Here is a 144,179-nt window from a genome sequence, read left to right as displayed (position 1 = left end):
TTGTTTTTTTTGTTTGTTTTTTGTATACAAGATCGAGGCTCGTGAAAGAGCTAACATTAATCACACAAAAAGACAAACCGACACCGACACACAAAACACAAAAAACAAGGGTAGCGGCAGACAAGATGGGGAGAGAGGGGGAAGGACACAAAAGAGAGGGGGAAGAGGGGGAAGGACACAAACACAACATTTGAGAGCAGGGACATCGGGAGGACTTGGGGGGAGGTGGGAGAGGATTAAAACATATGAACACTGCAAGGACTCTGGGGTGAATTACCGGGGGTAGAAAAGATCAAGGTTTTCGATGGGGGAAGATAAGAGATGGTGGTGAACAGCTGTTTTAAAGACCTGGAGGGAGGAGTGGGATTGAAGGGAGTGGGGGAGTTTGTTCCAGAGGTGGGAGAAAAGGGGAATGAAAGAGTGAAGGTGAGCAGAGAGCCTAGACTTTGGCAGTTTAACCATAAGAGGGTTGCAGGCAGATCTTGTGCGACCTGAAGGAATATTGGGGGGACAGAGCACAGAGAGAGCTGGGGGAGCAAGGCCGGAGAGGAGTCGGTAGAAGACAGAAAGACCACCAACCTGCCTGCGGTGAGTGAGTGAAAGGCCCTCGGCGTTGACTACATCGCAGGAGATTCCAATGATTCTGAAAGCTTTGGCCTCAACAGCGTGAAGCCGAGCAAGGTGTGAGGCAGGAGCACCAGCCCAGAGGGGGGAACAGTATTCCATTGAGCTGCGGATGAAAGCCTTGTATGTGGTGAGGAGCTCAGGTGTGCCAAGGAAGGACTTCGCACGACGGAGGATGCCCAGTCGGCGACTGGCTTTGGAGGCCAGCTTGGAAATGTGGTTTTCCCAAGAAAGATCATGGCAGATAGTAAGACCCAAAAGCTTGAGCGACAGAACTTCTTGGAGAGGATTGTTGAGAAAGTAGATGGGAGGGTTGTCCAGTCGGTCCTTTCGGAGAGACATTGTAAGAGTGTGAGATTTGTCAGGATTGAAAGACATGTTCCACTTGTTTGACCAGTCTGTGATTTTGTCCAGGTCTGCAGAGAGTGAGGAGGCTGCAGACTGCCGATCTGAGGGATGAGGAATGGAGCGACAGAGAGTAGAGTCGTCAGCAAAGAGATAGAGAGGATTTTCAAGAGAGTCAGAGAGATCATTGATGAAGACCAGAAAAAGCACAGGGCCCAGAACACTACCTTGGGGAACTCCAGCCTGAACAGGAAGGGGAGATGAGAGAAACCCATTCAGGGCCACACGTTGACTACGACCAGAGAGGAAGTCCGCCAGCCATGCGTGGAGATTTCCATGGATACCAAAGGAGGAGAGTTTGGAGAGCAGAGCAGGGTGCCAGACCGTATCGAAGGCACGTGAAATGTCAAGGGAGACAGCTCTAATTTCCTGTTTGGCGTTGAGGACCTCCATCCATTGTTGAGAAAGCAGAAGCAGCATGTCCAGAGTAGAGTGACCAGGTCTGAAACCAAATTGATGATCAGAGATCAAGCCATTGGAGAAGAGGAAAGATTTAATATCTGAAGCAATGATGGATTCCATGACTTTGCTGATAATTGGGAGAAGGCTGATTGGTCTGTAGTTGCTGGGATCTGTTTTTGCACCTTTTTTGTGCAAAGCGGTGATGTTGGCTGATTTCCAAGCAGATGGCAGATGACCTTGAGCAAAAGAGAGGGTGAAGAGAACGGAAAGAGGGAGTGAAAGAGCAGAAGAACATGATTTTAGGACCCGTGGGCTGATGCCGTCAGGACTAGTTGCAGAATCAGAGTCGAGGGTTGACAGAAACTTTTCCACCTTGTCAGGAGGAAAGGACACAGAGTCCAGGAGCAGCTGGTGGGTACGACTGGGTACGGTGGGTACAGAGAGGGATGGGTTTGGGACACAAGATTTAGAGGCAAACACAGAGTTGAGGCATTCAGCTTTTTCACGTGCAGAGTCAGCCGTTAAGCCATTTGAGGTGAGGGAGGGGATGGAGGGGGAACAAACACCAGAAACAGATTTGACCAGACGCCACCAGGATTTGGAAGAGGGAGACAGATAAGAGAGTTCGGTCTTGAGAATGGTGAGATATTGTTTCCTGGCTCTCCTGAGGGTGGACACACACTTGTGTCGGGCTTTGTGAAAGGAAATGAGATTTCCTTCCGTTGGATTTGCTTTCCAGGAGACGAAAGCAAGTTGTTTCAGGGCAACAGCCTAATGTTCTCGACAAACGGACCAGTGCATGTGTGGAATCAACCTAAAGAACTCTACAACCCTGTGTTTGGTTCCAACAGTGAAGGGTTCTGTTGGTTTGGCGATCTTGTGGGGTAAATTCTCCTGGCATGGTTTGGGTGCAGTCATTCCTTCAGAAGTCAGGGTCATTGCCAATCACTACTTAATGATGCTGAGTGATTATCTTCACCCCATGTTGCAGCATCTCTTTCCTGCCAGGAGGGGTGTCTTCCAGGATGACAATGTCCTAGCCGCAGATAGCCCGCAGAGCGCGTGTGGTCGCCCAATGGTTCGATGAGCAAGATGGGATGTTGTGAAACAACGCTCGAGACCGCGTTTTCCACCTTCATCAAACAGGTGTTAGTTGATTGACTTTCTCATGGAAGAATGGTGCCGAATCTCTCCTGCAGAATTCCAGACGCTAATAGACTCTGACTCTACTTTGAAAAATTTTGGCTATGATTTTAGATTATTGAGATGTATAACTTTTTGAACATTTGTAGGAGATAACTTCCTTGATGCTGCCCTTTTTACCGTTTTTAAAGAATAACTAATTGCAAACTCTTCATTATATGAAGGAAGAAGAACCACCTTTAGAGGCCATTTTTCCCCACAGAGCAGGGGTTGGCCTTTTTCGGGCACCTTGGTCCCCTTTTTTTGAAGCAATGTTTTATGGCCGGATGCCCTTCCTGCCGCCAACCCTGTTAGTCGCCTCTTACAACACACAGGGAATTACCAGTGAACTGGTCCTCAATTTGCCGACCTCGGAAGGATGACAGGCTGAATCAACCCCCCTGGTGTTAATTCAGCGATCGACTCGGGATTCGAACCCAGGATCCTCGGATCCCAAGCCGGCACCCTAACCACTAAGCCAACACCAGGCTCTTCATTGAGCTAGTGTTGGCATCAGTTCATCAGTTGGCATCATCAGTTCTTCATTATATGAAGGGCTGTGCAAAATTTCCTTATCCTTCTTGAGTTGCTGAAAACTTTGTAATCTTACCTTTGATCTCCAGTATGAAACGGCAGGATTGCATCAAAATGTATTCGGTTCGTCCTTGATTGAAATTGAAGAGTTGTGAAATTTTTTAGCTTCGTATGATGAAGCTTTTTCGAATTCCTAGATTATATTGACAGACACCGCTGTGCAACATCAGGCAGTTCTTATTGAGGTTTCCCTTTGGAGACTTCTCACTAAAATGGTAAATGACTCGTCTTCATCCATCTGTAAACAAAAACGATGGATAAGATCTGAAGATGATGCCTTCAGAAATATGAGCCATGTACTGCATCTAGTACATTTCAGGGATTGGGTCTCTAATGTGGAAGACCCCTATTCAACTAGGATCAAGAGCCTTTAATAGCTGGCTTTTAACTATCAAAGCAAGGTCCTGGAAACGATGGATGAAAGGAGTGGGCGATATAGTTTTGACATGGTGAAACACGTGCTTTGACAGAAGCTGGAAGATAGTTCCACACAGACAAGATAAAAGGGGCATGAAGTTGAATTCTGGATATGATGATGAACTTGTGTGGTGCACAATGTTGGATGATTGAAGGTGCTGATGGTGCAAGACCAGGATACAATCGGAAAGAAATAGACCGACAATCAGTCGATGACAGAAGAGGAACATATAGTCAGGTTCACTATGTTAACAAATCTAATTTCGTTCAAAATTTTGGAAGATTAGCAAACCTGTACATTTTTGGAATCATCAGAGCATGGAGAATCCGAAAATCAATGTTGGCATTTGCACAGAAACCTGCATGGCCGCCATTTTGGATTTTCAAAATGGCCGCCATAAAATACATATTTTGCGCTATCTCGGCTTCTCGTCAACCGAGAAACTTAATTGTCCACCGTCGCACCGCGGAGCGAAAGGGGGACTATGGTTTTCCCCTCCGTCCGTCCGTCCGTCTGTGCATGCGGGTGTGCGTGCGTAAGCGAAGGACCGAATTCTAATTTGGTGTGTGGGTGCAACCCACGTCAAAATCCAAGATGGCCACCGCCATGTATGTCTGAACCTTGTGAGCGGAATATCTTGAAAAATAAGTGAAGTACAAACTTCTAATCTGGTGTGTCGGTGTACCTAGGCATAAGGAAGAACGCTATTGAAAATTGGGTCGCCACATCAAAATCCACGATGGCCGCCACCATATATATGTCTGAACCTTGTGAGCGAAATATCTTGAAAAATAAACGAACTACTAACTTCTAATCTGGTGTGTGGGTGTATCTACGCATAAGGGAGAACGCTATTGAAAATTGGGTCGCCACGTCAAAATCAAAGATGGCCACCTTGCGTCTTCCACTTTGTCAACTCACATCACTTCACCAAAGGGCGACTTAGGCGTAACGCTTGTTAAATATGCTAATCCTATGTTTTCTGGGTCAAGGAATCCAATAAAGGCCTCAAAATAGTGTTCAGGATTATAGAAAAGCAACAAACAAAGGTAATTGAAAACCATTGTCTTTATATTTGTGATATAACTGTATTACATAATACATGATATTGCAAGTCCTTTGAAGTTATAGGTATGGGTTTATAAAGCAAGAAAGCAGCCTTGTTAGTTTCAGATTGAACTATAAGTCCTATACACAGGATCTACTGGGTCTATACTGGTCAGGAATATGCTTTTACAGATCTTCATCACTGTCCTGAGTGTCATTTTCGCAAAGGTGTCTATGCAAATGCCAACATTAATTTTTGGATTCCTCATGCTCTGAATATTCTAAAAATGTATAGTTTTGCTAATCTCCAAACATTTTGAACGAAAAAACATGGTGAACCTGACTAATACTCCTCTTCCTGTTCAGGCTGGAGTTCCCCAAGGTAGTGTTCTGGGCCCTGTGCTTTTTCTGGTCTTCATCAATGATCTCTCTGACTCTCTTGAAAATCCTCTCTATCTCTTTGCTGACGACTCTACTCTCTGTCGCTCCATTCCTCATCCCTCAGATCGGCAGTCTGCAGCCTCCTCACTCTCTGCAGACCTGGACAAAATCACAGACTGGGCAAACAAATGGAACATGTCTTTCAATCCTGATAAATCTCACACTCTTACGATGTCTCTCCGAAAAGACCGACTGGAAAACCCTCCCATCCACTTTCTGAATAATCCTCTCCAAGAAGTTCTGTCACTCAAGCTTTTGGGTCTCACTATTTGCCATGATCTTTCCTGGGAAAACCACATTTCAAATCTGGCCTCCAAAGCCAGTCGCCGACGGCATCGTCCGTCGTGCGAAGTCCTTCCTTGGCACACCTGAGTTCCTCACCACATACAAGGCTTTCATCCGCAGCTCTATGGAATACTGCTCTCCCCTCTGGTCTGGTGCTCCTGCCTCACACCTAGCCCGTCTTCACGCTGTTGAAACCAAAGCGTTCAGAATCATTGGAATCTCCCGTGATGAAGCTAACTCCAAGGGCCTTTCACTCACTCACCGCAGGCAGGTTGGTGGTCTTTCCGTCTTCTACCGACTCCTCTCTGGCCTTGCCCCCCCAGCCCTCTCTGGGCTCTGTCCCCCAAATATTCCTACAGGTCGCACAAGATCTGCCTGCAACCCTCTTATGGTTAAACTGCCAAAATCAAGACTTTCTGCTCACCTTCACTCCTTCATTCCTCTTTTCTCCCGCCTCTGGAACAAACTCCCTCACTCTCTTCAATCCCACTCCACCCTCCAGGTGTTTAAAACAGCTGTTCACCACCATCTCTTATCCTCCCCCATCCAAAACCTTGATCTTTTCTACCCCCGCTAATTTCGGTCCCCTTGTGTTTTATACCTCTCCCCCCCCCCCTCCCCTTCCCACGCCTCCTGCCCCCAAGCCCTCTCCCTCCCACACTTTTCCCTGCTCTCAAATGTTGTGGTTGTGTGCTTCCCCTTCTCTCCACATCTTGTCTTCCACTCCCTCCTTTTGTATATTTTGTTTGTCTGGTTGATTTGTTTGTGAAATAAATGTTAGCTCTTTCACGAGCCTCGATTCAGTATACAAAAAAAAAAAAATACCGCGAGGTTCGGTATCCTCTTTCGACATACCAACGATGCTGAGCGTTTGCCTCCACACTCCACATAATCAAAAAGTGCAAGATGTGATGCATGGACTCCAGCCTAAAAGTGGGGTGCCATTCTCCAAATAGTTCGTCACAAATGTCTTGTATGTTGTGAAGAGAATGCTGAGATTGTGTGTGACTCATGAGGCAATTTTTGAAATTTGGTTCACCCAGCATAGTCTACAGCTGATGTTGAAGACGATAAGGGGCTTTCACGTGCAGTCCATCCTGACCTGAGAGAGCCTGAAGATATGACACTTTTCTCGGTGGAAGGACATGTTCCACGAAGTTAACAAATCTGATCTGAAGGACTGAAGTCTTTTTTCTGCAAGGATAAGCAACCAAAACACGAGGTGGTGTCATCTTCAAAACCACTTGGATTCCGCCCAGGTTGGCACATGGAAATTATGATGTAGCATAATTATCATCTCGGGTCAAGATTTGAAATTATGCCATGGTTTTTGTAAAATTGCTACTAGTATTCACATTATGTACTTTCACCAAAACATACATCATCATAGAAACATACATAGAATTTGGGTCCTCTGGGTCATTTGGGTCCTCTGGGTCATTTGGGTCCTCTGGGTCATTTGGGTCCTCTGGGTCATTTGGGTCCTCTGGGTCATTTGGGTCCTCTGGGTCATTTGGGTTCTCTGGGTCATTTGGGTCATTTGGGTCCTCTGGGTCCTCTGGGTCATTTGGGTCATTTGGGTCCTCTGGGTCCTCTGGGTCCTCTGGGTCATTTGGGTCCTCTGGGTCCTCTGGGTCCTCTGGGTCATTTGGGTCCTCTGGGTCCTCTGGGTCATTTGGGTCCTCTGGGTCATTTGGGTCCTCTGGGTCATTTGGGTCCTCTGGGTCATTTGGGTCCTCTGGGTCATTTGGGTCCTCTGGGTCATTTGGGTCCTCTGGGTCATTTGGGTCCTCTGGGTCATTTGGGTCCTCTGGGTCATTTGGGTCATTTGGGTCCTCTGGGTCCTCTGGGTCATTTGGGTCCTCTGGGTCATTTGGGTCCTCTGGGTCATTTGGGTCCTCTGGGTCATTTGGGTCCTCTGGGTCATTTGGGTCCTCTGGGTCATTTGGGTCCTCTGGGTCATTTGGGTCCTCTGGGTCATTTGGGGCCTCTGGGTCATTTGGGTCCTCTGGGTCATTTGGGTCCTCTGGGTCCTCTGGGTCATTTGGGTCCTCTGGGTCATTTGGGTCCTCTGGGTCATTTGGGTCCTCTGGGTCATTTGGGTCCTCTGGGTCATTTGGGTCCTCTGGGTCATTTGGGTCCTCTGGGTCATTTGGGTCCTCTGGGTCATTTGGGTCCTCTGGGTCATTTGGGTCCTCTGGGTCCTCTGGGTCATTTGGGTCCTCTGGGTCATTTGGGTCCTCTGGGTCATTTGGGTCCTCTGGGTCATTTGGGTCATTTGGGTCATTTGGGTCCTCTGGTTCATTTGGGTCCTCTGGGTCATTTGGGTCCTCTGGGTCATTTGGGTCCTATATTCCTATCCTATAACATATATATCCTATAACCTATCCTATATATATCCTATATCATATAACATATATCCTATATATCCTATAACATAACATACTAGCGGGGTCACCCGTGGGAATCCCACGGGCATGGATGTGTGTGACATTTCGACATATTGAGTTATATGCTGCACATTCATTTTTACAAAATGGTTACTGGCAAGTCATCAGATCCAGAAATGGTGTGATGAACACAATTTATTTATTTCACATAATATGTGACCCCTCACTCCTCTCCACCTGACACTCTCCTGTCTCCACCTGACACTCTCCTGTCTCCACCTGACACTCTCCTCTCTCCACCTAGCACTCCTCTCCTCTCCAAACCCTCACATCCCTCTCCTTTCCAATCCCTCACCTCTCCAATCCCTCACACTCCTCTCCTCTCCAATCCTTCACACGCCTCTCCAATCGCGCCTCACACTCCTCTCCAATCGCGCCTCACACTCCTCTCCAATCGCGCCTCACACTCCTCTCCAATCGTGCCTCACACTCCTCTCCAATCGTGCCTCACACTCCCCTCCAATCACTCCTCTCCAATCGTGCCTCACACTCCTCTCCAATCACGCCTCACACTCCTCTCCAATCGTGCCTCACACTCCTCTCCAATCGCGCCTCACACTCCTCTCCAATCGCGCCTCACTCGCCTCTCCAATCGGCTTTCCCCGTCTCGTTTCTCTCCTTTTTCTCCCGTCTCGTTCTTTTTCTTGCTCCAAATCGGCCCGTCGGAATCGGAAATCGGCCCGTCTCGCCCGTCGGCCCGTCGGAATCGGAAATCGGCCCGTCTTGCTTTTGTGCTTGTGCGTAAATAAATTGTGTTCATGACACCATTTCTGGTGTTGGGCTAGCGGCTAGGGTGCCGGCTTAGGATCCTGGGTTCGAATCTCGGTCGATCGCCGAATTAATGCCAGGGGGGTTGACTCAGCCTGTCATCCTTCCGAGGTCGGCTAATTGAGTACCAGTTCACTGGTAATTCCCTGTTTGTCGTTGAAGGCGGCAAAAAGGGTTGGCGTCAGGAAGGGCATCCGGCCGTAAAACATTGCTTCAAAAAGGGGACAAAAAAACAACAACTACCACGGTCCCCGAAAAGGCCAACCCCCGCTTTGCGGGGAAAAATGGCCTCTAAACGGTGGTTTTTACACCATTTCTGGATCTGATGACTTGCCAGTAACCATTTTGTAAAAATGAATGTGCAGCATCTAACTCAATATGTCGAAATGTCACACACATCCATGCCCGTGGGATTCCCACGGGTGACCCCGCAAGTTTGCATTGACGTTCGTCGATGGACTCGTTCGCCCGTCTCATTCGTTTTCTTGCTACATCCTGTTCAAGTCTGCGTTCTTCATCGATCGTCTCATTCATTTTGGAAATAGAAGTTTCCACGCAGCGCATGAATTGTCACGATCCTCAAGAGGAATTTGTCTCGTAATCATCAAATGATAAATGGCAAGTAAATTATATTGTGGAAAATTAAAGATTTCAAATAAACCTATTTAAAGTGTATTCGCACATAACTAATTTTAAAAAACGAAGAAATATCTCTCGGTAATTTCCTGAAACATATTTTACTTCCGGCTAATAATGTTGAATTAAATAAAAACGAAGAAATATATGTCGGCATCATTGTTGACGTTTTTGTGACGACTGTCATCAAACGAAAAAGTAATATATCTTAACGGAAAAGCAAAAGCGAATTTTTAATATATATCGACACGTTGCCGTCGGTGTCATGTTGGGCGGTGTATGATACACCATGACGCGATTTTTAAAAATATATCTCTGCATTTTCCCGCGTGTGTGGAATGTTCTCAATTATTGCTGACACCGAGTCCAAAACCATCGATAAAAATGAAATCATATGGTGAGTTAGATTGGAGATAAAGGCGTGAGAGAGACTCAATGGCCTTGAAGTTGAAGTTACAGGCGTTTGAGAATTCATTTCGTTCTATAAACGGCAACTTTCATTGGATTTTCTTCCCGTTTTTTTTCAACCGAGTCGAAAACTATGTTAGCGACTGTGAAAAATGAAATGATATATCGAATTTTTAATATGTATCGACACGTTGCCGTCGGTGTCATGTTAGGCGGTGTATGATACACCATGACGCGATTTTAAAAAATATATCTGCATTTTCCCGCGTGTGTGGAATGTTCTCAATTATTGCTGACACCGACTCTAAAACCATCGATAAAAATGAAATCATATGGTGAGTTAGATTGGAGATAAAGGCGTGAGAGAGACTCAATGGCCTTGAAGTTACAGGCATTTGAGAATTCATTTCGTTCTATAAACGGCAACTTTCATCGGATTTTCTTCTCATTTTTTTTCAACCGAGTCTAAAACTATGTTAGCGACTGTGAAAAATGAAATGATATATCGAATTTAAAATAGATATCGACACATTGCCGTCGGTGTCATGTTGGGCGGTGTATGATACACCATGACGCGATTTAAAAAAATATATCTCTGCATTTTCCCGCGTGTGTGGAATGTTTGTGGAAAATTAAAGATTTCAAATAAACCTATTTAAAGTGTATGCGCACATAACTAATAAAAAAAACGAAGAAATATCTCTCGGTAATTTCCTGAAACATATTTTACTTCCGGCTAATATGTTGAATGAAATAAAAACGAAGAAATATATGTCGGCATCATTGTTGACGTTTTTGTGACGACTATCATCAAACGAAATAGTAATATATCATAACGGAAAAGCAAAAGCGAATTTTTAATATATATCGACACATTGCTGGCGGTGTCATGTTGGGCGGTGTATGATACACCATGACGCGATTTTAAAAAATATATCTCTGCATTTTCCCGCGTGTGTGGATTGTTCTCAATTATTGCTGACACCGAGTCTAAAAGTAAAACCATCGATAAAAATGAAATCATATGGTGAGTTAGATTGGAGATAAAGGCGTGAGAGAGACTCAATGGCCTTGAAGTTACAGGCCTTTGAGAATTCATTTCGTTCTATAAACGGCAACTTTCATCGGATTTTCTTCCCGTTTTTTTTCAACCGAGTCTAAAACTATGTTAGCGACTGTGAAAAATGAAATGATTTATCGAATTTGATTTGAAATAAAACTGGGGGAGAGCAAGACACCACGGGCCTACAAAACAGGACTCAAAGCTATGCGAGTTAATAAAATGGTGGATATTTGTTTATAGCCACTCCCAGAATGGGTGGAGCTATGGGTGGAGCTACTCTGCAAACCGAGTAAGCCACACCCCGGACAGACACCCAACAGATAGACAGACAGACAGAATCATCTACGGCTATTATAATATAGATTTAACAAATATATCCTATATTATGTACTAGCGAGCGGCCGCGTACCAGCCAAAGGGGTAGCCCATGGTTAGCCTAAATATAGATTTGATGACGTCATGTTTACACATCTGAGCGACAGAAACTGGCTACACATCTGAGCGACAGAAACGGAGCTTCACTTTTGGAGAGACAGAAATTCCCAGGCAAACGCTATAACGCACCAGGTTTACAACCTGTGCGTTAATAATAAAGTGGTTTATCCAAATAGACATAAAAGAATATACTGGGACGAGTGAGATGTCCATGCACGGGTGAAAACCCAAATTCTCAAAGAAAAATGTTTTGAGAAATTTTAATCAAAACTCCCACCCACTTTGGGACACGTGCAGGGATCCCAAAGCTGCATTGTGGCATCTCACGGGTGGAAACCGAGAATCTCAATTGTATTGCGATATTACCGAATCGGCGAATGTTTCCACATGCAGGAAATGGCAAAACTGCTATTGTTGAACCCGTGAATGAGCTTACATGCGGAGAGAGAATACTTAGGCAGTTAGGACCGAAAAATAGGGCGTATCGTTCATTTTTTCAGGAAAGCACCAAATTTGGCACAGGTGTAGTATGGACCTATACAATTGTTTTCCTGAGGGGCGCCCAAAAATTCAGAACCCCTGGTGGCCGCCATATTGAATTTCAACATGACCGCCCTCTGTGACCTATTTCCCTCAATAACCTCTATACTATGAGCGATAACACCACAGTTCCACTGTCTTACCCCATGTTTTCATGGTCTCTGAATCCAATGGGATCAATTGCATAAAGATTGGCATCCATCATCTTTAATTTCAAGATGGCCACCATGGTGTTTCCATTTTCCTTGAATCTCTCATAGTATTTTAGGTAAAATTTCAATTCCAAGTGATACACATTGTTTTATTGGTCTCTGATAACAATGGAATGGTATTAATTAATCAAAGTTACACACAGTTGCAGTTTTAACTTAAAATATTGTGGGCACTTGAAAGTTGGAGGCTCTCGCACAGACGTGTAGTACTACAAGCACTGTCAATCGCAGTCACACAGTGATGTGCAGGGCAGATTTGCCCTGGCGCATTTACAGTTGCCTTTACAGGCCGACTTGCAATGGCAGCTTGTACGCTCTGAACATGCCTCCTGTATCAGTGGTATTGTGGTCCAAATTGGTGTCCAAGAAGTCCCTGTTTTCATCCAGCCCCAATCAGCTGGTGATGGAAGTTCTGGGTAGGGCACAAGTGCCTGACTCCATACGTGTCCAGCCTGAAAACATGCACGTTTTAGGTGTTGTTCGAAGGCGTCTGCTGTTGGGGGAATGTGATCAATTGTTCTTGCCTTCTTCGTGAACAAGTGTCGGCGCATGTCATTCACTGTCTTTATCTCGGTAGTCCGGTCATAGAGGATGGCAACATATCTTTCTATGCTCTGTAGTTCCATAGTAATAGCGTCCACAGATGGCCTATAAGCGAGAGCATGAAAGGTCTGCGTGATGCTGGGGTATGCCTCCCAAGCCTTCCAGGCTGTCTTTTCCCAATTTGGGCAAAAAATGACACTGTGTCGCAGCCAGTGAAGGCATGAAATAATGGCAAAGACTCGGACTTCCTGCGGCCAAGGCCGGTGGCAATTTTATGGATGGCAAGGTAGCGGTAGCTTTTACCAGTGCCAATGACAATCCAGAGTTCCTCCACACCATGTGACTGGTAGGTAAAGTAGTGTGCTATTGCCAAGACCACAATATCAGAATCTACAGTTCGAATCAACACCCGTTTTCTCCCCTTTTTCACGGCGCCCCTCAGGATTTAATTTTAATTTCAAAATTTCTGAATTTTTGGGCGCCCCTCAGGAAAACAATTGTATAGGTCCATACTACATCTGTGCCAAATTTGGTGCTTTCCTGAAAAAATGAACGATGCTTCCTCTTAACTGGCTAACTAGAACAGCTTCGTATTGGTGGAAACTCAAAATCATAATTTTATTGGGAAATTTGTGAATCTCTGCCAAATCAAGACTCTCTATTCACCTTCACTCTTTCATTCCTCTTTTCTCCTGCCTCTGGAACAAACTCCCTCACTCTCTTCAATCCCACTCCTCCCTCCAGGTCTTTAAAACAGCTGTTCACCACCATCTATATTATAATAGCCGTAGATGATTCTGTCTGTCTGTCTGTCTATCTGTTGGGTGTCTGTCCGGGGTGTGGCTTACTCGGTTTGCAGAGTAGCTCCACCCATAGCTCCACCCATTCTGGGAGTGGCTATAAACAAATATCCACCATTTTATTAACTCGCATAGCTTTGAGTCCTGTTTTGTAGGCCCGTGGTGTCTTGCTCTCCCCCAGTTTTATTTCAAATCAAATTCGATAAATCATTTCATTTTTCACAGTCGCTAACATAGTTTTAGACTCGGTTGAAAAAAAACGGGAAGAAAATCCGATGAAAGTTGCCGTTTATAGAACGAAATGAATTCTCAAAGGCCTGTAACTTCAAGGCCATTGAGTCTCTCTCACGCCTTTATCTCCAATCTAACTCACCATATGATTTCATTTTTATCGATGGTTTTACTTTTAGACTCGGTGTCAGCAATAATTGAGAACAATCCACACACGCGGGAAAATGCAGAGATATATTTTTTAAAATCGCGTCATGGTGTATCATACACCGCCCAACATGACACCGCCAGCAATGTGTCGATATATATTAAAAATTCGCTTTTGCTTTTCCGTTATGATATATTACTATTTCGTTTGATGATAGTCGTCACAAAAACGTCAACAATGATGCCGACATATATTTCTTCGTTTTTATTTCATTCAACATATTAGCCGGAAGTAAAATATGTTTCAGGAAATTACCGAGAGATATTTCTTCGTTTTTTTTATTAGTTATGTGCGCATACACTTTAAATAGGTTTATTTGAAATCTTTAATTTTCCACAAACATTCCACACACGCGGGAAAATGCAGAGATATATTTTTTAAAATCGCGTCATGGTGTATCATACACCGCCCAACATGACACCGACGGCAATGTGTCGATATCTATTTTAAATTCGATATATCATTTCATTTTTCACAGTCGCTAACATAGTTTTAGACTCGGTTGAAAAAAAACGAGAAGAAAATCCGATGAAAGTTGCCGTTTATAGAACGAAATGAATTCTCAAATGCCTGTAACTTCAAGGCCATTGAGTCTCTCTCACGCCTTTATCTCCAATCTAACTCACCATATGATTTCATTTTTATCGATGGTTTTAGAGTCGGTGTCAGCAATAATTGAGAACATTCCACACACGCGGGAAAATGCAGATATATTTTTTTAAATCGCGTCATGGTGTATCATACACCGCCCAACATGACACCGACGGCAACGTGTATATTAAACAACGACATATATATTAAAAATTCGCTTTTGCTTTTCCGTTAAGATATATTACTTTTTCGTTTGATGACAGTCGTCACAAAAACGTCAACAATGATGCCGACATATATTTCTTCGTTTTTATTTAATTCAACATTATTAGCCGGAAGTAAAATATGTTTCAGGAAATTACCGAGAGATATTTCTTCGTTTTTTAAAATTAGTTATGTGCGAATACACTTTAAATAGGTTTATTTGAAATCTTTAATTTTCCACAATATAATTTACTTGCCATTTATCATTTGATGATTACGAGACAAATTCCTCTTGATAGCCCAGCAGATATGTGAAAAAATTGTGCTTTTGGTGATACAAGCATGAAATTTTGAACACTGATAGAGCATACTACTAGGAGGATTTTTGGATATAGGGGCATTCAAATATTTTCCTAGGGACAAAATGGCGGCCATTTTAAAAATGGCCGTTTACGGATAATAAGATACACAGTACCGATGTCTATAAAACTAGTTTTACTTATTGCTCAAGCACACCTATGATGTTTTTTTCACGTAAACAGGTTGTAAGATCATAATTAAATGTCAACAAACTCACATAAAATTTATTTGGTCCTTATTCTTTACAAAAATAATTACTTTTTGAGCTATTTTGAGCAAACTCCAGAAACACAATGGAAATGAAGTGAAAATGCCACATTAACGCTGTGGAAGTGACTTTCACATAAAAACAGTCTACAAAACAGTCTTCCACATGTTTGTGTATATGTAACAGGTGTGTTATTCCTCCTGTATACTATCGTGTGCACTCCCCTGCACAGTGACACAGAGCTGAGCACTGGAGTGCGGCCTTAACACACTTGCACTGTTTCCTGCAACCCTTCTTGCATCCACATCTAATCAATCGTCGGCATGCCTCAGTTGCCTCTGTGAGGGTTGTCCAATATATCCCCCAGCCGTTATTACTCTGTTTCCAACCCCATTCACTTGGCGATGGGAGCTCAGGTGCGCAAATCATCATCTGGCCCCAACAAAAGCCGGCTTGGTAGGCAGCTCTCTTGATGTGTTGTCTGAGGGCTTCTTGCGTTGGTGGGATAGCCTCTATTGATCTACCAGTCTGGGTGAAGAGATGCTTGCGGGCATCGTTAACATGTTCCTGGCTGCTTGTTCGATCGTAGAGCAGAACAACAAAACGCTCCAGTGGATCCATGTTGTCATTTGCAGTTGAAATGGTTGGTGTGGCAGCCAGTGCGCAGAAAGCTGAGGTGACCTCATCATAGGCTTTCCATGTTTCCCATGCTGTTTTCTTCCCCCTTCCGCCGAAGCAGGACACGGTGTCACACCCAGTGAAGGCGTGGAAGAATGGCAACCCTCGGCACTTGTTTGGTCCCAGTGCCACAGCCATCTCGTGAGCTGCCAAGTGCCTGAAATTCTTCCCTGTGCCAAAAGCAACCCAGAGTTCATCGATGTCAAGATATCCAGTTGCTGCCACTGCAAGGATCAAAACATCTGTGTCCACTGTGCGGATTGACACCTTGGTATAGCCCTGTCTGACTGCATCTTGGACATGGAGTAGTATCCTTGTATCTGCCTCCTCGTGACTACACGGGGAAAGACCAGTAACATCTCGTGGCTGTGTACAAAAAACTTCTTTGTGGTTTGTGGTGACGATTTGCTTGTCAGTCTCAATGTTTGCTATCCTCGTTGCTAGAAAGTCAAACAACTCCACCTTGTTCTCGTCTATGCGAAGGAAGGCCTGCCAGTTTCGAGGGATGGAACTAGATGGCTCAACTCGTCTCCTGGTGCCTTTACCCCTCGTCTTCCTGGTGTCGGCTTTCAAACTGTCTGGGAAATATTCATCCCAGATAATATCAACCCTGCTCTTATTTTGTATCTGAGATGTGATGTATGGCAAGAATACTAGTGATGCATACTCAGAGAAGGTCTTCGCATTACGAGGTGCCAGCATGTTCACGATGGCTGCTCCATCCAGGATCATGACTTCAACAGGGGGGCTTACATCATCATTTTCCCGTGAGGTGATCAGATCTTCTAAGCACCCAACCAGATCAGACTTGGTTCCAAGCCGGATTTTGCCCATTTGTGACAATGCAGGGGGACAAGCTTGGTTTTCATGTGCAAAGAATTCATCAAGATCTCCATTCCGTGTCTGGGATGCAATAAACAGCCTGAAGAACAGAACGCAGTCATTCTTCAGAGATACCACCTTCAACTCTGTTCTTGACTTCTCTCTGACTGGGGGTCGGCTGAAGAGAGGGAGATTGTTTCTTTTTATTGGGTCAGTGATAGGCTTTGTCTGATGTACAAGCCTCTCGTTCACATATGTGTCATACTGTTCTTTTCCCAGCTTCTCGATCTGGTAAAGGGTGTTGATGACTGCTGGGTCTGCCAGGTCTCTGCTGTCTAGCACCAAGAGATCTTTGCTGTCGTCACAGAATGGGTTCCCCATCTCTCCTATGACACGGGTGAGTGCTCTCACATCTCGAGCAAAGGCTACCTGCGTGTGCTTTGTCTGTTCATGGTGTTTTAGTTCAGTTTTCCTAATTCTTTTTTCTGTTGTGGCCTCGAACTTATAGATCAGTTTGGCCATCTCTGGACCAGACACCATCCATCGGCGCAAAGCTGCAGCATTCTCCGTAAGACCTACAGCCCCTCCATCACCTTTCACCAATGCATTATTTTGCTCGTGTGCCTGGTCTAAGGCTATGGCAGAGAATGCACGTGTAGTCTTCTTCATGGTGAAGTTTCCTGCCAGAAACTGTGCGTATACAGTTGGATGCTTTGTTGCAAGTGTCACCATGTCGCGCAAGTGAACTGGGATCCACCTGGCATAGTTTGTATGTCCCAAGGCGAAGAACCATGGTACAAGCTTGGTCAGAGCATCAGTGTACAGTTGGAAGTTTCCTTCACGGACGGATCTCACATAGATCAGGACTGCCAGTTCTAGGTGAGGAGATAATCTGCAAGAGTTTGGTATCCGGACCCTGTGGTTCGCTTGGAATCAGCTGGACAGGCAAGGGCCTCATCGGTGACCTCCTGACATAACACACACTTCTCCCAATCTGTCAGATAAGGCATGTTTGTTCCAGATGTACTAGGGCTTTGGGGGTCTAATAGCTTGAAATTTTTGTTGGCCATTGTCAATTAAGCATTATCCACCACCACCATCCAATCAATATACAAATTGGGAACCAAATCTAGGTAGCTACTACAGTCAATGAGCGAAGGTGCAGTGCAGTCGAGTTATCATCTGAAAAAGAAATACATACATTATTATCATAAATATAGTAATTCGCTTTCGTAACTTTTCACTAGCCTTGCATTGTTCCTTATAGTCACCTAGTCTATGATAGGAAAGTTCATAAAGCTACATCAAAGTTGTTCATATAAAGGTATTGAACCAAAATTACACCCAGGAGAAATCAGATAGTCATGCAAAGTTAAATAATTAAACCGCTAGACCAGTCCTGTCTATTGCAATGGTAAACCATTTGTTCTGCCCCTTATAGGCCACCATAGATTCCAATTTTGAACCCAGTATGAAGGTATTGCATAGCATGTACATGACAATTTATAATATGCTCATTACATTGTGTTTCAATAGCAGCACAAATGACAAGTCTGAAATAATAGGTAAATATGTCCTTCTTAGCCGCCATTTTTTTAAATGGCCGCCATTTTGGGCCAAGGAGAAATCTGGAATGCCCCTACATCCAAATTTCACTGTAAGGGTATGCCCTAACTGTGTGCCAAGTTTCATGCTTGTATCATCAAAGGCACAATTCTACCACAATTCTTCACATATCTGCCGGACTATGAGGATCGTGACAATTCATGCGCTGCGTGGAAACTTCTATTTCCAAAATGAATGAGACGATCGATGAAGAACGCAGACTTGAACAGGATGCAGCAAGAAAACGAATGAGACGGGCGAACGAGTCCATCGACGAACGTCAATGCAAACTTGCGGGGTCACCCGTGGGAATCCCACGGGCATGGATGTGTGTGACATTTCGACATATTGAGTTAGATGCTGCACATTCATTTTTACAAAATGGTTACTGGCAAGTCATCAGATCCAGAAATGGTGTAAAAACCACCGTTTAGAGGCCATTTTTCCCCGCAAAGCGGGGGTTGGCCTTTTCGGGGACCGTGGTAGTTGTTGTTTTTTTGTCCCCTTTTTGAAGCAATGTTTTACGGCCGGATGCCCTTCCTGACGCCAACCCTTTTTGCCGCCTTCAACGACAAACAGGGAATTACCAGTGAACTGGTACTCAATTAGCCGACCTCGGAAGGATGACAGGCTGAGTCAACCCCCCTGGCATTAATTCGGCGATCGACCGAGATTCGAACCCAGGATCCTAAGCCGGCACCCTAGCCGCTAGCCCAACACCAGAAATGGTGTCATGAACACAATTTATTTACGCACAAGCACAAAAGCAAGACGGGCCGATTTCCGATTCCGACGGGCCAACGGGCGAGACGGGCCGATTTCCGATTCCGACGGGCCGATTTGGAGCAAGAAAAAGAACGAGACGGGAGAAAAAGGAGAGAAACGAGACGGGGAAAGCCGATTGGAGAGGCGAGTGAGGCGCGATTGGAGAGGAGTGTGAGGCGCGATTGGAGAGGAGTGTGAGGCACGATTGGAGAGGAGTGTGAGGCGTGATTGGAGAGGAGTGTGAGGCACGATTGGAGAGGAGTGATTGGAGGGGAGTGTGAGGCACGATTGGAGAGGAGTGTGAGGCACGATTGGAGAGGAGTGTGAGGCGCGATTGGAGAGGAGTGTGAGGCGCGATTGGAGAGGAGTGTGAGGCGCGATTGGAGAGGCGTGTGAAGGATTGGAGAGGAGAGGAGTGTGAGGGATTGGAGAGGTGAGGGATTGGAAAGGAGAGGGATGTGAGGGTTTGGAGAGGAGAGGAGTGCTAGGTGGAGAGAGGAGAGTGTCAGGTGGAGACAGGAGAGTGTCAGGTGGAGACAGGAGAGTGTCAGGTGGAGAGGAGTGAGGGGTCACATATTATGTGAAATAAATAAATTGTGTTCATCACACCATTTCTGGATCTGATGACTTGCCAGTAACCATTTTGTAAAAATGAATGTGCAGCATATAACTCAATATGTCGAAATGTCACACACATCCATGCCCGTGGGATTCCCACGGGTGACCCCGCTAGTCTCTTATCTTCCCCATCCAAAACCTTGATCTTTTCTACCCCTGTTAATTTCACCCCAGATCCACTTTTTTTGAAATACCGACTTCTGTCCTGGAAGTCCTTGGTCTCCTTGTGTTTTATACCTCTCCCCCCCCCCCCCCCCCCATCCCATGCCTCCTGCCACCAAGCTCTCTCCCTCTCACAGATCTCCCAATGTCCCTATTCTCTACTGTTGTACTTGTGTGCTTCCCTCTCTCTTCCCAGCTTGTCTCCCGCTCCCTTTACCATATGTTTTATGTCAGTTTTTTTTTTTGTGATTTATGTTAGCTCTTACACGAGCCTCAATCTTGTATACAAAAAACCTCACACCCACCATCGGATACCCACTGGGACCCAAAAAGGTTCCACAGAAAGTTTGGCGGGCCTAACCCCAAAACTGAGGGAGTCGTTCGGGGACAGACAGACAGTCCTCCTTTATTATATAGATATCCTCTCTTAATGAAGAAGTGCTACCACCTGTGTGGGGGAAGTGAAATATAACTGTCATTCACAAAAATGGCAGCAAGAAATCACAAGGGAACTCCTGACCAATCAGCCTGATCTCCATTGTGAGTAAGGTTTGTGGCTTGTGAAGCCACAAAAAGGCTTGTGAAGACATTGTGTGCCTTCGGAATCAGAGAACCTCTCCTGAAATAGAGTAGTGCTTTATTTTTGGTTAGAGTGCAGCTTGTAGTCGTATACAACTCAAAATGAGACTGGACAAAAGCACAAAGTGGAATCCGCGAAAGGTAGTGTGCTCGGGCCTATTCTTTTCCTGTTATTTATCAATGATCCATCTACCATGATCATTAACAAAGTACAGATTTACGCCGATCTATCATATAAAAGGAGCCGTGCATGTATCTGTCTGTGCATCCGCGTTCCACGTATTGGTTAGAGTTAGACAGTTCGCGTGGCTCCACACAATTTCTATCTTACGGCCGCCATTTTGGTGCTTCCTGCTATGCAAAGTCAAAAGTCAAATACGTCTTCAAAGCTGTCAAATTCACAATTGCCATGCCCTCCATATAAGTTTTCCCTTCAGTGTAAAACGAACAAAGCGACAGTTAAGATGATTTTAAGCCGATAGGTATCACGGGCCTTGTGAAGTTGGCATCAGCGATCGAAGCAGCGTTCGGTTGTTTATACACCGCCCAAATAACTGTGGTATTCACTCAAGCAACAATTTTACTGCGGAGGTTGGTTATGCAGGTGCTTGCTGTTATTTCCGACTATTTTATCTTAAAATTTTGATTGCTGCAGTGTTTCTCAGCCGCATTTACCAGACGACCCACATGAGTATGGTAAAACAAAGGATAGAATCTGGGCCATTTTTATTTGCTTTTTGCACACAACATGTCAATTGCAGGACTAGTCTTAGTCCGCAAACATGGGTACATCACGAGGATTTGTGTAACTATTTGGCGACAACTCCGGAAACCGACTCACGACCCACCAATTGAGAAACTGCTCTGGCGTATATAACCTGGGAGCAGAGTAGAGGGGCAATGGGCAGAATCCCCTCCCTGACAACGTATTGGCTGAAAAAGTATGGGATTTTTTTTTGTATACCTAGCCGAGGATTGTGGACGAGCAGAACGGATCAGGACGTAAGAGGATAAAAGGAACAGTGGGGAGAGGGGGCGGGAGGGGGAGAGACTCAACAGCAGAGCTGAAGGCTAAGACAGAGGAAGAACTGGACAAATAATGGGTGTTGGGGTTAACGAGTATAGAAAATATAATGGTTTTGGATGGGGGACTATGATGGATGGGGAAAATGGTATCTGAGATAGTGGTGAACAGCTGTCTTGAAGACCTGGGGGGGCTGGGGGGGGGGAGGGGGAATTATATTGAAGAGGCTGTGGAAGTTGGTTCCACAGGAAGGAAAAAAAGAGGAACGAATGAGTGGAGGGAAGCAGTGATGCTAGATTTAGGTAGTTTTATCAGAAGGGGGTTGATGGTGGTTGGTGTGAGCCCTGTAGAAACCTTGGATTGACAAAGTATGGAAAGAGCAAAAGGTGCAAGACCAGAAAGGAGGCGGTAGAAGATAGAGAGGCCACCGACCTGTCTGTGATGGCAAAGTGATAGGCCCATGGACTCGGCTTCATCACGGGATGACATTGAAGTCCTTGGTTTCCATGGCGGCAAGCTGAGCAAGATGTGAGGCAGGAAAGCCAGTCTAAGTTTCAGAACAATTTGTAAATGTCGTTATAGAAAAAGATCTCGGCATCATAATCGACGTGAACCGAACATTCTATCATCACATCTCCACTGCAGTCACCAATGCAAATCAGACCCTTGGCCTAATCACATGTACCTTCACAACCTTGAGTATAGTTACATTGCCACTGGTGTTCAAGTCCCTGGTCCAACCTGTCTTGGAGTAGGACAACTTGCCATGGTGTTCCAGATATGTAGCACATGGCACTAGATTGGAGAAAGTAGAGAAGAGTGACCAAATTAGTCCCTACCAGCACCATACATCATCTTGCCCACCAAGAGAGTACCCTCATCCCAGTTTCACCAAATTACAAATTCTCACCTTAACCGACCGGGGGCACTGCATCGGCGGCACGGCCGCTCCCTCAGCCAATGATGCTTGTCCTGCAACCTTGCACTGCAAACCGAAGAAGAAGACATGCACAGCTTCTTCATGCCTGCAATTACTAACTGAACTTAAAGTCATCCCATGAAGATGTTCAAGCACAGGGGTGTTCAGTTCCAAGCAGTTCGCATAGCGCTTACGAAGCCAACTGTTCCTCAACGGTTTTGAATGGACTGCTTGCTTGAGTGATTAAACCACTTGGCGAGCCACTTATCCACTTAAGGCACTTATACAACAAGTGAATCCACTTGGATTCCGCCCAGGTTGGCACATGGAAATTATGATGTAGCATAATTATCATCTCGGGTCAAGATTTGAAATTATGCCATGGTTTTTGTAAAATTGCTACTAGTATTCACATTATGTTCACATTCATTCACATTCACAGGGTCCTCTGGGTCCTCTGGGCATTTGGGTCCTCTGGGTCATTTTCTGGTCTGGGTCTGGCAAATTTTCATTGACATTTGCCCAGTTTCAACTTTTATTGACCCAGAGGGTCATTTGGGTCCTCTGGGTCATTTGGGTCCTCTGGGTCATTTGGGTCCTCTGGGTCATTTGGGTCCTCTGGGTCATTTGGGTCCTCTGGGTCATTTGGGTCCTCTGGGTCATTTGGGTCCTCTGGGTCATTTGGGTCCTCTGGGTCATTTGGGTCCTCTGGGTCATTTGGGTCCTCTGGGTCATTTGGGTCATTTGGGTCCTCTGGGTCATTTGGGTCCTCTGGGTCATTTGGGTCCTCTGGGTCATTTGGGTCATCTGGGTCATTTGGGTCCTCTGGGTCATTTGGGTCCTCTGGGTCATTTGGGTCCTCTGGGTCATTTGGGTCCTCTGGGTCATTTGGGTCCTCTGGGTCATTTGGGTCCTCTGGGTCATTTGGGTCCTCTGGGTCATTTGGGTCCTCTGGGTCATTTGGGTCCTCTGGGTCCTTTGGGTCATTTGGGTCCTCTGGGTCATTTGGGTCCTCTGGGTCATTTGGGTCCTCTGGGTCATTTGGGTCCTCTGGGTCATTTGGGTCCTCTGGGTCATTTGGGTCCTCTGGGTCATTTGGGTCCTCTGGGTCATTTGGGTCCTCTGGGTCATTTGGGTCCTCTGGGTCATTTGGGTCCTCTGGGTCATTTGGGTCCTCTGGGTCATTTGGGTCATTTGGGTCCTCTGGGTCATTTGGGTCCTCTGGGTCATTTGGGTCCTCTGGGTCATTTGGGTCCTCTGGGTCATTTGGGTCCTCTGGGTCATTTGGGTCCTCTGGGTCATTTGGGTCATTTGGGTCCTCTGGGTCATTTGGGTCCTCTGGGTCATTTGGGTCCTCTGGGTCATTTGGGTCCTCTGGGTCATTTGGGTCCTCTGGGTCATTTGGGTCCTCTGGGTCATTTGGGTCCTCTGGGTCATTTGGGTCCTCTGGGTCATTTGGGTCCTCTGGGTCATTTGGGTCCTCTGGGTCATTTGGGTCCTCTGGGTCATTTGGGTCCTCTGGGTCATTTGGGTCCTCTGGGTCATTTGGGTCCTCTGGGTCCTCTGGGTCATTTGGGTCATTTGGGTCCTCTGGGTCATTTGGGTCCTCTGGGTCATTTGGGTCCTCTGGGTCATTTGGGTCCTCTGGGTCATTTGGGTCATTTGGGTCATTTGGGTCATTTGTGTCCTCTGGGTCATTTGGGTCCTCTGGGTCATTTGGGTCCTCTGGGTCATTTGGGTCCTCTGGGTCCTCTGGGTCCTCTGGGTCATTTGGGTCCTCTGGGTCATTTGGGTCCTCTGGGTCATTTGGGTCCTCTGGGTCATTTGGGTCCTCTGGGTCATTTGGGTCCTCTGGGTCATTTGGGTCCTCTGGGTCCTCTGGGTCCTCTGGGTCATTTGGGTCCTCTGGGTCATTTGGGTCCTCTGGGTCATTTGGGTCCTCTGGGTCATTTGGGTCCTCTGGGTCCTCTGGGTCATTTGGGTCCTCTGGGTCATTTGGGTCCTCTGGGTCATTTGGGTCCTCTGGGTCATTTGGGTCATTTGGGTCCTCTGGGTCATTTGGGTCCTCTGGGTCATTTGGGTCATTTGGGTCCTCTGGGTCATTTGGGTCCTCTGGGTCATTTGGGTCCTCTGGGTCATTTGGGTCCTCTGGGTCATTTGGGTCCTCTGGGTCATTTGGGTCCTCTGGGTCATTTGGGTCCTCTGGGTCATTTGGGTCCTCTGGGTCCTCTGGGTCATTTGGGTCCTCTGGGTCATTTGGGTCCTCTGGGTCATTTGGGTCCTCTGGGTCATTTGGGTCCTATATTCCTATCCTATAACATATATATCTCCTATAACCTATCCTATAAATATAGATTTGATGACGTCATGTTTACACATCTGAGCGACAGAAATGAGCGACAGAAATGAGCGACAGAAATGGGTGACAGAAACTAGCTTCACTTTTGAGCGCCCGAAATTCCCAGGCAAACGCTATAACGCACCAGGTTTACAACCTGTGCGTTAATAAACTGAACACACCGACTTGTCTGAGACCTGGGAATGACATCGCAGATATATATATACAGTCACGTGAGTCACGAAGGTGATGGCAAGTGGTAAAGCACATAGTGAGGTGGAAAGAACTGGGAAGTGGCCCTGTGCTGTGTGCAGGAAGGGTGTCGGAGTGAACTCCATTCAATGTACAATGTGCGCTGAGTGGGTTCATCAAAAATGTAGTGGTCTGAGATGGTCATTAACCAGTGTGGCAGCGACATTCAAATGTTAGGTGTGCACAGAGGGAGCTGCAGATGGAGGAAATGTTGAGTTGGAACTTGGAGACGGCATGAAGCTGGAAGGTGTGAAAACATTTTGCTACCTCGGAGACATGCTGAATGGAGAAGGTGGATCAGACTCGGCAACGGTTGCTAGAGTGAGATGTGCATGGAAGAGGTTTCGGGAACTGAGTGGCGTGCTGACGAGGACGGGAGTGTTGTTGAAGCTGAAGGGAAAGGTGTATGCGGCATGTGTGAGAAGTGTTATGATTTATGGGAGCGAGACATGGGTAATGAACGTAGAGCAGCAACGAAGGCTGGAAAGGGTGGAAATGCGAATGGTTCGATGGATGTGTGGAGTATCGTTGAGAGAATGAATGAATGATCGTTTTAAGGCCATTTTCCCTGCTAGAGCCGGGGTTAGCCTTGCGGGCCCCATGACAATCATGGTTCCCTGTTTGAGGCAATGTTTTTATGGCCGGATGCCCTTCCTGACGCCAACCCTTGGTAGCCTCCTACGATGCGCAGGGATAATGCATAGTATCGTTGAGAGAGAGGAAGACAAATGATGAATTGCGAAAGATGATGGGAATAGAGCCTGTGATTGATGCTGTGAAGAGGAACAGGTTGAGATGGTTTGGTCATGTGTTGAGGAAGGATGAAAGTGACTGGTTGAGAAGAGTGATGGAAATGAATGTAGAAGGAAGTAGAGGACGGGGAAGACCGAGAAAGACTTGGCTAAAGATGGTCGAAGAAGAAATGCGGGCAAGGGGGTTAACAAGGAGAGATGCAGAAAATAGGGCAAAATGGAGAAGATTGTCATGGGGACTGCAAGGCTAACCCCCACTCTTGCAGGGAAAATGGCCTTAAAATGCCTGTTGGATACAGTCACGTGAAAAAGTAAGTACACCCCAAGTAAAGTTTTGACTTTTTCAACATATTTCAACATACAGCTATTTGATCTTCATTTCAACAATATTGAGAGATAAAGGTGATATAATCTATCTATAATTCCAGTAATCTCTGTACGTTTGTACGTTTGTACGTTTGTCTGTCTGTGACCGCTGTTTCTCGACAACCACGGGTCCGATATACTTTTAACTTGCCAGGTATATTGCTGGGGACCCGAGGATGTGCCTTTTCAAGGTTTCATATTAATCGGACAATTACTTACCGAGCTATGTCCAAAAAACGATTCAACCAATCAGAGAGCAGCGAACGATCGCGTGTGCCGAACGTGGCGGACACACTCTGCCTCGGATGGCACATTTGAGAGCGTATTCATTTATTTCACGTTTGCAAACTATGTTGGCGTTAAACTATGTTTTAATAAAGTTTTAAAACTAATAAAAACGAATTTGCGATTCATTCGCTTTCCTGCGCGTTTGTGCACGCGATGGCGATTGCTTTACCAAACTCCGGAAGCCGTTCGCTTTGGACCAAACCATTGCATGTAAATAGAGGGGGGGGGTTCTGTGGTCGTTGCGAATGGACCAAACCATTCATGTAAATAGAGGGGGGGGGATTGTCACTGTACTCGCAAGCCGTTCGCCGTTCGCTTTGGCGTTGCGAATGAACCAAACCATTTCATGTAAATAGAGGGGGGGGATATAATTTTAGATAGATATATAGTACGGGCATATATATAGTACGGGCATGCCCTAGTATAACAAATATCATGAAACATTTACATTTTGCAGTCCATTGTATAATTTAAATAAACATAAATGCAAATTTCGCATGTGGAAAAAGTAAGTACACCCTTGGCTGTAATAGGTGGTATTGCCCCCTTTGGCAGAAACAATCTCAAGTAGGCGTTTCTTATAACTATCTACCAGTCTCTGACATCGACTGGGAGAAATTTTTGCCCACTCCTCCATGCAGAATTCTTTCAGCTGTGCGATGTTTGAGGAGTTTCTTGCATGCACAGCTCGTTTCAAATCCCCCCACAACATCTCGATGGGATTCAGATCCGGGCTTTGACTTGGCCATTCCAGAACCCTCCATTTCTTTCTTTTCAGCCATTCCTTGGTGGATTTACTGGTATGTTTAGGGTCATTGTCATGTTGCAAGGTACACCTTCGGTTGAGCTTCAACTTTCCGACAGATGGCCTCACATTATCCTCAAGCACCCTCTGGTACAATGAAGAATTCCTAGTGGATTATATGATGGTGAGCTGCCCAGGCCCTGATGCAGCAAAGCTGCCCCAAACCATATTATTTCCACCACCATGCTTTACATGCGGGCAAGATTATCATTATCATTGATAATTGATATCATTATCAATCGATTTATCATTACTTAATTGAAGTATATCATCAAAATCTGGATTCAGATCGGAGGATTGGATCCTATATACTAAATAAATGTCCAAATATTGAGTGAAATCTGATAAAATCTACCATTTCTAGCGATTATTATAACTAAGTGTCATTTATTTAAGTGAGGCTGTGATTCTCCTTCTTGGGTTAGTATTTTATTTAACTTAGTAATAATTTTAAACTTTATTCATACTTCCATGGGATAGGTGTCACTTCACTGTACCTGCGATATGTGATTAAAATTACTCGGCCATTTCAACCAGAAGCAATCAGCTTGCTATTGCTTGCCAAGCCAGCCGTTCCTTATCACCCATTTCGTTGGAGTACTTGCTGGAGTGCTTAAGCTGCTTGGCGATGGCTCCACAAAATGAAGTCAGAAATACCTGTGTACTTAATTAATTAGCCAGAAGGCCGGGGACGTTTGGGTGTGTTATAACACCCTTTTTTGAATATGACTAATCACCACTTGGTGAACGCTATTCAGGCTGCTTTAGCAAGCCATGGCGTTAGTGGAGAGAGAGCACCCTTTTTGTTTTTACGTACCCATTTTTTTTATTGACTAACATTTTTGTGCGATATTGTGCGACTAACCCTCCCTTTCCCTCCCCTCCCCCCCCCCACTCCCCACTCCTCCCCCTCCTCTTCCCCCCACTCTCCTCCCCTTCCCCTTCGCTCCTCCCCTCCCCTACCCCTTCCCCCCTCCCCTCCCCATCCCCTTCTCCTTTCTCCTCTTTCCTCCCCCCTCCCCTTCCATTCGCTCCTCCCCACCCCTTCCCCCTCTCCTTCATCCTCTTTCCTCCCCCCTCCCCTTCCCTCCCACCTCCCCTTCCCCCTGCACATCCCCTTCTCCCTGCCCATCCCATTCCCCCTCCATCCTCCCCTCCCCCCCTTCCTCCTCCTCTCCCCTTGCCCTTCCACTCCCCTTTCCCCTCTCCTCTCCCCTTCCCTTCCCCTCCCCCTCCCCTTCCCCTCCTCCGCCCCTCCCCTTCACCTCCCCTTCCCTTCCCCTCCCCTCCCCCTTCCCCTCCCCCTCCCCTTCCCCTTCCCCTCCACCCCCCTTCCCCTTCCTCCTCAGTCCTCCCCCCTCCCCTTACAACTGCTAACACACGGACGGGCCACGAGTTTCGATTTTATATCTAGCTTTTTAAAATTATTTTTCAACCTTTCTGTTAATACTTATTTTTCACCTATTCTGTTTTGAGGTCATTTTCCGGAATAGGTTCGTAAATTCGCCGGGTACGCCAACAGGTTCATAAATTATTTTAAACATGGATCTATATTATAATAGGCGAAGGTGATTCTGTCTGTCTGTCTGTCTGTCCGGGGGTGTGGCTTACTCCGTTTGCAGAGTAGCTCCACCCATTCTTGGAGAGGCTTCATGTAAACAAATATCCACCATTTTATTAACTCGAATAGCTTTGAGGCCTGTTTAGTTAGGCCCGTGCTGTCTTTCTCTCTCACACAGGTTTATTTCAACTCTAATTCGATATATCATTTCATTTTTAACAGTCGCCAACATAGTTTTAGACTCGGTTGAAAAAACCCGGAAAGAGAATCCCATGAAAGTTTCCGTTTATAGAACGAAATGATTTCTCAAAGGCCTGTAAAATAAAGCCCATTCATTGAGTCACCCTCACGATTTTATCTCGAATTCACCATCTGATTGAATTTTTATTGATGGTTTTAGACTCGGTGTCAGAAATAATTGAGAACATTCACGCACACACGGGAAATTGCCGAGATATATATTTTTTAAATCGCGGCACGGTCGGCCATATACCGCCTAAAATAACAGACGGGAAAATGGTGAGATATATTAAAAATTCGTGGCTGAGTTTTCCATTTGATGACAATCGTCACGATTAAATATTTAATTTATACGTCATCACAATAATGTGGAGAGAGGAGCATAGCTTCGTTCACGTATCGCCACAGACGGGAAATTGCCTACAGATATTTCTTCGTTATTATTTCATTCATCATTATTATACGGAAGTAAAGGTAATCCTGTTTAAACTGGCATTCATTCCAGCGAGGGGTTGGAGAGGAGCGAGGAGTTGGAGAGGAGCGAGGGGTTGGAGAGGAGCGAGGGGTTGGAGAGGAGCGAGGAGTTGGAGAGGAGCGAGGGGTTGGAGAGGAGCTAGGGGTTGGAGAGGAGCTCGGGGTTGGAGAGGCACGAGGGGTTGGAGAGGCGCGGAGGTTGAGAGGAGCGAGGGGTTGGAGAGGAGCTAGGGGTTGGTGAGGAACTTGGGGTTGGAGAGGAGCGAGGGGTTGGAGAGGAGCGAGGGGTTGGAGAGGAGCTAGGAGTTGGAGACGAGCGAGGAGTTGGAGACGAGCGAGGGGTTGGAGAGGAGCTGGGGGTTGGAGAGGAGCTGGGGGTTGGTGAGGAGCAATGGGTTGGTGAGGAGCGAGGGGTTGGAGAGGAGCGAGAAGTTGGAGCGGTGTGTGTGTGTATATATATATATGTGTGTGTGTGTGTGTCTGTGTGTATGTATGTGTGTGTATATACAGTATATGTGTGTGGGTGTACGTGTGTACATGCGTGTGTGTGTGTGTGTGTGTGTGTGTGTAAATGTGTATGTGTGTGTAAATGTGTGTATGTGTGTGTATGTGTGTGTGGCTGTGTACACACATGCGTTCACATGTTATCAGAAGTAAATACATTGTGTTGATGACATCATTTGTGCATCTGATAAATTGCCAGTAACGATTTTGTGAAACTGAATGTGCAGGTGCAGCATCTAACTCAATATGTCGAAATGTCACACTGTGGTGCTGTGCACACACGACTCGATTGCCAGAGAGGTAGGCCACAACACGTGGATACAAACAAGAGTCTTTATTACAAGCTCGCATATCAGCACTGGGCGGGCTCGAGCTTAGAGCCCGCATAAATGTCCCGAGGCCACGCCTTGCCCCCGGGCGTGGCCGATCGGCCGAAAGGCGGGGCATGTATTTCAGTTCCCCGCCTGGACGCTCGCGCCACCCACTGGTGCGCGGAATTATTGACCCTTGTGCCCGCCACACGCGCCCCCCAGAATTCCCGCGCACCTGAAGGGTGAGCTTGCAGGGAAGCCGGATGACCCGGCCGAAACGCCCCCTGGCGATGCGTGCAGGGCTGGGGTCTAGCGGGACGGAGGGGCTGGGGGGTCTGACCGCCGGGGGGCGGCCTCGACGCGGAGACAGAGCTGCTTACGGGGGTGGTCCAGATCGAGGTGGGCCGGCTTGAGGCGGTCCACAGAGACACGATCCGGGGCACCGCCGATGTCCACGGTGAAATGTTTGTACCCGGTCTCCAGCACGCGGAAGGGCCCGTCGTACGGGGGCCGTAGCGGTGCCCGGTGGACGTCGTGCCGGACGAAAACGTACTCCGCCGTGCGAAGCTCCGGGGCGACGTGGGAGGACGGGCAACCGTGGTGTGCCGTCGGCACCGGGGCGAACCTCCGGGCGGTCTCCTGCAGGGTGGAGCGCTGTTGCGCCGCGGACCAAGGAGCCGTGGAGTCGGGGATAAATTCGCCCGGTACCCGCAGCGGTTGTCCGAAGACCAGCTCCGCCGAGGACGCGCGCAGGTCGTCCTTGGGCGCCGTCCTGAGGCCCAGCAGGACCCAGGGGAGACTGTCGGCCCAGCTGCCGTCGCGGAGGCTGGCCCAGGGCGCGGCCTTCATCGAGCGATGAAAGCACTCGCACAGGCCGTTGGCCTGGGGGTGGTAGGCCGTGGTGCAGTGCAGTTTGACGCCGAGCCCTTGCGCCACCATGTCCCAGAGCTCCGAGGTGAACTGGGGGCCGTGGTCGGATGAGATGTCCGAGGGGGCACCGAACCGGGCAACCCAAGTGGCGATGAAGGCTTGCGCCACATCAGCCGCAGACGTCGCCGCCAATGGCACGGCCTCCGGCCACCGTGTGGTGCGGTCCACCATGGTGAGGAGGTGGGTGAACCCCCGAGAGGGGGGCAGAGGTCCCACCAAGTCGACGTGGACATGGTCGAACCGACGCTCGGGCACCACAAACGGGGCCAACGGCGCCTGGGTGTGGCGGTGGACCTTTGCGCGCTGGCACGCGAGGCACGTCCTGGCCCAGCCGCGGACGTCCTTCCTGAGGCCATGCCAGACGAACTTCGCCGCGACGAGCTTCTGGGAGGCCTTCGTGCCCGGGTGGGACAGGCTGTGGATGGCGTCGAAAACCGGGCGCTGCCAGCCAGCGGGCACGATGGGGTGAGGCCAGCCGAGGGAGACGTCGCACAGGAGGGCTGCGCCCGCGACGTCGAACGGCACCTCGGTGACGCGGAGGCCCGTGACGGCGGTCCGCAAGGCCTGGCGCCGGGGTCGGTGGTCTGGTCCTCCGCCATCCGGGCATAGTCGATCCCGAGGTGGACCGCGTGCGCGACGGACCGGGAAAGGCAATCCGCCACCGGGTTGTCTTTACCCGCGACGTGACGGATGTCCATCGTGTACTCGGACACGGCAGAGAGGTGACGTTGCTGCCGGGCCGACCATGGCTCGGCGACCTTGGCCATCGCGAACACAAGGGGCTTGTGATCAACGAAAGCCGTGAACGGGCAGCCCTCGAGCAGATGGCGGAAGTGTCGGACCGCCAGGTGGAGCTCGAGCAGCTCGCGGTCGAAGGTGCTGTAGCGGCGTTCGTGCGGGCGAAGCTGCCGGCTAAAAAACGCACCCACTGCTCATGCACCGCGCCGCACGCTCATGCACCGCGTAGTCCGACGCGTCAGTGGTGAGGGCGATCGGTGCATCGGGCGCCGGGTGCGCCAGCATGGTGGCGTTGGCCAAGGCCAGCTTTGCGCCCGCAAATGCCGCGGCCATCGGCTCTGACCAGGCGATGTCACCTTTGCCCGGCTTCCCCCGGAGGGCCTCGTGCAGGGGGCGGAGGAGCTGGGCGACGCGGGGCACGAAGCGGTGGTAAAAATTTACCATGCCCAGGAATTCCTGGAGCCCCTTGAACGTGCGGGGGCACGGAAAGCTCTTGACGGCCTCCACCTTGGCCGGTAAAGGGATGGCCCCGTGCCTGGTGATGCGGTGCCCCAAGAAGTCGATGGCGGCGACGCCGAAGCGGCACTTTGCGGGGTTGATGATCAGGCCATGCTGGCCCAGGCGTTCGAAAAGCGTGCGGAGGTGGAGCAGGTGCTCCTGCCGGGACGCGCTCGCGACTAGGATGTCGTCCAGGTAGACATAGATGAAAGGTAAGTCACTCAAGACGCTGTCCATGAGCCGCTGGAACGCCTGGGCCGCATTCTTCAACCCAAAAGGCATCCGCAGGAACTCAAAGAGGCCGAAAGGGGTGATGACGGCCGTCTTTGGGACATTGTCCGGTTGTACGGGGACCTGGTGGTAGCCCCGGATGAGGTCCACCTTGGAGAACACGGTCGGGTTTGCCAACCGGGCGGAAAAGTCTTGGATATGCGGGACCGGGTAGCGGTCGGGGGTGGTGGCATCATTGAGCCGGCGGTAGTCACTGCACGGCCGCCATCCGCCACCGGGCTTCGGCACAATGTGCAGAGGAGAGGCCCAAGCGCTGTTGGAGTGCCGTACGATACCCAGCCGTTCCAGCGTGGCGAACTCCGCTTTCGCCACGGCGAGCTTCGTGGGGTCGAGGCGGCGTGCCCGGGCGTAGACCGGCGGCCCGACCGTGGGGATATGGTGCTCCACCCCATGTTTGACGGCCACCGCTGAAAAGGTGGGCCGCGTGAGGGCCGGGAAATTGGCGAGGAGGCGGGTAAACTCGTCCGCTGCCGGAAGCGTACAGACTAACCTCGCCGGGACGGAACCTTTTAGCAAGTCGCTTGGCAAGCCGCTCAGTGAGCCGCTCAGCGAGCTGCTCAACGAGCCGCTCAGCGAACAAGCGAGCGAGCTGAAGGTTTCGGCCTGGACGAGACGTCTGCGCTTAACGTCGACCAACAGCCCATGCGCACATAGGAAGTCCGCGCCGAGCAGGGCCATTGGCACGCTGGCGGTGATGAACGACCATTGAAAGCGCTGCCCTCCGAACCGCAGTGAGAGGCAACGCTTCCCGAATGTGCGGATGGGTGTACCGTTGGCGGCAAGCAAAGCGGGGCCCCGGCCCGTGACTTGCTTGTCGGACGCGGAGGCAGGGAGGACGCTTACCTGCGCTCCCGTGTCGCAAAGAAAACGGCGCCCGGACGAGGTGTCCGTGATGAACAGGAGGCTGCCGGAATGGCCGACGCTCATGGCCGCAAGTGAGCGCCGGCCCGGTCGTTTCCCGACCCGTTAAAAGAACACGGTGGGCGGCACGTTTTAGCCTTGCGGCCGAACCTGGCAAGGTCGTAGCACCAGGTTTGCGGTGGTGGCCCCTGCAGCGGCCGAGCCGGCGGCGGTGGTGGTGGCGGTGGCGGTAGTGGGCGGGGCGTAGCAGCGGCCACGAGGGAAGCAGGGGGCGCTGTAGCCTCTGCGCCGGGATCCACTACGGCAGCACCGTACACCGATCGCGTGTCGCAGGCCGCAAAATACTTGTCGGCCTCTCCAGCCAGGGCGCGGGGTTCCGTTATTTTGGAACCGGCCAGCACGAGGCGCACCTGTACAGGTAGCTGGCGTAGGAAAAGTGCTCGGAATAAGAAATCCGGGCGCTGGTCTCCAAGCAGGGACAGCATGAAATCCATCCGGACGGATGGTCGTGTGTCGCCGAGGGCGGGAAGGTCCAGGAGGCGGTCGGCACGTTCGACCTCCGTGAGCCCGAACGTGGCGAGGAGGAGACGTTTGAGTGCCTCGTACTTGTGGTCGCCCGGCGGGCGCCGAAGGATGGACACGACGCGGGCGGCAGTGCCAGGCCCGAGGGCGGCGACCACGTGGTAGTACCTGGTCTCGTCCGCCCTGATGCCCCGGAGTTGGAATTGAGCTTCGGCCTGCACAAACCAAACGTCGGCTTGCGCTTCCCAAAACTCCGGGAGTTTGATTGCGACGGCGTTGGTAGCCATGGCGCGTTCGGGGGTCAGCAACGGCTGAACCAATCGGGGTCATCAGTGTGGTGCTGTGCACACACGACTCATTTGTCAGAGAGGTAGGCCACAACGCGTGGATACAAACAAGAGTCTTTATTACAAGCTCGCATATCAGCACTGGGCGGGCTCGAGCTTAGAGCCCGCATATATGTCCCGAGGCCACGCCTTGCCCCCGGGCGTGGCCGATCGGCCGAAAGGCGGGGCATGCATTTCAGTTCCCCACCTGGACGCTCGCGCCACCCACTGGTGCGCGGAATTATTGATCCTCGTGCCCGCCACAACACACGTCCATGCCCGTGGGATTCCCACGGGTGACCCCACTAGTATAACAGTATTAGATTTAAAAAAAAAAAGATCATATACGAGAGATTATTATTATATATTTCATTTTTATAAAGCAAAAAAATAAAAATTTGTTTATGTGCAAAAAAGCGTAGTTCACAATGCCTGCTTGGAAGACCGAAAGCGCCTCCCGTAATTGCTAAAATTTTTATCGCGAAACGAGATTTTAGCGGAGTCATGGACGTTAACCTGCTTAGGGCATGCACTCACTATTCGACACTCCTACATCTATGAAATGGTTAGCTCGACGAGGCCTACTCTCTAATTCACGTACATGCTGCAACGCAAGTATATGTACAAGTACCGGTATGTAGAAAGTGTATATGCATTTTAGAGTGTTTGGTGTGTGAATTAATAAATATAGTGTTATATCCGTGTTTAAAATAATTTACGAACCTATTGGCGTACGCGACGAATTTATGAACCTATTCCGGACAATTACCCTGTTTTGATATTTTCTGAAATGCGAGAAACATGCATCGCTCAGTGCTTCTGAGCGGTGTATTGGTGTGCTCGGCGCTTCGTTTACTTGTGTTTCTAACTTTTTCTCGAATATTGTGAGATATATTAAATAGTGTATGCAGGAAATTTAAACGAACTAGCCGAATGTGCTCATTAAAAAAAAAAATACAGGATGTAAAAAAATAAATAAAACTAATTTATTGTGTTTGTATTGTAATTTGTATTGGCGGCAGAGGGAGCGGAGCGCAGACGGCGAAGTTTGAGGTTTGTGTGGTAACTGGTGAGGGTTTTGTGGTCTGGAGGGTTGGGTGATGCACAGATAAAGATAAATATGCCATCTTTTGTTATTGAAGGTACAAAGATGCTCGAAATATATTTTAATTAATATTCGTACAAAATTATGCATATTATGGACGCAGTGTTGTAAGGAAGTGTAAAGTCGGGCCTTTACATTGGGCCTTTAAATAATGTGCTCTTTACTGCTGTGACATCTTCAATACTTTGTTATAACATTCGCATTGCATTATCAGCTTGCACGTAATCAAATGGAGCAGCAATTTTCAACCATTCATACATTCGTCATTCATTCAATCACTCATTCATTCGTATAATTCTCCCCCCCTGTAAATAACCCTTTTTTGAGCAGCTACGGGAAGAGACCCTGCACTGGTGAAAATCATGCCGCTTCATCGATCCAAATAACTTAATAAGAGGCCATCTATTTATTGCAGACGCCAAAAAATGTCAATTTTAGTCTCTTTCTTCAACCACCCACACTCGTGCTCCGTATAAGTTAATTTACCAGTCCGGTTTTAGAAGGGCAGATTCTTTGCAAAGGCGATGCAGGCCAATTTGGTGGTGCAGGGTGGTTTGGCGATGCAGGCCAATTTGGTGGTGCAGGGTGGTTTGGCGATGCAGGCCAATTTGGTGGTGCAGGGTGGTTTGGCGGTGCAGGGTGGTTTGGCGGTGCAGGGTGGTTTGGCGGGGCAGGCCGGTTTGGCGGTGCAGGCCGGTTTGGCGGTGCAGGCCGGTTTGGCGGTGCAGGCCGGTTTGGCGGTGCAGGGCGGTTTGGCGATGCAGGCCAATTTGGTGGTGCAGGGTGGTTTGGCGGTGCAGGGTGGTTTGGCGATGCAGGCCAATTTGGTGGTGCAGGGTGGTTTGGCGATGCAGGCCAATTTGGTGGTGCAGGGTGGTTTGGCGGTGCAGGCCGGTTTGGCGGTGCAGGCCGGTTTGGCGGTGCAGGCCGGTTTGGCGGTGCAGGCCGGTTTGGCGGTGCAGGCCGGTTTGGCGGTGCAGGCCGGTTTGGCGGTGCAGGCCGGTTTGGCGGTGCAGGGCGGTTTGGCTATTAGTATTATTGTTGATGTTGTTGTATAGCTCCGGACAGTTTCTTGAACAATTATGTGGCACGGAGACAGCAGATCAATCTCCCAAGAGTGGCCCTGGGAGTCTCCACATCGAGGATGGTGTTCCCCCACCTTCACGAATTCTGGGCCACAATAGATAGATAGATAGAGAAACAGAAGAGGGAAAGGGCCGGTCCATGGGGACAACCACCGCAAAGAGGCATCCCCAATAGTTGTGGGCAGTTTGGTTGTGTAGGGTGGTTTGGCAGTGTAGTAACTCGCTTACTCTTCCCACACCACACCATGGGATCTGTAATGCCCACTAACGACCAGAGTGAGCTGGCGACAGGTCCTTTTCTGGCTAAATGTCCTTCCCATGGACTGCTCACACATTTATTCCTTTCCGTGCATGACAAATACCAGGGTGACTGTTTATAGGTGGGTGGAGATTTGAACCCAGGGTAGACATTTGAACTCAGGCTGCGGCATACACCTCTAAGCTAAAAGGCCAGCCCTAATATACAATATTGTTATGAATTTTGGGGTTGGGGGGATATATAGATTCAGGTAGATCTGCATAGGTAGGTGCTCCGATGTCGTGAAGAAGAACCATTTCGTTGTACAGTAAGTCAGGGATCTGTTTTGGAGTTTTGTCAGATTAAGTGTATATCTGATCACACAAGGATGATCGTGTGATAGAGTAGGGATTATGCTAATTCCCCGGTATGTCAAACCTGTGATCATACCTGTGTCCCATATGGCAACGCACCGTAGACATTAGTTAGGCCCATTATCGCACACACTACTTAAATTCACCCTCCGCCACGATAATAATAAAACACCAGGAAGAACAGGCAGGAAGCGGCCACGCATTACGACAGCATGGCGATGGAACATCGATCAGGCAGGCTGAGGCCACGCCCACCTCGTGATGGATTGACACCAAGGGTTTGATGGGCAGATGACATCATTGGAAGGGAGGGCCAATCGGCATGCAGCTGAAGCCCAGGGACAATAAGGAGCCAGCTGATTGGCCATGGGGTGATCAATAAAAGTGGAGAGAAGCCGACATTTTCTCTCTCTTGTTCTGGATGCGATAGTAAATGGTCGGAGACCGACATTTGCTCCGCCTCTCGTTTTTGGATTCCTTCCTGCCCGGACCTCTCTTCCCTTCTTGCCTTCTCTTGCGTTGGATCTCTTTCCGTTGGAGCCTTGCTCGTTGGGCGGCGACGAACGGTGGAGCACCGACGATCGTCCTCCCTGGGTGTTCGCGTGCGGGACCTCGTGTGCGAGCGACGACCGTGCGGGCGAGGCCTGCTGCGGCGGCATGCGTGGGCTTGGTGGAGCGCGAGCGAGGGCGCATCGGAGCCTGATGGAGCCTGAACGGGCTAACGATTCCTGTCGGATGCTGCATGCAGACAGAGATAAGCCGCACCACAGCACACAACGGTTTATTTGATTCATTCTTCCCCTGTGCTTGTATTTGAAGTGAGGTCTGGGGACGTCCCGATTTAGGAACATTATTTATTTATCGTTGCGTTCTTTGTTCTCGGCAATAAAGCCGTGTTATTTTTGTACATAAATTCCGTTTTGTGTGGTTTATTAATTTGCAGGGTGAAGACCCCCGTGCGCCAGCCGTTCACGTGAGCCGGTATTTTTCATTCCGTCTCGCGTATCATCCGCCATCAATTGGATAACGCCTTCATTAAGCTCGATTGCCATCCATGGCGTACTCTAGGTGTTAACTGAGAGCCAGCCACAGGACAAAATTTGAAGCTGATCATTTATTTTATGAGTCGGTGCAAGAAAAACTAGAACGGCACTCGGTGGAGCGCATATCTCCACCAGGCTGAACAGTTTACATTTTGAATCCCACTGATAGGCCGGATCTGGATCCACACCTGAACCAAATAAATAACTTCTCTATTCTTTTGCAAAAAAGTTATTGGTGCTGAAGTTATAGTTTTTTTTCAGGGGAGACATTTTTTCCCACCCCTCCCCTTCCCCCCTTCCCTCCCAGGGGTGGGTCAAAAGGTGAAAATATCAAAAAATGCAATTACAGGCACATTTTGAAGCATTTTCTTTAATGAAACTGTATATGCTGTCAACATTGCGAGACGCATAAAACATGTCCGCTTTTTTGGATTTGATCCTCGGTACATGCCCCAGGGAGTGGGTTGTGGTTGCAATCAGCCAACATCACTGCTTTGCACAAAAAAGGTGCAAAAACAGATCCTAGCAACTACAGACCAATCAGCCTTCTCCCAATTATCAGCAGTCGTGGAATCCATCATTGCTTCGGATATGAAATCTTTCCTCTTCTCCAATGGCTTGATCTCTGATCATCAATTTGGTTTCAGACCAGGTCACTCTACTCTGGACATGCTGCTTCTGCTGTCTCAACAATGGATGGAAGTCCTCAATGCCAAACAGGAAATTAGAGCTGTCTCCCTCGACATATCAGCCTGGTGTTGGTGTTGGGCTAGCGGCTAGGGTGCCAGCTTAGGATCCGAGGATCCTGGGTACGAATCCTGGTCGATCGCTGAATTAACGCCAGGGGGGTTGACTCAGCCTGTCATCCTTCCGAGGTCGGCAAATTGAGTACCAGTTCACTGGTAATTACCTGTTTGTCGTAAAAAGGCGACAAAAAGGATTGGCGGCAGGAAGGGCATCCGGCCGTAAAACATTGCTTCAAAAAGGGGACCAAAAAACAACAACCACGGTCCCCGAAAAAGGCCAACCCCCGCTTGCGGGGAAAAATGGCCTCTAAAGGTGGTTTTTTCCCTCGACATATCATGTGCCTTCGATACGGTCTGGCACCCCGCTCTGCTCACCAAACTCTCCTCCTTTGGTATCCATGGAAATCTCCACGCATGGCTGGTGGACTTCCTCTCTAGTCGTCGTCAACGTGTGGCCCTGAATGGGTTTCTCTCATCTCCTCTTCCTGTTCTGGCTGGAGTTCCCGAAGGCAGTGTTCTGGGCCCTGTGCTTTTTCTGGTCTTCATCAATGATCTCTCTGACTCTTGAAAATTCTCTCTATCTCTTTGCTGATGACTCCACTCTCTGCCGCTCCATTCCTCATCCCTCAGATGGGCAGTCTGCAGCCTCCTCACTCTCTGCAGACCTGGACAACATCACAGACTGGTCAAACAAGTGGAACATGTCTTTCAATCCTAAGAAATCTCACACTCCTACTATGTCTCTCTGAAAAGACCGACTGGACAACCCTCCCATCCACTTTCTGAATAATCCTCTCCAAGAAGTTCTGTCACTCAAGCTTTTGGGTCTCACTATCTGCCATGATCTTTCCTGGGAAAACCACATTTCAAATCTGGCCTCCAAAGCCATATTTTTACCTCAAAATTTGATATTGGGTCATTCCTGGTGGAACATTTTGCCATCTTTCGCCTTTGCTTTAGGTGGGAAGCGTGGGGATTTGCGATGACGTGCCATCCACTCGCTCTAGTTATTATTTTATTTTGCTTGAGTTTTGAAGGTAAAGATGGTCCGGCCATTGATGTAACTGATCGTGTAGCGTGCCTGGGATGGTAGGCCTTTTAAAGAGCATTACATTTTTTTTAACTATAGCTTTATTTTTCTTATCACACATACCAGACGATGCTCTATCCCTTTATTGAAGTGCATAGAGATGGTTAAAATGTAGCTGCAGTGGCCCAATAGCAAGAAACTGCTGTGTTGTAATGCTTTGCTTTTTGGCAGGCCGTACACTATGTCGAGAAGGAATGGGCCACCTGGCCCAGCTCCCTTCAACGTCAAGTATGAACCTCTGGCCAACCACGATGGCTACATAGATCTGCAGGTGTGAGACAGAGTTCGTCTATTTAAGGATACCCGGTCACGTGATGCATCATACGTGTGGGGATAGATTACTGACTGACCCATCGATATGGCTAGTTGATGATCTCATGAAATACTCCACTCATATGTTTACTTGTATTTGTGACATCATCTGAGTTTTCAAGATGCAGAGTGATCATGGTATACATGGGGTATTGGGGAGCTGATGCTACACCTGTGATCTTCATTCTTGAAGTTGAAATCATTTCTGGAAGAGCTGTGATTTCCTTCTCTCTCCATTACACGCTATCCTCTCTCCCTGAACAGTTCAAGCGGCCTCCTCCACGTGTCCCTTACAAAGCCATCGCCATGGCTACCGTTCTCTTTCTGCTGGGCTCCCTCCTCATTGTTATCGGTGCTTGTTTGCTCACAGGCGTCATCGATTCCAAGGTACACATCCGAGTCGGTAATGACTACTGGCGGCCTTCTGCCAGGTTTAGATATCACTTAGAACCAGTTGGTGCAGTGCAAAAGTTCGTGCAGAACTCCATGTTAGCACAAGTATGCTGTCATTGTTCACAAGTGATCATTTTTTACCTGCGCTACCTTAGGTGGATGGAGGTTATGTTTTCACCTGTCTGTCTGTGATCAGGATATCTCAAAATGTTGTGGACGGATTCCGACGAAACTTGGTCAACAGATCGGGTGTGTGACGAGGAAGACCTGATTTGATTTTAGTGAAGGTTCGAATCCGGATCCAGATACGATAATTTTTTTTTATTGTAAAAGTCATTTTACCATTGATATGGGCCAAAAACGATGTATAGCATGATATTTCAAAAAGTTGTGGACGAGTTCAGACCAAACTATGTGGATGAGTTGCTTCGGTGACGAGAACAAGCTGATTTGAATCCAGATCCGGCCTATCAGTGGGATACAATTGTAAACTGTTCAGCCTGGGGGAGGTATGCACTCTACCGAGTAATTTGAAACTGTTTCAGAACTTGTCTTTGGGACTTGATGGTAACTTTCGTAACTGCTTTTTTCTCAAATACCATAACTTTTGTCTTTTTGCCACTTAATTCTATCCTTGGCTGGATCCGGACCTGAACCAAAATCGAATCGGCTTGTTCTTATCACCTACCCAACTCATTCACCAAGCTTTGTCAAAAGTTGTGCACAACCTTTTGAAATATCATGTTATATTTAATTTTTGGCCCCACCTCTCATTGGGGAAGAATCACTTTAAAATCGAACTAGAATGACACGATTATGCATCCGCCCACGTTATTACACAATTATACATATTTGTATCAAGTTTGATTTAAATCCATTCAGCTGGTGTTGTGTATTACATTTTTACCTGGCATGACCTCTGACCTCACCAATATCACAAAATCACTTCAATACTCACCTTTGATGCCAAAATCTAATCGGTTCATCCTTGCATCATAATATATACTTGTACCAAGTTTGGCCAAAATCCCATCACTGGTTCACAAGTTGGTGCGGCAACATAATGTTTACCTAACATGACCTTTGGCTTTTGACCCTGTGACTCCAAAATCAAATCAGTTTAATCTGTACCTCATTAATATACATACCTGCACCAAATTTGACTTGGATCCCTTCAGCCATTCTTAAGTTATCGCGGTGACCAAATAATTGTAACTTAACATGATCTCTGATCTTTGACCTTTTGACCCAAAAATCTAATCAGTTCATCTTTGCATCATTCTACATAATTGTACCAAATTTGGTCAGAATCTCATCACTGGTTCACAAGTTATCGCGGTAACAGGATTTATACCTAACATGACCTCTGACATTTGGCCTTTGACCTCGTGACCCCAAAATCTAATCAGTTCATCTTTACCTCATTATACACACCTACACCAAGTTTGACTAAGATCCCTTCAGCCATTCTCTAGTTATTGCGTTAACAAAAACCTATCACGGACGGACAACCTGAAAACATAATGCCTCCGGCGACTTCGTCTGCGGAGGCATAAAAATACGCGTGTCTGGATCCGTATCGGACGTTAACCAAAATCGAATCGATTAGTCCTCGTCACATAACCCACCTGTCCACCAAGTTCCGTTTGAATCCGTCCATAACTTGTTTTGAGATATCCTGCACACAGACAAACAAATGGGTGAAAACACAATGTCCATCCACCTTTGGTGGCAGACATAATTGAGATGATTCCTTCCATAAGACTGATGAAAGACTTCAGCCCTGTCAGACTCCTTTCTGCACGTCGAAACTTTTACCCTCGCCAACATTTGTTCTCACCTTTTGTCCTCCGCCTCTCTGACGAGGTCGGAGATGGGGGACATTAAAATGAGCTCCATCTGACCGATCATCTGTGCATGTACTTTTGTGTACACAGTATTGCAAAAACCATTGAACATTTGGCTTTAATATTGCATATCTCTCTTCCTTATGACATTATCTCAACCTGATTAGATCACTGCTGAATGCTGTTGCCATGGCAACCATCTCGGTAACTTGGCGTGTGTACGCGATATCTCAAAAACCGTTCAAGAGTTAGCTTTCATATTACACAGATCTATTCCTCATACGTATGCGTGTACATGTGATGGAAACTGTTCTGCAGTATTCGGACCGAACGTGGCCGGTGCTCACTTTGGGATTCCTCCTTTTCCTGCCCGGGTCATACCACGTCCGGCTGGCCTGGCTCGCTTGGTGTGGCAGGCCTGGCTATTCCTATGCGGACATTCCTGATTTTGATGATTGAAATCCTGGGAAATAATCGGAAGATAATGTGAGTTTCTGGCTGGAGTCGGAGGCTTGTAAAAAAACCAAAATGGATGTCATTTGACTTAAGATGGAATTATGAAGTACTATAAATGACATTGAAATGAATATAAGAATGATCGTTTTAAGGCCATTTTCCCCGCTAGAGCGGGGGTTAGCTTTGCGGGCCCCATGACAATCATGGTTCCCTGTTTGAGGCAGTTTTTTTTTATGGCCGGATGCCCTTCCTGACGCCAACCCTTAGTCGCCTCTTACGATACGGTGTACCCATTCTAAACGGGGTACACACCGGGATCATTCATCCCAGCAAGCTGGTACTCAATTGTTGTTGAAATATATTTGTTGACATTATTGAAATATATTTCAAATTGACCTGATTTGATCATTAATACTAATTACAGTATCATTAATGTTAATAAAGTTTAAAAAAGTTTTATTTATTACAACAGCAAAATGTGTTATTTAAAAAAAAATCTTTGCATGGTTGCTTAATAAAGGAGATGAATGATATCATTAAATATTATCTCGTGCAGTTATTGTATGAAACTTATTTCAGAAGTCTGTTATTTGCCCTCCGCATTCATCACATCATCGGGTCGGCTTGTTTTCGGTCCACCGGATGACACGTGCCCCCATCACATCACTTTGGGTTTTTTTTTTTTGGTTTTTTTTTGTATACTGAATCGAGGCTCGTGAAAGAGCTGACATTTACTTCACAAACAAATCAACCAGACAAACAGAATACATAAAAAGAGGGAGCGGAAGACAAGATGGGGAGAGAAGGGGAAGCACACAAACACTTGAGAGCACACAACATTTGAGAGCAGGGAGATGTGTGGGAGGGAGAGGGCTTGGGGGGAGGAGGCGTTGGAAGGGGGGGGGGGGGGAAGTATAAAACACAAGGACTGGGAGAAGTATAAAACACAAGGACTGGGAGAAGTATAAAACACAAGGACACCAAGGACTTCCAGGACAGAAGTTGGTATTTCAAAAAAGTGGAATTGGGGTGAAATTAGCGGGGGTAGAAAAGATCAAGGTTTTGGATGGGGGAAGATAAGAGATGGTGGTGAACAGCTGTTTTAAAGACCTGGAGGGTGGAGTGGGATTGAAGAGAGTGAGGGAGTTTGTTCCAGAGGCGGGAGAAAAGAGGAGTGAAGGTGAGCAGAGAGTCTTGATTTTGGCAGTTTAACCATAAGAGGGTTGCAGGCAGATCTTGTGCGACCTGTAGGAATATTTGCGGGACAGAGCCCAGAGAGAGCTGGGGGGGGGGGGGGCAAGGCCAGAGAGGAGTCGGTAGAAGATGGAAAGACCACCAACCTTCCTGCGGTGAGTGAGTGAAAGGCCCTTGGAGTTAGCTTCATCGCGGGAGATTCCAATGATTCTGAATGCTTTGGTTTCAACAGCGTGAAGACGAGCTAGGTGTGAGGCAGGAGCACCAGCCCAGAGGGGAGAGCAGTTAGGTAGGGTATTGAAAGTAGGGTATTGAAACCTTTGACGCCATGCTTGCCAAATTTATCGGGCAAAACATGAACCAAGTCATCCAAAAGCACCCCTCTCCTATCTTGCCTGAGTGTCTTTTGTGTCCAGAGCCGAGGCTCGTGGAAAGAGCTAGAACGGATTAGGACGGAACACAATAAAACGAACAGCAGAAAGGGAAGGGGGGGAATGCCAACAGCAGTGCAGAGGGACAAAATCTATGGAGACGGACAACAAGGGATGTGCGGGTAAGGGGAGGGTTGGGGGTGGTTTAACGGGTGTAGAAAAGATCGTGGTTTTGGATGGGGGGTGATCTGAGCTGTGGGTGAACAGCCTGTCTTGAAGACCTGGAGGGAAGAATGAGATTGAAGAGAGTGTGGAAGTTGATTCCACAGGTTGGGAAAAAAAGGAACAAATGAGTGGAGGTGAGGAGTGATATTAAGGGGGTTGATGGTGGACCGCACACACCCTATAGATTCCTGGGGTGGGGGACAAAGCTTGGAGATGGCAGAGGGTGCAGAACTGTCTGGTTTTACAGAGTGGACTTGTAGCAACTCACACACTTTCCTATCTATCCCTATTTCAACGATACAACCCATCACGGCATACGCAAGACAAGAACAGGGCAACTTGGCTCTAACGGGTCACTGTTAACAAAAAAACCGCTCTAATCTACACGAACACACGGACCACGCTAACTTAACATGTTGCCTAATTCGTACCCCCTCCAACATAACATATTTGAGTGTTTGAATGGTATTTCACTTTGGAACTGGTGAATGATGGGTATACCATTTAGTTTAAGAAGGCACTTGCAGAGATGCAGACATCGTCTATCTTTTGCTTGTGTTTCTTTACAGACTTTGTCATGGATTCATAGACTGTCCCTTTCAAAATGTTTGTGTAGCTGAATATACAAGCTGACCTGAAGTTGTTGCAAGCAGCTTGTGCACAATGCTTATTCTATAGCTCTGGTGGAACTCTCTTCCCCATCCTCCCACCACAAGAGACTTGTGATAGGGGAGCCAAACAATAACCCACTGATCCGCATAATTTTTGCTTGTGTCCCATTATTTATTACGTATTTATGCAGAGGGATGTACTGCCTTGCATGGAATATTAAAATGTATAAAATAAGGCATCATAGAAGGGGAAGGAGGCTGGGATGAGGTAGTAAACATCTTCCATGAGCTTTGACATCCATATTTAAAAGGGGAGTTGGGTGGAGGAGGATAAGGCCATGTCTGGAGAACACGGAGCAAGTTACATTTGGCCTATTTTCACTTAAGGTTATAATTAGATGGTACCTCGTGGTTTTTTGGTTTTTTTTACCTCCGCCACCGAAGGTGGATGGAGGTTATGTTTTCACCCGTCTGTCTGTTTGTCGGTCTGTCTGTGAACAAAATATCTCAAAATGTTGTGTACGGATTCAGCCGAAATTTGGCAGAGATGTAGCTTATGTGACGCGGACGAAATGATTCGATTTTGGTGAAGATTCGGTTCCGGCCAGTAGAATGTTTAAGTGATTCTTCACCATTGGGAGATAGGGCCAAAACGATATATAGGTCAGGATATCACAAAATGTTATGGAAGGATTTGGACAAAACTTGATGGACCGGTTGGGTGTGTGACAAGGACAAATTGATTTGATTTTGGTGAAGATTCAAATCTGGATCAGATCATTTTTTTCAGTGATTCTTCACAATTGAGAGATCAGGCTAAAAACGACATGTAGCATGATATCTCAAAAAGTTATAGAAGGATTTGGACAAAACGTGTTGGACCGGTTGGGTGTGTGACAAGGACAAATTGATTTGATTTTGGTGAAGATCTGAATATGGATTGATTCGAATGCGATAATTATTTAATTTTGAAAGTGATTCTTCACCATTGATAGATCCGGCGGAAAGCGATATATAACATGATATTTTAAAAAGTTATGGACGAGTTATGACTAAACTTGGTGGAGTTGGTTCGGTGACAAGAACAAGTCGATTAGACTTTGGTTCAGTTCCGAATCCAGATACGGCCTTATCAGTGGGATAGAAACCATAAACTGTTCAGCCTGACGAAGGTTTGCGTTCTGCTGATGAACTCTTGTATGAACTGATGAACTGATGAACAAGACAGCTCTTATCGTCTCTTGATGAGCCAATCTTTCGGTGATGCGGTTTCTAAAATATATCTCTGTAATCCTTGCCACATGCGATGGTAAATACATTTTAATAGGGTTTATGTATGTTAAATATCATCATCAATATGGGACTGTCAAATGATGTGATCCCCCCACAATGGATCTGCGTGCATACCCAGACCACCTTGGCAACAATGGCGATTGTGGCATAACATATCGTGCGTACGAGGTAACGATTGATTATTTACGCACGTACGTATCAAATGTATTGTGTGAATTCGTCTTCGAGATACTTCTTCAACGCCGTGATTTGCCATCGATTTTGTTAGCTCACCCTTGTATACACATCAAATGTATTGTGCTGTAATTATAGTGCAGGCCCCATAGGGCTGCAGATTATTGACAAAAAGTGCCTTAAAAATGACGGAACTGGCAACCAGCTTCCTACCAGCTACTTTTGGTATTTTTATAAAGTAGGGGCCTTGACAAGTTCACAAACCAAAAATACCCAGAATACCTCTGGGGGAACATGCTTAAATGACGTCATCAAAATGGCTGCCAAAATTGTAAAGTTTGGCATTGTGTTCAGGTGCTGACGTGGTACCTAACCGTTTATATAGTAGTTTTACTGTCAAGAGAAAAAAACATCGGCCTTTTCCTGGGATGAACACTGTTTCATTTGTGGCGAACCAGAGAATAAAAAGAAAGGAATAAAACTTATAGCAGCGAATATGAAGCCAGCAGAAGTTCGTGAGAATGTGCTTTCAACAATGGTTCTGATTACAAAAATGATTCCCAAATACTTCACCGTGCAGTTAGTATTATTCGCAGACATAAAAATTACAACCAACAACTGAATACCCTAATACCAAAGAAATTGATCTTAATGCATCAGCTGCATTTAATTTAAATATTATTCAAGTCAAAATTATTAAATTAATTTAAATGCATTTAAATGCATTGCATGCATGCATTTGCAATGCATGCATTTAAATTAATTTATTATTTAAATATTATTTTAAATATTATTAAATTTAATTAATAATGTTATTTTTAAATATTATTAAATATTAATATTATAAAATAGAATATTTAAATCAGATGCTGGTATCATTTTATTACAGATCAGGTATCATTTTATTACCTCAATGTAAAAATAAAATACAAAAAGTTAATAAAAATGGAGGCCATCTTGATGACGTCACTTGAACATGTTCCCTCAAGGGGATTCTGGGTATTTTTGATGTGTGAAGTAGTCAGGGCTCATACTTTATAAAAAATATCAATATTAGCTGGTAGGAAGCTAGTTGCCACTTCACCCTCATTTTCATGCTCAATCTGCAGCCCTACCATGGATGGAGTAGCGAATGCATCTTAGAACTGCTGAAACAAAAAAAAACCTTCACATGCCCTTAAGTGATCAGCTCTTGTTTTAAAAAAAACAAATCTTGACGTGATGCCCTCTCAATCAGAAGTACAATAGGCCTATAATTTCATTTTGAAAAGAAAGTTACCGCATACAATGATAACAAGAATATGGCTAATTTTCTAACCTCTGACCCTTGGAGGATTTGTGGGCTGCTCCAAATCAGCTTCTTCTTCTGCTCCTGGCAAGTCATGGAAATTCGACAACGATGCCTCCCTGTCACTGTAGCATGAGAGTGTTGGTACTTCCGCTTCCGTAGTCAGGACCAGGACTTCCGTAGTCCTGCTACTTCCGCCATTGGTATTTATTGATGTTTCCCATTAGCAACGGCAGGTTCTAAGTGCCCTGGTCAGCGGTAGCGAGTCGATGAAAGTGAACGTACAGCGCATGCACGAAAGGCGTCGTGGTGCGTCACCGAGACATTTTGGGACAGTCCCGTATTAGCCATGGCCCGAATGATATTGTTGCGGATCTCAGAGACGGCACTCCTTTAGCAAGGGGGGGGGGGGGTTAATCCCCTTGTCCTGTTAAGCTGGCCGTCTCTAGTCCTGGTACTTATAACGCTCCTTTGCGGGGTGAGATTGGTCAGGGTTATTGGTCAAGGTGTTCTCCCGAATAACTTTACCAATCCCTCCACAAAGCAGGGAGACAAGTACCGCTCGAACCACGGACAAGATGGTATTTGCCGAGCGGTTTAGCAATCCGCGATTCGAGCCATTAGCAATCGACTAACCCGATTCTGAGCGTTGGCCAAATCGTGCCACAGGTACCAATGGGGAAATCACTAAAGCGATTGGGGAAAGAAGAAACCCAAAAGGGTAAGGAAGAACACAGGTTTATTTCTATACTAAAAGAGGAAACGAAACGCGAATATACAAGTAGGAAAAAGCAGATACACAGGGCAACCTTAAAAACAGTCTTAATTATCAACGCCCAGGACAGAACACACAGACTTACACGAAAGGGGAATAGCAGGCAGGAATGACTGGAAGAGGGAGAAGGTCCAGGTGGGACAGCAGGGCTGGAAGGTCCGGGCAGAGGCACAGCATTGAGGTCTGCTCCAGGTCCACGCTCCGGGCTGGAAGTGAACAGCCAGCGGCAGCTTCTGGTCTCGTATCTCACACGGTCGGACAATGCGAATAAAGCGTGGGATTGTCGCCGTCAAACGGACCCACTCTCCTCCTTACAATGCTCCGTATCCTCGTCGGGTACCTCACTCATCTGCCGGATCACGTCTTCCCACTTCAAGCACCTTCTCACTTGTCCCTTGTACCTCATCTCTCGTCCCTTGTACCTCATCTGCTGAAGGAGTCCCTCGCAGCCGCTTTTATTGTCCGTGTAGGAATCAAGCCGCCGGCTTCGATGACACGCCTACTGGTTCGCTCACCTCGGCGCTGGTTGGCCGGCAAAAGCTTGCTGACTCCACCTTTGCTGACGAGTCGACGTGCCACACCTTGTTCCTGTGGCCCCGCTCCCTTCTTCCTCGGCTTCAGACCGCATGGCTTATGGCGGCGTGGTGCCAGCAAAACAGCCCAATGCAAACGGCGACGAACGCCATCCTACTGTTACTTTGAAGAGCGGGTGAGATGATTGGGGAAATTGAAAGGGGCCTATCTTATTTGATTAATGCAACGCAGATTCAACTATTGGGAACAGATCCTTAACTGAAACACATAATAATGAAATAACTACAGAGAGGTCCTATGGTTCGCTACGTGTTGTACATGGACTAACTAGGGTGCGATCTTTAACAAAGCCAATTGATGGAGATATTTACAGGGGATCATTTACAAGGGAAACAATTACTAAAATTTACTAGTGAAGGTTCTAAAAACCGTAACACAGCACCCGTTTGTCCTCTCGGGCCGTCCCGGCCCAAAATAACTTTACTTGCTGTGACACAGGTGTTGTCGCCCTCTACTATTAACCTTCCCCTTGAGTGCAACAGTTTTAAAACAACTACGTATGTCCCGCGTGCTACGTTGCATCCTACCTAACAGACTCACGCCCACAGGATAACCGAATCACGGAATTGTCTTCAAACTATACATTTAGCCGGTGGGGAGCATCATTTACAAGACTATTTGGTATTTACACTGCAAACCCAGGACCTGTCATTTTGGGAGACAAAAAGAAACTTTTGCAAAGAGGAAGAAGCATGCACTGCACTGCACCGACACACCATACTCAAATGCCCGGGGATGCACAATTGATATTGCAGTGCACCCCTGAGCACAAGAGCATTACAAAGCACCAATAAGCACCAAAGCACCAATGAATACACAAAGCACCATCCAGTGCTCATTGCGCACATAAAAACAAACTGATGACCTTCCTTCTTGTTTCTTGCTCTGCTGGCCCGATGTTTCTTGCTGTTGTCTTGTTCTTTGCTTGCGGCCTATTTAATAATAATAATAATAATTCATTTATTTTGTATAGCGCTTTTCCAGAAGCCCAAAGGCGCTTTGACAGAGTGGAAAACATAATGCATAACAATACATGAAAACAACAATTGCAAAAAGACAAGAATCAAGAAAACAAACAGCAGCGATATACGGCATATATATAAGACAAGAATCAAAAAGACAAGACAAGAATCAATAGGGAAATATTTAAAGCAAAAGGAGGGAGAAGGAGAAGAGATAGTCAGGGGTTAAATGCTGTGGGTTGAATGTTGAATGCAGCGTTGAACAGGTGGGTCTTTAGTGATGTTTTGAATGTGGTGAGTGAGGAGGAGTCTCTGATGGTGTGAGGTAGTGAGTTCCAGAGGGTGGGAGCAGCGATGGAGAAGGCCCTGTCCCCCCAGGATCTGAATTTGGTCCGGATGGAGGGGGTCAGGAGGTTGGTACCAGCAGAGCGGAGGTTGCGGGTGGGAGTGTGTCTGGAGAGGAGGTCAGCCAGGTAGGATGGGGCCAGGTTATGGAGGGCTTTGTATGTCAAGAGGAGGATTTTGTACTGGATTCTCTGGGGGATGGGGAGCCAGTGAAGCTTGTAAAGGACGGGGGTGATGTGGTCACGGGTCCGTGAATGAGTGAGTAGACGGGCAGCGGAGTTCTGAATGTATTGGAGTTTATTGGTGATTTTTGAGGGTGAACCATAGAGGAGGCTATTGCAGTAGTCCAGACGGGAGGTGATGAAGGCGTGGATGAGGGTTTCTGCAGCCGTGGAGGAGAGGGATGAGCGGAGACGGGCAATGTTTTTCAGGTGAAAGAAGGCTGACTTTGTGATCTGTTTAGTGTATTTGTCGAAGGAAAGGGTTTGGTCAAAGATGACGCCAAGATTCCGGATGTGAGGGGAGGTGGATACTGGGATACCGTCGATGTTGAGGGCAAAGTTATGGGTGGATTTTGTGAGCGTTTTTGGGCCAATGATGATTATTTCAGATTTATCACAGTTAAGCTTGAGGAAGTTGATTTGAAGCCAGGATTTTATTTCAGTGATGCAGTTTGTCAGGATAGAGTGGGTGTCGGTGGAGACGGACTTGGTGGAGATGAAAAGCTGGATGTCATCGGCGAAGCAGTGGAATTGGAGACCATGACGGCGGATTAAGTGACCGAGCGGGGACAGGTAAAGGATGAAGAGGAGGGGGCCAAGAACTGAACCTTGGGGGACACCTTGGGGGAGGGGAGCAGTGGGGGATTTGCAGTTATTGATGGAGATGAACTGGCATCTGTCAGAGAGGTATGATTTAATCCAAGAGAGGGCAGTGCCGGTGACGTTAAAGGTGGATTCAAGTCGGGTGAGGAGGATAGTGTGATTGATGGTGTCAAAGGCAGCGCTGAGGTCGAGGAGGACGAGAATGTTGAGGTTGCCAGCGTCAGAGGAGAGGAGAAGGTCGTTGGTGATTTTGAGGAGAGCAGTTTCAGTACTGTGGTTGGAGCGGAATCCGGATTGGAATGTTTCATACAAGTTATTGGCAGAGAGATGATGTTTGAGTTGAGTGGCTACAGCGCGTTCCAAAACTTTTGACAGAAAGGGTAGGTTGGAGATGGGTCTGAAGTTGTTTAGGGTGTCAGGGTTTAGACCAGGTTTTTTTAGAATGGGGGTAACAGCAGCAATTTTGAGGGAAGGTGGGACGATGCCTGTAGACAGGGAGGAGTTTATTGTTGCAATGATAAGTGGAGAGAGAGCAGGGAGGGAGGCTTTGACAAAGCTGGAGGGGATGGGGTCAAGAGTGCAGGTGGCAGTTTTCATTCCTATGAGGAGTTCAGAGAGGTCAGTAGGAGAGATTGGGGAGAACCGAGACAGGGGATGGCAGGACAAGGGGGGGCAGGTGGTTGGAGGGGGAGCGGGTGCGGCGGTGGTCAAGCTGTTGTAGATGTTGTCAATTTTGCGTTGGAAGAAAGAGAGGAAGGAGATGCAGTTGTCTACTGTGAATGACTGGGTGGTGGTGTTCAGGGGGCGGAGGAGTTTGTTTATTGTCGAGAAGAGTGCTTTTGGGTTTCCGGAGCCAGAGTGGATAATTTGAGAGTAGTAGGCAGAGCGGGCGCGGGAGAGGGCATCTTTGTAGTGTTGTATGTGGTCCTTGTAGGCTTGGGAGTGAACTGTGAGACCCGTTTTATTGCGGAGTCTTTCAAGTTGGCGAGCACGAGTTTTCATCAGGTGGAGTTCAGGGGTAAACCAGGGAGCAGAATGGGTGAAAGAAACTGTTTTGGTTTTTACAGGCGCAAGCTGGTCAAGGCAGGAGGAGAGAGTGTGGTTGTAGTAGTCAGTGAGGTCGGAAGGGGTGTGGAGGTCAATGAAGGGAGAAGTGGACATTTTTTCAGAGAGGGTGGATGAGAATGAGGTAGGTGAAAGAGCGTTTAGCTTACGGAAGTTGATTGTGCGATAATGCCTTGGTGTTGGGGCGGGGATGTTGATGGTCAGAGTGATGGCTAAGTGGTCAGAGAGGGTGAGGTCAGAGCCATAGAGATGGTGCAAATTTAATCCAGTGGAGCAGACAAGGTCCAAAATGTGACCACGGATATGGGTAGGAAAGTCGACATGTTGAGTGAGGTTAAAGCAGGTGAGTAAATCAGTGAAGTCAGTGGTTATTGTGGAGTCAGTGGAGTCCATGTGGATATTGAAATCACCAAGGAGGAGGATTGAGGGGGAGAGGGAACATAGCTGGGTCAGAAAGTAGGAGAAGTCAGATAGGAATGATGGGTGTGGTTTGGGAGGGCGGTAGACGACAGCCATGACTGACTGCGTGTGACCAGAGAGTTTTAAAGCCAGGTGTTCAAATGATGGAGCAGATGAGATGGAGATGAGGTTGGTCTTGATGTCTTGACGGTGGATAACGGCAATTCCACCACCTCGGCCCTCCGAGCGTGGTTTATTGACGTAGGAATATCCATTGGGTGTGGTGAGGTTGAGTGTGTAGTAGTCCAGAGGTTGTTGCCAGGTTTCGGTGAGACAGAGAAAGTCCAGTTTGTTATCCAGGATGTATTCGTTCAGGATGAGGCATTTATTGTTGAGGGACCGGGTGTTGAACAGGGTGAGCTTGATGTTGTTTTGAACAGCAGGGATGAATTCAGGTGATTTAGCCAGGGTTCGTAGGCAAGAGGTGCGATCGTGTGGGTTGCTGTGACCAGGTGCGCTGGGACGAAGAGTGAGAGTGCGCTGAGCCGACCAGAGGACGGGGATGGAGTGACCTGATTGCAAATAAACAAACTTGCGACCGGAGCCACGGTGAATGTACCTGGGTCGTCGGAGGAGTCCATTTGATTTGATGGCAGAGATGCATGATGGGGTGGAGCGGGTATTGAGCAGAAGAAGCCTTGCGGCGGAGTACTTCAGAGCCATGCCAGGCAGGAGCGAAGGGACGAGTACGAGGCCAAGGTCGAGGAGGCAAAGCGGCAAACGCAGCGGCAAACGACTGCAGCCGCTAATCAAGACCACAGCGGCAAACAAGGCCACAAGGCCACCGGCAAACAAGGCCACGGCCACAAACAACGGGAGCGGGCCTTTCGATTCCGTATTCCGTACCATCAAAAGCAGATTCCGTTATCCAGCCGGAGAACACGCGGCACGTGCGGGTGTGAAAAGGCAGGACAGGTGTGAGATGTCAGGTCAGAAAAGTAGAAGCAGACCCTGTACATCCATCCAGTCGGAGAAGCGGCGAATATGCAACGCCAGCGTCCTCTCGCAACCGAACCCGGAAGTCGACTCTTCGATTATTTTTATTATTTAATAATAATAATAGAACACGATTATTTAATAATCAAAAGGCACACAACGCGTCCATTTTTATTTAGGGCCAACAGGGGCCAACTAAGATTGGTCCACCTGTATGGCAAAAGGGGCCACCTCACCGTGGTCCGCAAGCAAACTCTTCTCCGGCCATCATGGCCGGTCCCTGCAGAGGGGCCAGGCCCCAACACGTGGGGTCCATAAGTGTGTGCTTGGCCACAAAAACGTGTGGTCCATAGGGTGGTGTACCGGTCCAGGCAGGCTGTGCAGCGGCGGCTCGGGCACACAAGTGCGGCGCACTCCCCCCCGGACCCAAAAGAAACAAGCCGTGAGTGGGGAAGGAAAGACAAAGCAAGCATCGGGGCAAGGTCGCAAGGGTACACATCCAAACAAGGCAATGCAAGGTGAGGTGCGCATGGGAGCGAGCGGAGAAAGCTCGTCCCTACCGTACATCACCCCCCCGTCACCTACCCTACCCTTGCCCTTCCCCCTTATTTACAAAACTCTACACATTTACAAATTCCGTCTCTATTGTCCTGTCTTCCCCATGTCTCCCCTAATACCGAATTCGTCCACCATCCCTCTAATCAAATTTGCCATCAAGCCCAATTTCTCATCAATTCGAGGAAGAGATGGAACAACAAGCACAATGTCACCCCCACGTCATGATGCGTCTCACCACTCCAAAACATTTGCAACAAAAAAAAAACATGGTGTGGAGTCCTGTCACCCTGATGAGTGGATGTAGATGGTGCGAAGAGATTTCAATCCTAACTATACCTCTACATGATTTTAACACTTTTACTCTACCCGGGGTCTTTCCCTGCAAAACCATTGGCCACTTTACTCTATGCGGTTCTAAAAACCAATTCCCACTGTCCAAACTGTGGTGCTCACCAATTTGGGGTCTCCCTCCCCCGATTCTTTACCCTGTGCCTTCGCACAATTTCCGGGCTGGGTCGTGTGTCGCTCCCAGCAGGTCCGCTCACCTGCACACCTCCGCCACTGCAGTTGCCTCCCGAGCTTGCCTAGCTCCTCTCCCTAACCTATCTACCTGGGGAAGGCCCTCTGGCTCCCTTACCCCACTCAGTGCCGTCTCTGGCACTGGGCTACCCGGGTCCGTCCTCCAGATCCTCGGGCCCCATTCACAACTCTACTGGCTCCCAGAGCCTACCTGCGGCCTCACCTAGCCGACAGACTAACAGTGGCGGAGTGCCCATTTAACCATACATACACTAACAGGCCACACGCCCAGCCAATTGACTCCACTAATGCACCCATCCAAACACCATTCTACCACATGCACCACAGATGCCAATATCCACCACAATTTACCTATACCCTCTACCTACTCTTAAACTACACTCCCCGGGTATTCGTGAAGGGGGTCCATCTTCCCCATTCACTCCTTTCGCACCAACCACTCCACTCCACATATTCCACACGACTCACTCCACACCATCCACTCCATACTCCATTCCATTCTCCAGTCTCCATTCACCCGTGCTTCACCTGCACACCTGTGCCCACACACCTGGGGTCACCTGTGCACCTGTTGGCACGTGCACCCGTCTTTCCTCCCAGGCTCATTCATTCAATGCAATACACAATCACAATTACTCAATCATACACTGCATCATCTAAGCTGACTACTCCCTTCTGAAACTCGCGCTTCCCAGTCGCCCCTTATACTATTGCGCTCTCTCGTCGTTATAATCCACTAATCTGCTACGTCCCCTCTACGGGTACATGTCGCTACTTAAATATAACGTTACCTATTGTCATTTTTTCCCCTAAATTCTTATCAATTTATCCGAACCCTCCCAGGCTAGTTTACACAGCCAAAACCCCATAAACTATTGCTCATGTGCCCTGGAGGATGGGAGCAATGGGAGGGATGGCAAAGTTGCCATCCCTCCACATCGGGCGTCTCCCATTATCAATTTTGCCCATCCAATTTTTGCCAATCAAATTTGCCAATCATTACTGCCAATCATTTTTGACCATCAAATTTGCCAATCATATTCACTATCCCCAATTTCGAATCACTAGTAATCCCAAGCCAATTCCCTATCAATTTCAAACAATAACACTATCATCCTCACAGTCCGCTATATCTGAGCCTCCTCGGTACGTCCATGCATTATCAAAGCTCGGCTTCGCAAAGCCGGCAATGCATACGGGTGGTTTGGTTGCCTGCAGGTTGGGTCCGTCCGGCATTCGGTTCAAGGGAGGAGGTTTGGTTGGGCCAAGGTTTAAAGCACCATCCCGGCACGGGGCCTTGCGCTCCCAAGCGCGATGGGCCAGCCTTGCCCGGGTTGGAACGCCGCCAACACAAGGGGGCGCCGTTCCGACCCCTCCTACCTCCCCTCGAACCGGGCCGGTCGCCTTGCCCGGCAAAGCGCGGACTCGACCGTGTGGGGCAGAGCCCGGCGCGGATCGTGCACGACACTCCGAACAGGAGCGACGCGGCACCGATCCCCGCCGGCTCCCGCAATACACAAAGCCCGGCATGGACCGGGAGCTCGCGTCGGCTATACGTCGGTCTGAACGCTGTCCCGTTTAACGTCGATGCTCCCCGTACATGCTCACACGCATACGCGACCCCTTTTACACTCACAAAACCCGGCGTCTCAGCGCCTCTCATGCATTCCACACACTCCGTCCATTCCACCACCGCACTCCCTGTTACACACCACTCCTCTCGCGCACCTTCTTGCGCACACTCTCCCGGTACGTACTCCGTACCACTCACCACAGGTGTGCATTCCAGCAGATACCCACTCACGCGCTCCGATGTGCCCTCCCGCACACGCGCCACAACCAACTCAGGTGTGCCTCCTCGCACCCGCTCCTCATCCATCTCACTCTCCGTGTCGCTCTCATCACACATACACTCCGACGTGCATTCTCGCTCGCACTCGGTTTCACTCTCGCACTCGGTATCACACTCGCGCTCGGGCGCCATTCGTACACGCGCGCCATTGTCATTCATAACGCGCATCACGGACCTTTTATGAGCGCCCAAGTTACACCTGCATCCCAAGCACGCGAAAATTCCTTTTGCACTAAAAACCTTCCCGCAAAACCTCTTAGCACCGTACAGCCCGTCTCACCTTTGGGATTCTTCTTCTTCTTCGCTCCACACGCACCTGCAAATCTTTATTGGGGTTATTAAGCACAGCATCATGATGTGAGCACGGACTTTGCACATTTTCCATCTTTGCCTCCCGCTGTTGCTCTACCAAGTCCGTCTCTCCAATCCCAATTTCCACTATTTCCTTGCTTTTAATTGCTTTTTCCTCGACGGCCGCCTGTTCTAATAAAATAAAATTCTCTACTTCGGCGGTCGCCGGCTTTTCCATACCCCGGGTCGCGATCTCTACCCCGGTCCAGTTACCTGCGCCTTGCTCCAACTCGCTTCTCCCGCTCTCCTCGAGTCGCGCTACCTCGTCGCGTACCCCCGCGACCTCTTCGCTCAACCTGCGGTTAACCTCCCTCTCAACTTCCCTTACCTCATATGTGGCCTTGTCCTTCGCTAACCCCTCATTTACTTCCCCTATTTGGTTACCCACGTCCTCCAATTGGCCCCCCAATTTACCTTCTAGCCCTTCAAATCTGTTGTCTAACCCCTTAAATTTGTTGTCTTACCCCTCAAATTTACTTCCCATATCATTCCTCAATAAATTTCTCGATCCCATATTCCCCATTAGTATGGCTGCATGAATCTGCGCAATGAGGTCCTGCACATCCATTCCCCCGATTTGTGCAGCGGGCGCGGCTACCACGGCCACGTGTGAGGCGCCATTTTGTGCCCCTCTAACCTCGTGTGAGGTGCCGCCATCTTGTGTGCCTGCTACCCCCGCTACCGCACCTTCTTCAACCTCCTCCTCTATCTCCACCATCTCCTCCCTGGGGTCCTGGGTCGACTCTAACTCCTCATTCTCCCCTACCGGCACCCGATCGCCTTGATCATCCATGGCACGATTTCAATTTGGGTGTTATAATAAAATTTCGGCTGCTCGTAAATTTTGACCAAATTTTTTTTTTAGACGTTTCAATGGTTCGGGTCCAAATCCCAACTCCTCGACACCAATTGTTACGGCCAATAGCACAATTGGTGTCCAAAATTTGGTCTAAATAAATTTAGTCCCAGGTTCCAGATCCCAACTCCTGACCACCAATTGTTACGGATCTCAGAGACGGCACTCCCCTAAGCAAAGGGGGGTTAATCCCCTCGTCCTGTTAAGCTGGCCGTCTCTAGTCCTGGTACTTATAACGCTCCTTTGCGGGGTGAGATTGGTCAGGGTTATTGGTCAAGGTGTTCTCCCGAATACCTTTACCAATCCCTCCGCAAAGCAGGGAGACAAGTACCGCTCGAACCACGGACAAGATGGTATTTGCCGAGCGGTTTAGCAATCCGCGATTCGAGCCGTTAGCAATCGACTAACCCGATTCTGAGCGTTGGCCAAATCGTGCCACAGGTACCAATGGGGAAATCACTAAAGCGATCGGGGAAAGAAGAAACCCAAAAGGGTAAGGAAGAACACAGGTTTATTTCTATACTAAAAGAGGAAACGAAAGGCGAATATACAAGTAGGAAAAAGCAGATACACAGGGCAACCTTAAAAACAGTCTTAATTATCAACGCCCAGGACAGAACACAGACTTACACGAAAGGGGAATAGCAGGCAGGAATGACTGGAAGAGGAAGAAGGTCCAGGTGGGACAGCAGGGCTGGGAGGTCTGGGCAGAGGCACAGCATTGAGGTCCGTTCCAGGTCCACGCTCCGGGCTGGAAGTGAACAGCCAGCGGCAGCTTCTGGTCTCGTATCTCACACGGTCGGACAATGCGAATAAAGCGCGGGATTGTCGCCGTCAAACGGACCCACTCTCCTTACAATGCTCCGTATCCCCGCCGGGTACCTCACTCATCTGCCGGATCACGTCTTCCCACTTCAAGCACCTTCTCACTCGTCCCTTGTACCTCATCTGCTGGAGCAGTCCCTCGCAGCCGCTTTTATTGTCCGTGTAGGAATCAAGCCGCCGGCTTCGATGACACGCCTACCGGTTCGCTCACCTTGGCGCTGGTTGGCCGGCAAGAGCTCGCTGACTCCACCCTTGCTGACGAGTCGACGTGCCACACCTTGTTCTTGTGGCCCCGCCCCCTTCTTCCTCGGCTTCAGACCGCATGGCTTATGGCGGCGTGGTGCCAGCAAAACAGCCCAATGCAAACGGCGGCGAACGCCATCCTACTGTTACTTTGAAGAGCGGGTGAGACGATTGGGGAAATTGAAAGGGGCCTATCTTATTTGATTAATGCAATGCAGATTCAACTATTGGGAACAGATCCTTAACTGAAACACATAATGAAATAACTACAGAGAGGTCCTATGGTTCGCTACGTGTTGGACATGGACTAACTAGGGTGCAATCTTTAACAAAGCCAATTGATGTGGATATTTACAGGGGATCATTTATAAGGGAAACATTTACTAAAATTTACTAGTGAAGGTTCTAAAAACCGTAACAATATGTTGGAGTTGGTATGAAGGAATATACCTTTGTTTTCTTGTCTTCTCACTCTGCTTTGAGTGCATGCAGCTAATTCCCTTCTGAAACCTGCTGATCCATGCTTTATCTTATTTTTGCACATTTATTCTTGAGGTTCAATTTTGGTGAAGAATTGGTTTAATTTTGGTAAAAACTGTGAATTGGTTCAATTCATGGTGAAGAATTGGTAAAAACACATTATTTAAGAGTGGGAAACGGTGATTGATGTTATTCGTCTCCTACCGGTGTACACCGGAGGGGACTATAGGTTTGCACGCCGTCCCTCCGTCTGTCCGTCTGTCCGTCTGTCAGTCTGTCCGTCCCTCCGTCTGTCAGTCCGTCACGCAAAGAACAGTTTTCCTGACTTTCTTTCTAAACGCTTAATGCTAATGATTTCAAACTTGGCACATGGTTTCCTTATGATAAGTTACAGGTCAAATTCGAACTTCACGACGTTTCGATCATTTTTGACAAAGTTATGGCACTTTGAACTTTGGGAATTCTGATAATTCTGATGATCCTTAACTCAGTGCCATTTTAAGTTTTAATTTCCTTTAAAAAAGATTCTCTCTGCCATAATAGGACCGATTGAGATAAAATTTTCACCGCAGGGGGACTCGGTCTGTAGAATATTTTAATGGTAATTATGACGTCACGTGGTTCGGCCGCCATATTGTTTTTCATGAAAACACAAAAAACCCCTTTTCTCTGCAACGGCTGAACAGATTGAGGCCAAATTTTGCAGGCAGAATCGCATACCCATGACGAACAAAAAAAGTCACCGAGAATGACGTCATGTGTCACATGGTTTCAGAGTTATGACGTTTTTAAGCATGAACCTTTAAAACCGAGCCGCTCCCTCATTTTTGATCCAATCGTGGGGAAACTTCACAGATCTGTTCAGCAAGAGGTCTACTAAAATGTCCTTTTGGAATTTGCGAGATGGCACGTGGTTTGGCAGATATCGTTAATTAAACGAAAATATATTTTTTTAATGGATATCTCTTGTTTATCTGGAGTTCTCCTCAAGCCACACCGCGTGCCCTCAGCCTCGTCTCGCGAACGTCAAAAGCGCGACACAGCGCGCGCTTTCGGGAGGGGCGGAGCCAAGCCGAGCAACATATTATATATACACATCGATCATTGATCGTGAACCGGAGAATATAATAAATTACTGATATTTAGCGACTCGAAAGGTTCTTTATCAACAACTTATTTTCTCGTGCTTCTGCTGACCTGTCTGCAAGGTGTATAAATCGAAGTCCCTAGTGCGAATCACAGGTGAGCCCGTCCTGAGGTAATTAGCGATTGGGAACGATTCAGAACCTGTGGGTAAATAACCCTTGATAATTTCCCTTACAGTTTTCCGGACGACAGACTGCCGGTAGGGGACATGTATTGCAGCACAATACTCACAATGCTTGTTTAATCTATGTTCCTTAATTTTTCACACGGAACATTTTCTTTTTATCTGTTTAAACAATGATCCTTTGGCTGTCTGCAAAAACGCAGCTGGTTCATGTTATTTTCTCTGCTTATCTAACAAAGACGAGAAACAGGTGCGGTCCTCTCTCTGAACCAAGATCTCCACATACCAATGGAGTGACCCTCAAGGTTTTTGGGTGCAGTGCATTGCGCATGTGACTCTGCCTTGTGGGGAACTGCCTGCGGAGATAGTTATCTGTGCTGCGCTGGATTTTGCCTGTTCATATATAAATGAAACTCACTGGGAATTGTATTCGAGAAGGGACCGAGCCAGATTGGAGCAGAACCCTCTCTCCCACATGTGTACTCTACCATTAAACGGCTTGTATTCTCAGTTGCGGTGTCTTTCGTGTCTCCTCGGAGCATCGGACATCGGACCTCGTCAGATAGATAACAAGATTTCCCTCCATAATCTCTTGTTGGTCATCAAACATTGTAAATCTGTGTGCTCCATTGTGAATGTATGGTGATGTGTTATCTTCCATGACTACACAAACCATGTTTTGGAGAACATAACACCAATTCCTTGACAGGCTCCCATTTATTCCAAAATCAAACATTATTCCAAAACCAATGTGCCACAAGTTTCGCTCTTCCTGATCTGATGGTGTCACTTAAGTGTGGTGTTATACCATAGAAGCCTGTTGTTGGCTTCACTTCAAGGTTAATTTGGCCGGCTTGAGATTGTGGGGTCCTGCGTTCAAGCCCCGTCATGGCATTAAATGAACACCAGGGGGGGGGGTTGACTCAGCCTGTCATCCTTCCGAGGTTGAAAAAAGGAGTACCAGCTTACTGGGAAGAATGGGCCATTCGAGTATCCTGTATCGGAGTGGCAACCCATCCAGAATTGTGCCCACTAGCCTAGGAAACTGCCTTGGCAGTCCTATGCATCTGAAGATGCAAAAGGAGGGATCTTCTTCTTCTTCTTCTTCCTCTACTATACCATAGATCTCTGCACTGGTTATATGTGAAGACCACTGAATGTTTCGGCATTTTCTCAGGAGTCTTGTATAGTTCCCGTTAAATGTATTTTCTAAGACCTTGGTCAATGTAATTCGGACGAGTCAGAATTGTTGTTGTTTGTTAAATTCATTTTGTTTTCAAAGTGCATATACTTATATATATATTTTGGGCTGACCTGGAACGTAGTTTCGGAGAGCTTATGCGATGGCGCGGCGTCCGTCCGTCAGTCCATAAACACTTGCAACTTCTTGCAACGTCAGTCCATAAACACAAAACAAGCACTCTTCTCCGAAACCGCTGATGGGATTGGGCCCAAACTTGGCACAAATTATATTTGGTATGTTGCGACTCAAGTTTGTTCATGGCATTAAAAGAAGGGGGTCTACCAGGGGTCAAAGGGGTTCCAGGTTTGACCCCCCAAAATAGGTATTTGCTTTCTTCTCAGAAACTACACACACAATTTTGATGAAACTTGACCACAACCTTCATCATGTGTTGTACCAAAGTTTGTTCGCGGCATTAAAGTATCAGGCCCTAAGTGGGTCTACGGATGGGGAAGGATGAACAGGGATTTTGTTTGTGTCTCGATGGTGTATGGCTCTTCGCTATGGGGGCTGATACCACAGCACCACATTGATCTCCTGGATTTTATGGAATCTAAAGCTGTCAACAATATTTGCATCTTTTGAAATGAGGCTGAGCAAAGGCCTATAGATGAAATCAACAGGATGTTCATTGAGGTATCTTGACCACCGTGGGAAGCAAGGATAAGCTGATGTTTTGGGTGTTGACGATTCGTTGCAACAAAATCTCTCTTATTTTGCTCTGACAAAGGGTTATCGGAGCAATAAGTGCAGAGAGGACGAAAATAATTATTCCAAACAGAAAACTTACTGCTTTTAGGGAGTCATAATGAACAAACAAGCACAAATAACTAGTCATGTGTAAAAGACGCTGCATCAATGGCGGTAAACTTCCCTTTTTTTTTTCTTCAACCTTTAAAATCTTTATTTTATTTACCAGTTCAGCTACTTGGAAAACATGCATGCCCTCAGTGCAGAGTGACTGAGAAAACCTGAGAATCAGTGTTCGTGCCTTCTGATGCCCGAAGGGAAGAATAACCGTGAGATTCTGCATTCTGACAAATATGGCAACGTTTTGTTTGCACGCGCCTTGTTCAGTGCATATTTTTCTCAGATTTCAAAAATCGTAATTTTCCTTGAGAGGAGTTGGCAGAAGGTTTGTAATTGTGAAAATGCATGTATAAACCTCGATGGTGATGAAAAACGCATCTCAGCGGAGCATCATCAGCCCTGGACCGTTCCGTTGGACCCATCGGCTTTGTATGGATACCACCATGCCTGCTATGCAAGGTTCACCAACAAAAAGAACATAGATGGCACTTAGAAACGCAAAACAACACTTGAAATGAAGGAGAGGAGACGGCGAGATGTCCTGACCAACACAACCGAGCAGCAAAGGATGAACCAAGGGTCTGGTACAAGAATGTATCAATCATGGGTCTGAGGTTTTTATTGCTGCTCCCAAACGAATCCCCCGTCGGGTCATTCTTCCCTGTTTTTGTTGTTATTTCGGGAATAAACCCGTTTGGTTTTAAAAAGAGATGAGGAGCCTCGTGTCTCTCCTCAGTTCCGTGCGAGCATAATGACGCCATAAATTGAACAGAGTCTGAGGGAAATAAAACCAGTTTGGTCCATCCATTCAGTGGTGGTGTTAAAACCGCCACTGAATTGGTTGTTAAAACCGCCACTGAACATACTACATACTACCACAACATACTCTACAATACTCTATTTCTACTGCCCCCACGCAAACACCGCCCTTCTCTATTTCTACTGCCCCCACCCAAACACTGCCCCCACTCTATTTCTACTTCCCCCACTCTATTCCTACTGCCCCCACCCAAACACTGCCCCCACTCTATTTCTACTGCCCCCACCCAAACACCGCCCCTCACTATTTCTGTGGTCCCCACCCAAACACTGCCCCCACTCTATTTCTACTGCCCCCACCCAAACACCGCCCCTCTCTCCTTCTACTGCCCCCACCCAAACACCGCCCTTCTCTATTTCTACTGCCCCCACCCAAACACTGCCCCTCTCTTTCTACTGCCCCCACCCAAACACCACCCTTCTCTATTTCTACTGCCCCCACCCAAACACTGCCCCTCTCTCTTTCTACTGTCCCCACCCAAACACTGCCCCTCTCTCTTTCTACTGCCCCCACCCAAACACTGCTCCTCTCTCTTTCTACTGCCCCAAACCAAACACTGCCCCTCTCTATTTCTACTGCCCCCACCCAAACACTGCCCCTCTCTCTTTCTACTGCTCCCACCCAAACATCGCCCCTCTCTATTTCTACTGCTCCCACCCAAACACCGCCCCTCTCTATTTCTACTGCTCCCACCCAAACACCGCCCCTCTCTTTCTACTGCTCCCACCCAAACACCACCCCTCTCTATTTCTACTGCTCCCACCGAAACACCACCCTCTCTCTTTCTACTGCTCCCACCGAAACACCGCCCCTCTCTTTCTACTGATCCCACCGAAACACTGCCCCTCTCTCTTTCTACTGCTCCCACCCAAACACCACCCCTCTCTATTTCAACTGCCCCCACCCAAACACTGCCCCTCTTTCTTTCTACTGCTCCCACCGAAACACTGCCCCTCTCTTTCTACTGATCCCACCCAAACACTGCCCCTCTCTTTCTACTGATCCCACCGAAACACCACCCTCTCTCTTTCTACTGCTCCCACCGAAACACCGCCCCTCTCTTTCTACTGATCCCACCCAAACACTGCCCCTCTCTCTTTCTACTGCTCCCACCGAAACACCACCCCTCTCTCTTTCTACTGCTCCCACCGAAACACCACCCCTCTCTATTTCAACTGCCCCCACCCAAACACTGCCCCTCTCTCTTTCTACTGCTCCCACCGAAACACCGCCCCTCTCTTTCTACTGATCCCACCCAAACACTGCCCCTCTCTCTTTCTACTGATCCCACCCAAACACTGCCCCTCTCTTTCTACTGCTCCCACCCAAACACCACCCCTCTCTATTTCAACTGCCCCCACCCAAACACTGCCCCTCTTTCTTTCTACTTCTTCCACCGAAACACCGTTCCCTCTCTTTCTACCACTCCCACTCAAACACCGCCCCCCCCCCCCCTTCTCTTTATACCCTCCCACCCAAACACTGCCTCGCTCTTTCTACTGCTCCCACCGAAACACCGCTCCCTCTCTTTCTACTACTCCCACCCAAACACCGCCCCGCTCTTTCTACTGCTCCCACACAAACTCTGTTATTGCACCTTCACCTGACTGCTATTCCATCCAACCCTATTTATCAGCCTATCCTCTTGGTAAGTGTGACGTAACGCACGCGTCATAATTCTGCTTCCGGGTCCAAATACAAAACCACTGGAGCCAAACACCAGCTGGACTCTGACTCTGAGAAAAGTGCTCGGTCATGCCGCAGTGTTGCGTTCCTGAGTGTGTAAATAGATCAGAAACCAACCAAGAACTGTCTTTCTACCGATTTCCTGCTAATGAAAAACAAAGGCTGAAGTGGCAACATACTACTACTACATACAACATACTACAACAAAATACTACATACTACGACTACATACAACATACTACTACTACAACAAACTACATACTACTACTACAACAAACTGCATACTACTACTACAACAAAGTACATACTACAACATACTACATACAACTACTACAACATACTACATACAACTACTGCAACATATCACATACTACTACAACATACTACATACAACTACTGCAACATACCACATACTACTACAACATACTACTACTGCAACATACCACATACAACTACTGGTGCAACATACCACATACTACTACAACATACTACTACTGCAACATACCACATACTACTACAACATACTACAACATACTACATACTACTACTACTACAACAAACTGCATACTACTACTACAACATACTACTACTACTACAACATACTACTACTACAACAAACTGCATACTACTACTACTACATACTACCACTACTACTACATACAACTACCACTTCATAATACAAAATACTACTACTACCTACATGCATACTACCTACATAAATACTACCGACATACATACTTCTTACTAGTGTAGCAGCATAGCAAACCTGTTGTGCATTTTGTGATACAAGCACCAAATTTGGCACAAATGTACATTAATATGTTGCGAACATTTTCAGATATTGGGCCACTTGAAATTCTCTCTTTATGTCCGCCATATTGGATTTCAAAATGGCCGCCACTTGAAATCTACATTTGCTATTATCTCTGGACGTAATGCAGCTATTGACTTGATTCTGATATCTAAATGTATGTTTTTGGGGGCAAGGAATCCAATGGTACCAATTTCAACTTAATATTATCTATCACAGTCTGTTATATAATTTTATTTGGAAATTATCTAGGCAAATATTGGCTTCAACACAATACTTTGAAAAGAATGTCTTAGTTCTGTAAATGTCTTAGGTATAATACTGACATGTAGTGGGGCGGCTTAGCCCAAATATTCAAAAGAATTGTGCATTTTGTGAAACAAGCACCAAATTTGGCACAAATGTACATTAATATGTTGCGAACATTTTCAGATATTGGGCCACTTGAAATTCCGTAATTTTTTTTTTCAAATTTTTTCAAATTTCGTAATTTCAAATTTTTCGGGTGACACCGTCACAATTTCGGTCTTCGAGGCCGGCCGATAGGCAAAGTGTGACCGGAAGGGACGAGGTTCTCCTGACCACGTGGCCCTCGATCTGGGAAGCGAGAGGCGTTCCATTAGTGGACGCGCCCCTCACGCCCGACTTTTGGGCGGCCCCGGCAGGCCGTTTGTTTTGACGTTCCGTGACAGGCCCCGCACCCCCACCTCCGGGCCGACCGGAAGCTTGTGCTGAGTACATCATACCTGAACAACTCAGTGAGGCAGAACACAGCAGTGCACACCAGGGTGACCCCTTCAGTGCATAAACCAATTAACCTGTCCACTGCAGGGCATATAGAAATGAAGTTATTTTCTGCATATAATAATAATATAAGTTCAGTTCTATATAACAATTTCTGTTATCACCACTACCACTACAACTACCACTACTACAAGCTTTGTCTGGAATTTTGTGGACTAACAGACAAACAGACATACAGACAAGCTGGGATCAAAACATTACCTCCTTCCACCATTGAGTGTAGAGGTAAACATCATGGAAATTATATCATGCCCTAGATTTAATTCATGCTTACCCGTGTATTTGCTTCACTGGTTCACAAGGTCTTTTGCATACATGTAATTCAGACTCTCGTCTTCATTGCTGACCACACAATGTTCGCAACATATTAATGTACATTTGTGCCAAATTTGGTGCTTGTATCACAAAATGCACAATTCTTTTGAATATTTGGGCTAAGCCGCCCCACTATATCGGCCGGCCTCGAAGACCGAAATTGTGACGGTGTCACCCGAAAAATTTGAAATTACGAAATTTGAAAAAATTTGAAAAAAAAAATTACGGAATTTCAAGTGGCCCAATATCTGAAAATGTTCGCAACATATTAATGTACATTTGTGCCAAATTTGGTGCTTGTATCACAAAATGCACAACAGGTTTGCTATGCTGCTACACTAATGCTACATGGTCTAGTATTTGAGGCTAGGTGTACTGGTATCTGAGGCTAGGTATATACCGGTACTGAAGATACGTGTACATAAACAGTGTCATGTTAACAAGTTCAGCATTGCCACAAGTACATGTATGTTGTTGACTCATCGTCATGTGCAGTCCCCTTCACACACACAGAGGGCTGTGCACTGAAGGGCAGCCTTTTTGCACTTGCAGCGCCTCACACACCCTTTCTTGCACTTGCAAGAAACCAGCTCAATGCAGCTGTGAGCTGCCTCAGTTAGCCTGGTCCAGTAAGGTGTGTACTGTCCTTCTCCAGTCCTTGACCAACCCCAGTTGGTTGGTGGAGGGAGCTCTGGTGCTGGCAGCAGTATCTGACCCCACACATGTCCACCTTGATACACTGCCCTCTTGACATGTTCCTCCAGAGCTGCCTTCGTTGGAAGGATGAGCTGCACATTGTTCTTCCTTGCGAAGAGTTTCCTCCTGGCCTTGTCAATGTCTGTGCATTTGCTGGTTCGATCATACAACAGGATCACGAACCTCTCGATGATGCGCATTGCATCGTCTGGTATGTCACGAGGTGCAGAGGACAGCAGCAGCAGCGCCTCAGTGAGTTCTGGCAGTACCGTCCAGACTGCCCACGCAGTGTTCTTGCCATGTCTATGAAAACTAGACACAGTGTCGCATCCAGTTAGAGCGTGGAACATTGGCAGTGCACGAGCCTTCTCTCGTCCCAATCCAGCTGCTATTTCGTGTGCTGCTAGGTATCGGAAACTCTGGCCTGTTCCGAATGCCAGCCACTGGTTCTGGACTGATAGAGCTGGACAAGGTCAGCCAATCTGAATACTGGTGCCGTCTCCTCATCTTGTCTGGTTTCTTCAATGTAGAGGACGAGTTCAGCGAAGACAACTGCCGACATTGCTCGCTCTTGTTTTGTGTCCTGTGATCCTGTTGACTGGGCCTTTCTTGTGCGATTGTAAAGTCCTATCAAGCACCGTGGGTGATACTGGGCGTCCAACGCTATCATGTCCCCACCACTGAGACGGCCCAGCAGTTCTGTATCACCAAGAAGGGTTGCACAGGCACGCACCCGTTTGTCCATTTGGAATGTTGCAGCTTTCCGAAGACTGTCAGCCCCAGCAGGTTGTTCACAGAAGAAACAATTTTCTGGGACCTTCTTCTCTGTACTCGATGAGCGTGAATGTAACCTGGTGCGTTTGCATGCAGCTTGTTCCTCATCGCTCTCACATTCTTTCTTGAGTGCTCTCTTTTGTGCTCTCTGCAGTTTGGTGTTGTTGTACTGGAGCCTGCATGTCTGATGATATTTTGCACCGTGTGCAACCATCGCAGCTTCAATGCCATGACCATCATCGAGTCTTTCCAGGTGAAATGATCCTGGAAGCTCTCCAAGTTCACTGAATTTGACCAAGTTCTCTGCGAGTGAACTGTACCCACTCCCAATGTCTTTTCTCTTTGATTGGTCAGGTTTGGTCAGTGTCTCCGTCTTGTCCTCTTGACATATAAGGCATAACTTCCAGTCAGTTGTGGTGAGGTGCTGTGATGTTGATGGTGAAGTTCGCTCAACATCAGCTAGTCTGAAGCTCTTGGACATGGTGGAACTGTCTTCTGAATCTGCAACGATACAATGATATAATGTTAACATTTTGTTATATATATAATAGAGGGGTTTCCTCCGCCATACTAATGGAGAGGAGGATAATTCCTCTATATCGTAGAGCATTTAGCTTGGCACACTTAGGGAATTAGTTTTGTGAGATTATGCCGGAATTAAATTTTCACCCATACCGGAGGCAAGAAGAGAAATAAAATCACATGAGATTCTTTAGTTAAAAAATATTCCCAAATTTATTGAATATTTACAAAACATTTGAATTCATAAATTCTTACAATATTTACACAGCCAAGATTTAAATATAAATCAGTCTAAACTCTTATTAGGTTGGACAGTACATTTTCCAGACATACCCCGTTCTGTTAATTACAGCCTTCGTGTTAAATTCAGAACATGTCAAAACTGTCAGTGTGGAATACACACTTCACTCAAAATACTACTTTATATAAAACATTTCTAATTTAAAGCCTTATAGTAAGAATTTCAGATAAACCCCAAAAAAGTAAGACCAGGTTGGCTATTAGACAACCTGCCTCTGTCGTGCCCACCAGACAAGTGGTTTTAGCCAGCACACATGTGTATCAGGTAAGCTTGTGCTGAGTACATCATACCTGAACAACTCAGTGAGGCAGAACACAGCAGTGCACACCAGGGTGACCCCTTCAGTGCATAAACCAATTAACCTGTCCACTGCAGGGCATATAGAAATGAAGTTATTTTCTGCATATAATAATAATATAAGTTCAGTTCTATATAACAATTTCTGTTATCACCACTACCACTACAACTACCACTACTACAAGCTTTGTCTGGAATTTTGTGGACTAACAGACAAACAGACATACAGACAAGCTGGGATCAAAACATTACCTCCTTCCACCATTGAGTGTAGAGGTAAACATCATGGAAATTATATCATGCCCTAGATTTAATTCATGCTTACCCGTGTATTTGCTTCACTGGTTCACAAGGTCTTTTGCATACATGTAATTCAGACTCTCGTCTTCATTGCTGACCACACAATGTTGTCTAGCTGAGCCCAGATTGTATGTAATTAACTCATTTATGTGGAGTCACAAGGTGATTTAAACACAGCCACACACAAAGAACACAGTTGATGTGGGTCAACACACATGCAGCCTCTCTACTCTTTTATTTGGGTCAGGGCTGTGATTAAAGACATGTAGTGGAGTCATGTTTGTAAACATTGTTAAAGACATGCTACAGTGCATTGTTAAGGAAACAAGACAGATGGAAGCCTATACAAGAAATTTCTGTACTCTAGAAACACAAAAGATGGCTTAAAGGGTCTAGGAAAAGGGGATTATGCATGTTTGGTATTTATTGACAATATGAATGTAATGTTACATAAAATATGCATATGAAAAACACAAATGAATGGGTCACTTTGTTTCCTAATGGGATATGAATTTATATTTTAGACTGCCAGTATATATGAGCTTGTCTGAGTTGTTACTAGTGATTTAGTATAGTTTTTTAATTTATTTATATTTACAGAACTAAGACATTCTTTTCAAAGTATTGTGTTGAATCCAATATTTGCCTAGATAATTTCCAAATAAAATTATATAACAGACTGTGATAGATAATATTAAGTTGAAATTGGTACCATTGGATTCCTTGCCCCCAAAAACACATTTAGATACCAGAATCAAGTCAATAGCTGCATTACGTCCAGAGATAATAGCAAATGTAGATTTCAAGTGGCGGCCATTTTGAAATCCAATATGGCGGACATAAAGAGAGAATTTCAAGTGGCCCAATATCTGAAAATGTTCGCAACATATTAATGTACATTTGTGCCAAATTTGGTGCTTGTATCACAAAATGCACAATTCTTTTGAATATTTGGGCTAAGCCACCCCACTATACATTCTTACTACCTACATACATACTACCTACATACATAATACCGACATACATACTACCTACATACTACTACTACCACTACATGCATACTACCTACATACATACTACCTCCATACTAATACTACCACTACCTACATACATACTACCTCCATACTACTACTACCACGACATACATACTACCAAGATACATATTGGCTGCATGCAACCACTACAACTACATACTTACTACTTACATACTTACTATCTACATACTTACTACCTTCATACTACATACTGCCTTCATACTAGATACTACTTTTATACTATTAAACATATTATACATATTAGAAAAGCAGTTGGCCATAGTGAAAAGTGTCACAGGCTCCATTTTCGTGTTTGGACCCGGAAACAGAATTATGACGCAGCGCGTTACATCACGGCTTACCAAGAGGAAACTATTGTATATACCGGTAGTAACTCCTCCCCCATGTCACGTCACATCCTGTGACGTCCTAAGTAGTGAAGTATAGTGAATGAATCGACGTCTTAAGAGTGAATGTAGAAAACACAAAATCATTTATTTCTACTACATCCACAGGTCAGCCTAGAAAACAGAAACAGAACTATAAAGAGCAATCAGAGATTGCAGACCCTCGCCAGGACATGTTTTCAGTGGTTTTTAAAGCTTTTGTGTTAAAACAAATATGGCGGCCGAACCACGTGACTGATGACGGCATCATCATTTTTTTCTTCTCTCCACCAATTTATCCCGAGGTGATGCTCAAGAAATTTCATCTTGATCGGATGAAGTTTTGTACTTGTCGAATATGACGTCATAATGGAGGCACCTATGACGCAGCACTTTCGGAGATATAGAGGTGCAAATGTTTTTGTTTTTTCCAAGATGGCGGCCGAACCACGTGACCGATGACGTCATCATTATTTTGTCCAAATCCGTCCATAACTTTTTGAGATATCATATTCACAAACAGACAGGTAAAAAAATTTTTTTTACCTCCAGCCGCCTTCCGGGGGTGGAGGTAAAAACACCTGACAAGTCGGGTACACTGATTTGATTTACCATCCTCTCTGCAGAGCGTTCATGCTGCCGAAGCAGTTTCTTGGCGAGGGTTACACTTACACTGGGTGGTTTGCCACTGCCTTCCCAGCGTTGTTTTTTCGTTCTCTTGTCAAGCAAGTAAGCAGCACGGACCATCGTTAAAGTCTGGTACGACACAACCTTTTCACAACCGAGGCGGGTTATATGTGACAAGTGGATCGCTTACGTTGTAATATTTCCCCTTATTTATTTTCCTCTCTTTGTTTGCTTTCCTGGTGTAGACTTACTAGGAGATCAAATTAATGTGAATGTGAATGGTCACATGCAGCTGCGCTCATCATATCAGTGGGACAGGTACGGAATACTAGTGGAGAAAACTTAAACCAGGAGCAGAAGTGAAATGTGTTGAGGACGTGCAGCCATCTCAACAACACAACCACCTATCAGGTGAAGTAAATGATGGTGATCGTGACTGTCTTCGCAATCAAGTGAAAGTTACAATGTACTGGCTCCCTTCTCCAGAACCAGAGACTGGTTCTACTAATCGTTATAGTTTTTGGTTTTTTCGTATGTACCCTGGGGCTCCTGGTTGCATCATTTTTCTGGAAGCGTGGCTGTGCCGTTGATGCAGTGCCTCCTGTTGCCAGTAAGCTGGTACTCATTTGCACCGACCTCGGAAGGATGACGAGCTCAGTCAACCCACCTGGTGTTAATTCAACAACATGGCAGGGGCTTGAACTCAAGACTCTAATATCTCAAGCCAGCCACCTTAACCAATAAATCAACATCAGGTGTAGTACCAATCCCTACTGTAGAGGAAGCGATCCTTTCACTAACATTTGTGAGCGAAGACCTCAAAGTGCAATTCTTACTTCAGTGTCGACAAGTAACGAAAGGAACACACATACATATACTTATATACATACACATACTTATATACGTATACACATATAGACATACACATACTTATATACATATACATACACATATATGCTTATACACATACACACATATGCTTATACACATACACACATATACAAACACAAACACATACACACATATACTTATACACATACACATATACATATACTCATACTTATACACATACACACATACACATACTTATATACATATACACATACACATACACACATATACTTATACACATACACATATACATATACTCATACTTATACACATACACACATACACATACTTATATACATATACACAAACACATACACACATATACTTATACACATACACACATACACATACTTATATACATATACACATACACACATATACTTATACACATACACATATACATATACTCATACTTATACACATACACACATACACATACTTGTAAAGTATACACACATATACACATACATATACACAAACACATACACACATATACTTATACACATACACATATACATATACTCATACTTATACACATACACACATACACATACTTATATACATATACACAAACACATACACACATATACTTATACACATACACATATACATATACTCATACTTATACACATACACACATACACATACTTATATACATATACACATACACATACACATATACTTATGTACATACACATACTTATATACATATACACATACTTATATACATACACATACACACACATGCTTATACACACACATACACATATACATATACTTATATACATATACACATACACACATGCATATGCACATACACATATACATATACATATTGTCGTGTTCCCGGGGGGTTAACACCCCTGGTGACGAATGGCTGACCGAACTTTACACTCCTAGGCGTTCAGTCCAAATATGGCGGTGTTATTGAATACGCGTGAGGGGAGCGTGGGGGGGGGGGGGGGGGGGGGGTGAAGCAAGGCTCTTGAGGTAAAATGAGGTAAAATTAGTCTTTTTAATGTCGTGTGCGATCTAGACTCGTGTAGATCCGCGAAACCCTCCCGGCAGAACTACAAGACTCGTCATCGTGTTTCTCCTCCTCCTCCTCCTCCTCCTCCTCCTCCATCATCGTGCACCTGTTTACCTCCATCCCTGACCTATCAAACATCGCGGACGATTTGTTGATTAACTTTCGGTGTTATAAATTGTGTAGAGCAACGCCACAGTTGGTGGAGACGGCGAGCAAGAAGCAGTGAAGAACAGTTTGCTTTTCGCTCGTTTGTGTGGAGGTGAATATGACAGGTAAACGAGTTCACCGATTTCTAGTTTTGTGGAATATTTGATAACTTGTAAAAAGGTTGTGGCCCATTCTCGGCCGCCCTACTTCTTTAACGGCCCCGATTATTCATTCCCACTTCCTTGAGGGTTCGACCGGGGACACGGTTTTTTTGTTGTCGTCCCCAAGTCGTCCCCAAGTCGTCCCCAAGTCGTTCACGAACCGGCTGGAGAGGCTTGCCGTTCGACGGAAGGTGGTGGTGGTGGTGATGGTTGTTTGTATGCAGCTTATGGCTGCTTGGCTGCATCATTTTCTGGAGGTGCAGCTATGTTGCTGATGCAGTGCCCCCTGTTACCAGTAAGCTGGTACTCATTTTGCCGACCTCGGAAGGAGTCAACCCACCTGGTGTTAATTCAACGGCATGACAGGACCCTAAGATCTCAAGGCAGCCACCTTAACCGTTAAGCCAACACCTGGCTTGATTTAAGATGACTTGGGCAGAAATTTGTAATTTGTTCAGGATGCCGGAGATAACTCCTACTCTTTGCGAAAGAAACCGCATGGGATCTTTAACATCAACCCAACGACCACTACTGGCAGACAAATCCAAGAGTTTAAACCGCTTTACAGGGAGACTGCCTCACTGACTGAGAGTTTGGCTACTCGATCAAACAATTTCGAGTTTCGTCAGGAATCGAACCCAGATGAGACGAGGATGAAGTGGTTCGATTTTGGTGAAGATCCGAATCCGGATATGATTTTTACCCTGCGTTCGTGAAGCGAAAAGCAGGGTTAAGCATTCGGGTACGTATGTGTCTGCATTAAAAAAAAAATCATTTTCTCGGCAACCGTTGATCCGATTGACATGAAATTTTCACCATAGGAGGGCCTCCTACTGCAGAATATTTTGGTGAATAATGACGTCACAGGTCACGTGGTACAGGCGCCATCTTGGAAAAAACAAAACTTTGCACCTCTATCTCAAAAACCGCTGCACAGAAATAATTGACGTCTCATTGCAAAGAAATCTCCATGCGGAATAACATGTGAATGATGACGTCATAGGTGCCGCCGTTATGACGTCATAATTCGACAAGTAAACTTTATCCGATCAGGATGAAATTTCTTGAGCATCTTCTCGGTATAAATTGATGCAGAAATAAAATTATAATGACGTCGTAGGTCACGTGGTTCGGCCTCCATATTGTTTATGAGTGAAAAGCCTGTAAAACCACTAAAATCCAATTTTCTCCAAAACGACTGAACAGATTGAGGCCAAACTTTGCATGCAAAATCGCATACCCATGACTAACAAAAAAGTCAACGAGCATGATGTCATGCGTCACATGGTTTCGGTGTTATGACGTTTTTAAGCATAAACTTTTAAAACCTAGCTCCTCCTTCATTTGTGATCCTATCGAGCGGAAACTTCACAGGTGTGTTCAGCATATCGGTCTACGAAAATGACCTTTTGGAATTTGCGATAGGTAACGTGGTTTGGCAGATATAAATAATTAAACGAAAATATTTTAAAATTTATAACTCTTTAACTGCTTCATTGATCGATGTGAAACTTTATATTATAGTAGAGATAATGAAGTGTAACAATTGTGCAAAATTTCAAGATTGGATGTACGGTCTGGAAGCTAGAAGTTATTACATGACGAAGAAGAGTCTTCGAGAGTGGGCATGGAATTATCACTGCACATGACGAGCAGGCAAAGTACGGAGCGACCTCACGCGGTCATTTTGACCGCAAATAAAATTCTGATTTCAGATTTGTCAATCGCTGAGTTATATTAACACGACCAAAACAGATTTGGCGAAATTCCGACGATTTTTGACGAAAATATAACATTTGTGTCCATTTCAGTAAAGTAAAGTGTGTGCCGTGGCTCATTGTAAAAACTCCATATGGTACGTGTGTACAAACAGGTACGTGCGTTCCATTCCCAGTCAATGCCGAATCTGCATATGGTGATCCGCGAATTTCACGTTTAGAACGTAAAACCGTCACTGCATTTCGTCATTCACTTGAACTCGATATCTTTTTTTTCATTCCAAACAGCATAACTCCAATCACAAATACACATTAAAAAAATTAACTTTTAACAAGATTCGTGACATAAACAAATATTTAAATCCTGATGTGAAGTTCCGTATGGGTGGGTGAATACAATTACGAATTCAAAATCGTACTTTTATTCACTCAATTCCAATCATCCATTAATCGTGTTGTTGAAGTATCAACGATTAATGATTAAACATTACGATTTTTTTTTTTTTTTTTTTTTTTTTTTTTAATGTATACAAGATCGAGGCTCGTGAAAGAGCGAACATTAATCACATAAAGACAAACCGACACATAAAACGTATAACATGGGGAGCGGTAGACAAGATGGGGAGAGAGGGGGAAGGACACAAACACAACTTTTGAGAGCAGGGACATCGGGAGAAATGTGGGAGGGGGAGGGCTTGGGGGGGAGGTGGGAAAGATATAAAACATATGAACACTGCAAGGACTTCCAGGAAAGAAGTTGGAATTTCAAACAAGGTGGATCTGGGGTGAATTAGCAGGGGTAGAAAAGATGAAGGTTTTGGATGGGGGAAGATAAGAGATGGTGGTGAACAGCTGTTTCAAAGAACTGGAGGGAGGTGTTGGATTGAAGAGAGTGAGGGAGTTTGTTCCAGAGGCGGGAGAAAAGAGGAATGAAGGAGTGAAGGTGAGCAGAGAGCCGAGATTTCGGCAGTTTAACCATCAGAGGCTTGCTGGCAGATCTTGTGTGACCTGTAGGAATATTTGGGCGACAAAGCACAGAGAGAGCTGGGGGAGCAAGGCCGGAGAGGAGTCTGTAGAAGACAGAAAGACCACCTACCTGCCTGCGGTGAGTGAGTGAGTGAAAGGCCCTCGGAGATAGCTTCATCGCGGGAGATTCCAATGATTCTGAAAGCTTTGGTTTCAACAGCGTGAAGCCGAGCTAGGTGTGAGGCAGGAGCACCGGCCCATAGGGAAGAACAGTATTCCATTGAGCTGCGGATGAAAGCCTTGTATGTGGTGAGGAGCTCAGGTTTGCCGAGGAAGGACTTCGCACGACGGAGGATGCCCAGTTGGCGACTGGCTTTGGAGGCCAGCTTGGAAATGTGGTTTTCCCAAGAAAGATCATGGCAGATAGTGAGACCCAAAAGCTTGAGCGACAGAACTTCTTGGAGAGGATTGTTGAGAAAGTAGATGGGAGGGTTGTCCAGTCGATCTTTTCGGAGAGACATACAGACTTGGTATTTAATATGGAATATTTTTTTTGAGGGGGTGAAATTACTTTTCAAGACGACGTAGAAGCAAAAGTTCATTGGAATTATGTTGAAATTATTCTAGATTTTGTTAATGTGACCTTTAAAAGAAACAAAAACCACATTTGACATTTCGAAGCAAATAAATTGATCCTTGAAAGTGATGTAAACTGATATCGAACTCAATTCACGAACAGTACTGTGTTAAACTTCTGTACGTTTTCCAGAAGTATCTCTTTATTTTGCACATTAGCCAAAAAAATTTCAACAAAAACAAAAGCTAAATTATGACTGGGATTACAGACAGTAAAATTACAGTTCAGTACTTCGTGTAACCCCCACGAGCATTCAGGAGAGCACATACACGTCGAGACATGCTTTTCACGAGATTTGCCAAGGTTTGGACAGGAATCGCTTGCCATGCAGTGACAATAGTCTGCTGCCATTCACGCACAGAGGTAGGCTGCTGGTCCAAGTTGTCGATTTGACGCGTTAATTCTGCCCACAAATTCTCGATCGGATTCATATCTGGGGACATGGCAGGCCACTCCATATGCTCTACACCACGGTCAGCAAGAAAGTGTTGGATCATGCGAGCACGATGAGGCCGTGCATTGTCATCTTGGAAGACAACGATTCCTCGAAAGGCTGCACGAGCAAATGGAAGCAATGTTTCTTCCAGAATGACCCTGTATTTGAATTGGTTCAGGTTTCCATTCAGAACAACCAGGTCAGTTTTGCCCCCTGCATGAAAAGCAGCCCAAACGGTCACCCCACCACCTCCAGCTTGGACTCTTGGCACTATACAATCTTCGTTGTGGGCTTCATGCACTTGTCTACGCACTCAGACGCGGCCATCTTGACGATAGACCAGAAATCTAGACTCGTCACTGAAGGTCACGTGATTCCAGTGTCCTGGCTGCCATTGACGGTGCTCTCTGGCCCACTGCAATCGGCGCTGGCTGTGTTGTCTGGTCAGGCGTGGCTTTCTCGGGGGACACCTGGCACGATAGCCTGCTTGAACCAGTCGTTGGTTGACTATCCTTCTGGATACAGGCACATTTGTCAGTTGCTGCCGCTCAGCCCTAAGCCGATTAGCTGACTTGGTACGGCCATTGCAGACTAACCGGTGCAGCTGGCGATCATCTCTCCTTGTGGTTCTGCGTGGACGTCCTGGCCTCGGTATTGGAGTGGGGACACCCCTCTGAGCATTTCGTTTCAGGATCTTTGACACCTGACCTTGAGTGATGCCATACTGCTGAGCAATAGCACGCTGTTTCATGCCAGAATTTCGTAAAGCCACCACTCCATGACAAACAGCATTGTCAAGTTGACGGACCATCTCCAGAGGAAGCGGCATTAACTTTTGTAGACGTGCAGCAGTTGTTTTCCACTAATACAGAACGCAACAACCCTTATATACCCGATTGTGAAGCCAATCGTCAAATGTACCTGTCCTTACATTTTTCACGCCACCTGTGATATAATCCTGTTATTGACTTCTTGCTGCGAAAGACAATCAGTGACATGGTTCTTTCAACAAAGACATCACCGAAGGGTAAAAGAAACTCACCAGATTGATATACTGAGTTCAGAAAGTAAACCCAAGTCAAGAAAAAAAAAAAGCCATATTAAATGCCAAGTCTGTCGTAAGAGTGTGAGATTTGTCAGGATTGAAAGACGTTCCACTTGTTTGACCAGTCTGATTTTGTCCAGGTCTTCAGAGAGTGAGGAGGCTGCAGACTGCCAATCTGAGGGAAGAGGAATGGAGCGGCAGAGAGCGGAGTCATCAGCAAAGAGATAGAGAGGATTTTCCAGAGAGTCAGAGAGATCATTGATAAAGACCAGCAAAAGCACTGGGCCCAGAACACTGCCTTGGGGGAACTCCAGCCTGAACAGGAAGAGATGAGAGAAACCCATTCAGGGCCACATGTTGATTACGACCAGGAGGAAGTCCGCAAGCCATGCATGGAGATTTCCATGGATACCATAGGAGGAGAGTTTGGTGAGCAGAGCTGGGTGCCAGACCGTATCGAAGGCACGTGATATGTCAAGGGAGACAGCTCTGATTTCCTGTTTGGCATTGAGGACCTCCATCCATTGTTGAGACAGCAGAAGCAGCATGTCCAGAGTAGAATGACCTTGTCTGAATCCAAATTGATGATCGGAGATCAAGCCATTGGAGAAGAGGAAGGATTTGATATCCGATGCAATGATGGATTCCATGACTTTGCTGATCATTGGGAGCAGGCTGATTGGTCTGTAGTTGCAAGGATCTGTTTTTGCACCTTTTTGTGTAAAGCGGTAATGTTTGCTGATTTCCAGGATGCTGGTAGATGACCTTGAGCAAAAGAGGGTGAAAAGAGCAGAGAGATGGTGAGATAGAGCGGCAGAGCAGGATTTTAGGACCGGTGGGCTGATGAATGACGGTTGTATTGGGATATTATCAAACCCACGCATTGCCGTAATCTGTCCACTTCCGCATTCGCAGCAGGTTCGTGTTTCTCATCAAAATCTAAACAGTATTTGTAGAATTTCAATAAAAGCCACATCACTGTTCATATCGGTAAATATTATTCCATCGTGTTTGGGAAAATTGGGAAAAAATTGGAAAAACAATATAGCCTATTTTACTCCAAGGGGTCCCAGGAAAACACACCCAAAATATCGTTGCGATCGGTTCAGCCGTTTTTGCGGTACCTTCGAACGGACAGACGGACATTTGGTGAATTATCGTAAGATTATACGATTTCCAGTGTTGCATAAAAACATTTTTTGATGGAGGTGCTATCTTTAGAACATTGACTGTAGTCCAAGGTTTTTTTTTCATGGCAACAATTAACCTGTGGTTGTTTGAGAAATACCTATTTTTCCAGCAGTGTGGAAAATATTTAAACATACAAGCCATCAATCACATCATCATCTTGTAATATAGTGATTGTTTCCATCACAAGTATTGCCTTTCCTCCACCACCGAAGGGAGGTTATGTTGTCATGCTTGTCTGTCTTCGTTTGTTTGATTGTCTGTCTACGAGTGGGATATGTCAAAACCTTGTGGCTGGATTTGGACGAAACTTGATGGACAGGTTGTGTGTGTGACAAGAATGAAATGATTCAATTTGGTGAAGATCCGGATCTGGATACTTTCTTTTTCTTCTCCTCTCTTCTCCCTCAAGTGGTTCTTCACCATTGAGTGATCGGGCCAAAAACAATATATAACATGATATTTCAAAAAGTTGTGGACTACTCATGACTAGGTGGATGAGTTGGAAAGGTGACAAGAACGAGCTGATTAGATTTTGGTTCAGGTCCGAATCCAGGTCCGGCCTATCAGTGGATACCAAACGTAAACTGTTGTCTCGCAGAGGTAGGCGCTCCACCGAGTTCCGTTCTAGTTGGGTCTTGCATTTTTGCCACTACTTTTTTATTTCTTAGTATTTATTTTCCCTATTTGCTGCCCTGTGTGTCTCATCCCTTGTCTGCACATTCCTCTCTGCTACTTTTTTCAATGTGTCAGCCATCAACATCTTTCATATAGTTGTTCTGTAACCTTTGAGCTCTACTTCTAAGACCTCTTCAATGAGCCTTCAATTGCAAAAATATATTTTGTGGGAGGATTCTGGCAACAAAATCTTCCCTAGAGGGCAGTAGCTCTATTCTCCCTAGAGGACAGAGGTAGGTCCTGCAAAGCGTGGTTTCTATCCTCAGTGCGATCACAGTTTGTTCGATCAGCTAATTGGTGGTTCCATAGATGGAGGTTTAATATATGGAGGTGGTCTCTTTAGATCATTGACTGTAGTCCAAGGTTCATTCATGGCAACAATTAACCTGTGGTTAGTTGAGAAATACCTGTTTTTCCAGCAGTGTGGAAAATGTTTGTTTAAACATATGAGCCATCAGTCGCATCATCACCTTGTAATATAGCGAATGTTTCCATCACAATTTTCCTTCCTCCCCAAAATTACCTCCACCACCTAAGGGAGGTTGTGTTTTCACACTTGTCTGTGTCTGTAAACAGGATATCTCAAAGTTATGGACGGATTCGGATGAAATTTGGTGGACAGGCTGGGTGTATGATGAAGAATTGTTGAGATTTTGATGAAGATCCAGATCTGTAGCTTGATATAGCAGTAAAATGTGACATGTGGGTGATTGTACTAAAAAAAAAAAGTTATGTAACAAGGCCTTGGAAATGGGCAGCCATGGAAGGTGTTGCTGGAAGAATGCATGCATTCTGGAGGAGTTGGGAAGGGTCCGAGAACTGAAAGAACAGAGGGAGCTCGACTGGAGAGGGGGCGGTTAAAAATCAAACGTTGCCGACCTGTCTGTGATGCAAGAGCAACAGACCATTTGACTTGCCTGCGAGATTATTAGTTTAGTTCAGTTTGGGAGATTATTCTATTCTCTTTTAATGAAGAGTTCTTGATGCTGTGACATTAATTTGCAGCTCTTGGTAACATACTTTTTCAAAAGCTTGCTCCAGGATTGTCCCAAGGCTCAGGAACTATTGTAAAAGGGGATGGCGAGTCCAGGTAGTTACTTCTCAACCTTTTGGTTGAGTTTGATATTTATTGCAGTTGAGGAAACACAACCATCCGGAAACACTGCAGAAGAAACTGCAGAGTTCACAGAACACGATACCCCGTGCAGTGTTCAGGTATACACTTCAATTTTAATGATAGTTTAAAATAATCTGGAAGTTTAGCGCCACTGAAGCAGTTATACACTACTCTTATCCACTAATAAGTATGTTGAGTCACAGTTTAGGAGATGGAAGCTTTATTTATCACCATAAAACGCAGCGTCAATGGGCATAGTACATACCGTATCGGCGGCCTCTTCTTCACCCCGATACGCACCCTTTCACTTGTCACACCCTCTCGTAATAATGATAATAATGCTTTAGTTTATTTGTGTAAAAACACCAAACGAGGCAGTCCGAAGGCTGAAATCTGTATGGTTTGCATTGTAAAGCATAAAATAATAGTAATCATTGCATCAAAATAATCGTCAAAGAAAAAAAACAATAATTGAAAGAAGACTAGATGGTATATTCATAGAACTAGCAACGGTACCCACCCTACGGGCAGGGCTTCAATTGGGAGGCCCAAATGAAAAGGTAAAATATCAGAAATTGAAGGCTTTTTTTATTTTAAACTATTCATATAAACATCCGTTAAATCATATCACACGCAAATCGTCAAAATCTAAACAGTATCTTTAGTATTTCAATAAAGCCACATCACTGTTCATATCGGTAAATATTATTCCATTGTTTCAAATCGTGATATCAACTGTACGCTATTCTTTAGGGAATTTTTTTTTCATGATTTTGTACCTCTTCTTCAGCTTAACTTCAGGATAGACGACATTGCTGATAAAAGTTCCTTTTGACAAAGTTGTGACATATTCCATTTTTTTTTCCTAAAGAAATGCGTACAGTTGATATCACGATTTGAAACACGATGGAATAATATTTACCGATATGAACAGTGATGTGGTTTAAAAAAAAAAATTATTGACTCTAAAAATACTGTTTAGATTTTGATGATTTGCGTGTGATATTTAACGGATGTTTATATAAATCGCGCCTCCAAATTGGAGCCCCTCCCTTAGGGTGGGTACCGTTGCTTGTCATATATAATGGTGATACAACAATTTTTCCGCTTTGCTTTGAAGAAAGGGAATGAAGGGGGGAGCATGTTAATATGTCTGGTTGAAGGCTTTGTGTGGTAAGGGGGCTTGAAGCCAGATTTTAATCTTACAGCCGCCATATTGTTGCTCGCCTTCGCTGCGATGCGAAGCGAAAGACGCCTCAGAGCTGTCACATTCACAATCGCTATGTTGTATGTACTCCCGATACGTGTTTCCTTCATTGTAAAAACTACCAGATCAACAGTTAAAAGGATTTTGAGCCGATAGGTGTTACGGCCTTGGCAAGATCGACAGACAGCGATCTGTTTGTGTATACACCGCCCAAATAGCTATGTGGAATTCTCTCTTGTAGAGATTAAACGTCGTTTGAACTTTGGCCGAGGTCATTATTTACTTTTAATGATGTTTATATGCGAATTATGTTTAATGATGTTTGTATTGGTTTTGGGTCATCCTTTCCGCATATCTCATGGGATTGTGAGTTGGAGAGACGGCCGTGATGGCGGGGAGGGGTTTGGGATTCTCTCGAGCAGGGATTCAACCCGTGTCCTTATAAAATGTCTTTGTCCGAGGTCACAGAGTCCGATCGGTGCAGCCGTTTGTGCGGCACCCAGGAAAACAACATCATCACAATGAAAACATCGTCACAATGAACGTTATGCGAACACGAATGTTATGCGGGAGTCCAAACCTGAGAATGCTGGAGACCAAAGCTGAAATTGGAAAAACCTAAACAGCCTATTTTACTCCTGGAGATCCCAGGATTACCCACCCAAAATATCGTTGCGATCGGTTCAGCAGTTTTTGCAGTACCTTCAGACAGAGACAGACAGATGGACGGACTGACATTTGGTGAATTGTAATAAGATGCTTACGCTGCGCAGTCAACTTGGTGCGAGCCAACTCTTCTGTTTTTTTGTTTTTTTTTCTCTTTGATCCAATATGGCTGCCAGACCACGTGAGCGATGACATCATAAATTTATATTCTCTTATACAATTGTTGTCTAGATCACACTCGATAAATTTTAAAATGATCAGACTAAGCATTGCCCCTGTCAAATTATGACGTCACTGTTAACAACACCTATTCCTCATGTGGAGTTCTTTCCAATGAACCATGTTCTTTTTTTTCTTTTTTTTCCATGGAGCAGTTTCAGAGATATAGGTATGAATTTTTTCCAAAATGGTGCCAGTACCACGTGACCTGTGACGTCATAATTGTCACTAAAATTATACAGGCAGAGTTGATCCTATGATTAAAATTTCGTGTCCATCGGACTAACAATTGCAGAGAATTATTTTTTTCATACTGATCGGATGTATGAAATAATATATCTTTGTTATCTCGTTATCTTTATAAAAACACGGTGCATTGTACTTGTCGAATCATGATGTCATAATGAAGGCACTTATCAACGTATCTTATTCCCCAATACAAGGGGTACCTGACAACGCACCGTGTTTCAATTTTTTCCATGCAGCGGTTTTGGAGATAGAGGTGCAACGTTTTTTAATTTTTTTTTCTAAGATGGCGTTTGTACCACGTGACCTATGACGTCATGATTATGAATAAAAAAAATTCTACAGGTGGAGACGCTCTAATGGTAAAATTTCTTGTCATTCGGACCAACTGTTCCGAGAAAATGAATCTTAAAAATGCAGACATGGCACACATACATACGTCACACGTGCGTCACATGTACGTACACAACCGGATGCCCAACCCTGCTTTTCACTTTGCGAGTGCAAGGTTAAAAAAAAGGTTGTGCTCTAAAACCAATAATAACATGAACGATATTGTACGTTTAAAATCAAGATATACAAAACAAGGTGGCCAATGTGCAGTGGCAAAACGGTGATGAAAACACAGTATGTACAAAAATTAACGTGCTCATGATAACGAGCTCAATAAAGCTGTCAGGTGGGGAATGGTTGACTTTTTATACTGTTACGTTATACAATGGAGAAGATAGAGGTTTAAGGAGTTTCGTAGTTGTAGGTAGGAGCGACATTGAGATTGACAGATAGGAGTCAACATTTCACGATGACACCCAACTTGAGGAGTTGTTCCAAACCGAGTGAGGAGTTTGTGTCTGCGCTCTAATAAAGGAGTGATTTCAAGAAGCGTAGGATTTTTGTTTGTACGAGTTGCTGTTATCGTATGTTCTGCAGCAGATTGCATGCTTCTGCATTGTTCAATCTCGACACTGAACCTCGGTCAAACTGGACCCCACACAGGAGAGCCAAACTCGAGTAGGGTGCGGATGGACATTTTGTAAATGGTCACCAACAAGGACACCATTTTTCTTCAAAACGCACAGGATGTGCAGACGTTGTTAAGCATGTGTAACCATTCGCAGAACTTGACGATTCCATCTCAGGTCAGCTTGGATGGTGATGCCGAGAAGGGTAAACGAGTCCACCTTTTGTAAGCGTGCGTCATCATTGGTTACTTTGGGTTGGAAAGGTTGACACCACACACTGAGAGCATCCATGTGCATTGGCGTTGTGGTTTGGTGGAATCTGGGAACTACTTCCATGAAAGTCAGATCTTCGACATTCTCAGTAATTTGTCGTCGATGCTGCATCGTAGTTGGTTGTATTCGGTCACTATGCGGCACCTTCGGTACAGCACCGACCAAGGCATTCTTCCAACTGTTTTGGAAACATCCTCTTTGTAAACATTTGTTAAAAATTGCAGTGAATGGGCCTGATATCTCGTTATCCTTGTATATTTGAACTAGATTACTCAGTTGTTTGTACAGGATATTGTTACCCTAGTTTGTGTGCTAAGACCTGTCTCGATATCAGGTGACGAAGATTGTTTTTGAGCCATGGCTTGTCTGTGGATTTATGCCTAATAACAGATTCCGGAAAGAATAGTATACTGGCTAGTTGCAGAACTACGGAGCTCAACCGCCATTACATCGGGATCATCAATTGACTCCAATTCGTGCCACTGATGCTGAGTAACCCATTGTCCGAATGATCTCATGGCCGACTCCCGAAATGGTCTTGTAGTCGACTGTTTTCCTTTCCTGGACTGTATTGACTGATGTGGATGAACTACAACTGTACAGTGGTTGTCCGTAGCAATTGGGGTACGAGTTTCCTCGTGTTTGCCAATTGTGAGCTTAATCCAGGAGATTTCTGGGTAAGCGGGCACACGATCAGCAAATATTATGCTGGATCTCATATCACTACGTACATAGAAGGTGGCGACTCCTGTGCGTTCCGTATGATCTTTATGATATAGATGAAACTTGGGTAGTTGGTAACAAATGGATGGTTTATTCGAAGAAAACCATGTCTCAGTTACTTCTATGAGATGGATGTTGATGTGCTGTATAATCGATACATAACATGGCTATTGGAAGTATGATTTGTTCATTGTTGTAAATTATTTATTTGTGCTACCTCACAAAAACTACTGCATTTGGATAGAAGATGAACTACTCCTTTTGTCCCATCAGAGCCAAATGGCTGACAAAGCTGTATTTATTGGGCTCGGTGGCACAATCCCGGGTTTGAGACTACCAAACGTGCCTGGCATTTCCGCGAAACGCCGGGTCTATTCCAACCCATCCCCTGACTCCTTCCACCTCACCCCTCCTTCCAGACCCCCCACTCGCCCTCCCTTTGGACTCGCACCTCACCCCTTCCCTCCCACCTCCATACTCTCCCTCCCTCCCACAAAGGAATTTTTGCGGGGTGTATATTTGGAGAAACGAGCGTTACGCCTAGGTCCCCCGTCGGGGAAGTGATGTGAGTTGACAAAGTGGAAGATGCAGAAAACATGCTATGATATGATATTTCGCTCACAAGGTTCAGACATACATGGAGGCGGCCATCTTGGATTTTGACGTGGCGACCCAATTTTCAATAGCGTTCTTCCTTATGCCTAGATACACCCACACACCAGATTAGAAGTTGGTACTTCCCTTATTTTTAAAGATATTCTGCTCACAAGGTTGACGTACATGGTGGTGGCCATCTTGGATTTTGACGTGGCGACCCAACTTTCAATAGCGTTCTTCCTTGTGCCTAGATACACCCACACACCAGATTAGAAGTTGGTACTTCCCTTATTTTTCAAGATATTCTGCTCACAAGGTTGACGTACATGGTGGTGGCCATCTTGGATTTTGACGTGGCGACCCAACTTTCAATAGCGTTCTTCCTTGTACCTAGATACACCCACACACCAGATTAGAAGTTGGTACTTCACTTATTTTTCAAGATATTCAGCTCAAGGTTCAGAAATACATGGTGGTGGCCATCTTGGATTTTGACGTGGCGACCCAATTTTCAATAGGCTTCTTCCTTATGCCTAGATACACCCACACACCAGATTAGAAGTTGGTACTTCGCTTATTTTTCAAGATATTCCGCTCACAAGGTTCAGACATACATGGCATCAGACATACATGGCGGCGGCCATCTTGGATTTTGACGTGGGTTGCACCCACACACCAAATTCGAATGCGGTCCTTCGCTTACGCCCGCACGCACGGACGGACGGACACACGGACGGAGGGGAAAACCATAGTCCCCCTTTCGCTCCGTGGTGCGACGGGGGACAATTAGCTAAGGTGATTTGTGTTCTGCTGTGTTCAAGCATATAATTAAATTTAAAAATAGGCTTAAAAGCGTATGAATAAATTGATTCTGGGTTTTACCGCCGCTTTACCCAGTGCCTATTACATCACCCTATCTAACATGTTACATTAGTTATTCATGCTTGTTGTTTGTGTCCTTTATAACGGCTTTAAAAACAGCAAGTTTCCTGTTTGGAACGATTTTCAATTTTGTCTGACCATCAGCATCAGGCAGACAGGCTACAAAAATTATCGCACTCTTCTGTCTGCACATGCGCAGTCAGAAGAAATTCATAGCCGCAGTACGGTAAAACTGCAAACTTGTCTTCCTATTCGTGTTCAAAGTATATTATGCCATTTAAATAATGAAATAACGAAAGGGCCTCCTCCTGCATCAAAGTTCCTTGTTGTAAATTCTTAATTTGTGGTACCTTGCAAAAACTACTGCACTTGAATAGAAGAAGATGAACTCTTCCTTTTGTGCCATTAGACCAAATGGCTGAAGTTGTTGTTTTTCTTTCCCCCCCCCCCCCCCCCCCCCCCCCTGGGCTCGGTGGCACAATCCCAGACGGGTCGCCACTCCGACGCAAGATACTCAATCGCTCATTCTTCCCAGTAACCTTGTACTCATTTTGTCGACCTCGGAAGGATGACAGGCTGAGTCAAATCACGTTCTGATGTGTTAATGGAATGACAGGGGCTCAACGTCAGGACCCAAAGAACTTAAGCCAACCACATTAACTATTAAGTCAACACCAGGCTCTAACTAAATACCGAGATAGCTGTATTTATTTGCAGTATAGATCAAGTTTGTTTTATCCAAATATTGACTTCATCTCATTTATCACTCTGCTATCAATTTTCGCCTTGTCCCTTGTTTGCTATGAGTTTTTAACAATACTAATATTTACATATTGTCTGCTTTTGGCATCAAAAGTTTAAAGTTGAATGAATGGTACAAACATCCTGACTTGTTCTTGCGCTCTGCCTGTTGTTACACACAAAGTTCACAGAAACAGTGCATTGTACCACTGGAGTAACTGGGACACTCGGCAGTTTTATTTGGGACTAACAAAGGTACACGGCGTTACCGGTCTCTTTTCCCATCCATCCCCGTCTCCTCCCGCCCCAACCCTTCTCTACATCCTCCCACCTCCACACCTCCCACGAAAGCAGGATTAAGCAATTGGTTCACTTCTGTCTGTCCGCAAACGTCAATTTATGATTGAGGAACAACAACATTACCGCTTTACATTAAAAGGTGCAAAAACAGATCCTTGCAACTGCAAGTCGATCAGCCTGCTCCCAATCATAAGCAAAGTCATGGAATCCATCATTGCTTCTGATATCAATTCCTTCGTCTTCTCCAATGGCTTGATCTCTGATCATCAATTTGGATTCAGACCATGTCACTCTACTCTGGACATGCTGCTTCTGCTGTCTCAACAATGGATGGAGGTCCTCAATGCCAAACAGGAAATCAGAGCCTGTCTCCTTGACATATCACGTGCCTTCGATACGGTCTGGCACCCCGCCCTGCTCACCAAACTCTCCTCTTATGGTATCCATGGAAACCTCCACGCATGGCTTGCAGACTTCCTCCTGGCCGCAGTCAAAGTGTGGCCCTGAATGGGTTTCTCTCATCTCCCGTTCTTGTTTAGGTTGGAGATCCCCAAGGCAGTGTTCTGGGCCTTGTGCTTTTTCTGGTCTTCATCAATGATCTCTCCGACTCTAGAAAATCCTCTGTCTCTTTGCTAATGACTCCACTCTCTACCGCTCCATATCTCAACCCTCAGATCAGCAGGCAGCAGCCTCCTCGCTCTCTGCAGACCTGGACAATATCACAAACTGCTCAAACAAGTGGAGCATGTCTTTAAATCCTGACAAATCTCACACACTCACTTTGTCTCTCCGAAAAGACCGACTGTACAACCCTCCCATCTACTTTTCTGAACAATCCTCTCCAATAAGTTCTGTCACTCAAGCTTTTGGATCTCACTATCTGTCATGATCTTTCCTGGGAAAATCACATTTCCAAGCTGGCCTCCAAAGCCAGTCGCCGACTGGGCATCCTCCGTCGTGCGAAGTCCTTCCTTGGCGCACCTGAGCTCCTCACCACATACAAAGCTTTCATCTGCAGCACAATGGAATACTGTTCCCCCCTCTGGGCTGGTGTTCCTGCCTCTCATCTAGCTTGGCTTCACGCTGTTGAATCAAAAGCTTTCAGAACCATTGGAATCTCCCACGATGAATCTGAGACTGGGGGCCTTTACTCGCTCACCACAGGCAGGTTGGTGGTCTTTCTGTCTTTGACTGACTCCTCTCCGGCCTAGCTCCCCCTCCTCTGTCTGTGCTCTTTCCCCCAAATATTCCTGCGGGACGCACAAGATCTGCCAGCAACCCTCTTCTGGGGAAACTGCCAAAATCAAGACTCTCTTCTCACCTTCACTCTTTCATTCCTCTTTTTTTCCACCTCTGGAACAAACTCACTCAATATCTTCAATCCCACTCCTCCCTCCAGGTCTTTAAAACAGCTGTTCACCACCATCTATTATCTTCCCCCTTCCAAAACCTTGATCTTTTCTACCCCCGGTAATACACTGCAAATCCACCTCCTTCAAATTTCGATTTATTTCCTGAAAGTCCTTGTAGTGTCCTTGTCAGTGTTTATTCCGTGTACCACGCCCCAGCCCTCTCCCTTCCACAGATCTCCTGATGTCCCTGTTCTCCACTGTTGTTCTGTTTCTCTCTCTCTCTCTTGTCTCTCTCTCTTGTCTCTCTCTCTGTTCTCTCTCTCTGTTCTCTCTCTCTCTCTTGTCTCTCTCTTGTCTCTCTCTCTCTCTCTCTCTCTCTCTCTCTCTCTCTCTCTCTCTTGTCTCTCTCTCTCTCTCTCTCTTGTCTCTCTCTCTCTCTCTCTTCTCTCTCTCGTCTCCTCTCTCTCTCTCTTGTCTCTCTCTCTCTTGTCTCTCTCTCTCTCTCTCTTGTCTCTCTCTCTCTCTCTGTCTATCTGTCTCTCTCTCTCTCTATATATATATATATATATATATATATATATATATATATATATATATATATATATACTGTATATATATATATATATATATTCTCCTGAATTGTGAATCTTCATTCTTCTCGTGCCCTCTTGTCACCCGCTCCCTTTATTGCACTTTATATGTGTTAGCTCTTACCCAAGCCTCGACTTGGTATACAAAAAACAAATGAATTTAAATTAAATGTTATATTTTAAATACAAATTGGACCATGAATCGGAAAACAAAACTGTAGCTTGTCTCTGAATTAGTTCGCGAATGGCAGAGAAATGAATATATTTTTTATTTTATTATTACTGTCTGCCTCTCTGGCATTCAAACAAAATTGAAAATAATTCCAACAGGAAACTTAATTGAGCAATACTTGGGACAAAATATTACAGCATTTTATGTCATCACGACCAATCAAATTTGCCGCTCGTGCCAATGTCCATTCCTTGGTGGATTTACTGGTGTGTTTAAGGTCAATGTCATGTTGCAAGGTCCACCTTCGGTTGAGCTTCAACTTTCCGACAGATGGCCTCACATTATCCTCAAGCACCCTCTGGTGCAATGAAGAATTCATAGTGGATTATATGATGGTGAGCTGCCCAGGCCCTGATGCAGCAAAGCTGCCCCAAACCATAATATTTCCACCACCATGTTTACAGTTGGTATCAGGTTCTTGTGGTTAAATGCTGTCTTTGGTTTTCACCAAACATGTCTTCTGGTACTATGGCCAAATAGCTCTACCTTTGACTCATCTGTCCAGGGCACATTGTTCCAGAAGTGCTGGTCTTTGCCTAGGTGTTCATTGGCAAACTTTAGTCTTGCCCTGATGCTCTTTCTGGACAGCAAAGGTTTCCTCCTGGCACACCTCCCATGTAGATCAAATTATGTGCAGCCTCTTTCTAATGGTAAACACGTGCACTTTGACATCAACAGTGGCAAGAGCTACCTGTAGGTCCCGTGATGACATTCTGGGGTTCTTATAGACTTCTTTCAGCATCTTGCGGTCTGCTCTCGGGCTGAACTTGCTGGGGCGGCCTGGCCTGAACAAGCTGGTAGGTGTTTGGAATCTTCTCCACTTGTAGATGATCTTCCGGACAGTCGAATGATTGATTTCAAATTATTGTTTGGAGATCTTTTTAAATCCCTTCCCAGGCTCGTAGGGAGCTATTACCTTCTTTCTGAAGGCCTCGGAGAGCTCTTTTGATCTAGGCATGGTGACGCCGCACACTTCAACAACAAAGAGCAAACCAAACTAAATGTCTGAGGTTTAAAATAAGACAGGTTCCTCCAAGATCCTCTCTGACGATGTTCTAATCATTTGCACCTGAGCTGGTGCACCTGATTCTAATTTTAGGTATTTGAAGTAGTGATAAATGTCGGGGTGTACTTACTTTTTCCACATGCAATATTAGCATTTGTTTATTTAAATTATACAATGGACGACACAATGTAAATGTTTCATGATATTTGTTATATTATATCACCTTTATCTATCAATATTGTTGAAATGAAGATCAAATAGCTGTATGTTGAAATATGTTGAAAAAGTCAAAACTTTACATGGGGTATACTTACTTTTTCATGTGACTGTATATATATATATATATATATATATATATCGATACCACCAAGTGATTAAATGTCTATTCATATTATTCCAAGAATCTGCCTCTGTGTGCCATGACCTAGCTTAATTTCTGAATGTAAGATGAAGCTAAAGCCCTTCACCCAAATGGTTCCTCTCACTTCTGTCACTATGAGTTGTCCTAGGCCCTAGATGATAGCCTAGAGGTATGCGCACTCACCTCTGAACTGGCTATCTGAGGTTTGAATCTCAACCCAGCTATAAACTGTTATCCCGGTATTTCACAGGCAGGTGAAGCATTAATGTGTTTGCCATCCATATGTAGGCCGTTAAGTCGGAGGATGGGTCTACCACCGTTTGCCGTTGGTGGATGCTAAAGATCTTTCAGGAAGAGGGTTGCTTTTAGCAACCCTCTTATGGTTAAACTGCCAAAATCTAGGCTCTGCTCACCTTCACTTTCATTCCTATTTTCTCCCGCCTCTGGAACAAACTCCCCCACTCCCTTCAATCCCACCCCTCCCTTCAGGTCTTTAAAACAGCTGTTCACCACCATCTCTTATCTTCCCCCATCCAAAACCTTGATCTTTTCTACCCCCGCTAATTTCACCCCAGATCCACTTTTTTGAAATACCAACTTTTCCTGGAAGTCCTTGCAGTGTCCTTGTGTTTTATACTCCCCCCCCCCCCTTCCCATGCCTCCTCCCCCCAAGCCCTCTCCCTCCCACAGATCTCACGATGTACCTGCTCTCAAATGTTGTGTTTGTGCTTCCCCTTCTCTCCCCATTTTGTCTGCCGCTCCCCTTATTATGTTTTTTTTTTTTGTTTTTTTTTGTGTGTGTGAAAATGTTAGCTCTTTCACGAGCGTCGATCCTGTATACGAAAAAAAAAAAAATACGTAGGCGAGTTATCGCCAGCACGCTGAATGAATTGGATTCCTGCTTTAATGGCATGGAGGCACCATCAGTGGCACAGCCATGCCTCAGCAATGATGCAACAAGTGTGCTGAATCCCGAATTTAAAGCCAGTCCAATTTACATTCACTAACAGTATGGGTTGGGTTTGTTGTAAAAGGTAGTTCGCACTGCAGAAAACACGAATAGCTTGTCACTTTGATAGGTAAAACTATCAGTGACACGTCATTCGGGTTTACGAGCCCTACATTGACGATGTTATCGCTTTATATTAATGAAGTGTATTTGATATATATAATATAGTGTCATTGAGTTTTTTTTGTTTGTTTGTTTGTTTTTTCCCTGCAGACCTGAACCAAATGACCGTCGGTGGTTATGCACCACCTCCCGGCCCTTACGAACAACCTCAGGTGCCACAACTCATGACAGGTCTGTCTCAACCATAAACTCAAACATTGTTTTGCTTTAGTCGGTGACTTTTGATCCTCTTGATGTAATGTTTCACTCTTCGTATGATTTGATTCCCCTCTTGACATCTCGCAGAATTTTTGGGTTACCAGGGGTAGAAGAGTTCATGGGGGATTATCTGAGATGGTGTTGAGCAACTGTCTTGAAGACTTGGAAGGAAGAATGAGAATGAAGAGAATGTGGAAGTTGGTTCCACCGTCGGGATGAAAGGGAAACAAATGAGTGAAGAGCAGCAGTGATTCTGGATTTTGGGAGTTTCACCAGAATGGGGTTGATGGTGGACCGTGTGCTCCATGCAGAAAACTTGGTGGTGTGAGGGGACAATGCACAGAAAGAGCAGAGGGTCCAAGGTCAGAAAGTAGAAGACGTGGAGACCACCAACTTGTCTGCGATGGGAAAGTGATGGGCTCATCCACTCGGCTTCATCACGGGAGATTGAAATAATTTTGAAGGCCTTGGTTTCCACGGCGTGAAGCAGGTGTGCCAGCACAGAGCGGGGAGCAGTACTCCATTAAGGTGCGGATGAAGGCTGATTACCGACCATACTGGAGAAAATTCACCAAAGCTGCACAGAAATGGTTCCTCGCATGTAAGGTTTGCAAGAGCGGGTCGCCAGCGGAGAGCGGAGTTTTCTTTAGTGGTGAAGACTGTTGTGCGATGATGAATAACCAAACACCAACAGCACATTCATCTTTTAACGAGACACTCTCGCAGACTTCACAATCACGACACAGGTATACAATCACAAATTCATACCTCAGCTACCTATTATTCCTACCAATATGCAGGTACCCATCTATCCACAATACTTTGGGTACCTATCAAACTAAAAATTTAACCTATCTGCTGTGTCTGCTGCCACTACCTTTCCAGAGAGATCATTCCATGCATCGACTACTCTCCAAGTTGAAGACCCCTGCCTTAGTACCGTCTTGACGCTCATGTTATCTACTCTCAGGCTATGGCCTCTGGTCCTGTCATTGTCTATTCTGTTGAAGAACTCTTCCACACCTATTTTCTCTATATCCTTCATTACCTGAAACATCTCTCTCAGACACCCTCATAAATCACCTCTTTATAATGTGCTGTATAACTTTATTACAGCTTTATTGTAGCTTGCCCCAGGAGGCTAAAATGAACTTTGACCTCAAACCAATATCCTCGACATGCCTTTTTTTTCCAGTTGTGATAACATTAGTTTCCTGGATTTTTGGTCTGTTGTAGACTTCTTTTTTTTTTCTGTGTTGCTCGGTTCCAATCCCTCACTCATGCTGGGGGACATTTTAAGATCGGAGCACACATGACATGTTACGACGTGTGTTAGTCCCTCCCTGTTCAAGGCTACTCTGCGAATGAAATATTTATTCTTTGTGACAAAACCTCATTGTATGTGTTTTTCAATTTTCTACTTTGTGTTTTTTTTTTGTTCTTGCATAACTTTTTTTTTAACCCTATGTATAATGCCTTGCCACAAGAAAACTTTTTCATTCATTCAGTTAACTCTGCTATTTTAATCACTTTTCTTTCTCCTCTTTCCCCATCCCCGGGTTCCTCTTCTCTCCCACGTACAGGACTCCCACAGTGGTCGAATGCAAGTCCCAAATGTCCTCCGGGGCTAGAATATCTCACACAGGTGAACTTCTTGTGAGTCTCTACTTTCTACGTAGCCGAAGAGTATTATTGCGAGCATATTGGGGTTTCCTTAAACATCCAGGCCTAACCCTCAACATATCAGGGCTTTTGGAAAAGCCAGGCTAATGTCTTACCCAGACTGTGACCATCAGGACAACCATGAAAAGCCATGTGACAGGACTGTCAACACTTTAATGTAAAAAGAGTGGTAGTCACTACGTTGTGTGCTCTCATTTATTACGTCAAGTATGAGAAACGTGTAGAGATCAGTGGCACAAGAAAGGGGTGGAGGGGTGTATGGGGTCTTCAGCCCCCCGCCCCTCACCTTTTATCGATAGATGTGATTCTAGCTTTGTTAGCGTGGGAGATGTGTGTTTGTGTGTCCAAGGCATGACCTTTTTTTGTTTATCAATGAAGTTGTTAGCATAAGCATTTGACCTTTTGCCACCAAATTTTCAACAAACCTTCATTATGAGAATGTGGAGAAGATGAATGAATAATCACATTCACCTGACACCTGATTTGGTATTGTAGTATTTTCTGTACCTCTGCTACTTGGCAAGTAACCTGAGCCCCCTCCAAAGGAATATTGTGGTTGCGCTCCTGGTAGAGGTGGATTCATTCTCGCAAATATTTCATTGCAACTAATTTTGCATCCGAAGACCGGAGGGTTTTTTTTACTGGCCTCGGTGGTGTAGTGCTTGGAGTGTCCGCTCTGGGTCTTGGATATCGGTGGTTCGAACCCTGGCCGAGTCATACCAAAGACTTTAAAAAAAAATAGTACGTGCGGCTTCCTCGCTTGATGCTAAGCATTTCAATAGGATAGGGTACGGACAAACAACTATAGCATAGGTTGGTAATGATGGCTGAGGTTTGGGCTTACTGGCCTCTTGCATTGAAGATCCTTGTAAGCAAACTCGTTATGTTGTTGTTGTCAAATGCACAATAAGATGTAGCAGTTCTTGTGCTGTCCTCCCTACACGTAACTATATGTATTTCAACAGCCTGCCAAACTCCTATCATGAACGACATGGAAGTCGGGGAGTAGCCTCCAAGCTCCAAGTGTTTTTAATGAAGCCAAACAAGCATGTAGTCGATTGACGAGGAGTAAAAAGGCAATGATTTAGAAGGCCTAACAATCAGGGTTGAAAGGGATGAACTCGGATACAAGTTATGGAAGGCTCAGTCATCACTTCCTCTTAGGTCACGTCCTGGTACATCACTTCGTCTTAGGTCACATCGTGTTACATCGCTTCCTCTTGGATCACATCCTGCTACATCGCTTCCTCTTAGGTCACGTCCTGGTACATCACTTCGTCTTAGGTCACATCGTGTTACATCGCTTCCTCTTGGATCACATCCTGCTACATCGCTTCCTCTTAGGTCACATCCTGACTCCTGTTACAACGCTTCCTCTTAGGTCACATCCTGTTACAACGCTTCCTCTTAGGTCACATCCTGTTACAACGCTTCCTCTTAGGTCACATACTGTTACAACGCTTCCTCTTAGGTCACATCCTGTTACAACGCTTCCTCTTAGGTCACATCCTGCTACATCGCTTCCTCTTAGGTCACATCCTGCTACATCGCTTCGTCTTAGGTCACATCCTGTTACAACGCTTCCTCTTAGGTCACATACTGTTACAACGCTTCCTCTTCGGTCACATCCTGCTACATCGCTTCCTCTTGGGTCACATCCTGTTACAACACTTCCTCTTAGGTCGCATCCTGTTACAACGCTTCCTCTTAGGTCACATCCTGTTACAACGCTTCCTCTTAGGTCACACCCTGTTACATCGCTTCCTCTTGGGTCACACCCTGTTACATCGCTTCCTCTTGGGTCACACCCTGTTACATCGCTTCCTCTTGTGTAACACTCTGTTACAATGCTTCCTCTTAGGTCGCACCCTGTTACATCGCTTCCTCTTAGGTCGCACCCTGTTACATCGTTTCCTCTTGGGTCACACCCTGTTACATCGCTTCCTCTTAGGTCGCACCCTGTTACATCGCTTCCTCTTGGATCACACCCTGTTACATCGCTTCCTCTTTGGTCTCACCCTGTTACATCGTTTCCTCTTAGGTCTCACCCTGTTACATCGCTTCTCCTGAGGTCACATCCTGTTACATCGCTTCCTCTTCGGTCACACCCTGTTACATCGCTTCCTCTTTGGTCACACCCTGTTACATCGCTTCCTCTTTGGTCTCACCCTGTTACATCGTTTCCTCTTAGGTCACACCCTCTTACATCGCTTCCCCTTAGGTCACATCCTGTTACATCGCTTCTTCTTCGGTCACACCCTGTTACATCGCTTCCTCTTTGGTCACACCCTGTTACATCGCTTCCTCTTTGGTCTCACCCTGTTACATCGTTTCCTCTTAGGTCACACCCTCTTACATCGCTTCCCCTTAGGTCACATCCTGTTACATCGCTTCTTCTTCGGTCACACCCTGTTACATCGCTTCCTCTTTGGTCACACCCTGTTACATCGCTTCCTCTTTGGTCTCACCCTGTTACATCGTTTCCTCTTAGGTCACACCCTCTTACATCGCTTCCCCTTAGGTCACATCCTGTTACATCGCTTCTTCTTCGGTCACACACTGTTACATCGCTTCCTCTTTGGTCACACCCTGTTACATCGCTTCCTCTTAGGTCGCACCCTGTTACATCGCTTCCTCTTGGGTCACACCCTGTTACATCGCTTCCTCTTTGGTCTCACCCTGTTAAATCGCTTCCTCTTAGGTCGCACCCTGTTACATCGCTTCCTCTTGGGTCACACCCTGTTACATCGCTTCCTCTTTGGTCTCACCCTGTTACATCGCTTCCTCTTTGGTCTCACCCTCTTACATCGCTTCCCCTTAGGTCACATCCTGTTACATCGCTTCCTCTTAGATCACATGCTGTTGCATCACTTCTTGCTACATTAAGACAAATCGCCAGCTGGGGGCTCCACTCAAAAATGTACAAAACACATGCATAAAGGGCGGAACAGCTCCAGATGACTTTTATGCGAAGTTGTGCAGTGTTCAGGTAGACTAGCCCACTACCTGCCCCTTACAAATCTTACAAATATTCTGCTACTAGTACCCGACTGCAAAGCCGCAATGAGCCGGCGAAGCCAAAGCCTCTTGCCACTATTTTACCCATCACGATGGCATCAGTAGGTTAGGTAGTAGGTAGTAGGTAGGTGCAGTAGGTACCGTACCTTGTAAGACTTGGTAAAAGAGAAGAGCAGACAGTCCTCCCCAATACCTAAATACAATAAATGTCACAAGAAGCTTAAGGAAGTAACTATACGATGTGCTAGCTTAAGGCCTATTTTAAGAAATTTTAACTGGGCTTAATATACGTTTTCACAGTATGTGTGTAGTCTTCTAACTTCAGTCGCTGTCAGGGCTGGTTCTCTCCGGGCATTGCGGCTTCCTCCACCAGAAGAAGTTAGCTTGCAGTAAGATCAGTGCCGACAGATCAGACGATGGCGCCGTTTCAACGGCAATGTGTAACTCGTTAATCAAACCGTGTCGATGGCGCTGATTGGCTGACCTAAGCTGATCGCTGATTGGTCAGCTCACAAAATTTCGCAAATTCAGACCTAAAATTACACCATTTGCATTCTGGATGAGATTAAAATTGATAAAATTTACTTCTTGATTAATTCGGTGAATTCCGTCTCAACTTCGGATATTTCCGGCCGTGAAAAACTATCCCCTCCGGCCGCGAGATTCCTAAAAAAGAATTCTTCGTCAATTTTAGAATATTTGACGCCGTTTTCAGCCTCAAACGCGTAATAAGCTTTTTTGAAATATTTTTTCAAATGCTCGAATCTCATTGGTTCCGGTGTTTGGTGACGATTTTCGTTGAAGATAATCAGGGCCCAAGTGGGCCCGGGGAACGAGGTTGGTCTTAAAGTATTTTAATTACAAACTAGAGGTGCATAAGATTGTGAATCAAACAAAGACGGGTGAAACAAACTCCTATGGAACTTTTTCAAATTTGTTATGCATACTTCCGCATCCGCAAGATGGCGGCCTCCATTGAGCGATTTGGTGCGTCAAAGCTTCGAAATTCTCAAGCCATGGGATCCAGCAGAATCTGGCTTTTCAACATAATACGTACGCGTTCATTGACAACACCGGCTTCGCCGGCTATTAACATCTGAGCCATGTTTTAAGTTTATCATTGAAGGTCCCCGCTGATGCATTTATTGTTGTCAAAGAAGAGTGCCATTGTCCATTGCTTACTTTTCCTTTTTAACCATCTCTTTTCAGATCGATCAGCTGCTCATTAAACAGAAGAAGGAAGTGATGGAAGGTAAACCAATACTGTTCCTTAATGTTTATCCTTATTACGCTGGCAGATTAAACGATAGTCCTTTCTTTCCCCAGCTTGACAAGTTGAGAAAAAAAAGAAAAGAAAAAAAAAGTTACATCTATCTGAACTCTGACATCACTGACATTCATGTTTCTCCCATGTCCATGTTCGCAGTTATCTTCAACTTTCACACGAGGAACACGTATGAGATATCTAATTCACTCGGGCAGCATCTGTGGACTGCCAGAGAGGAATCGAGTTGCTGCGCTCGGCTGTGTTTTGGCCGTTATCGCCCTCTTACTCTATCGGTGAAAGATAACCTTGAAAATAAACCTCTTTTTCTGATCCGACCATTCCGTTTTCCCATGGGCCTCTGCTGTTGGTGCAACCTTTGCCTTGCAGAGGTGAGCAAGCGGATTAAATCTGGCACCAAGTGTGGATGGAGTCCTCATGCCTGTTATGAACTCTGCTTTTACCCCCAGAAGTCAACTTTTGGCTGTACTGTATTTAGTTACCCAAAACCATGGAATTCTCAGCATCGACCCTGTCTTCACCTCACCTCACCTCCCCCTCCCCCGCCCCCTCCACCACTAGTAGGCCTATCACACTCTCACCATGTTATGGTTTTGTTTTTTTGCAGATAAATTTTGTATTTTGTGAAATCCGTTCTAAGGGGGGGATGTTATAAGGTGTTATTTTTTTTGTATTTTTTTTGTATACAAGATCGAGGCTCGTGAAAGAGCTAACATTAATCGCACAAAAAGTCAAACCGACACACAAAAAACAAGGGGCGGCAGGCAGACAAGATGGGGAGAGAGGGGGAAGGACACAAACACAACATTTGAGAGCAAGGACATCGGGAGGACTTGGGGGGAGGTGGGAGTGGTATAAAACATATGAACACTGCAAGGACTCTTTCCTGCTACATTAGCCGATTCAAAGGTCTCAACCTCAGATGGGGATGTTGTAAGGTATGGGGATGTTTTAAGTTGTATTGGTTCTAAGGGAGGATGTTATAAGTTAAATGGATTCTAATGGGGTATGTTAAAAGTTATATTAGTTCTAAGCGGGAGGCAAAACGTTTATATTGTTTCCAATGGGGGTGAGGAGGTTATATTTTACGTGGTTTCTTAGGGAGGAGGGTTAGAGAATGAAATGAATGATCGTTTTTTTTTAAGGCCATTTTCCCCGCTAGAGCGGGGGTTAGCCTTGCGGGCCCCATGACAATCATGGTTCCCTGTTTGAGGCAATGTTTTTATGGCCGGATGCCCTTCCTGACGCCAACCCTTAGTCGCCTCTTACGATGCGCAGGGATACGGTGTACCTATTCTAAACCGGGGTACACACCTGGAAAGGGAGTTAGGGTTTTAAAAAATGGGGCGAGTTGGGGGAGGGAGGGGAGAGAGGAGAGAGGAGAGGAGGGGGAGGGAGAGGAGAGGGTGGACGGCGAGGAGAGGGTGCAGGGCATAGTGGAAGGGGAGAGCGAAGCCTTACCACATCACTATACTGTACCCTGTGGGAGGAGGAGAGGAGAGTAGAGGAGAGGCGAGCCTCACAACATGTTGCTGAACTGATTCTCACTAAATTTCTTTCACTAGGGCCTTTATCAACCTCAGCGACGATGAAAACCGAAAAGAGAAATTGAATCGGAGTTAAAATGAGTGATGTCCCAAAGAACATTTGGAGCCGTCGTGTAACTGATTAAAAATAGAGCGATGTGGCTTCTGAATACCTAAACGTTAAGTCATTAAAGGTTGTAAGTTTGTCGAAATTCATCAACGTCCACCAAATTTGTTGTAGTCACGTGTTCAACCACTCCAACGACCAGCAAAACTGAAATCGAGTCTGTGTTTAAAAAAAGAAACCTGTGAGGCTGCTCAAAGCAAAGTGCTTTTTCTTCAAAGGAATTCCTTTACAAAGTCATAATTTCCGATTTATAAGCAATCGATGCCCAATCCTAACAATTCAAAAGCTTATAACCTCAGGCATCCAATGATATCCACAACTTTAACCAAAACCTTCATTTAGACAACTTTAAGAACATCGTGTTCCAGCAACTATCCAAGACAATCGGCCTACAGGCCATATTTCTAAACATTAACAAATCAAAAACTACAACCCTCACAAACACAAGACGTTGTAGCGCGGTGTGGGCGTCGTGTCGGACGAACACGTACTCCGCCGTGCGAAGCTCCGGGGCGACGTGCGTTGGCGGGTGCCCGTGGTGCGCCGTCGGCACCGGGGCGAACCTCTGGGCGTTCTCCTGCAGCGCGGAGCGCTGCTGCGCCGCGGACCGTAGAGTCGGGGAGGAACTCGCCCGGCACCCGCAGCGGTTGTCCAAAGACCAACTCCGCCACGGATGTGCGCAGGTCGTCCTTGGGCGCCGTTCGGAGGCCCAGCAAGACCCAGGGGAGCCTGTCGACCCAGCCACCGTCGCGGAGGGTGGCCCGGAGCGCGGCCTTTACAGAGCGGTGGAACCGCTCGCACAGGCCATTGGCCTGGGGGTGATAGGCCGTGGTACGGTGCAGCTGGACACCGAGCCCCCGCGCGACCGCCCCCCAGAGCTCTGAGGTGAACTGGGGGCCGCGGTTGGACGAGATGTCTGAGGGGGCGCCGAACCGGGCAACCCAGGTGGCGATGAACGCCTGCGCGACGTCCGCTGCCGTTGTCGCCGCCAAAGGCACGGCCTCTGGCCACCGGGTGGTGCGGTCCACCATGGTGAGGACGTGGGTGAAACCCCGCGAGGGGAGCAGAGGTCCCACCAAGTCCACGTGACCGTGGTCGAACCGACGTTCGGGCACCGTAAACGGGGCCAACGGGGCCTGGGTGTGGCGGTGCACCTTCGCACGCTGGCATGCGAGGCACGTCCTGGTCCAATCGCGGACGACCTTCCGGAGGCCATGCCAGACGAACTTGTCGGCGACCAGCCTCTGGGAGGCCTTCGTGCCCAGGTGGGACAGGCCGTGGATGGCGTCAAAAACCCGGCGCTGCCAGCCCGCGGGCATGATGGGGCGAGGCCGCCCGAGGGAGCCGTCGCACAAGAGGGCCGTGCCCGCGCCGTCGAACGGCACCTCGGTGACGCGGAGGCCCGTGACGGCGGTCCGCAAGGCCTGGACGTCGGGGTCGGTGGTCTGGTCCGCCGCCATGCCATCCGGGCATAGTCGATGCCAAGGTGGACCGCGTGGGCGACGGACCGGGAAAGGCAATCCGCCACCAGGTTGTCCTTCCCCGCGACGTGCCGGATGTCCGTCATGTACTCGGACACGGCCGAGAGGTGACGCTGCTGCCGGGCTGACCACGGCTCTGCGACCTTGGCCATCGCGAAGACCAGGGGCTTGTGGTCGACGAAGGCTGTGAACGAACGGCCCTCGAGCAGATGGCGAAAGTGCCTGACGGCCAGGTGGAGCCCGAGCAACTCGCGGTCGAAGGTACTGTACCGGCGTTCATTCGTGCGGGCGAAGCTGCCGGCTGAAGAACGCAAGCGGTTGCCAAGCTCCACGCACCCATTGCTCGTGCACCGCGCCCACCGCGTAGTCCGACGCGTCGGTGGTGAGCGTGATCGGTGCATCGGGCGCTGGGTGCGCGAGCATGGTGGCGTTAACCAGGGCGAGCTTCGCGCCCGCGAATGCCGCGTCCATCTGCTCGGTCCAAACGACGTCACCTTTGCCCGGCGTCCCCCCGAGGGCCTCATGCAGGGGGCGCAGGAGCTGGGCGATGCGGGGCAGGAAACGGTGGTAGAAGTTCACCATGCCCAGGAACTCCTGGAGCCCCCTGATCGTGCGGGGGTGCGGAAACCCCTTGACCACCTCCACCTTTGCTGGTAAGGGGATGGCCCCGTGCCTGGTGACGCGGTGCCCCAAGAAGTCGATCTCGGCGACGCCGAACCGGCACTTGGCGGGGTTCACGATCAGGCCATGCTGGACCAGGCATTCGAAGAGCGTGCGGAGATGGCGGAGGTGCTCTTCGCTGGACAAGCTTGCGACGAGGATGTCATCCAGGTAGACATAGACGAAATCCAGGTCGCGCAAGACGCTGTCCATCAGACGTTGGAACGCATGGGCCGCATTCTTCAAACCGAAGGGCATCCGAAGGAACTCGAAAAGGCCGAATGGCGTAATGACGGCCGTCTTCGGGATGTCCTCCGGCCGGACGGGCACCTGGTGGTAGCCGCGTATGAGGTCCACCTTTGAAAAGCAGGACATTTTCGCCAACCGGGCGGAAAAGTCCTGGATGTGAGGGACCGGGTAACGGTCGGGGGTGATGGCATCATTGAGGCGGCGGTCGTTGAGGCGGCGGTCGTCCCCGCACGGCCGCCATCCCCCGCCAGGCTTCGGCACGATGTGTAGCGGCGACGCCCAAGCACTCGGAGCGCCGCACGATGCCCAGCCGCTCCAGCATAGCGAACTCCGCCCTCGCCACCGCAAGCTTCGTCCGTTCGAGGCGGCGGGCCCAGGCGTAGACCGGCGGCCTGACGGTCGGTATGTGATGTTCCACACCGTGCTTTACGGCCACCGCCGAGAAGGTGGGCCGCGTGAGGGCCGGGAAGCTGGCGAGGAGGCGGGTGAACTCGTCCGCTGCCGGGAGCGTACAAACCAACCTCGCCGGGATCGGACCGCTCAGCAAGCCGCTTGGCGAGCCGCTCGGTGAGCCGCTCAGGGAGCTGCCCAACGAACTGCTCAACGTGCAAGCCAGCGAGCTGACCGTTTCCGCCTGGACGAGGCGCCTGTTCTTAACATCCACCAACAGCCCATTTGCACACAGGAAATCCGCGCCTAGCAATGCCATGGGCACGCTGGCGGTCACGAAAATCCATTGAAAGCGTTGCCCTCTGAACCGCAGGGAGAGGCAGCGCTTCCCGAAGGTGCGTATGGGCGTACCGTTGGCTGCAAGCAGCGCGGGGCCCCGACCCGCGGCTCGCTTGTCGGATGTGGAGGCAGGGATAACGCTCACCTGTGCGCCCGTGTCGCAGAGGAAGCGACGCCTGGACAAGGTGTCCGTGACAAACAGGAGGCTGCCGGAATGGCCGACGCTCAGGGCCGCTACCGAGCGCCGGCTTTGTAGTTTCCCGACTTGCCGAAAGAGCACGGCGGGCAACAATTCCTCGCCTTGTGGCCAAACCTGGCGTGGAAATGGCACCAGGTTTGCGGCGAAGGCGGAGGCCGCGGTTTTCGCGGTGGTGGTGGGCGGGGCGTGGCGGCGGCCACGCGGTGTGCATCAGCCTCGAGATCCACGAGGTGTGGTGCATCAGGGTCAGCCCCGGGATCCGCGACGGCCCCACCGAAGCTCGCCCGCATGTCACATGCCGCGAAAAACTTGTCGGCCTCAACGGCCAGCGCTCGGGGTTCCTTTATCTTTGAACCGGCCAACATGAGGCGTACCTGGGCCGGTAGCTGGCGTAAAAAGAGCGCCCGGAATAAAAAATCCGGTGCTTTGTCCCCCAGTAGCGACAGCATATGGTCCATTTGGACCAATGGTCGCGTGTCGCCGAGGTCGGGAAGGTCCAGGAGGTGGTCGGCCCGTTCGTCCTCTGTGAGGCCAAACGTGGCGATGAGGCGACGTTCGAGCGCCTCGTATCTGTGGTCGGCTGGTGGGTTTCGCAGGACGGACACGACGCGGGCGGCTGTGCCGGGCCCGAGGGCGGCGATGACGTGGAAGTAGCGCGTCTCGTCCGCCGTTATGCCACGAAGCTGAAACTGGGCTTCGGCTTGCATAAACCATATCTCCGCCTGAGCTTCCCAGAACTTGGGGAGTTTCACGGTGACCGCGTTGCTGCTCGTCATGGCGCGTTCTGTAGTTCAGCGTCGGCGGAACTAGTCGGTCACCAATGTAGCGCGGTGCTATGCGCGCGACTTGTCTTGCCAATAAAGGAAGCAACAACGATGTAAACACAAGTGTCTTTATTCAAAGGGTCAAACTATAGCACTGCCGTGCTCGGGGCTGTGTGCCCCGTGTATATCCCGAGGCCACGCCTACCCCTCGGGCGTGGCCGACACCCTCCTGGTGCGCGGAATGATGTCATCGCGCCAGCGAGCCATCGTGTCCGCCACAACATACCTTATTGTTCTCCAGGCACCATTGTCTTTCCAAATATCCACAAATATGTGCAGCACTGATGCGGGAAACCTGTCTCACGACGGTCTAAACCCAGCTCATGTTCGCTGTTATTTGGGGAACAATCCAAAGCTTGGCGAATTCTCAATGTTTCAATGGGCGGAAACAAAATGGCGGCTTAAGAACCCAGCGATGTGACCGTGGGCTGAACAAGATGGCAAACCGCCATTGTGGTAAGGCTTTTTTTTTTGTTATGGGCACCCCATTTAGCATCAAAACGGGTATTTTAACACACCCAAACACCCTGTTTTCATTCATGCACTTCCGTGGGTGTCGAGAAGCATGCATGCAAAATTTGGGACCGCTAGGTTTCATGGTTTTGGAGTTATAGAGGAGACACACACACACACACCATATACACACACACTTATTCTTTTTATTATTATAGACTAGCAGACGTACCCGGCGTTGCCGGAAGGGCAGGGGAAGGGGAAGAGGAGGGAGGGAGGGGAAGGAGGGGAGAGGGGGAAGGAGGAGAGAGGGGGAAGGAGGAGAGAGGGGGAAGGAGGAGAGAGGGGGAAGGAGGAGAGAGGGGGAAGGAGGAGAGAGGGGGAAGGAGGAGAGAGGGGGAAGGAGGAGAGAGAGGAGAGGAAGGGAAGTGGCTCACGTTTGTGAGTTGTGTGATGCCGAGCAGGAAGAAGAAGAAGCCATACTACCAAATTCTCACTTCCGGAATTGTTTGATTTATTTGTATTCAAATGTCTGGTAATTGTTTTGTATTTATTTATGTGAATATGTGTTCTTACAATGCACTATCTAGCGTTTTTTTTCTTTTTCTTTTTGGTTATTATTATTATTTTTTAATTAATTTTTCTTTATCTATTTATTTATTTTTAACTCTAAAAAAATGACTTTTTTTTCAAATTTTTATTTTTTTATTACCTTCGCAAAAGCGGAAGGTTATGTTTTGATCGCTGTGTATTTATTTGTATGTCTGTGTGTGTGTATGTTAATCGCATAACTCAAAAAGTATTCAACCGAATTGCATGAAATTTGGTGGGATGATTGGTTATTATACGGGACACATTTGATTAGATTTTGGGAAACAGATTTGCTCAAATTCTGACTATTTTTAACTCGATCGTATTTCACTCAAAGTTATGAGCGACTGAAGAAGAAGATGTCCATCCAGGACGTCATCACTATAACGCGATCTCCCGCGATCATTTCAACCTCAAAAAAAATTATAATTGCAGATTTGACAATAGATGAGGCATATTAACAAACGAATGAAACAGATTTGCTCAAATTCTGACTATTTTTAACTCGATCGTATTTCACTCAAAGTTATGCGCGACTGAAGAAGAAGATGTCCATCCAGGACGTCATCACTATAACGCGATCTCCCGCGATCATTTCAACCTCAAAAAAAATTATAATTGCAGATTTGACAATAGATGAGGCATATTAACAAACAAATGAAACAGATTTGCTCAAATTCTGACTATTTTTAACTCGATCGTATTTCACTCAAAGTTATGCGCGACTGAAGAAGAAGATGTCCATCCAGGACGTCATCACTATAACGCAATCTCCCGCGATCATTTCAACCTCAAAAAAAATTATAATTGCAGATTTGTCAAGAGATGAGGCATATTAACAAACGAATGAAACAGATTTGCTCAAATTCTGACTATTTTTAACTCGATCGTATTTCACTCAAAGTTATGAGCGACTGAAGAAGAGGATGTCCATCCAAGACGTCATCACTATAACGCGATCTCCCGCAATCATTTCAACCTCAAATGAAATTCAAATTGCAGATTTGTCAATCGGGGAGGCATATTAACAGACGAATGAAACAGATTTGCTCAAATTCTGATTTTTAAAAATCGATCGCATTTCACATAAAGTTTCACATCGCATACACTCCCATGCCAAGTACAGAACAGTAGCTGCGGCGAAGGTATGCGCTCTACCGAGTGCCCGGATTCTAGTTTTAGTCTACAACACTCCCAGGCACTCGCTGATGAACCTCTGAAAGTTTGAAGATCCGTTCAGCCATCTCTGAATAAAACTGGACACACACACAGACAACTCACGTGTATATATATATATATATTTCATTCATTCATTCATTCATATATATATATATATATATATATATATATATATATATATATATATATATATATATATATATGACGCAGCACACACGCACTCCAGTTTATGTATCTTTTGTGTACTGCCTTTCATAGATGGAGGTTCAGGGTCACGACGGGACGGTTCTGGGTTTTGTCCGACAGCAGTGGCATCTCTGTCTACCTCGATTCACTGTGCAGACAGCAGATCGGCAGGATGCTTTGCTCATCCATGGGCCATTTTGTGCCTGCAGCTGTGGCTCGGATGTCAAATTTAAGGTGAGAATCTATGTACAGTACTTTGATGCTAAAATTGCTTTTATTGAAAAAAAACCAAAAAAACAATGCTGTGACCCATTTTTTCCACAATCATTTTATTTGCTTAATGTTACGTATTGCGTTGAGTTAGTGTTTAATTTGCCAAACAATTTTCACTTCAAAAAACATTGGAATTCCTGCTATAATTTGAGGTTACCATTGGTGTCCAATGTGCTGACAATGGCCTAGCCCTAGAGGTTGTGAAGAGTATGTGAGCTATCGCCGGCACCCTTGACAAAATTCCAAACTCCTGCCATAACTACTGCTGGGAAAGGGATGGCAAACAACCCAGTATGACCCCTGGCCAAGAAACCGCTTCGGCCGAACCAATGCTCTGTAACAGAGTATGATGCATCGGATTGGATCGGTGCGCAATGGTAGTTCATGGCAAAGTCCATATGTAGCCTGCAGAATACGGACATTGCCTGTGCTCTTGTGAACCCTAAGGTCTTGAGCTTGAACTTTTTGTGTGGGTGCGAGATGCAACTTTTTCTTTCCATATGCTAAATAACCTCCTTGAGATTCCCACCACAGCCAGGCCTTGCTGCCAACATAAGTAGTGATATTGTCTGCTTTGGCATTGACAAAATGTCCTAAAATATTTGGGTGCGTTGAACAGGTGTCTGCTGGTTCAAGGTGAATGTCCATCCCTGTGGACGTGTTATATAACATAGCATTATGTCTCGATTATTATACTGTATTGTTAACCATCACAGTATCACAAACCACTCAAAAAAATGAAGCTGGGTGTCATTTAAACGTTTACGCAATGGCCTTTCAACACCTGCATTCGCATGGTGGCAAAGCTCCATGTTTTGCCAACTATTTGGGAGAAGTATTTCAGGGCACCAAGCCCTCATTTCAACAAGTAACTGGAGGCATCTCAAAATGCAAAACCCATTCACTTCTTTGTTCTCGAACTAAACTTGATTTCTTCTCCGTTCGTATGCATTTCAAGGCTGTGGGGTAGAATCACTGGCTGAATGAACGGCTGTGCCGCTGATGAAATGCCCTCTGGCTGGTTAGGATGAAATGCCCTCTTGCTGGTTGGGATGAAATGCCCTCTTGCTGGTTGGGATGAAATGCCCTCTTGCTGGTTGGGATGAAATGCCCTCTGGCTGGTTGGGATGAAATGCCCTCTTGCTGGTTAGGATGAAATGCCCTCTTGCTGGTTAGGATGAAATGCCCTCTGGCTGGTTCGGATGAAATGCCCTCTTGCTGGTTGGGATGAAATGCCCTCTTGCTGGTTAGGATGAAATGCCCTCTGGCTGGTTCGGATGAAATGCCCTCTTGCTGGTTGGGATGAAATGCCCTCTTGCTGGTTCAGATGAAATGCCCTCTTGCTGGTTGGGATTAAATGCCCTCTTGCTGGTTGGGATTAAATGCCCTCTTGCTGGTTTGGATGAAATGCCCTCTTGCTGGTTCGGATGAAATGCCCTCTTGCTGGTTGGGATGAAATGCCCTCTTGCTGGTTTGGATGAAATGCCCTCTTGCTGGTTCGGATGAAATGCCCTCTTGCTGGTTAGGATGAAATGCCCTCTTGCTGGTTAGGATGAAATGCCCTCTTGCTGGTTTGGATGAAATGCCCTCTTGCTGGTTCGGATGAAATGCCCTCTTGCTGGTTGGGATGAAATGCCCTCTTGCTGGTTGGGATGAAATGCCCTCTTGCTGGTTTGGATGAAATGCCCTCTTGCGGGTTCGGATGAAATGCCCTCTTGCTGGTTGGGATGAAATGCCCTCTTGCTGGTTCGGATGAAATGCCCTCTTGCTGGTTTGGATGAAATGCCCTCTGGCTGGTTAGGATGAAATGCCCTCTGGCTGGTTAGGATGAAATGCCCTCTTGCTGGTTAGGATGAAATGCCCTCTTGCTGGTTGGGATGAAATGCCCTCTTGCTGGTTGGGATGAAATGCCCTCTTGCTGGTTGGGATGAAATGCCCTCTTGCTGGTTGGGATGAAATGCCCTCTTGCTGGTTGGGATGAAATGCCCTCTTGCTGGTTGGGAGGAAATGCCCTCTTGCTGGTTGGGATGAAATGCCCTCTTGCTGGTTGGGATGAAATGCCCTCTTGCTGGTTGGGTTGAAATGCCCTCTTGCTGGTTGGGATGAAATGCCCTCTTGCTGGTTGGGATGAAATGCCCTCTTGCTGGTTCGGGCAGTAATTTGGAATTTGGCCATGCTGGCAGGGATGGCTCCCCTGCACTTCGTGAAGGACACCATGGGATCTTTAACGTCCACCAACGAATGCTGACAGATGGGACGCCCTTTACTAAACTCAGCTTGATGAAAATGACAGTTTAAAAATTGTACATTATATTGATGAGCACGTTACCTGTAGGGTGATTGCATCACCCCCTACAGTGAGTGATACACACACACACACACACACACACACACACACACACACACACACACACACACACACACACACACACCTGTGGACAGTTACACTTTCGTTGGCATGAGCTTTTGCTTCCGAGTTGCATCTTTGTCATGGTGAGCTTGATGTCGATCAAGACTCGTGTTGACACGGGCTTGTCGTTGTCCTAATCAGGGACTGGATGGAGGAGGAGAGGTGAGGCTGGATGGAGGAGGAGAGGTGAGGCTGGATGGAGGAGGAGAGGTGAGGCTGGATGGAGGAGGAGAGGTGAGGCTGGATGGAGGAGGAGAGGTGAGGCTGGATGGAGGAGGAGAGGTGAGGCTGGATGGAGGAGGAGAGGTGAGGCTGGATGGAGGAGGAGAGGAGGCTGGATGGAGGAGGAGAGGAGGCTGGATGGAGGAGGAGAGGTGAGGCTGGATGGAGGAGAGGAGAGGCTGGATGGAGGAGAGGAGAGGTGAGGCTGGACGGAGGAGGAGAGGTGAGGCTGGATGGAGGAGGAGAGGTGAGGCTGGATGGAGGAGGAGAGGTGAGGCTGGATGGAGAAGGAGAGGTGAGGCTGGATGGAGGAGGAGAGGTGAGGCTGGATGGAGGAGGAGAGGAGAGGTGAGGCTGGATGGAGGAGGAGAGGAGAGGTGAGGCTGGATGGAGGAGGAGAGGTGAGGCTGGATGGAGGAGGAGAGGTGAGGCTGGATGGAGGAGGAGAGGTGAGGCTGGATGGAGGAGGAGAGGTGAGGCAAGGAAAAGCGAGGCTGGATGGAGGGGGAGAGGTGAGGATGGAGGAGGGGGTGAGGTGAGGCTGGATGGAGGAGGAGAGGAGAGGCGAGGTGAGGCGAGGCTGGAGGGAAAGGTGAAAAGAGGTGAGGCGAGGCTGGAGGGAAAGGTGAAAAGAGGTGAGGCGAGGCTGGAGGGAAAGGTGAAAAGAGGTGAGGCTGGATGGAGGGGAAAGACGTGAGGCTGGATGGAGAAGGAGAGGCGAGGTTGGAAGGAGAGGCGAGGTTGGAAGAGGCGAGGTTGGAAGGCGAGGCGAGGTTGGAAGGAGAGGTGAGGCGAGGTGAGGATGGAGGGAAAGGAGAGGCAAGGCTGGAAGGAAAGGTGAGGCAAGGCATATAAGGCATATGTTATAGTGTAGCGGTTACCGCTGGATGCACACAATCGCCTTGCACCGGCCAGAACACGGCCAGACGCGCCTCTCCCGGGCATGCCCGGACTCACTGTTCCCGGGCACGCCCGAACCTCCCGGGCACGCCCGGTCTCGCCTTTCCAGGGCTCGCCCAGAGCGTCCGGGCATGCCCGCTATCGCCTTTCCAGGGCTCGCCCAGAGCGTCCGGGCATGCCCGCTATCGCCTTTCAGGGCTCGCCCAGAGCGTCCGGGCATGCCCGCTCTCGCCTTTCCAGGGCTCGCCCAGAGCGTCCGGGCATGCCCGCTATCGCTTTTCCAGGGCTCGCCCAGAGCGTCCGGGGCATGCCCGCTAATCGCCTTTCCAGGGCTCACCCAGAGCGTCCGGGCATGCCCGCTATCGCCTTTCCAGGGCTCGCCCAGAGCGTCCGGGCATGCCCGCTATCACCTTTCCAGGGCTCGCCCAGAGCGTCCGGGCATGCCCGCTCTCGCCTTTCCAGGGCTCGCCCAGAGCGTCCGGGCATGCCCGCTCTCGCCTTTCCAGGGCTCGCCCAGAGCGTCCGGGCATGCCCGCTATCGCCTTTCCAGGGCTCGCCCAGAGCGTCCGGGCATGCCCGCTATCGCCTTTCCAGGCTCGCCCAGAGCGTCCGGGCATGCCCGCTATCGCCTTTTCAGGGCTCGCCCAGAGCGTCCGGGCATGCCCGCTATCGCCTTTCCAGGGCTCGCCCAGAGCGTCCGGGCATGCCCGCTATCGCCTTTCCAGGGCTCGCCCAGAGCGTCCGGGCATGCCCGCTATCGCTTTTCCAGTGCTCGTCCAGAGCGCCCGGGCACGCCCAGCCTCGACTTGCCAGGCCGCAGCCAAACACGCCCGGGCAGGTCCAGACTCGCCTTTCCAAGGCTCGCCCTTGACACCCGGGCATGCCCGGTATAGCTTTTGCCGGGCAAATTTCCCGACATAAATGTGTATATATATTGCTGCCCGATAAACGGGCTTGTCAGAATACCTGAGCTGTTTTGTTTCAATAAAGCAACTCGGACGAATTCCGTCTTTGGTCGCGTCAATTCTTTCGACTCGCGTTGGAGCGCAGTTCCTTCAATAGTATCATTCGTGTTCTCCACATTCTCATAATAAAGGTTTGCTGAAGATTTGATGACAAAAGTTCAATTGTTAAAAATGTTGTGGCCTGGGACAGACACACTGAAGCTCAATGGTAAATAAATATCGAAACACGGAGCGATTTGAATAAATAAAAATAAAATGGGGGGGGGGGGGGGGGGGACCTCGTGCTCCACGCGCTGCAGACGGGCTTGTAAGGCCTATTCATACTCACTGTGACTATCCTTTTGACATTTTGACGCATGCGCTGGTAGAAGAAAAGTTCTATTTTGTGAGGTGAAAAGTTGATTGCATTGATAGGCTGGGAGTAGGTCTCATAGGGTGTAGGAAATTGGTGGAAGGACCTCCATTGCACTGGGTGGTCCTGGGCGCAGAGTGGGACCAAAGAGTCCTACCGAGTGGAGCACGGAGTGGGCCGAGTACCCAGGAGAGGAATTCGTGTGCGCCGTGCCAGTGGGGAAGGCCCTCTTTGTACCATTTTTGATGTCTGTGGCTGTTGCAGTAATGGATGTCCTAATAATTTGGGACCCATTGTGTCTCGAATTATTAGGTGGAGGGTAGGCATGCCCCCATTTTGCTGATCCGCCGGTGAGCCATGTGAGGCCATGCCACGTCATAGTTTTATTACCTTGCGTGCCTTGATCTTCCTCCTGGGAGGTAATTTAGTGGAGGGAATTGGTGGGCCCCGGGAGGGAGAGCTTGCCTTCGAGGGATTTAGAGGAGCAGAAGCTCGGGATTAGGTTAGATACGATTAGCATAGGGTAGGATATGTTAGGTCCAAGCCGGCTGGCTGACCTGCTGTCACAGCACACTCCTGCCACCCCCAACCCCCAACATCTGCCAGCTCGTATCATCTGAGGCCGGATTTTTTGACATTGATATACACTTAATACCCCATAATGTCAAAGTGGATTTTTTTATTTTTTAGAATTTTTTACAAAATAATTAAAAATGAAAAGCTAAAACATCTTGAGTCAATAGGGAATTCAACCCCTTTGCCAAGACACTCCAAATTGAGCTCAGGTGCATCCAATTTCCATTGAATCATCCTTGAGATGTCTGTACAACTTCATTTGAGTCCACCTGTGGCCAATTCAATTGATTGGACATGATTTAGAAAGAAACACACCTTTCTAAATCACACAGGTCCCACAGTTGACAGTGCATGTCAAAGGAGAAACTCCACCATGAAGTCCAAGGAACTGTCTGTAGAACTCTGAGATAGAATTGTGAGGAGGCATAGATCTGGGGAAGGGTACAAAACAATTTCTAGTGTTGAAAGTTCTCAAGAACTCGGTGAGCTCCATCATTAGGAAATGGAAATAATATAGAACTACCAAGACTCTTCCTAGAGTTGGACGTCCAACCAGACTGAGCAACCGGGCAAGAGGTCGCACAAGATCTGCCTGCAACCCTCTTCTGGTGAAACTGCCAAAATCTAGGCTCTCTGCTCACCTTCATTCCTTCATTCCTCTTTACTCCCGCCTCTGGAACAAACTCCTTCACTCTCTTCAATCCCACTCCTCCCTCCAGGGTTTTTTTTTAAAAACAGCTGTTCACCACCATCTCTTATCTTCCCCCATCCAAAACCTTGATCTTTTCTACCCCCGCTAATTCACCGCAGATCCACTTTTCTGAAATGCCGACTTCTTTCCTGGAAGTCCTAGCATGTCCATGTGTTTTATACTTCTCCCCCCCCCCACTCCTTCCCATGCCTCCACCCCCCAAGCCCTTTCCCTCCCACAGATCTCCCGATGTCCCTGCTCTCAAATATTGTACTTGTGTGCTTCCCCCTCTCCCAATCTTGTCTCCCGCTCCCTTTATTTCGTCTTATGTGTCCGTTTGTTTTTTGTGTGATTAATGTTGGCTCTTACACGAGCCTCGATCTTGTATACAAAAAAAATAAAATAAAAAAATGCAGAAGTTACGTTAAAGTTAAATCCGATTAAAGAATCTGTCTGCTTCTCAAGGAGTCCTTGCCAAGTGCGGTTCATTTTCCTCTTGGCAGGTTCTGGATGCATCTGGCAATCAGATCGGTGTCATACGCAAACGATGGGGCGGCTTCTGCCAAGAGTGGATTACTGCTGCTGACAATTTCACGGTGGAGTTTCCCATGGAGTTGGACGTGAAGCTCAAAGCCAACCTACTTGCTGCTGCATTGCTCTTGGTAAGGAAGGGCTTGTTGAAGTCAAATTTCCGTTGTCTGGGGGAGAAAGCCAGAAAGGCATGGTTTAAAACAGGGGAAGGTGGTGAAGCAGTTGGCATTGGGTGAGGTGTATCTGACCGGTGCAGCTGATAAACAAACAAAAAAACTAGAAGGCACTAAGTGGAGAGCATACCTCCGCCTGATTGGCCATGTCACTCGATGGTGAAGAATCACTTTAAAAATTCTACAAGCTGGATCCGGATCTTCACCAAAATTGAATCGATTCTTCCTTGTCACACACCCAATCTGTCCACCAAATTTGGTCCAAATCCATCCATAACTTTTTGAGATATCCTGCTATGTATCGTTTTTTGCCCTGTCTCCCAATGGTGAAGAATCGCTTAAAAAATTCTATTAGCCGGATCCGGATCTTCACCAAAATCTAAGCATTTCGTCCTTGTCACATACGCTACATCTTGCCAAATTTCGTCCGAATCCGTCCACAACTTTTTGAGATATTTTGTTCACAAACGGACAAGCAGGGGTGAAAACATAACCACCATCCACCTTTGTTGGCGGATGTAATGAACTTCCCTTTGATTCTGCATTGTTTGTTTTTCTTCTTCTGTTCCCCTTTCCCTGGTACAGGATTACACTCGGTTTGAAAATGTCGACAAATAAAGTAATTAGCACGTGGATCGCACATCATAGTTGATGATGAAACTTCATGCATGCACTGGGAGGTTGGTGTTTTCATATGTTTGCAGTGATTTCCTGTCTTATTTTGCTGCACATCTGGGGTGTAGTTTTAATCCTTTGTTTGTGATATTTTATGCTTGTATCTACCTCTGAAATTTATTGAATGAAATTTATTTGACCACTTGTGTAGTTTATCTTTCTTTCTTTTTTTTAAAAATACTTGGCCTAAGGCTCGTAATGGAGCTGGCACACACACGGACATACGGACGAGACAAACTGAGCTTTGGGGAAATGCCGTCACTTCCTGGGATACTCGGTACCAGCGACGTCATAACAATGGCGCCACTTTTCTCATCGTACTCAGCAGGGTATTTCCTCCTCCCCATGGATGCCAGCTGATGGGGATTGTCCGTGCTCTATCCTTTTCAAGCAAGAAAGCAGCACATACCATTTTTTTAAAGTCTTTGGTATGACTTGAACCGGTCCAAACCGGATGGGTGTTTTTTAGGAGACACCATCTCCTTACTGGATGGCTTTTTGCTCCCTATGGAAGCTCATCCACCCTTTGCCAGGTGCTGTCTTTGGTCCTGGTAGTGTCACAGTCTCCTTCCCCACTACCAATGCCAGTGAGTGAGGAAGGGAGGGAGTGTGGGGGAGTTGGTGGATATTTTTACTGTTGCATCAGAGGATATGGTGTGCTGTCTACTTGCAAATACCAATTCGATGCCACGATTGACCAGCTGTATCAGCAACAGATAGCCGCAGAATACCAAGTTAAAGGGATGAGAGCAGGGCAGCTGACTCGATGCATTGGCATGTTCAGCAGCAGGATGCTGGAAGTGAGTTGCTTTGAGTCCTCCAATTAGACCTTGGCCTGAATAGCCCGATGCGTTCACCAAACCTGATGCCAGGGGAGGTCTTTTGATACAAAAGATGGGGCTTAGCCAGATCCCAAACCAGACAGATCCCAAGCCAGACAAAAGACCAGATCCCAAAAATTAGGTCAAAAGCTTAGCCAATGAGAAGTTAGCTACTTTTGGACCTTTAACTAACTAGTCTTTTCATCGAGGGTATTGTTTTTATTGTTTTCAAGACCATTTCATTTGATTGCTCCTGATTTGATTATTACTCCCCTAACGGTTTCACCGGGGAGAACTATAGGTTTGCTGTCTGTCCATCTGTCCGTGGTTTTCCAGACTTTCCGCCCTTGTCTTTTAGCATGTTGAACTGAAACTTGGTACATGGCTTTTGTGGAAGTGTAAAATTTATCAAATCAAGTAATTTCTATGAGCTCCAACCTGCTCTCCTAGTGTGCAAGTTTTTTGTGGTTTCCATGCAGAAGTTGGGATTTCCTTCAGTTGGCAAGTCATCTCCGACACTGACCAAATTCGTTTGCTCGAGAAAAGTAAAATTCTTAGCAGAGGCAATGGTAGATCACATATTGTCATGGCAAAATCATTTTATGACTGAGGGTAATATGATTACAAATAGGGTTTTTGGAAATAATGTAATGTTAGATCGAGTATGTCTTATTGAGTTATAGAAGCAAATTGAAGCAAAAGATATTGTCTTCTTGGTAAATAATTATATCGTACAAACTAGCAGCTGATAACACCATGTCTGACCAGCTGACTGAAGTAATTAGCATCCACTGAATTGCTTTACAAATCCCTTTGTGCTTATAAAACTAGTGAATAATCGACTCGGTACAAAGTCTAAGCTAAACATTGTATTGATAAGTCAATGCAAAATACTTGGTAATTATTTTGCAGAGTTGGGCAAAGAGTTCCCGTTGGACAATGGAAGGTGGATGATTTGCTTTGCACTGGCCGATGGGGGATGGGCCCACTGCACTTTCTTTCTATTTATCTAATAGATAGTTTTATGAAATTGTCAGCATTCTCAGTAAAATCTTTCAAAAGAACGATAATTAAACACTGAATCAAATAGCTTATTAGTGTTTGATAAAGGTTAGTCTAAAGTATAAAATCCTATAAAAATCCATGTAGGCTAGCTCTCTCTGGCTCTCTGATCCAATATCTTCTCGGTAAAGATCTTTTTGTGGGATTGCAGTATATAGGTTCATACCTCTTATATATGATTTTGACTTATGAGGGAAAAGATGAGTTTGCAGATTGAAAAAGGATGTGGTTGTCATAGCTACTGAGTGACCTTTTGATTAAATAAGGACTTTCTTATTGCATGCTTGTTTTTTATTGATTTCTGAATATTAAACCATAATGTTATGAAACAAAAAAACGTTATGTAAATGTCCCTGCAATGGCGTTATAAAACGTTGCTGCAAAGTTATAATAACGTTAACGCAACGTTATGATTGATTGAACCTTGACGCCGAAGAGTCTCGAATAACACATCTATCTCATTAAAGAATTTGAAAATGCAGACCTGCTCTCAGCGGGGAGTACTCTCATCTCAATATTTCACTCGACCAATCACATTGTATCCCCCGATCCTTTCTCCCACCCACCCAAACTTTGCCCAACCAATCCTACTGCTCTCCTCCCCTCTCTTCGCTCCTCCCCCCTCCACTTGCTCCTCCCACTTCAAATTGTATAAAGTCAGGACTGACGTCAAAATATAAGGATATCACTGGATTTGTAAGATGTTGGTTTGTTGTACTTTAGGATTTTCACTAGGTTTGTAATGCTGTAAATGTTGTACTTAGGATGTTTTACTTGGCTGGTCGATTCTGTATGGTTACACTGTATGTTGACTGTATACTTTGCATGCTACTGTATCTCTATGATGTTTCCTTTGATGTACATCTCTACTGTACCAGGATTTCACTTGGGACCTTCTGTGAATCTTGCAATGTAATTTGTGAATTGTAATATGCTCTTCTATGGTTTGATAAAGGTTGTTGTTTCTTGCTGTGTATTTCCTTGTAGACAAAGTGTTATCCTCCTCAGGAATTAAAATTTGTGATTCATCTTCTGACAAGGTTGTGGACATTGAATTTCTTGATTCATCTATTACGTACTACTGTCTAAAAAATATCCCTATCACTTTACTATCTTACACTCCTCACAATAAGTTAGGGATATTGGCAGGTTCTTCGGTGTGGTTGATTTTGTGTATTAGTTATGTTGATAAAGTTGCTGGTCATAATTCTATGATTATTGAGTGTGAAAAAACACAGCATTCTTGATTCAATACCCTAACCCCTATAAAAAAAAAAAAACTCACTCCCACAATATCCCTAACTTATTGTGAGTAGTGTACTATAATTCACCAAATGTCTGCCTGTCCGTCTGTTCCTAGGTACCACAAAAACGTCGGAACCGATCGCAACAAAATTTTGGGTGGGTAATCCTGGGACCCCCTAGAGTAAAATAGGCTATATTTTTCCAATTTTTTTTTCCAGTTTTTCCAAACACGATGGAATATTTACCGATATGAACAGTGATGTGGCTTTTATTGAAATTCTACAAATACTGTTTATATTTTGAGGATTTGCGTGTGATATGATTTAACGGATGTTTATATAAATCGTTTAAAACATAAAAAGCCTTCAATTTCCGATATTTTGACTTTTCATGTGGGCCTCCCAATTGAAGCTCCGCCCTCGCGTGGGTACCGTTGCTTGTGATACTAATTCACCAAATGTCCGTCCTGTCTGTCCGTCTCTGTGCATTCCCAGGTACCGCAAAAATGGCTGAATCGATCGCAACAAAATTTTGGGTGGGTAATCCTGGGACCCCCTGGAGTAAAATAGGCTATATTGGTTTTCCAATTTTTTTCCAATTTTTCCAAACACGATGGAATAATATTTACCGATATGAACAGTGATGTGGCTTTTATTGAAATTCTACAAATACTGTTTAGATTTTGATGATTTGCGTGTGATATGATTCAACGGATGTTTACATAAATCGTTTAAAACAAAAAAGCCTTCAATTTCCGATATTTTGCCTTTTCATTTGGGCCTCCCAATTGAAGCCCTGCCCATAGGGCGGGCACCGTTGCTAGTGATAATTCACCAAATGTCTGGGTCTGTCCGTCCGTTCCCATGTACCGCAAAAACGGCTGAATCGATCGCAACGATATTTTGGGTGGGTAATCCTGGGACCCCCTGGAGTAAAATAGGTTATATCGTTTTTCCAATTTCAGCTTTGGTCTCCAGCATTTTCAGATTTGGAGTCCCGCCTAACGTGATTGTCCCGGATACCGCAAAAACGGCTGCACCGATCGCAACGATACACCTCCATGCCCGTGGGATTCCCACGGGTGACCCCATTAGTTATGATAGTTTACAGATGGTCCTCAACACCAGACAGGAAATCAGAGCCAATCTTGCTTTATGGGGTTGGTGTTTGGCACGTATCCCCACTTATGGGTTCTGAACACACACACAGACCTCTTATTGGCTGATCTGTGCTGCTCATGAATATATCATTGTACCATCCTGACAGCGAGATACAGATAGGCCTTTGTAGGCATGCTTGAAAATTATTTTGGGTCAGCTTCACCTCGGCCATGCTCTCCGCCTGTACCCAAGGTTAGGCTGAGGTGAAACTATTGCCGGAGAGTGCTGTTGCATTTTTGTGCCATAACTGCCCTGTCCGAAATACTGTTGGGAAAGCAATGGCAAACCACCAAGTATAACCCTTGCTCAGGAAGCTGCTTTGGTGGCACCGAAGCTCAGTAACGAATATGATGCATCAGATATCAAATATAACCCCCGCTCTTGCAGGGAAAATGGCCTTAAAATGCATGTTGTTGTTGTTGTAGATATCAAATATAAGTGACAACTGAATAGCAAAAAGCAAAAAATACTCTAAAGGAAGTTAAAGCCGCTTAAAAAGGATAGAGCATAGACATGTAGAGAGGAGTGGGAGATGGAGCGGGATGTGAGGGGAGTGGCGGAGGGAGTGGGGAAGGGAGCAGGATGTGAGGGGGGTGGCGGAGGGAGTGGGGAAGGGAGCAGGATGTGAGGGGGGTGTGGGATGAGGGGAATGAGGGAAAGACAGGAGTGGGATGTGGAGGAGGGAGCGGGATGTGAAGGGAGCGGGATGTGAGGGGAGTGGGGGAAAGACGGGAGTGGGAAAGGAAGCGGGATGTGAGGGGAGTGGGAAAGGAAGCGGGATGTGAGGGGAGTGGGAAAGGAAGCGGGATGTGAGGAGTGGGGAAGGAAGCGGGATGTGAGGGGAGGGGGGGGGGGGAGACGGGAGTGGGGGGAGGAAGTGGGATGTGAGGGGAGAGACAGGGGACTGATTTTGCACGACCTACAATGTTTTAGCAGAACAGGTCCAGTTGAGGCAAACTGGGCATCTGTTATCACAGGCCCAAATACCGTTATTGTGAAGGGTGGGCCTGGTGACTCGCTGCGAGATTACGAACGTCTGGCTCCATCTCAGTGAGGTAGAGATGCAGATCGCCCTCTTGGTAATGTCAAGGCGGTTTCGATACTTGGTCAGCAGCACCATCACGGTGCTGAACCCTCTTTCAACGAGGTATGATGTGGGGAACGCCATAGGCAGCAGTTCTGCATCTGTCCACATTGCGGGGTATTCGCCCCGCTCCAGAATCCAGAATTTGCCGTATTCATGCGTGAATATTGCCTTCGCCTCATCATCATTGTGGAGGTTGATAATTTCGTCCTGTAATTCGCGCTTCACATCTTGAATGTCACATTTGAATGGGTTGATCACCCATGCTGGCACCGACATTTCTAGCATGTCTCTGAAACGCTGCTCCATCTCTCCACGAATCTTCTCAAGGTGATTGCAATAAACGAGCAGCTCTTGTTTTTTTTTTGTTTGTTTGTTTTTTGGTATACTGAATCGAGGCTCGTGAAAGAGCTGACATTTACTTTACAAACAAATCAACCAGACAAACAAAATATATAACAAGTAAAGATACATTCAAAGTACACCGTACACCGCCTAATTAATCGATTAAATGATTTATCAATAAATCAAAAATATCCTTGATAGCTACATCACTTGGTCACTGTCATGTCCAAATATTAGCTTCCCAGCTCAAAAGGTGCCTGAGATATTGGCCAAATGAGAAAGAAAATAAATAAATGATTAATAATGAAAATAAATAAATAATAATCATAACAAAATTAAATTATTAATCAATTCGGTCAGAGAACACATAAACTACCACTATTTCATCAGAATCTGTAACTTAAAAAAAAAAATTTTTTTTGTCATTAATCGAATAATTAAATAATTAATCGATTCATTGATTAATTAATAAATCAAAAATAGCCTTTGCAGCCAAATCATCTGGTCATTGGCATGTTCAAATATCAGCTTCCTAACTCAAAAGGTGCCTGAGTTAATGGTCAGAAGAGAAAGGAAATTTGATTAATTAAATAAGTACTTAATTAATCGCTAATAATAAAATAACTCCTCAATTAATTGATTAATCAAAAAACAAAAAATACAGTTTTTGACAAGACTTGCTCACTGTTGTCCCAAAATTTCAGCTTCCTATCTCAAAGGATGGCTGAGATAGCGCCCGGACAAACAAACAAACAAGTACAGATACATTCAAAGTACACCGCCCCCGTGCCAAATAATTAAATATCCTACAGCGCGGCATTGCCGGGGCGCCTCTGGCGCCCGGCAATACCACAGTGCACCTCATAGAGGCTGCATTGGGAGGGAGAGGTGTACGCTAATTGATTGATTAATTGTATAATTGAAATCAATAAAAGATTATCACAAAATATTTTCTTAATCAATTGGCTAATAGCATAACTAAACCACAAGTGCTTCATCCGAAGATGTATCTTTTAGAAATTTAATTAAAGAAGTCAATAATAAAAAATTAAATAATTAATTGATTAATCAATAAATTAATCAATTAATCAATAAATAATTAATCGATTAAATGATTAATCAATAAATCAAAAATATCCTTGATAGCCACATCACTTGGTCACTGTCATGTCCAAATATTAGCTTTCCAGCTCAAAAGGTACCTGAGATATTGGCCAAATGAGAAAGAAAATAAATAAATGATTAATAATGAAAATAAATAAATAATAATCATTAAAAAATTAAATTATTAATCAATTCGGTCACAGAACACATAAACCACCATTTCATCAGAATCTGTAACTGAAAAAAAATAAATTTTTTTTAGTACTTAATCGAATAATTAAATAATTAATCGATTAATTGATTAATCAATAAATCAAAAATAGCCTTTGCAGCCAAATCACCTGGTCATTGGCATGTCCAAATATCAGCTTCCTAACTCAAAAGGTGCCTGAGTTAATGGTCAGAAGAGAAAGGAAATTTGATTAATTAAATAAGTACTTAATTAAATAAACCACCTTTAGAGGCTTTACTTAATTAATCGCGAATAATTAAATAACTCCTCAATTTATTGATTAATCAAAAAACCAAAAATACCGTTTTTGACAAAGGACTTGCTCACTATTGTGCCGAAATTTCAGCTTCCTAGCTCAAAGGATGGCTGAGATATCGTCCGGACAAACAAACAAACAAACAAGAAAGCAAGAAAACAAACAACGAGAGTGAAAACTGAGTACTCTCTTTCAGCGTGCGTCACTGCCGAGCCCCCTTCGGTGCCCAGCAATGACGATTTGCAATGCCTGGAGACGGCATAGGAAAGGTGCGGTGTACAACAAACAAACAAACAAACAAACAAGAAAGCAAGACAAGTACACATACATTCAAAGTACACCGCCCCCATGCCAAATAATTAAATATCCTACAGCGCGGCATTGCCGGGGCGCCTCTGGCGCCCGGCAATACCGCAGTGCGGCTCATTGAGGCTGCATTGGGAAGGAGAGGTGTACACTAATTGATTGATTAATTGTATAATTAAAATCAATAAAAGATTATCACAAAATATTTTCATAATCAATTGGCTAATCGCATAACTAAACCACTAGTGCTTCATCCGAAGATGTATCTTTTAGAAATTTAATGAAATAAGTCATTTATAAAAAATTAAATAATTAATTGATTACTCAATAAATAATTAATCGATTAATCAATAAATAATTAATAGATGAAATGATTAATCAATAAATCAAAAATATCCCTCATAGCCACATCACTTGGTCACTGTCATGTCCAAATATTAGCTTCCCAGCTCAAAAGGTGCCTGAGATATTGGCCAAATGAGAAAGAAAATAAATAAATGATTAATAATGAAAATAAATAAATAATAATCATAAAAAAATTAAATTATTAATCAATTCGGTCACAGAACACAGAAACCACCACCATTTCATCAGAATCTGTAACTGAAAAAAAAAATTTTTTTTAAGTAATTAATCGAATAATTAAATAATTAATCGATTAATTGATTAATTAATAAATCAAAAATAGCCTTTGCAGCCAAATTACCTGGTCATTGGCATGTCCAAATATCAGCTTCCTAACTCAAAAGGTGCCTGAGTTAATGGTCAGAAGAGAAAGGAAATTTGATTAATTAAATAAGTACTTAATTAATCGCTAATAATTAAATAACTCCTCAATTTATTGATTAATCAAAAAACAAAAAATAGCGTTTTTGACAAAGCACTTGCTCACTATTGTGCCGAAATTTCAGCTTCCTAGCTCAAAGGATGGCTGAAATATCATCCGGACAAACAAACAAACAAGCAAGAAAACAAACAACGAGAGTGAAAACTGAGTTCTCTCTTTCAGCGTGCGTCACTGCCGAGCCCCCTTCGGTGCCCGGCAATGACGATTTGCAATGCCTGGAGACGGTATAGGAAAGGTGCGGTGTACAAAAACAAACAACCAGAGTGAAAACTGAGTACTCCCTTTCAGCGTGCGTCACTGCCGAGCCCCCTTCGGTGCCCAGCAATGACGATTTGCAATGCCTGGAGATGGCATAGGAAAGGAGCGGTGTACAAAAAGAGGGAGCGGAAGACAAGAGAATGGGAAGCACGCAAACACTTGAGAGCACACAACATTTAAGAGCAGGGAGATGTGTGGGAGGGAGAGGGCTTGGGGGGAGGAGGCGTGGGAAGGGGGGGGGGGGGGGTGGTGGGAGAAGTATAAAACGCAAGGACTTCCAGGACAGAAGTTGGTATTTCAAAAAGTGGAATTGGGGTGAAATTATCGGGGATAGAAAAGATCAAGGTTTTGGATGGGGGAAGATAAGAGATGGTGGTGAACAGCTGTTTTAAAGACCTGGAGGGTGGAGTGGGATTGAAGAGAGTGAGGGAGTTTGTTCCAGAGGTGGGAGAAAAGAGGAATGAAGGAGTGACGGTGAGCAGAGAGTCTTGATTTTGGCAGTTTAACTGGTTGCAGGCAGATCTTGTGCGACCTGTAGGAATATTTGCGGGACATAGCCCAGAGAGAGCTGGGGGGGGGGGGGGCAAGGCCAGAGAGGAGTCGGTAGAAGACGGAAAGACCACCAACCTGCCTGCGGTGAGTGAGTGAGAGGCCCTTGGAGTTAGCTTCATCGCGGGAGATTCCAATGATTCTGAATGCTTTGCTTTCAACAGCGTGAAGATGAGCTAGGTGTGAGGCAGGAGCACCAGCCCAGAGGGGAGAGCAGTATTCCATTGAGCTGCAGATGAAAGCCTTGTACATGGTGAGGAGCTCAGGTGTGCCAAGGAATGACTTCGCACGACGGAGAATGCCCAGTCAGCGACTGGCTTTGGAGGCCAGATTTGAAATGTGGTTTTCCCAGGAAAGATCATGGCAGATAGTGAGACCCAAAAGTTTGAGTGACAGAACTTCTTGGAGAGGATTATTCAGAAAGTAGATGGGAGGGTTGTCCAGTCGGTCTTTTCGGAGAGACATCGTAAGAGTGTGAGATTTGTCAGGATTGAAAGACATGTTCCACTTGTTTGCCCAGTCTGTGATTTTGTCCAGGTCTGCAGAGAGTGAGGAGGCTGCAGACTGCCGATCTGAGGGATGAAGAATGGAGCGACAGAGAGTAGAGTCATCAGCAAAGAGACAGAAGTTTCCTCTTCATCAGAAACAGCAGTTTCCTTTGCCAACCGGGGAAAGTGGTACATATCTCTGCGGCCGAGGGTTTCCCTGTGCAGAGTCGCCTTGGTTACGAATGCGCCAATCACTTTCTTTGCTTTAATCAGCGTCATATGGTCACCCTGGAGTTGTTTGTTGACATCATTCAGTATGCTGAATATGTCCGTGAGGTAAGCCACATCATGCTCAATCGCATTCACTTTCTCCGATAGCTCCGTATCATGTTTCCGATAGAAACTCGACCACTGTTGAGGAAACGGGTCAAACAAGTGCCTTTGGACAACCATCGAACTTCGGTGTGCAACAGGAGCCGCTCGAATGCCTCATCATTCTCCTGGCAAAGATGACGAAACAGCCGATCATGCAGAGATGACACCTTGATTTTATTCACTGCTTTGATTACTGTTTGGAGTGATGTATGAAGTCTGATGCTGAGAGCTTTTGCTACAAGATGCTGGCGGTGCACGACACAGTGAATGGCGAACACGGACGGTACCTGGTTCTTCAGAAGCGCAATAAAACCACGCTGGCGACCAACCATCGCTGGTGCCCCGTCCGTCGCGCAAGCGAGAATGTTCTCCATCGGTATGTTCTTATCAGTAAAGTACTTCTCCAACGTTTGGAAGATGGAAGAACCCTTCGTATCGGTCTGGAGAGAGCGGGCAAACAACATTTCTTCCACCATTTCCTGATCACGGATGAAGCGAACGTAGCAGAGTAACAAAGCTTCACTGTCACGCAAAGTGGACTCATCCAGCTGGATGGCGAAGTGTGTGCTTCTCAGCTCACTACACAGCTTATTTTCTACATCTGATGACATTTCATCAATCCGCCTGGCCACGGAATCATTGCTGAGCGCAATCGACGAAAGAACTGGATTCGGATCCTGGCCTATATCGGTTTTTATCACTCCCCAACAGCTGGTTTGATCAGCTGTTGTTCACTGTTCACTGTTCGCCGATTGAATACGGTTTTCCAGATCTGGCGATGAGCAATGACAGCTTATACGACGCTTCCAGTCCTTCATCCACGAGCTTTTGGCTGGCTTTGAACATCGTCGTTACCGTGGATCGCTTCTCAAATTTCTCTTTCAGCGATTGGAAATAGCTGACCTCTGCACGAGCCTTATCACTGTGCTTTTTACTCAGGTGCTCGCACAGTCGAGATGGTTTCATTGCTTCATTGGACAGCGTAATACCACACAACAAACACATCGGTAACTGTTTGTTCGTCGGAGATGGAATGAATCCATACTTGATGTATTCAACGGAATACTGACGACACTTTTTCTTTGATGTCGACATCTTGAAGCCGACCGGACGTGAAGCTTTTTTGAATAACGAAATCAACATGCCAAAATGTCAAAAGACTAACACCAGCGCTAACACTGACTGTTCATACCTTGCCCAATGTCTGTGCTGGCAAGGCCAGGCTGTAAAGTTGAACCAGGCACGTTGAATAGTCCAGCACGAATAGAGTGTATTATATCCCGTATAAAAATATTCTTGCAAGCCGATTGGTTGAAATGGCACCACGTGACAAAAATTAGTGTTGTACTATTGGCCGCATTGGCGGCCAATAGTATTTTGCTAGTGTCATACACTATCATGTTTGTTGCGTGAGCATGTATGGACAAGAAAATACCTACACGACATCAGCGAATATGTGATCATAAAAACCATGCGAAGGGGGAAAGAAGGTGGTCGTTGATTGGATGGCCAATTTGCCGAATGGCGCCGGGTAACCTGTTCAGACGGCGGGAAGCCCAATGAGCGCTCCAAATCGCCGCTGCTCCTCTAAATTGCCAGTGCCCCCCAAATCATTGCCAGCGCCCCCCTACCGCCCGTGGACTCTCGAGCGCCACCCTGAAAGTTCCCAGCGCCCACTGGGGGGTGGTAGGGACCACTTTGAGAACCTATAGGGTAACCCCTACATTCTAATGTTACTATCGTGTCAATTTGCAATATACAGCAATACCCCGTTTTACGCCATTTCGACCTACGTCAAATCCGACTTTACGCCACTCTTCTAGAGTAAATTTCAGTTCAGCGAACGTCATTATGTGCGACTTTACGTCACTCCTACATCATAATACCAATGCATACCAATACGAACGCATACCAACGAGCCAGCTGCTGATACAGGAGAAGGCGAAGTCTTTGTTTCAGGATCTTCTGAAGAAGTACCCGGAGGATAAGGACACAACCTTCGTTGCAAGCTCTGGATGGTTTGCACGCTTCAAACGGCGCTTCAGCTTGCACGATGTCAACATTCAGGGCGAAGCTGCAGCTGCCGACACCGTAGCCGCCGAGGAATTTCCTGCCACATTGAAGAAGATCATTGAGGACGAGGGATTCTTGCCCGAGCAGATCTTCAACGTCGACGAAACGGGCCTTTTTTGGAAGAGGATGCCCGACAGATCCTTTATCTCGAAGGAGGAGAAGACCATGCCAGGCTACAAAGTCGCGAAGGAGCGGCTAACGCTAATGCTTGGGGGTAATTGCACCGGCGACTTCACGCTGAAGCCGATCTTGGTGTATCATGCGGCGAACCCCTGGGCACTTAAGAACAACCCGAAGGCGTCTCTTCCCGTCATTTGGATGAATAGTATGAAGGCATGGGTAACCGTCATAATTTTTGAAGAATGGTTCATCAATCATTTCATCCTGGCTGTCAAGAGCTATTGTCGAGAGAAGAAAATTCAATTTAAATTGCTGCTGATTTTGGACAATGCACCTGGCCATCCCACTAACCTCGGTGATTTCGACCCCAATGCGAAGGTGGTGTACTTGCCACCCAACACCACATCGCTCATCCAGCCTATGGACCAGGGTGTGATAGCGCTTTTTAAGCGCTACTACCTCCGCCGCACTCTTCGTCAGGCTGTTGATGCAACGTCGGAGGAGGAAGGCATCAACATCTGGCAGTTTTGGAAAAACTATAACACCTACCAGGCAGTGCTTAACATCAATGCTGCATGGTTACGGTGTTTGTCTTCATTTTAAGGCATTTTTAAGGCATTATGCCCGGTTTACGTCAAAAACGAGTTACGTCACGGCTTATGGAACCAATTAATGACGTAGGCCGGGGTATTGCTGTAATATGATAACTCTTACATCAACTAGCAGAATACTCAAGTCCTGTGAACAATAATGTTAAAAGATAAATTAATTACAGATAAAACCACAGAATGGTAAATCATTTTGGTATAATTTTAATAAGGTACTGTAATTATTTATTTATAACTAAGGGTAATATAGTTAAATATATGGTGCTTTGAAATATCGTATTGGATTAGGTCTTCCCCAAATGATAAATTTATTCTGTACAATGTCGAATAATGATCCAGGAAATATTGTTGCGTTATGTTTTTTAAAATATAAAATGTTTTTAGAGTAAGTTGTAGAAAGATATTGATGTAAAGAGGAGGTTTTCAAGGTAAATAATATGACTGGCACCTGGTACCACGTTGTCTGACCCGGGAGAGACGTAAATTAGCATTCCAAGAACTTGTTTACCATTTCCATTGTTTGGTAAAACTAATTTCCATCAACACGATGTTCTGCATTTAATGCTTATTTGCCATTAGCAAGGCAAACTTGTTTTCATTGCGGCTGTAGTATTAACTCAGTATGGAGTATGTAACGAACATTGTTTGACAGTGAGATGCAAAATATTTTGTAAATTTTTGGTCAGGGTGGAGGGCCGGAGGGGTGTATTCCCTCCCACCCATGGAAGTAAATGGTTTTGCTTGCGTGACCTGTGGGGGATGGGATCCACATGTACCTTTCTTGCTTCACATACAAGTTAATCTTATGACTGAGTTTAAAAGTCTTGACAAATTGCGTATGGAATTGTCAATGCAGTCTTGTTTTTCAAAAACAAGACTAGGCAACAATTCAGAAATAAATACCTGTAATTGATGCAGTTGCATACAGGTTTGCTTCAGTAGGGGAGCTATCTCTGGCATTTTGAGTTAAAAAAAACTGTGTCAGGAGTTCCCAGTAATCTTTTTTCAAAGGCAATAATTAAAATTATAGATGTCTACTGAATTGTCAGGATAGTTAAATAACATGCAGGTTTGAAGTTATAACCTGAATCTCGGTGGATTGAAAAGTTCTAAGTTGTGATACTGAAATCCTGTGAAACAATAATGTTAAAGATGAATGAATTAGGGATACAGTCACGTGAAAAAGTAAGTACACCCCATGTAAAGTTTTGACTTTTTCAACATATTTCAACATGCAGCTATTTGATCTTCATTTCAACAATATTGATAGATAAAGGTGATATAATATAACAAATATCATGAAACATTTACATTTTGGAGTCCATTGTATAATTTAAATAAACATAAATGCAAATTTCGCATGTGGAAAAAGTAAGTACACCCCGACATTTATCACTACTTCAAATACCTAAAATAAGAATTCTCAACCGATCGCAAGACCGAGCCTCGACCCATTTTCTCTCTAGGCTTATCCTTCCTGGAGTGATCTCGGCCTTATGGCGTCTGCCTTAGACTCACACCCCCCTCCCCTGCCACTGCCAGCCGAACCCTCTACCCCATTGGTTCAACAATACCCTTGTTACTCCGGATCAATCGTCCATACTTTACAATTTCTCGTTTCGTGGCTTCAAGCACGGCGGCCGGCAGAGACGAATAAAACCTCGAGGGAGAGAGCTCAGAGCACAATTTGGAATCTCTTTTAAGCACAAAGACGGCGCCTCGACCCAGTAAGTACACCCCGACATTTATCACTACTTCAAATACCTAAAATAAGAATTCTCAACCGATCGCAAGACCGAGCCTCGACCCATTTTCTCTCTAGGCTTATCCTTCCCGGGAGCGCGGCGTTACGCGCGCTGCTTGCAAGCAAGGAGGAAGCGGACAAGCGCTAACTTATAAGCGTCTTTATTTCAGGAGCTCACTGTAACACTGGCGCGCTCCGGGCTGCGCGCCCGGTGTATATCATGAGGCCACGCCTACCCCTCGGGCGTGGCCACCGCCCACTTGGTGCGCGGAATGATGCCACCACGCCAGTGGGCTTTTGTGTCCGCCACACGCGCCCCCCCAGAATTCCCGCGCACCTGGAGGGCCAGTTTGCGGGGCAGACGAATGACCCGGCCAAAGCGCCCCCTGGCGATCGGCGGCGTCCGGGGTGCAGGGATGCCAGGTGGGATGCCCCTGGCTGCTCCTGGGATGGGTGCAGGACCGGGAGGCGGTGTGGCGGCGGGGCTGGGCGGTGCCGGGGGTCCGCCCACAGGGGGGCGGCCCTGACGTGGGGGTCGGGCCACTGGCGGTGGATGGTCCACGTCGAGGTGGGCCGGCTTGAGGCGGTCTACCGAAACGTGGTCAGGAGTACCGCCGATGTCCAGGGTGAAGTGCTTCGCCCCGGTCTCCAGCACGCGGAAAGGCCCGTCGTACGGGGGCCGCAGTGGTGTCCGGTGGGCATCGTGGTGGACGAAGACTTACTCCGCCGTGCGAAGCTCCGGGGCGACGTGCGTCGGTGGGTGCCCGTGGCATGCCGTTGGCACCGGGGCGAACCTCTGGGCGGTCTCTTGCAGAGCGGAGCGCTGCTGTGCCGCGGACCATGGTGCCGTGGAGTCGGGCAGGAACTTGCCCGGCACCCGCAGCGGTTGCCCGAAGACCAACTCCGCCGCGGATGCGCGCAGGTCCTCCTTGGGCGCCGTCCGGAGGCCCAGCAGGACCCAGGGGAGCCTGTCGACCCAGCCGCCGTCGCGGAGGGTGGCCCAGAGCGCGGCCTTCAATGAGCGGTGAAATCGCTCACACAGGCCGTTAGCCTGGGGGTGGTAGGCCGTGGTTCGGTGCAGCCGGACCCCGAGCCCCTGCGCGACCGCCCCCCAGAGCTCCGAGGTGAACTGGGGGCCGCGGTCGGACGAGATGTCTGAGGGGGCGCCGAACCGGGCGACCCAGGTGGCGATGAAAGCCTGCGCGACATCGGCCGCCGTTGTCGACGCCAAGGGCACGGCCTCCGGCCACCGGGTGGTGCGGTCCACCATGGTGAGGACGTAGGTGAAACCCCGCGAGGGGGGCAGAGGTCCCACCAGGTCCACGTGGACGTGGTCAAACCGGCGTTCCGGCACCGTGAACGGGGCCAACGGGGCCTGGGTGTGCCGGTGCACCTTGGCGCGCTGGCACACGAGGCACGTCCTGGCCCAGCCGCGGACGGCCTTCCGGAGGCCATGCCAGACGAACTTGTCGGCGATCAGCCTTTGGGAGGCCCTCGCGCCCGGGTGGGACAGGCCGTGGATGGCGTCAAACACCTGGCGCTGCCAGCCCGCGGGCACGATGGGGCGAGGACGCCTGAGGGAGACGTCACACAAGAGGGCCACGCCCGCGCCGTCGAACGGCACCTCGGTGACGCGGAGGCCCGTGACGGCGGTCCGCAAGGCCTGGACGTCGGGGTCAGCGGCCTGGTCCACTGCCATCCGGGCATAGTCGATGCCGAGGTGGACTGCGTGGGCGACGGCCCGGGAAAGGCAATCCGCCACCGGGTTGTCCTTCCCCGCGACGTGCTGGATGTCCGTCGTGTACTCGGACACGGCCGAGCGGTGACGCTGCTGCCGGGCCGACCACGGCTCGGTGACCTTGCCCATCGCGAAGATCAGCGGCTTGTGGTCGACGAAGGCAGTGAACGCCCGGCCCTCGAGCAGATGGCGGAAGTGCCTGACCGCCAAGTGAAGTCCGAGCAACTCGCGGTCGAAGGTACTGTAACGGCGTTCGGGCGGGCGAAGCTGCCGGCTAAAGAACGCCAGCGGTTGCCAAGCTCCACGCACCCATTGCTCGTGCACCGCGCCCACCGCGTAGTCCGAGGTATCGGTGGTGAGGGCGATCGGTGCATCGGGCGCCGGGTGCGCGAGCATGGTGGCGTTAGCCAAGGCGAGCTTCGCGCCCGTGAACGCCGTGTCCATCTGCTCGGTCCAGGTAACGTCGCCTTTGCCCGGCTTACCTCGGAGAGCTTCGTGCAGGGGGCGCAGGAGCTGGGCGATACGGGGCAGGAACCGATGGTAAAAGTTCACCATGCCCAGGAACTCCTGCAGCCCTCTGATCGTGCGGGGGCGCGGAAACCCCTTCACCGCCTCCACCTTGGCCGGCAGGGGGACGGCTCCGTGCCTGGTGACACGGTGCCCCAGAAAATCGATTGTGGCGGCGCCGAACCGGCACTTTGCGGGGTTCACAATCAGGCCATGCTGGCCCAGGCGTTCGAAGAGCGTGCGGAGGTGGTGTATGTGCTCTTCGCGGGACGCGCTTCATGCTCTGGCGACGAGGATATCGTCCAGGTAGACGTAGACAAAATCCAAGTCGTGCAGGACGCTGTCCATCAGTCGCTGGAACGCCTGAGCCGCATTCTTCAGACCGAAGGGCATGCGCAGGAACTCGAAGAGTCCGAATGGCGTGATGACCGCCGTCTTCGGGACGTCCTCCGGCCTGACGGGGACCTGATGGTAGCCGCGTATGAGGTCCACCTTCGAGAAGAAGGACCTGCCCGCCAAACGGGCGGAAAAGTCCTGAATGTGGGGGACGGGGTAGCGGTCGGGAGTCGTGGCGTCATTGAGACGGCGATAGTCCCCGCACGGTCGCCATCCCCCGCCGGGCTTCGGCACGATGTGCAGCGGCGACGCCCAAGCGCTCTCTGAGCGCCGAACGATGCCGAGTCGCTCCAGGGTAGCGAACGCCGCTTTTGCCACCGCCAGCTTCATCGGCTCGAGGCGGCGTGCCCGGGCGTAGACCGGTGGCCCGACGGTGGGGATGTGATGGGCCACCCCGTGCTTGACGGCCCCCGCCGAGAAGGTGGGCCGCGTGAGGGCCGGGAAGCCAGCGAGGAGGCGGGTGAATGCGTCCGCTGCCGGAAGCGTTCAGACCAACGTGGCCGGAACCGAATCGTTCGGCAAGCCGCTTGGCAAGCCGCTCGTTGAGCTGGGCAACGCACAAGCGAGCGAGCTGAACGTCTCGGCCTGGACAAGCCGTCTGCGCTTGACGTCGACCAGGAGCCCATTAGCGCACAGGAAGTCCGCGCCAAGCAGTGCCATGGGCACGTCGGCGGTGACGAACGTCCATCGGAAAACCTGCCCTCCAAACCGCAGAGAGAGGCAGCGTTTTCCGTACGTACGGATGGGCGTCCCGTTCGCGGCAAGCAGCGCGGGGCCCCCACCCGCGGCATGCTTGTCTGACGTGCCGGCGGGAATGACACTCACCTGCGCTCCCGTGTCGCACAGGTAACGGCGCCCGGAGAAGGTGTCCGTTATGAACAGCAGGCTGCTCGAACGGCCGGCGCTCATCGCCACTATTGAGCGCCGGCCCGGGCGTTTCCCGACCCGTTGAAGGAGCACGGCGGATGACACCGCCGAGCTTCGTGGCCGAACTTGGCGTGGAACCAGCACCAGGTGGTGGAGCTGGAGGAGCGCTGCTGGCTCCGCCAGGCCGGTGGAGTTGGCGGGTTTCCCCGCGGTGGCGGTTTTCACTGCGGCGGTGGGCGGGGCGTGGCGGCGTTCACGAGGTGCGTATCAGCATGCTGCTGAACATCAGCGCGCTGTAGAAGCTGATGCTGTGGAACATGCTGCTGAACATCAGCGCACTGTAGAAGCTGATGCTGTGGAACATGCTGCTGAACATCAGCGTCGAGGGCCGTGACGGCCACGCCGACGCTCGCCCGCGTGTCCGAAGCGGCGAAGTACCTGTCCGCCTTGGCGGCCAATGCTCGGGGTTCCGTTAGCTCGGTCCCGGCCAACGCGAGGCGAACCTGCGCTGGAAGTTGGCGCTGGAAAAGCGCCCGGAATAGCGAACCGGGGGCTTCGTCGCCCAACAGTGACAGCATATGGTCCATTCGGACCGACGGGTGCGTCTCACCGAGCTCGGGGAGATCCAGGAGGCGGTCGGCCCGTGCGTCGTCCGTGAGGCCGAACGTGGCTCGGAGTAGCCGCTTGAGTGCCTCGTACTTGTGGCCGTCCGGTGGGTGGCGAAGGACGGACACAACTCGAGCGGCCGTGCCGGGCCCGAGGGAGGCGACGACATGGCAGTAGCGCAGGTCGTCGTTGGTGAGGCGCCGAAGCTGAAATTGGGCTTCGGCTTGAACGAACCAGACTTCGGCCTGGGCCTCCCAAAATTCGGGAAGTTTAATCGCCATTGCCTTGTCGTTGGCCATTGCAATGGCGTCGTGTTCAGAAGGATCGCTACGGCAGATCCAACGTCGAGGGTCACCAGTAAAGCGCGGCGTTACGCGCGCTGCTTGTGAGCAAGGAGGAAGCGGACAAGCGGTAACATATAAACGTCTTTATTGTAAGACTACACTGTAACACTCTAATGCTCCGGGCTGGTCGCCCGGTGTATATCATGAGCCCACGCCTACCCCTCGGGCGTGGCCACCGCCCACTTGGTGCGTGGAATGATGTCACCACGCCAGTGGGCTTTTGTGTCCGCCACAGCCTCCTCGAACCTTGTGATGTTATCAGGTGCATGTTTCCCCGAGTTTTTTTTTTTCGGGAGCAATTGAGGCACCTGTCAGTTGCCTATACACTGCCCAGATGTCTTGTTATCAGGTGTATGTTATTCTTTGCCTCCTCTAACCTTGTGGTGTTGTCAGGTGTTAACCTCATTTTTTGTTCGTTGTGTAATTGTTTACAAGTCTCTCAGTTCTCTCTCACTTCCTCATCTCTCCATGACAAATAAACGCTTCTGCTTTTGCTTTTTGGCCAAATATGTCTCTGCAGCGTTTCTGGGCGTACCTCTTGTGTGTACCTGTTATTGGCGCATAAACTGACGTGAATCTCTGCTCAAACTATTCTGTGATCTGAACGCGGTGTATGTTGCGCAGCTTAGCGTGCTATTTATCCATTTCTTGTTAACTATTTAGCCAATTTGCCTCCTGTACCCTCTTGGGCGAGTAAATGTCCTTAATTTACCCATTTTCTTTTGAGATCCGGTATTCAATGCCAGAAACCAACATTCTTATATTAAATCAAGGAGAAACAATCCTTTTTTTTTGGTCTAATTGTCAACTGACAATTTTGTGTCATTCACACCTATTTGTGAGTTCACGTCTCAAAAAAATCACACTAAAGCGCGGCGTTACGCGCGCTGCTTGCGAGCAAGGAGGAAGCGGACAAGCGGTAACTTATAAGCGTCTTTATTTCAGGAGCTCACTGTAACACTAAGCTGCTCAGGGCTGCGCGCCCCGTGTATATCGTGAGGCCACGCCTCTCTCCCTGGCGTGGCCCATCCCCACTTGGTGTGCGGGGTGATGTCACCACGTCAGTGCTTTCGTGTCCGCCACACGCGCCCCCCCAGAATCCCCGCGCACCTGAAGGGTCAGTTTGCGGGGCAAACGGATGACCCGGCCGAAGCGCCCCCTGGCAACTGGCGGCGTCTGGGATGCAGGGATGCCATCTGGGATGCCTCCGGCTGCAGGACCGGGGGGCGGCGTGGCGGCGGGGCTGGGCGGTGCCGGGGGTCCGCCCGCAGGGGGGCGGCCCCGACGCGGGGGTTGGGCCACTGGCGGTGGATGGTCCACGTCGAGGTGGGCCGGCTTGAGGCGGTCTACAGAAACGCGGTCAGGAGTACCGCCGATGTCCAGGGTGAAGTGTTTCGCCCCAGTCTCCAGCACGCGGAAAGGCCCGTCGTACGGGGGCCGCAGTGGTGTCCGGTGGGCATCATGGCGGACGAAGACGTACTCCGCCGTGCGAAGCTCCGGGGCGACGTGCGTCGGTGGGTGCCCGTGGCATGCCGTTGGCACCGGGGCGAACCTCTGGGCGGTCTCTTGCAGAGCGGAGCGCTGCTGTGCCGCGGACCATGGTGCCGTGGAGTCGGGGAGGAACTCGCCCGGCACCCGCAGCGGTTGCCCGAAGACCAACTCCGCCGTGGATGCGCGCAGGTCCTCCTTGGGCGCCGTCCGGAGGCCCAGCAGGACCCAGGGGAGCCTGTCGACCCAGCCGCCGTCGCGGAGGGTGGCCCGGAGCGCGGCCTTCAATGAGCGGTGAAATCGCTCACACAGGCCGTTAGCCTGGGGGTGGTAGGCCGTGGTTCAGTGCAGCCGGACCCCGAGCCCCTGCGCGACCGCCCCCCAGAGCTCCGAGGTGAACTGGGGGCCGCGGTCGGACGAGATGTCTGAGGGGGCGCCGAACCGGGCGACCCAGGTGGCGATGAAAGCCTGCGCGACATCGGCCGCCGTCGTCGACGCCAAGGGCACGGCCTCCGGCCACCGGGTGGTGCGGTCCACCATGGTGAGGACGTGGGTGAAACCCCGCGAGGGGGGCAGAGGTCCCACCAGGTCCACGTGGACGTGGTCAAACCGGCGTTCCGGCACCGTGAACGGGGCCAACGGGGCCTGGGTGTGCTGGTGCACCTTGGCGCGCTGGCACGTGAGGCACGTCCTGGCCCAGCCACGGATGGCCTTCCGGAGGCCATGCCAGACTAACTTGTCGGCGATCAACCTTTGGGAGGCCCTCGCGCCCGGGTGGGACAGGCCGTGGATGGCGTCAAACACCTGGTGCTGCCAGCCCGCGGGCACGATGGGGCGAGGACGCCCGAGGGAGACGTCGCACAAAAGGGCCACGCCCGCGCCGTCGAACGGCACCTCGGTGACGCGGAGTCCCGTGACGGCGGTCCGCAAGGCCTGGACGTCGTGGTCAGCGGCCTGGTCCGCTGCCATCCGGGCATAGTCGATGCCGAGGTGGACTGCGTGGGCGACGGCCCGGGAAAGGCAATCCACCACCGGGTTGTCCTTCCCCGCGACGTGCCGGATGTCCGTCGTGTACTCGGACACGGCCGAGAGGTGACGCTGCTGCCGGGCCGACCACGGCTGGGTGACCTTGCCCATCGCGAAGATCAGCGGCTTGTGGTCGACGAAGGCCGTGAACGCACGGCCCTCGAGGAGATGGCGGAAGTGCCTGACTGCCAAGTGAAGCCCGAGCAACTCGCGGTCGAAGGTACTGTAACGGCGTTCGGGTGGGCGAAGCTGCCGGCTAAAGAACGCCAGCGGTTGCCAAGCTCCACACACCCATTGCTCGTGCACCGTGCCCACTGCGTAGTCCGAGGCGTCGGTGGTGAGGGCGATCGGTGCATCGGACGCCGGGTGCGCGAGCATGGTGGCGTTGGCCAAGGCGAGCTTCGTGTCCGTGAACGCCGTGTCCATCTGCTCGGTCCAGGTAACGTCGCCTTTGCCCGGCTTACCTCGGAGAGCTTCGTGCAGGGGGCGCAGGAGCTGGGCGATACGGGGCAGGAACCGATGGTAAAAGTTCACCATGCCCAGGAACTCCTGCAGCCCTCTGATCGTGCGGGGGCGCGGAAACCCCTTCACCGCCTCCACCTTGGCCGGCAGGGGGACGGCTCCGTGCCTGGTGACACGGTGCCCCAGAAAATCGATTATGGCGGCGCCGAACCGGCACTTTGCGGGGTTCACAATCAGGCCATGCTGGCCCAGGCGTTCGAAGAGCGTGCGGAGGTGGCGTAGGTGCTCTTTGCGGGACGCGCTGGCGACGAGGATATCGTCCAGGTAGACGTAGACAAAATCCAAGTCGCGCAGGACGCTGTCCATCAGTCGCTGGAACGCCTGAGCCGCATTCTTCAGACCGAAGGGCATCCGCAGGAACTCGAAGAGTCCGAATGGCGTGATGACCGCCGTCTTCGGGACATCCTCCGGCCTGACGGGGACCTGATGGTAGCCGCGTATGAGGTCCACCTTCGAGAAGAAGGAAATGCCCGCCAAACGGGCGGAAAAGTCCTGAATGTGGGGGACGGGGTAGCGGTCGGGAGTCGTGGCGTCATTGAGACGGCGATAGTCCCCGCACGGTCGCCATCCCCCGCCGGGCTTCGGCACGATGTGCAGCGGCAACGCCCAAGCGCTCTCTGAGCGCCGAACGATGCCGAGTCGCTCCAGGGTAGCGAACGCCGCTTTTGCCACCGCCAGCTTCGTCGGCTCGAGGCGGCGTGCCCGGGCGTAGACCGGTGGCCCGACGGTGGGGATGTGATGGGCCACCCCGTGCTTGACGGCCCCCGCCGAGAAGGTGGGCCGCGTGAGGGCCGGGAAGCCAGCGAGGAGGCGGGTGAATGCGTCCGCTGCCGGAAGCGTTCAGACCAACGTGGCCGGAACCGAATCGTTCGGCAAGCCGCTTGGCAAGCCGCTCGTTGAGCTGGGCAACGCACAAGCGAGCGAGCTGAACGTCTCGGCCTGGACAAGCCGTCTGCGCTTGACGTCGACCAGGAGCCCATTAGCGCACAGGAAGTCCGCGCCAAGCAGTGCCATGGGCACGTCGGCGGTGACGAACGTCCATCGGAAAACCTGCCCTCCAAACCGCAGAGAGAGGCAGCGTTTTCCGTACGTACGGATGGGCGTCCCGTTCGCGGCAAGCAGCGCGGGGCCCCCACCCGCGGCATGCTTGTCTGACGTGCCGGCGGGAATGACACTCACCTGCGCTCCCGTGTCGCACAGGTAACGGCGCCCGGAGAAGGTGTCCGTTATGAACAGCAGGCTGCTCGAACGGCCGGCGCTCATCGCCACTATTGAGCGCCGGCCCGGGCGTTTCCCGACCCGTTGAAGGAGCACGGCGGATGACACCGCCGAGCTTCGTGGCCGAACTTGGCGTGGAACCAGCACCAGGTGGTGGAGCTGGAGGAGCGCTGCTGGCTCCGCCAGGCCGGTGGAGTTGGCGGGTTTCCCCGCGGTGGCGGTTTTCACCGCGGCGGTGGGCGGGGCGTGGCGGCGTTCACGAGGTGCGTATCAGCATGCTGCTGAACATCAGCGCGCTGTAGAAGCTGATGCTGTGGAACATGCTGCTGAACATCAGCGCACTGTAGAAGCTGATGCTGTGGAACATGCTGCTGAACATCAGCGTCGAGGGCCGTGACGGCCACGCCGACGCTCGCCCGCGTGTCCGAAGCGGCGAAGTACCTGTCCGCCTTGGCGGCCAATGCTCGGGGTTCCGTTAGCTCGGTCCCGGCCAACGCGAGGCGAACCTGCGCTGGAAGTTGGCGCTGGAAAAGCGCCCGGAATAGCGAACCGGGGGCTTCGTCGCCCAACAGTGACAGCATATGGTCCATTCGGACCGACGGGCGCGTCTCACCGAGCTCGGGGAGATCCAGGAGGCGGTCGGCCCGTGCGTCGTCCGTGAGGCCGAACGTGGCTCGGAGTAGCCGCTTGAGTGCCTCGTACTTGTGGCCGTCCGGTGGGTGGCGAAGGACGGACACAACTCGAGCGGCCGTGCCGGGCCCGAGGGAGGCGACGACATGGCAGTAGCGCAGGTCGTCGTTGGTGAGGCGCCGAAGCTGAAATTGGGCTTCGGCTTGAACGAACCAGACTTCGGCCTGGGCCTCCCAAAATTCGGGAAGTTTAATCGCCATTGCCTTGTCGTTGGCCATTGCAATGGCGTCGTGTTCAGAAGGATCGCTACGGCAGATCCAACGTCGAGGGTCACCAGTAAAGCGCGGCGTTACGCGCGCTGCTTGTGAGCAAGGAGGAAGCGGACAAGCGGTAACATATAAACGTCTTTATTGTAAGACTACACTGTAACACTCTAATGCTCCGGGCTGGTCGCCCGGTGTATATCATGAGCCCACGCCTACCCCTCGGGCGTGGCCACCGCCCACTTGGTGCGTGGAATGATGTCACCACGCCAGTGGGCTTTTGTGTCCGCCACAGCCTCCTCGAACCTTGTGATGTTATCAGGTGCATGTTTCCCCGAGTTTTTTTTTTTCGGGAGCAATTGAGGCACCTGTCAGTTGCCTATACACTGCCCAGATGTCTTGTTATCAGGTGTATGTTATTCTTTGCCTCCTCTAACCTTGTGGTGTTGTCAGGTGTTAACCTCATTTTTTGTTCGTTGTGTAATTGTTTACAAGTCTCTCAGTTCTCTCTCACTTCCTCATCTCTCCATGACAAATAAACGCTTCTGCTTTTGCTTTTTGGCCAAATATGTCTCTGCAGCGTTTCTGGGCGTACCTCTTGTGTGTACCTGTTATTGGCGCATAAACTGACGTGAATCTCTGCTCAAACTATTCTGTGATCTGAACGCGGTGTATGTTGCGCAGCTTAGCGTGCTATTTATCCATTTCTTGTTAACTATTTAGCCAATTTGCCTCCTGTACCCTCTTGGGCGAGTAAATGTCCTTAATTTACCCATTTTCTTTTGAGATCCGGTATTCAATGCCAGAAACTAACATTCTTATATTAAATCAAGGAGAAACAATCCTTTTTTTTTGGTCTAATTGTCAACTGACAATTTTGTGTCATTCACACCTATTTGTGAGTTCACGTCTCAAAAAAATCAACACTAAAGCGCGGCGTTACGCGCGCTGCTTGCGAGCAAGGAGGAAGCGGACAAGCGGTAACTTATAAGCGTCTTTATTTCAGGAGCTCACTGTAACACTAAGCTGCTCAGGGCTGCGCGCCCCGTGTATATCGTGAGGCCACGCCTCTCTCCCTGGCGTGGCCCATCCCCACTTGGTGTGCGGGGTGATGTCACCACGTCAGTGCTTTCGTGTCCGCCACAACACTAAGTTTTGTTTTAGTATTTGTTTAATTATTCCTGTTTGCTCACTATATAAATTGAAGAACATCTGAACCTTCTCCGGAGTTAGTTGGACAATAGTTGGAAATTAGTGTAGTTTATATATCCTGGGGTTTGCTTAACGGTTAAAGTGGCTTGCTTAAGATCTTAGGGTCCTGAGTTTAAGCCCCCTGTCGTTTTGTTCAATTAACACCAGGTCGGTTGACTCAGCACGTCATCCGTCCGAGGTCCGCAAAATGATCACCAGGTGACTGGAAGCAGGGAGACACTGCATCAGCGGCACAGGTGCGCCTCCAGAAAAATGATGCAACCCACAGCTCACAGAAATGATGATGATTGTGGTTTGTGGGTTTCCATGGAAAGTGGCAACCATCACTGTGGAGGTCACAGCATTAGTGCCTTCAGTGCAATTATTACTCCCTTTAAGGTTTAACGATTCCCAATAAGTGAACATCTTGACACCTCAGCCATAGACCGAAGGTGGATGGAAGATGTGTTTTCACCTACTCTCTGTCTGTCTGTCTGTCTGTTTGTCTGTGATGAGGTATCTCAATTTTTTTTATTTTTTTTAAAGTTGTGGACGGATTCGAATGAAACTTGGTGGAGAGGTTTGGTGTGCGACAAGGAATAATTGACTCATTTTTGGTTAAGATTCGAATGAAACCTGGTGGAGAGGTTTGGTGTGCGTCAAGGAATAATTGACTCATTTTTGGTTAAGATTCGAATGAAACTTGGTGGAGAGGTTTGGTGTGCGACAAGGAATAATTGACTCATTTTTGGTTAAGATTCGAATGAAACTTGGTGGAGAGGTTTGGTGTGCGACAAGGAATAATTGACTCATTTTTGGTTAAGATTCGAATCCGGATCCAGCCAATCAGCGGGATACAAACCTCAAGCGTCCTGGAGGCGGGGTTGCTATCTTTATCAAAAACTCTCTTCCTCACTCGCCCTGCACTGCACTCTCTCCACCTCACCCCCAGGAATACCTCTGGCTACGGCTTCCCCTTCGCTCCCACCTCTTGTTCATATGTGTGTTGTACCGTCCACCAAACAGTGATGACTCCATCTACATCTCGCTGTCTGATGATATGGACCAACTTCTATCTACTCATCCCAACTCTCTCTTCCTCATATGTGGTGATTTCAACTGTCATCATGCCAGTTGGCTGGGTGTGGGTACCTCTCTCACCAGCCATGGCTCCTCAGCAAAGGACTTCTGCGACTCACTGGGACTGACACAATCTGTCAATTTCCCGACCCGGATCTCAGTCAACGGAACATCTTCTCTTCTGGACTTGGTTATGACTAACTTCCCTGAAAATGTCTGCTGCTCTTCTTCTGCTCCGATCGGATCATCTGATCATGTCCTTGTTAAAGTGGACATCTCTCTGACCATCCTCAGGGAGCCTGCTCAGCGTCGACGAGTCTGGCATTTCACTCAGGCCAACTGGCACGGTCTTCAAGCAGCCATCAATCATCTGGACTGGTCTCCCATCTCTACCACCTCTGACATCAACTCATCCTGGGAATTCTTCCAAAGTAAATTGCTCTCTCTCATGCACAGATTTATCCCATCTCGTCTTCAGTTGTCATACCCTTCCTCCCGTCCATGGTACACGGAATCGTGTGGTGAGGCTGTTGCCCAGAAACAACTTGCCTTCGTCTCCTGGAAAGCAAATCCAACGGAAGGAAATCTCATTTCCTTTCACAAAGCCCGAAACAAGTGTGTGTCCACCCTCAGGAGAGCCAGGAAACAATATCTCTCCGTTCTCAAGACCGAACTCTCTTATCTGTCTCCCTCTTCCAAATCCTGGTGGCGTCTGGTCAAATCCGTTTCTGGTGTTTGTTCCCCCTCCATCCCCTCCCTTACCTCAAATGGCTACACAGCTGACTCCGCACGTGAAAAAGCTGAATGCCTCAACTCTGTGTTTGCCTCTAAATCTTGTGTCCCAAACCCATCCCTCTCTGTACCCACCATACCCAGTCGTACCCTGCTGCTCCTGGACTCCGTGTCCTTTCCTCCTGACAAGGTGGAAAAGTTTCTGTCAACCCTCGACTCTGATTCTGCAACTGGACCCGACGGGATCAGCCCACGGGTCCTAAAATCCTGCTCTGCTGCTCTATCTCACCCTCTCTCTGTTCTCTTCACCCTCTCTTTTGCTCAAGGTCAACTGCCATCTGCTTGGAAATCAGCCAACATCACCGCTTTGCACAAAAAAGGTGCAAAAACAGATCCTAGCAACTACAGACCAATCAGCCTTCTCCCAATTATTAGCAAAGTCATGGAATCCATCATTGCTTCGGATATGAAATCTTTCCTCTTCTCCAATGGCTTGATCTCTGATCATCAATTTGGTTTCAGACCAGGTCACTCTACTCTGGACATGCTGCTTCTGCTGTCTCAACAATGGATGGAGGTCCTCAATGCCAAACAGGAAATTAGAGCTGTCTCCCTCGACATATCACGTGCCTTCGACACGGTCTGGCACCCCGCTCTGCTCACCAAACTCTCCTCCTTTGGTATCCATGGAAATCTCCACGCATGGCTGGCGGACTTCCTCTCTAGTCGTCGTCAACGTGTGGCC

General features: G+C 47.5%; 3 protein-coding genes across 10 annotated transcripts; 2 read left to right on the top strand and 1 right to left on the bottom strand.

The window, feature by feature from the left end:
* The first annotated feature begins 34,672 nt into the window (after positions 1-34,672).
* Positions 34,673-43,514, top strand: TMEM230 (transmembrane protein 230). 4 transcript variants are annotated; one of them, XM_068098669.2, is made up of 5 exons: positions 34,764-34,917; positions 40,137-40,236; positions 40,542-40,664; positions 40,867-40,919; positions 42,836-43,514. In XM_068098669.2, exons 1-5 carry the CDS (start codon positions 34,886-34,888, stop codon positions 43,005-43,007), a joined length of 480 nt encoding a protein of 159 aa, XP_067954770.2. In that variant the 5' UTR covers positions 34,764-34,885; the 3' UTR covers positions 43,008-43,514. The 4 variants fall into 4 exon arrangements, with proteins under 4 accessions (XP_067954779.2, XP_067954770.2, XP_078626026.1 ...); XM_078769900.1 differs by lacking the exon at positions 34,764-34,917 and adding an exon at positions 35,273-35,337; XM_068098673.2 differs by lacking the exon at positions 34,764-34,917 and adding an exon at positions 35,276-35,353.
* Positions 43,515-72,489: 28,975 nt separating this feature from the next.
* LOC137419086 (phospholipid scramblase 1-like) lies at positions 72,490-119,065 on the top strand. 5 transcript variants are annotated; one of them, XM_078769898.1, is made up of 8 exons: positions 72,490-72,622; positions 94,084-94,164; positions 95,775-95,847; positions 100,102-100,144; positions 100,319-100,548; positions 108,454-108,615; positions 115,274-115,432; positions 116,060-119,065. In XM_078769898.1, exons 3-8 carry the CDS (start codon positions 95,806-95,808, stop codon positions 116,090-116,092), a joined length of 669 nt encoding a protein of 222 aa, XP_078626024.1. In that variant the 5' UTR covers positions 72,490-72,622; positions 94,084-94,164; positions 95,775-95,805; the 3' UTR covers positions 116,093-119,065. The 5 variants fall into 5 exon arrangements, with proteins under 5 accessions (XP_078626024.1, XP_078626025.1, XP_078626022.1 ...); XM_078769899.1 differs by having other exon boundaries at positions 72,528-72,622; positions 95,775-95,836; XM_078769896.1 differs by lacking the exon at positions 72,490-72,622 and adding an exon at positions 74,478-74,683 and having other exon boundaries at positions 95,775-95,836; positions 108,502-108,615.
* A 7,203-nt stretch (positions 119,066-126,268) lies between these two features.
* On the bottom strand, positions 126,269-126,892 carry LOC144892700 (protein FAM200C-like). The gene has a single exon (XM_078780925.1). It carries the CDS (start codon positions 126,890-126,892, stop codon positions 126,269-126,271), a length of 624 nt encoding a protein of 207 aa, XP_078637051.1.
* Positions 126,893-144,179: the final 17,287 nt, after the last annotated feature.

This window comes from Myxine glutinosa, chromosome 1 (assembly GCF_964187855.1).
Source record: "Myxine glutinosa chromosome 1, kmMyxGlut1.1, whole genome shotgun sequence".
NCBI lineage: Eukaryota > Metazoa > Chordata > Myxini > Myxiniformes > Myxinidae > Myxine > Myxine glutinosa.
The sequence above is the reverse complement of the archived record's forward strand: the minus strand, read 5'-3'. Positions and strand labels throughout refer to the sequence as shown.

What these genes read in the sequence shown, in the direction of transcription:
- LOC137419086 (XM_078769895.1), top strand. An exon ending in GGTGCCACAACTCATGACAG is followed by an intron (nt 94,165 to 95,774) that starts GTCTGTCTCAAC and finishes TCCCACGTACAG; the next exon opens with GACTCCCACAGTGGTCGAAT. An exon ending in GGCTAGAATATCTCACACAG is followed by an intron (nt 95,837 to 100,101) that starts GTGAACTTCTTG and finishes ATCTCTTTTCAG; the next exon opens with ATCGATCAGCTGCTCATTAA.
- LOC144892700 (XM_078780925.1), bottom strand. Translation starts at nt 126,892, where the DNA reads ATGTCATCAGATGTAGAAAATAAGCTGTGTAGTGAGCTGAGAAGCACA.
- TMEM230 (XM_068098669.2), top strand. Translation starts at nt 34,886, where the DNA reads ATGCTGCAACGCAAGTATATGTACAAGTACCG. An exon ending in AAGTATATGTACAAGTACCG is followed by an intron (nt 34,918 to 40,136) that starts GTATGTAGAAAG and finishes GCTTTTTGGCAG; the next exon opens with GCCGTACACTATGTCGAGAA. An exon ending in AAACTTGGTCAACAGATCGG is followed by an intron (nt 40,920 to 42,835) that starts GTGTGTGACGAG and finishes ACTGTTCTGCAG; the next exon opens with TATTCGGACCGAACGTGGCC.